At 45.0% G+C, this 116,906-nt stretch overlaps 1 protein-coding gene and 1 long non-coding RNA gene across 2 annotated transcripts; both read left to right on the top strand.

Annotated features, from left to right (window-relative positions):
* The first annotated feature begins 4,476 nt into the window (after positions 1-4,476).
* Positions 4,477-12,256, top strand: LOC119948725. The gene is made up of 3 exons (XR_005457043.1): positions 4,477-4,511; positions 9,355-9,431; positions 12,220-12,256. It is a non-coding gene; the product is annotated as an uncharacterized LOC119948725 (long non-coding RNA).
* A 4,551-nt stretch (positions 12,257-16,807) lies between these two features.
* GALNT1 (polypeptide N-acetylgalactosaminyltransferase 1) lies at positions 16,808-94,594 on the top strand. The gene is made up of 12 exons (XM_038770340.1): positions 16,808-16,994; positions 41,496-41,743; positions 63,064-63,238; positions 73,713-73,879; positions 77,547-77,754; positions 78,873-79,043; positions 80,067-80,184; positions 82,013-82,193; positions 87,818-87,957; positions 89,075-89,173; positions 89,719-89,853; positions 93,380-94,594. The coding sequence occupies exons 2-12, from the start codon at positions 41,605-41,607 to the stop codon at positions 93,524-93,526; spliced, it is 1,680 nt and encodes a 559-aa protein (XP_038626268.1). The 5' UTR covers positions 16,808-16,994; positions 41,496-41,604; the 3' UTR covers positions 93,527-94,594.
* Positions 94,595-116,906: the final 22,312 nt, after the last annotated feature.

The following is a 116,906-nucleotide window of genomic DNA, read 5'->3' as shown; positions in this document are numbered from 1 at the left end:
TGGTGGGTAGGGACCGTCTCTAGATGTTGCCAACTTGGACTTCCCAAGCGCTTAGTACAGTGCTCTGCACACAGCGCTCAATAAATACGATTGATTGATTGATTACTAAGCGCTTGGGAAGTACAAGGTGGCAACAGTTCCCTCATCATCTTCTAGACTGTGAGCCCGCTGGTGGGTAGGGACCGTCTCTAGATGTTGCCAACTTGGACTTCCCAAGCGCTTAGTACAGTGCTCTGCACACAGTCAGCGCTCAATAAATACGATTGATTGATTGATTACTAAGCGCTTGGGAAGTACAAGGTGGCAACAGTTTCCTCATCATCTTCTAGACTGTGAGCCCGCTGGTGGGTAAGGACCGTCTCTAGATGTTGCCAACTTGGACTTCCCAAGCGCTTAGTACAGTGCTCTGCACACAGTCAGCGCTCAATAAATACGATTGATTGATTGATTACTAAGCGCTTGGGAAGTACAAGGTGGCAACAGTTTCCTCATCATCTTCTAGACTGTGAGCCCGCTGGTGGGTAAGGACCGTCTCTAGATGTTGCCAACTTGGACTTCCCAAGCGCTTAGTCCAGTGCTCTGCACACAGTAAGCGCTCAATAAATACGATTGATTGATTGCACACAGTAAGCGCTCAATAAATACAATTGATTGATTAAGTGCTTGGGAAGTACAAGGTGGCAACAGTTTCCTCATCATCTTCTAGACTGTGAGCCCACTGTTGGGTAGGGACTGTCTCTATATGTTGCCAACTTGTACTTCCCAAGCGCTTAGTACAGTGCCCTGCACACAGTAAGCACTCAATAAATACGATTGATTGATTACTAAGCACTTGGGAAGTACAAGGTGGCAATAGTTTCCTCATCATCTTCTAGACTGTGAGCCCGCTGGTGGGTAGGGACAGTCTCTAGATGTTGCCAACTTGTACTTCCCAAGCGCTTAGTACAGTGCTCTGCACACAGTAAGCAGTCAATAAATGCGATTGAATGAATGAATCCCCCTCCTCCCCCCATCACTGTGCCTTACCTCCTTCACCTCCCCACAGCACCTGTATATATATATATATATATGTATATATATATATATATGTATATATATAATTTTGTTAATATGTTTCGTTTTGTTCTCTGTCTCCCCCTTCTAGACTGTGAACCCGCTGTTGGGTAGGGACCATCTCTATATGTTGCCAACTTGGACTTCCCAAGCGCTTAGTACAGTGCTCTGCACACAGGAAGTGCTCAATAAATAAGAGTGAATGAATGAAATGGGGATGAAGACTGTGAGCCCCACGTAGGACAACCTGATCACCTTGTATCTCCCCCAGCGCTTAGAACAGTGCTTCGCACGTAATAAGCGCTTAACAAATGCCATCATTATTATTATTAGCTGCATGACTTTGGGCAAGTCACCTGACTTCTCTGGACCTCTGTTCCCTCATCTGTAAAATGGGGATTAAAAGTGTGAGCCCCACATGGGACAACTTGATCACCTTGTATTCCCCCCCCCCCACCGCTTAGAACAGTGCTTTGCACATAGTAAGCGCTTAACAAGTGCCATTATTATTATTATTGTCAGCTGTGTGACTTTGGGCAAGTCATTTCTCTGTGCCTCAGTGACCTCGTCTGTAAAATGGGGATGAAGATTGTGAGCCCCACGTGGAACTACCTGATTACCTTGTGGGTACGCCAGCACTTAGAGCAGTGCTTGGCACATAGTCAGCGCTTAACAAATTCCAGCATTGTTATTATAATCCCGGTTCTGCCACTTAATCAGCTGTGTGACTTTGGGCAAGTCACTTCTCTGTGCCTCAGTTCCCTCATCTGTAAAATGGGGATGAAGACTGTGAGCCCCCCGTGGGACCACCTGATTACCTCGTATGTACCCCAGCGCTTAGAGCAGTGCTTGGCACATAGTAAGCGCTTAACAAATGCCATCATTATTATTATTATTACTACTTGTCTGCTGTGTGACTTTGGGCAAATCACTTCTCTGGGCCTCGGTGACCTCATCTGTAAAATGGGGATGAAGACTGTGTGGGACCACCTGATTCCCTTGTATGTACCCCAGTGCTTAGAACAGTGCTTGAAACATGGTAAGCGCCTAGTAAAGGCCATTGTTATTATTATTGTTACTACTTAGTTGTGTGACTTTGGGCCAGTCACTTCTCTGTGCCTCAGTTCCCTCATCTGTAAAATGGAGATTAAGACCGTGAGCCCCAAGTGGGACAACCTGATCACCTTGTCTCTCCCCCAGCGCTTAGAGCAGTGCTTGGCAAATAGTAAGCGCTTAACAAATGCCATCACTGTTATAATCCCAGCTCTGTGTGACTTTGGGCAACTCACTTCACTTCTCTGTGCCTCAGTGACCTCATCTGGAAAATGGGGATGAAGACTGTGAGCCCCACGTGGGACGACCTGATGACCCTCTATCCTCCCCAGCGCTTAGAACAGTGCTTGGCACATAGTAAGCGCTTAACAAATGCCATCATTGTTATTATAATCCCAGCTCAGCCACTTATCAGCTGTGTGACTTTGGGCAAGTCAATAATAATGATGGCATTTGTTAAGCGCTTATTATGTGCAAAGCACTGTTCTAAGCGCCAGGGTAGATACAAGGTAATCAGGGGGTCCCCCAAAGGGCTCGCAGATGAGGAAACTGAGGCCCAGCGAAGTGAAGTGACTTGCCCAAAGTTACACAGCTGACAACTGGTGGAGCCGGGATTTGAACCCATGACCTCTGACTCCAAAGCCTGGGCTCTTTCCACTGAACCACGCTGCTTGTATCCTCCCCAGTGCTTAGAACAGTGCTTGGCACACAGTAAGCACTTAATAAATGCCATTGTTATTATTATTATTATTGTTACAATACAACAATAAACACGTTCCCAGCGCACAACGATCTTAACATGATTACTTTCATCTAACCGAGTGCTTAGTACAGCGCCTGGCCCGTAGTACGGTCGTAACAAATACCGTAAAAAAAAAAAAAAAAAAAAAAAACAAAATTTGAGTTAGGATTGATAGTCCTAAATATTTTAAAATACCTTCTATTAAATATTCATAGCGTAAATTACAGTGTGCCCCCAGGGAGGAGTATCTAAGTTCTCCATCAAGTTTATGATTATTTTATTGACACGTGAGACAGATTGTTTCCAAGTGATTTTACGAAATTACTTGTCATTGTTTTGCCATGTGGATTGAGATTGTTGTCATTCATTCATTCAGTCGTATTGAGTGCTTACAGTGTGCAGAGCACTGTACTAAGCGCTTGGGAAGTACAAGTTGGCAACATATAGTGGACAGTCCCTATTCATTCATTCATTCAATCGTATTTATTGAGCATTCATTCAATCGTATTTATTGAGCATTCATTCATTCAATCGTATTTATTGAGCGCTTACTGTGTGCAGAGCACTGTACTAAGCGCTCGGGAAGTACAAGCTGGCAACATATAGAGATGGTCCCTACCCAACAGTGGGCTCACAGTCTAGAAGCGGGAGACAGGGAACAAAACAAACATATTAACAAAATAAAATAAATAGAATAAATATGGACAAATAAAATAAATAGAATAAATATGGACAAATAAAATAAATAAATACATAGAGTAACAAATACATACAAACATATAACAGCAGGCTCACAGTCTAGAAGGGAGAAACGGACGACAAAACAACATGTGGACAGGTAAGTCGTCAGAACAAATGGAATTAAAGCTAGATGCACATCATTAAAATAAATAGAATAGTAAATATGTATGACTAAAATAAATTAACAAATATATATATATAGAGAGAGAGAGAGAGAGAGATGTATATATATAGAGAGAGAAGCAGTGTGGCTCAGTGGAAAGAGCCCGGGCTTTGGAGTCAGAGGTCATGGGTTCATATCCCGGCTCTGCCACTTGTCAGCTGTGTGACTTTGGGCAAGTCACTTCACTTCTCTGAGCCTCAGTTACCTCATCTGGAAAATGGGGATGAAGACTGTGAGCCCATGGCAGAGAGTAAGTGATTAACAAAAACCAAGATTGATCGTTACAATTATCGAGGTGCCACAGAAGGGCTTGGCCTCCCAGTTTAGTCCAGTGCTCTGCACACAGTAAGCGCTCAATAAATACGATTGAATGAATGAATAGTAAGCACTTAATAAATGCCATCATTATTATTATTGTTATCTCTATCCCAGCACTTAGTAGAGTGCTGGGCAGAGAGTAAGCGATTAACAAATACCAAGATTGATCATTACAATTATCGAGGTGCCACAGATCGGCTTGGCCTCCCAGTTTAGTCTAGTGCTCTGCACACAGTAAGTGCTCAATAAATACGATTGAAGGAATGAATAGTAAGCACTTAAATGCCATCATTATTATTATTATTACTTGTCTCTATCCAAGCACTTAGTAGAGTGCTGGGCAGAGAGTAAGCGATTAACAAATACCAGATTAATAGTTACAATTATCGAGGTGCCACAGATGGGCTTGGCCTCCCAGTTTAGTCCAGTGCTCTGCACACGGTAACTGCTCAATAAATACGATTGAATGAATGAATGACTAGTAAGCACTTAATAAATGCCATCATTATTAGTATTACTGTCTCTATCCCAGCACTTAGTAGAGTGCTGGGCAGAGAGTAAGTGATTAACAAATGCCAAGATTGATCGTTACAATTATCGAAGTGCCACAGATCGGCTTGGGCTCCCAGTATAGTCCAGTGCTCTGCACACTGTAAACGCTCAATAAATACGATTGAATGAATGAATGAATGAATAGTAAGCACTTAATAAATGCCATTATTATTATTATTTTTATTATCTCTATCCCAGCACTTAGCGGAATGCTGGGCAGAGAGTAAGCGATTAACAAATACCAAGATTGATCATTACAATTATCGAGGTGCCACAGATGGGCTTGGCCTCCCAGTTTAGTCCAGTGCTCTGCACACAGTAAGCGCTCAATAAATACGATTGAATGAATGAATAGTAAGCACTTAATAAAGGCCATCATTATTATTATTATTACCTTGTCTCTATCCCAGCACTTAGTAGAGTGCTGGGCAGAGAGTAAGCGATTAACAAATACCAAGATTGATCATTACAATTATCGAGGTGCCACAGATGGGCTTGGCCTCCCAGTTTAGTCCAGTGCTCTGCACACAGTAATTGAATGAATGAATGACTAGTAAGCACTTAATAAATGCCATCATTACTATTATTATTATTACCTTGTCTCTATCCCAGCACTTAGTAGAGTGCTGGGCAGGGAGTAAGTGATTAACAAATGCCAAGATTGATCGTTACAGTTATCGAGGTGCCACAGATTGGCTTGGCCTCCCAGTTTAGTCCAGTGCTCTGCACACTGTAAACGCTCAATAAATATGATTGAATGAATGAATGACTAGTAAGCACTTAGTAAATGCCATCATTACTATTATTATTATTACCTTGTCTCTATCCCAGCACTTAGTAGAGTGCTGGGCAGGGAGTAAGTGATCAACAAATGCCAAGATTGATTGTTACAGTTATCGAGGTGCCACAGATTGGCTTGGCCTCCCAGTTTAGTCCAGTGCTCTGCACACTGTAAACGCTCAATAAATATGATTGAATGAATGAATGACTAGTAAGCACTTAGTAAATGCCATCATTACTATTATTATTATTACCTTGTCTCTATCCCAGCACTTAGTAGAGTGCTGGGCAGAGAGTAAGCGATTAACAAATACCAAGATTGATCGTTACAGTTATTGAGGTGCCACAGATGGGCTTGGCTGCCCAGTTTAGTCCAGTGCTCTGCACACTGTAAATGCTCAATAAATACGATTGAATGAATGAATGACTAGTAAGCACTTAATAAATGCCATCATTACTATTATTATTATTACCTTGTCTCTATCCCAGCACTTAGTAGAGTGCTGGACAGAGAATAAGCAATTAACAAATACCAAGATTGATCGTTACAATTATCGAGGTGCCACAGATGGGCTTGGCCTCCCAGTTTAGTCCAGTGCTCTGCACACAGTAAGCGCTCAATAAATACGATTGAATGAATAAACTTCCCCACAGGGTGCAGCGTGGTTTTATTGCCAACTAGATCTGCCCTGCCTAACTGCTCATACTTCCCAAGCGCTCAGTACAGTGCTCTGCACACAGTAAGCGCTCAATAAATACGATTGAATGAATGAATGCTTGCTGCCTCCTTTCTACGTTTTAGTTATGTCCCCAGAGAATGTCCGACTTTGCGTCTAAAGTATCTTTGTGGAGAAGTAACGCAATTGATTTCCGTAATGCTTTTCCTGAAGTTCAAAGTACAAATTTATTCCTTAATTGCCTCGAGTTCATTGAAGGCAGCCACTGCATAATACAAGGAAACAGCAATTCGGTCCTTTGATGTAGATAAAACAATTGCCAATTTATACCACGTCAACAAAAATCAGGTCAACTAGAACAATAATAATAATAATAATGGCATTTATTAAGCGCTTACTATGTGCAAAGCACTGTTCTAAGCGTTGGGGAGGTGACAAGGTGATCAGGTTGTCCCACGGGGGGCTCACAGTCTAACAACTCTAACAAATTTTAATCAATCGTATTTATTGAGCACTTACTGTGTGCAGAGCACTGTACTAAGCGCTTGGGAAGTCCAAGTTGGCAACATATAGAGACAGTCCCTACCCAACAGTGGGCTCACAGTCTAAAAAAGTGGGCTCACAGTCTAAAAAGATTTCAAAGATATTAAGATTTTAAGATTTCAAAGCAGCACATTTTTAAATTATGGGGTCCCTATTTTGATCATCAGGGGTTTTTATAATACGAAATTGAGAAACGCTGTGGGGGACTGGGCCGGCAAGTTAATTGGAAAACACCCCTGCTTTCCGTTTATTAGTCGGAAGATTTAATCTTGTGGGAATGATTTCAGAAGAGTTCGTTTTGCCTGTCTGGAGTTACCTCATCCTTTTTTTTTGTTGAATTATTTATTTTATAAATCCTTTATTAGATAAAATGACTGTACTAACTCAAACAGAAAAAACCGTTCGACTTTTTTTTATTAGTTTTAAAGCGGGGAGACGCTTTTATTTGATGAGCGGACTTTGTAAGGGAGAAACTAGTGTTTGCTGAATCGCTAATGAATCGCCAGGGGACTGGAGAAAATAAGAATTTACAAGCACTGACTTCTAATTGGCAGTGCTTCATAAACCCTACTTTTGAGTAAACAGTAATTTAATAAGACAGAGGCGATCCGAAAGCGTTGATTGATAACTTCTCGAATGGGAGAGTGCTTCAAGTCTGGTCTCTTGGAGGAGGTAATTTACTTCCAACGATGAAGAGAGTGTCCCTAAATTAAGGGGCCTTTGGCTACTGTTGGCAAACTTTGTTCTCCAAGCATGTCTGCTTCTCTCTGAATCAATATAGGATCGGACCTCTACTTATGTGAATTGCAAATTTCCCCTCCACGCTCCCCGGGAATCACGGAACAATTGGAGAAATGGAATTCCTGTAATTCCCTGCCCGGATCTGCTGGTCTAAGTGCAAGCCTGCTTTTTTTTTAAGTTGGCCTCTGTCAATCAATCAATCAATCATATTTATTGAGCGCTTACTGTGTGCAGATCACTGGACTAAGCGCTTGGGAAGTCCAAGTTGGCAACATATAGAGGTGGCCCCTACCCAACAGTGGGCTCACAGTCTAGAAGGGGGAGACAGAACAAAACCAAACATATTAACAAAATAAAATAGAATAGATACGTACAAGTAGAATAAATAGAGTAATAAATACGAACAAACGTCTCTATATGTTGCCAACTTGGACTTCCCAAGCGCTTAGTCCAGTGCTCTGCACACAGTAAGCGCTCAATAAGTACGACTGAATGAATGAATGAATGGCATGTTTTCCGGTTCTGTCTGCTTTCACCGCTATGATTGTCTTGCTGATGAACGTAGTACGCTCAACGCTAATATCATTCATTCATTCAATCGTATTTATTGAGCGCTTACTGTGTGCAGAGCACTGGACTGAGCGCTTGGGAAGTACAGGTCGGCAGCATATAGAGACGGTCCCTACCCAACAGCGGGCTCACAGTCTAGAAGGGGGAGACAGACAGCAAAACAAAACATGTGGACAGGTGTCAAGTCATCAGAATATATATATTCTGTATATATGTATAGATACCTGTGTATATGTTTGTACATATTTATTACTCTATTTATTTATTTTATTTGTACACGTTTATTCTGTTTATTTTATTTTGTTAATATTCCTTCAATCGTATTTATTGAGCGCTTACTGTGTGCAGAGCACTGGACTGAGCGCTTGGGAAGTACAGGTTGGCAGCATATAGAGACGGTCCCTACCCAACAACGGGCTCATAGTCTAGAAAGGGGAGACAGACAACAAAACAAAACATGTGGACAGGTGTCAAGTCATCAGAATATATATATATTCTGTATATATATGTATATATACCTGTATATATGTATATACGTTTGTACGTATTTATTACTGTATTTTATTTCTACGTTTATTCTGTTTATCTTATTTTGTTAATATTCCTTCAATCGTATTTATTGAGCGCTTACTGTGTGCAGAGCACTGTACTGAGCGCTTGGGAAGTACAGGTCGGCAGCATATAGAGACGGTCCCTACCCAACAACGGGCTCACAGTCTAGAAGCGGGAGACAGACAACAAAACAAAACATGTGGACAGGTGTCAAATCAACAGAATATATATATTCTGTATATATATATGTATATATACCTGTATATATGTATATATGTTTGTACGTATTTATTACTCTATTTTATTTGTACATGTTTATTCTATTTATTTTATTTTGTTAATATTCCTTCAATCGTATTTATTGAGCGCTTACTGTGTGCAGAGCACCGTACTGAGCGCTTGGGAAGTACAGGTTCATTCATTCATTCATTCAATCGTATTTATTGAGCGCTTACTGTGTGCAGAGCACTGTACTAAGCGCTTGGGAAGTACAACTTGGCAACATAATAGAGACGGTCCCTACCCAACAGTGGGCTCACAGTCTAGAAATGTGAGGATATGAGCAATAGAAGGAAAGACAAGATCCTTGCCCTGAAGAAATATACAGTAGATCAATTTCTTTCACTTTCTTTTAGTTAACCGACTCCAAATCTCATTTTCAAAATGTCCTTTATTTAAAATAAGAGAAATGAACAGCCACTGTGCCCCTTTCTCCTTAGAAAAGGGGGGGAAATATCAGCATCTAACGCTTTCATTACCGATAACTTGACCGAAATAACTGAGAAGAAAAAAGGGGGGAGAGATGGGATAGTGGGATAGCAACCACCAACAGAAATATTCCAAGCTATTTTCGTCCTAAATATTTTTAGAGGAAGAAAGCCTGAGGTAAAGATGAATTTCCAGTTGGCACCCGTTCACCTCCCTGGAAGAGTCAGAAAAAAGTGAGGTATTTACTTCTTTCATTTGGATAAATTACGAGCACCGCTCAGTCGCCTATAAGAAATTTGAACGTTTTGTGGCCGAGAAGTGGAATTTATGAGGAAAAAGTCTTGCAAGAGTTGAAAGGTAAATCGTTGGAAGATGGTTTGATTGCTTAATTTGCAAATGGGGTAAGAGCCTGAGTAGCTGCGACTTTTCAAGCCCACTTCTTAAGCTGCAAATACCGGCTTCGTATCTGGGCAGTCACTCTCGATTTTCTTTTATCGTGTAACTAAAGTGCTGTGAAAATCTCCAGAAACGAACAAAAGCAGCGTGGCTTAGTAGAAAGATCCCGGGCTTTGGAGTCAGAGGTCACGGGTTCGAATCCCGGCTCCGCCGACGGTCAGCTGGGTGACTTTGGGCAAGTCACTTCACTTCTCTGGGCCTCAGTCACCTCGTCTGGAAAATGGGGATGAAGACTGGGAGCCCCTCGTGGGACAAACCGGTTACCTTGTATCTCCCCTATTTGCTTGGCACATAGTAAGCGCTTAACAAACACCACCGTCCTCTAAAGCCCAAATCGCCCTTTGGCTGCGTTGTATTAAGCCTGGTGTAGAAACAGGATAATTTCTTCGGACGCAGTCCCCATCTCACTTGGGGCTCGCAGTCTAGGGGGAAGGGAGACCGGGCGTTTAATTCCCATTTTACAGAAGGGGAAACTGAGGCCCAGAGAAGTGACTTGCCCTGTTGAAACCGGGATCAGAACACAAGTTCTCTGATTCCCATTCATTCATTCATTCAATCGTATTTATTGAGCACTTACTGTGTTGTATTATTATTATTATTATTATAATGGCTTTTGTTAAGCGTTTACTATTCATTCAATTGTATTTATTGAGTGCTTACTGTGTGCAGGGCACTGTACTAAGCGCTTGGGAAGTCCAAGTTGGCACCATATAGAGACGGTCCCTACCCAACAGTGGGCTCACAGTCTAGAAGACCCATGCCCTTCCCATTATAGCTACAGTTTGCTTCCTCTGTCGTAGAACAGTACTCGGCACACACTGTGCACGTAACAATAATAATAATAATAATGGTATTTGTTAAGCGCTTACTATGTGTAAAGCACTGTTCTAAGCGTTGGATAATAATGGCATTTATCAAGCGCTTACTATGTGCAAGCACTGTTCTAAGCGCTGGGGAGGTTACAAGGTGATCAGGTGGTCCCACAGGGAGCTCACACTCTTAATCCCCATTTTTTAAAATGGAGTAACTGAGGCCCAGAGAAGTGAAGTGACTAGCCCAAAGTCACACAGCCGACAATCGGCGGAGCCGAGATTTGAACCCATGACCTCTGACTCCAAAGCCCGGGCTTTTCCCACTGAGCCACGCTACGTGGCCTGAACAAATGCCATCGTTATTATAAAATGGATGTTTGCCGCTGATTGTTGGGTTGAGTCAATTAACCGGTGATGACTCTCTTCCGAGCTCTTAATTACAACAACAACAACAACAACAACAGCAACAATAATAATAAGTTAAGTGACTTTGGGCAGGTCCCTTAACTTCTCTGTGCCTCAGTTCCCTCATCTGTAAAATGAGGATTAAGAACGTGGGACAACCTTGATGACCTTCTATCCCCCCAGTGCTTAGAACAGTGTTTGGCACATAGTAAGCGCTTAACAAATACTGCCGTTATTATTATTATTATTATTATTATTATATATAATAATATATAATAATAATAATATATTATTGTTATTAATAATAGCAACACCATAAAGAAAAAGAGTCAGATGAGCACAGTATTGTAGACTGTAAGCTCGTTGGGAACAGGGAACTGTTATATTGCTATAGTGTATTCTCCCCAGTGCTTAGTACAGTGTTCTGCACTTGGTAAGCGCTCAATTAAATGCGATTGATTCACTTACTAATACTCAGTTCTTTCATCTGTAAAATGGGGATTAGGACTATGAGCCCCATGTGGGACACGGACTGTGTCCAGCCTGATTATCTTATATTCATGTCAGCGCTTAGTATCGTGCCTGGCACTTTGTAAGCGCTTAACATACTTACCATTAAAAAATAATAATGATAATAATAATGGCATTTGTTAAGCGCTTACTATGTGCAGAGCACTGTTCTAAGCGCTGGGGGGGGGGGGTTACAAGGTGATCAAGTTGTCCCATGAGGGGCTCACAGTCTTAATCCCCATTTTACAGATGAGGTAACTGAGGCTCAGAGAATAATAATAATAATAATGTTGGTATTTGTTAAGCGCTTACTATGTGCAAAGCACTGTTCTAAGCGCTGGGGGGAACACAAGGAGATGAGGTTGTCCCATGTGGGGCTCACAGTCTTAATCCCCATTTGACAGATGAGGTAACTGAGGCTCAGAGAAGTTAAGTGACTTGTCCAAGGTCACACAGCAGACACGTGGGGGAGTCGGGATTCGAACCCATGACCTCTGACTCCAAAGCCCGCGCTCTTTCCACTGAGCCACACTGCTCCTCTAAAAAATGTGATGAAAGTACTGCCGGTTTTGGTAATTTTACGGGGCTCGTCTTCAGATGTGATGGAAGCGCTTCACGCGATATGAATTCTCTCGAGCAGGTAAAATAAAATCAAGGAATTTGAGAAATCACCCTCGTGGAAGATTTGACGCAATAATTGGAAACTTGGAAACGTAAATCATTATGTTGCCGACTTGTACTTCCCGAGCGCTTAGTACAGTGCTCCGCACACTGTAAGCGCTCAATAAATACGATTGATTGATTGATTGATTGATTGAAACAAGGATTTCTCTTTCTGAGCAGAGGACGTTGAAACACATTTTTCAAGTACTGAATGAAGAGATGTTGACTAGGGAAGAGCTCAAATCATTTTCAGGGGGCTGGAGAGTAGACATAGTTTGAACCCGTTTTCCTCTTTTCTGCTGAAGATGATGGTACCTTTCGGCGTAACCGTGAGAAACAATAATTTAATAAAAAGGAAGTTGAGGACTTAATCATGATCTCTTCATTATAAGGGCTTTCTAGTAAATTTCTGTCACCCCGAGGCAACATAAAGGATGTTTCCCAAATCACCCGTGTGAGAATCAATCAACTTCACTTGGAATGTCCTAGATGAGAGACATTCGTGATAGGCCCTTGAATAATACAGTATCCTCAGGACGCGATATACAATTTGCATACAGATTAACAGTTATTATTCTTGGGCAGCTTAAATATTTACGTTTGTAATGGGGAATATTCAGTTTTGATAGATGCTTCGCAGTATGTGAAAAATCAATGCTGTCTCCTCGCCAGAATCAGCCTGAAAGTTCCTGATGTTTTTCCCATAAAAACTATTATGAAATAAAACTCAAATGCGCAATGCCATTTAAGTGCTGCTTCAGCAGAACCCAAACTCCCACGAGCTGGCATAAGGAAATGCGCCCTAAATGCTTTACACATAATAAGTGCTTAATAAATATTATTATTATTATTATAAATGGGTGGAATAATAGTAATAATACTGTTTGTTAAGTGCTTATTTTGTGCCAAGCACTGTACTAAAGCATTCATTCATTCAATCGTATTTATTGAGCGCTTACTGTGTGCAGAGCACTGTACTAAGCGCTTGGGAAGTCCAAGTTGGCAACATATAGAGACGGTCCCTACCCAACAGCGGGCTGCGATAGATGTAAGACAATCAGATAAGACACAGTCCCTGTCTCTCAAGGGTCTGAAAGAAGGTACCCTAATTCTTCAACGGCATTATGGCAGAATTGGGTTTAACTTTAATTTGGGAGGGGGGAAAACATATATAAATCTGAAAAGTAAATTAAAATTCAAAATCCGCTCTTCGGTAAGGCCCTGAAAAAATGCAAAAGTCACGGCCCACCCAGCCAATTAATTAGCGATGGCATTTGTTAAGCGCTAACTATGTTCTAAGCTCTGGGGGGGATACAAGGTGATCCGGTTGTCCCACGTGGGGCTCACGGTCCTCACCCCCCATTTTACAGATGAGGCAACTGAGGCTCAGAGAAGTGAAGTGACTTGCCCAAAGTCACACGGCCGACAAGTGGCAGAGGTGGGATTAGAACCCACGACCTCCCGAGTCCCAGGCCCACGCTTTATCTCCTACCCTGGGCTGCTTCCCTACTTGATCAATCAATCAGTCAATCAATCGTATTTATTGAGCGCTTACTGTGCTAAGCGCTTGGGAAGTCCAAGTTGGCAACATATAGAGGCGGTCCCTTCCCAACAGTGGGCTTACAGTCTAGAAAAGTAAAGACGGAGATCACGTGTCACCAGCTTTTGACTGGCTGAAATGTAAAACCAAATAAAAAATAAAATAAATAAATCAGCGAATTTTACAGGTTGACAAGCATCACTGTACACGGACAGGCCAAAATGGTGAAAAACCAAAAGTAAAGATACTCTGAAATGATTACTTTGGTTACCTAAGCACATTCGATTGCTTATCTTTTAGACTGTGAGCCCACTGTTGGGTAGGGACTGTCTCTATATGTTGCCAATTTGTACTTCCCAAGCGCTTAGTACAGTGCTCTGCACACAGTAAGCGCTCAATAAATACGATTGATTGATTGATTGATTATCTTCATTCTTTCGTTACCTCCTTGCCTTTTGGAACGGGAGAACGGGGGAAAACTAGCGTAGTCCAGAAGCAGCGTGGCTCAGTGGAAAGAGCCCGGGCTTTGGAGTCAGAGGTCACGGGTTCGAATCCCGGCTCCGCCGACGGTCAGCTGTGTGACTTTGGGCAAGTCACTTCACTTCTCTAGGCCTCAGTTCCCTCATCTGGAAAATGGGGATGAAGACTGCGAGCGCCCCGGGGGACAACCTGATCACCTTGTAACCTCCCCAGGGCTTAGAATGGTGCTTTGCACATAGTAAGTGCTCAATAAATGCCATTATTATTATTCCATGGTATCGAGACTGTGATGGGGTCTTTTTTTCCTGTTTTAAGCTTTTTAAGCAGGTAATTGCTGCAATAATGAAGCTCTTGGGATAAAACTAGGTTGTCAAAGAATTTTTTTTTGGCTAGAAGCGAAAGAGCTGCTTGAAAATATATTTTCCATCTGGAGCTAACAGAAAATGACATGATTTCATATTCCAACCGAGTCAGCTGCATGAATTATTGGCAATGAGCCTCCTTTTACAGTAACTGTTAGAGGCCGAATAGCACCGTGTATAATGCTTAAGACAATCACAGTTGATATTGCATTCTCCCAAGTGCTTAGTACAGTGCTTTGCACCCAGTAAATAACCTCAATAAATATGATGGAATGAATAAAAGAAAGCATATCCTCTAAGGCTGACAAGAATGGGAAAAGGGTAGATTTTGCAGACATTATTAAAACACGACATATGAAGACCTTTATTTATTAATAGCAGGACAGCTACAGGCTCTGGAGAGGGTTTTTTTTTTTCTTGAAAATTATGTCTAAAGTTGCAGTTTTACCTTATTTCTTTTTTTTCCTCCTTGTGTGATGAGCTAAAAAATAGTTGGGAGTCACATCCGTCCCAGGGGCTTTCTGTGGCCGAAAAGACATTTTCATGCTAAGTTTATATTCATCCTGAATTCCTTAGTTATCTAAAGTGTCGGGAATTGTCCTCCCCCAAGTGCTTAGTACAGTGCTTTGCACACATTGAGTGTGTGTATACATGTATATATGTGTATATGTTTGTACATATTTATTACTCTATTTATTTTACTTGTACGTATCTATTCTATTTATTTTATTTTGTTAGTATGTTTGGTTTTGTTCTCTGTCTCCCCCTTTTAGACTGTGAGCCCACTGTTGGGTAGGGACCGTCTCTAGATGTTGCCAACTTGGACTTCCCAAGCGCTTAGTACAGTGCTCTGCACACAGCAAGCGCTCAATAAATACGATTGAATGAATGAAAAAATGAATGAAAGAAAGAATGAATGAATGAAAGAAAGAATGAAAGAAAGAATGAATGAATGAAAGAATGAATGAATGAAAGAAAGAATGAAAGAAAGAAAGAAAGAAAAAGAAAGAAAGAATGAATGAATGAAAGAAAGAAAGAAAGAATGAATGAAAGAATGAAAGAAAGAAAGAAAGAAAGAAAAAGAAAGAATGAATGAATGAATGAAAGAAAGAATGAATGAATGAAAGAATGAAAGAAAGAAAGAAAGAAAAAGAAAGAATGAAAGAATGAATGAATGAATGAAAGAAAGAATGAATGAATGAAAGAATGAAAGAAAGAAAGAAAGAAAAAGAAAGAATGAAAGAATGAATGAATGAAAGAAAGAATGAATAAAAGAAAGAATGAATGAATGAAAGAATGAAAGAAAGAAAGAAAGAAAAAGAAAGAATGAAAGAATGAATGAATGAATGAAAGAAAGAATGAATGAATGAAAGAATGAAAGAAAGAAAGAAAGAAAAAGAAAGAATGAAAGAATGAATGAATGAAAGAAAGAATGAATAAAAGAAAGAATGAATGAAAGAAAGAATGAAAGAATGAATGAAAGAAAGAAAGAAAGAAAGAAAGAAAAGGAAAGAAAGAAAGAAAGAAAGAAAGAATGAAAGGAAGAAAGAAAGAAAAAGAAAGAATGAATGAATGAAAGAATGAATGAAAGAAAGAATGAAAGAATGAATGAAAGAAAGAAAGAAAGAAAGAAAGAGAAAGAAAGAAAGAAAGAAAGAATGAAAGAAAGAAAGAAAGAAAGAAAAAGAAAGAATGAAAGAATGAATGAATGAAAGAAAGAATGAAAGAATGAATGAATGAAAGAAAGAATGAATGAATGAAAGAAAGAATGAATGAAAGAAAGAAAGAAAGAAAGAATGAAAGAAAGAATGAATGAAAGAAAGAAAGAAAGAAAGAAAAAGAAAGAAAGAAAGAAAGAATGAATGAATGAATGGATGGATGGATGGCTGTCCTAGGGGCGGGGCTCAGGATGACGTCACCCCTCGCGCGCGCATGCGCCCACCGCGGCAGCGCCGAGCGCCCCACGTGGTCGGCCTTGCCCCTTCCATCCGGGTCTTCGGGGGGCGGGGCCCGTAGGAGGGCGGGGCTCGGGCCGGAGGGGGCGCGATCGTCGGAGGGAGGGCGGCTGCGCGTGCGCGTTGAGCGGGGCTCAGGGGGCGGGGCCCGCGGGACGGGCGGGGCTCGGGTCGGAGGGAGCGCGCGTGCGCGTGGCGGCGACGCGCGGGCGGGGCTGGGGCCGGAGGGGGCGTGTCCGTGGCGGGGCGCGCGCCAGGGGCCGGAGGGGGCGTGTCTTGTGGGAGGGAGGGAGTGCGCGTGCGCGCGCGGCGGGGGCTCCGGCGGCAGTGGGCGCCGAGCCGTCGGCGGGCGCGGACGGGGGGGGTGGGCCGCTCCTCGCTCGTTCCCTCCCTCCGTCCCTCCTCCGGCCCGTCCGTCCGTCCTGACGGGGGCCCCCCGAGCGGAGCGGGACGGGACGGGAGCGGGGTCCGGGCCCTCCGCCGGCCGCGGGATGAGGCTGGCCCAACCCGAACCCCGACCGCCGCCGCCGCCGCCCTCCCCCTCCTCCTCCTCCTCCTCCTCCTCCTCCTCCTCCTCCTCACGGCCCCGCGCGGGCACGGACCCGGGCACGGCCCCAGGTGAGGGGAGCTCAGCTCGGGGCGGGGCGGGGCGGGGGGGGGGGACGGACAGCCCGCCGGGAGGGGCTCCGGGGGAGCGGGGTTTGGGGAGAAGGGGGGGCTCCCTCCGGGGTCAGGGTTGGGGGGGGGGAAGGGGGCTCCCCCTGGGGGGGAGGGTTTGGGGGGAGGGGGGTTCTCTCCGTGGTGAGGATTTGGGGGGAGGGGGGCTCTCTCTGGGGTGGCAAGGTTGGGGGGGGGGACTCACTCTGGGGTCACAGGATTTGGGGGGGGACTCTCTTTGGGGGGCAGGGTTTGAGGGGAGGGGGACTCACTCCGGGGTCAGGATTTGGGGGGAGGGGGACTCCCTCTGGGGTCACAGGATTCGGGGGGAGGGGGACTCCCTCTGGGGTCACAGGATTTGGGGGGAGGGGGACTCCCTCTGGGGTCACAGGATTCGGGGGGAGGGGGACTCCCTCTGGGGTCACAGGATTTGGGGGGAGGGGAACTCACTCTGGGGTCACAGGATTTGGGGGGAGGGGAACTCACTCTGGGGTCACAGGATTTGGGGGAAGGGGACTCATTCCGGGGGGGCAGGGTTTGAGGAGAGGGGGACTCCCTCTGGGGTCAGGATTTGGGGGGAAGGGGGACTCCCTCCGGGATCAGGATTTGGGGGGAGGGGGACTCACTCCGGGGGGCAGGGTTTGGGGGGGGGGGACTCACTCTGGGGTCAGGATTTGGGGGGAGGGGGACTCTCTGTGGGGTGAGGATTTGGGGGGAGGGGGACTCTCTCTGGGGTCAGGATTTGGGGGGAGGGAGACTCTCTCCGGGGGTCAGGATTTGGGGGGAGGGGGACTCACTCCGGGGGCCAGGGTTTGAGAGGAGGGGGACTCTTTCTGGAGGGGCAGGGTTTGAGGGGAGGGGGACTCACTCCGGGGTCAGGATTTGGGGGGAGGGGGACCCACTCTGGGGTGAGGATTTGGGGGAAGGGGGACTCTCTCTGGGGGGGCAGGGTTTGAGGGGAGGAGGGGGCCTCACTCTGGGGTCACAGGATTTGGGGGGAAGGGGACTCACTCCGGGGGGGCAGGGTTTGAGGGGAGGAGGGGGACTCTCTCTGGGGTCAGGATTTGGGGGGAGGGGGGACTCACTCCGGGGTCAGGATTTGGGGGGAGGGGGACTCTGGGGTGGCAAGGTTGGAGGGGAGGAGGGGGACTCACTCTGGGGTCGCAGGATTTGGGGGGAAGGGGAGTCACTCCGGGGGGGCAGGGTTTGAGGGGAGGAGGGGGACTCACTCCGGGGTGAGGATTTGTGGGGAGGGGGACTCTCTCTGGGGTCAGGATTTGGGGGGAGGGGGCCTCACTCCGGGGGTCAGGGTTTGAGGGGAGGAGGGGGACTCTCTCTGGAGGGGCAGGGTCTGAGGGGAAGGGGACTCACTCCGGGGTCAGGATTTGGGGGGAAGGGGACCCACTCTGAGGTGAGGATTTGGGGGAAGGGGGGACTCTCTCTGGGGGGGCAGGGTTTGAGGGGAAGAGGGGGCCTCACTCTGGGGTCGCAGGGTTTGGAGGGAGGGGGACTCTCTCTGGGGTTGCAGGGTTTGGGGGGGGAGGGGGACTCCCTCCGAGGTCAGGATTTGGAGGGAGGGGGACTCACTCCTGGCGGGGGGCAGGGTTTGGAGGGAGGGGGACTCATTCATTCACTCTTTCAATCGTATTGATTGAGCGCTTACTGCGTGCGGGGCACTGGGCTGAGCGCTTGGGAAGAGACGGGCCCTCCCCGGCGGCGGGCCCGCGGGCTACAAGGGGGCGCTCAGGCCGGGGGGCGGGGGATGGGGGGAAGGGAGGGAGGGGGGCTGATGTTTCGGGGAGGGGGCTGGGACCGGTTTGGGGGGGAGGGAGACCGTTTCAGGGGTGTACGATATGGGGGGGGGGGGACTGACTCGGGGTGCAGTTTTTAGGGGAGGGGGCTGATTCCAGGGTGCGGGGGAAGGGGGGACTGACGACGGGATGCAGGGTTTGGGGGAGGGGGGACTGATTCCGGGGTGCAGGGGATGGGGAGATGATGGGGGACTGACTCCGGGGCGCAGTTTTTAAGGGAGGGGGCGGGTTCCGGGGTGCAGGGTTTGGGGAGGGAGAGAGGGAGGGAGGGAGGGAGACCGTTTCAGGGGTGTAGGATATGGGGGAGGGGGGGCTGACCCCGGGGTGCAGGATTTGGAGGGAGAGGGACTGACTCGGGGTACTGTTCTTTAGGGGAGGGGGCGGATCCCGGGGTGCAGGGTTTTGGGGGGAGGAGGGGGACAGACTCGGGGTGCGGGATTTGGGGAGGAGGGGGACCGATTCAGGGGTGCAGGGGAGGGAGAGAGGTCCCCCCCCCCCCCCCCCCGCGCCGCAGCGCCAAGAGGCCAGTTTCCGTGGTGGTGGTGGTTGGGGGGCGGGGGGGGGGGGGGCGCTTGTGTTTGTGTGTTTGTGTGTGTGACATTGGGCGGCTGTTGGTTTCTCGCTTCGGAAAGGCGGAAGTTTCGGCTTTTTTTAATGACACACACATATACACAATCACACTCCCAAAAACAGCTCAGCCTGGCCAAGCCTCCTAGTAAAGCCGAATGGAAGAGTTTGGAGTAGGGGGAGGTAGGATTCCCCATCCCCATCCCCCCCCCCACAGCTTCACTCCTGCATTTCGGAGCAAGGCAGAGGATCATTCTGCAAAATCCCCCCCGCACCACCATCCAAGATCCCATTTTCCCCCCAAGTCTCCTTTTTTTTTTTGAGTGATGGGAGTCACACCAGTAGCCCCAGGGTCAGCGGTGGAAACAAAAACAGAGGTGGATGCCGGATGGTGGACACCTTCCCCTGGTCTCCCCGGGACTGAGTTTTCCTTTCCCCGCAGGGCTTGGCGTGGTTTTAATGTGGCATGAACGTTGGAAATCCGTATCGCCGCACGTAGGGAAAAATACGGCGTCTATCGCCAAGAGCCGTGTGCCTTAAGGTAGTGGTGGCCCCGCTTTCCCCCCCATCCCACCGTTGGAGAGGACTAGGCCGGATGGCGTTTTCCGCGTGAAATCCAGCGCCCGTGGAAGGAAACCTTTTCCCTCCGGTTTAGTTTTCTGTTGGTGCCGGGGAAGGGGAATCAGAATCGGGCTCTGAATCCGCGTCGGGTCCGACCGTACGAGGGAAGCGCGAGGATGTTGCGCGTCGTTCGTCACCCTGCCCCGTCCAGTGCGACCGCGGAGTTGCGATGACCCTTTTCTTTTTGTGGTGTCACGGGACCGAGATGGGCGATAGAGGATGTGGATCTTGAACATCATGTTGGGGAGTAGTGGGGAGCTGCCCCCCACAAAGCATCGCCAGATTTATAGCGGTGTTTTTAGTCTGTGCCGTTGAGGCGGCGTCCTTATCCGGGACTGAGGCAGGTGAGGCGTGTAACCGATTTTTACATAGTAGGGGGCTGCAAGTCCCTGCACAGCCTCGACCCACGCGCCAAATCTTCGTCACGTAGGTGACTCTTGGGGCGTTAAAGGGGTCTCGCAACGCAGCGTGCCTTCTCAGAGGCGAAAATCCCGAGGGACGTTTCGACGAGACCTTTCGAATCAAGATCTTGTAGCTGCTTGCGACTCTGTTGAAACGAGGAGCTGAAAATAGGCAGTTTAAAGAAAGCGTGGCCGTATTTTTTCAGAAATGGGGAGGTGAAGGTTTGCGTGCTCTCCGTTTTCTCCTCTAACTGAATAGTGTTAGTCAAAATGGGGAGAGTAGGAGTCCTCGAAAACCCACTGCTTCACCCAAGCTGAGAGAGAGGTTTGCAGTCATTACAGGTATTCTCCAATTGAGGAATAGAAATAGAGCGTCGTAAGAGGTCTGGGTCTCAGGATGCCTAGTTCTTGATTTTTCTTCCCCGCCTCCTCCTCCTGGACCTCCCCTTCCCCTCCCCTCCTGCAGAATGCTATCATTATCATTATTATTATAATTATTAAGCCTTAATGTCTGTCTCATATTAATAAGCCTTATTATTATAAGACCTCTCCCCCTTCTAGACTGTGAGCCCGCTGTCGGGTAGGGACCGTCTCTGTATGTTGCCAACTTGGACTTCCCAAGCGCTTAGTCCAGTGCTCCGCACACAGTAAGCGCTCAATAAGTGCGATCGAATGAATGAATGAAGGTGGAGGTTAGGGATTAAAGAGACGGGATGGTGGCGAGGGAGAATGAACTGAGGTGGAATAGAGTAAAGACTTAAAGTGTCGGTAGAAATGTTAATCGCCGGAGAGGACAGGGATATGGGCCATTCATTCATTCAATCGTATTTCATTCATTCATTCATTCTATCGTTTTTATTGAGCGCTTACTGTGTGCAGAGCACTGTACTAAGCGCTTGGGGAGTCCAAGTTGGCAACATATAGAGACGATCCCTTCCCAACAGCGGGCTCACAGTCTAGAAGGGGGAGACAGACAACAAAACATATTAACAAAATGAAATAAATAGAATAGTAAATATGCACAAGTAAAATAGAGTCATCAATCTGTCCAAACATATATACAGGTGTTGTGGGGAGGGGAAGGAGGTAGGGCGGGGGGGGTGGGGAGGGGGAGGAGTATTTGAGCACTTACCGTGTGCAGAGCATCGAACTAAATTATTAAGTGCTCAGAAGTGCTTTCCATCGAGCTTGGAAAGTACAATTCGGCACCAGATCGAGACGGGCCCTACCCGCCAACGGGCTCACGGTCTAGAAGGGGGAGACGGGCGACAAAACAAGTAGACAGGTGTCAGGTCCAACGTGAAGGAGGTCGGGAAACCGGTCCCGAGAAGGATGCCGACTTTCTGCAGCGCCCGCCCAGAGGCATGGAACCGGGAATTGGAGAAGTGGGCACTTGCTGAGTGTCGCGCCCATCGAGGAAGCGCAGAGTTCAGTGACCTCCCGAGGATCCTTCTCTTTGTCCACAGGTTTATAATAATGATAACGATGGCATTTATTAAGCGCTTACTATGTGCCAAGCACTGCTCTAAGCATTGGGGAGGTTACGAGGTGATTAGCTTGTCCCTCGGGGGGCTCCCAGTCTCCCCATTTTCCAGATGAGGTCACTGAGGCACAGAGAAGCGAAGTGACTTACCCAAAGTCACACAGCTGACCGTTGGAGGAGCCGGGATTTGAACCCATGACCTCTGACTCCAGAGCCCGGGCTCTTTCCACTGAGCCAAGATGCAGCATGGCTCAGTGGAAAGAGCACGGGCTTTGGAGTCAGAGGTCGTGGGTTCGAATCCTGGCTCCACCATGTCTGCTGTGTGACCTTGGGCAAGTCACTTAATCAATCAATCAATCGTATTTATTGAGCGCTTACTATGTGCAGAGCACTGTACTAAGCGCTTGGGAAGTACAAATTGGCATCACATAGAGACAGTCCCTACCCAACAGTGGGCTCACAGTCTAAAAGGGGGAGACAGAGAACAGAACCAAACATACCAACAAAATAAAATAACTTAACTTCTCCGAACCTCAGTTCCCTCATCTGTAAAATGGGGATTAAGACTCTGAGCCCCCACGTGGGACAACCTGATCACCTTGTATTCCCCCCCAGTGCTTAGAACATAGTAAGCGCTTAATAAATGCCATTATTATAGAGAAGCAGTGTGGCTCATTGGAAAGAGCCCGGGCTTTGGAGTCAGAGGTCATGGGTTCACATCCCAGCTCTGCCAATTGTCAGCTGTGTGACTTTGGGCAAGTCACTTAACTTCTCTGGGCCTCAGTGACCTCATTTGTAAGAATTTCAGCACTTAGAACAGTGTTTCCAGCGCTTAGAACAGTGCTTTGCGTATAGTAAGCGCTTAATAAATGCCAATTATTATTATTATTCTCTGCTGCTTATGTGGTTGAGTAGTCTGGCACCCGAGGTGGGGACTTGCAGTTGCTTCCCAAATTCTTTTCTTCAACCTTTCTTCTCCCCCGCCTCCTCCTGACCACCCTCCATCCAGCTCCCTAACCTCAAAGTATGGTGACGTTCACAACTCTCCCTTCTAGTGCGGAGTCAGTCAGTCGATCGGATTTGTTGAGCGCCTGCTGGGTGCAGAGCACTGTACTAAGCGCTTGGGAGAGCACGGTATAACGATAAAGCGGCCACGTTCCCTGCCCTCGACTAACTTACAGTCTAGAGGGGGTGAGACAGACGTTAATATAAATAAAGAAACCAAGGTTCCCATTTTGAGTTTGAGGGAGAACCGGTATTGAGTCCCCCCAGCTTTTACAGATGAGGAAACTGGGGCACAGAGAAGTGAAATGACTTGTCCAAGGTCATACAGCGGGTGGGTGGCAGAGCCGGAATTAGAACGCAGGGCCTCCGACTCCCAGAGCTCTTGTTTCCACTCAGCCACGCCGCTTCCCTCAGAAGAGAACAGTCACTGCCCTGAATTCAGGGTGAGAAATGGAGAGACCCAGATAGAAAGAGGTGACCGAGGGAGACGGTTTTGCTCCTCCTGAACGCGGGCGACCTGCAGCTCGGACCCAGAGTAAGGGAAAGGCCCGGAAAACCGACATTCCTGGTATGGAAATTGCTTGGCAGCGGCAGCCCTGTTGTCCGTTGGGGAGTTCATTCATTCATTCAATCTTATTTATTGAGCACTTAATAATAATAATAATAATGGCATTTATTATTATTACTGGAGAAGCAGCGTGGCTCAGTGGAAAGAGCACGGGCTTTGGAGTCAGAGGTCATGGGTTTAAATTCCGGCTCCGCCAGTTGTCAGTTGTGTGACTCTGGGCAAGTCACTTAACTTCTCTGTGCCTCAGTTACCTCATCTGTAAAATGGGGATTAAAACTGTGAGCCCCTCATGGGACAACCTGATCAACTTGTATCCTCCCCAGCGCTTAGAACAGTGCTTTGCACATAGTAAGCGCTTAATAAATGCCATTATTATTATTATTATTATTATTTTTTACTAAGCGCTTGCAGAGTTCTGTCCCGGGCCTGGGTCGTGGCGATGGGCAATGGGGCAGACCACCCCTCTTCACCTCCCTCAAGGTGCCTAATGACATTTTGCCCCTTTAGTAGTAGTAATAATAATAATAATATAAGGTATTTGGTAAGTGCTCACTACGTGCCAGGCACTGTACTAAGCGCTGGCGTCGATGCGAACCAGTCAGGTTGGATGCGGTCCCTGTTCCACGTGGGGCACCACAGTCTTCATCCCCATTTGACAGGTGAGGGAACTGAGGCCCAGAGAAGTGAAGTGACTTGCCCAAAGTCACCCATCAGACAAGCGGCGGAGCCGGGATTAGAACCCGGGTCCTGGCTCCCAGGCCTGCGTTCTAGCCACTAGGCCACGCTGCTTCTCTGACCTTTGGGAAGCCCCCTTTCCAAACCTTTGACAGCCTGCGCTGCCTTTAATTGCCACTCACTAAATAATGGATTTTTTTCATTTGTAAAAATGGAATCAACTCTTAATGTTTGGCTTCCAGCGAAGTGTGGATTTAATTCCGGTGGGGCAGAAGGAAACGGTCTTGAAAAGTAATATCTGCGCCATTCGTCAGGAGCGCAACTATGCAAGGCCCTTCCGTTTCCGTTATGGTTTTGCCGCGACGTCTGGAATTACTAGTTTCTTTAATAAGCTTAGGAGCCGCGTATTGTAAAGTGCCCGAGGGACTGTTGGGGTTCGTAGAGGTAAATTAATGGATCACCTGGAAACTAAAGTCACCAGTGTAACAGTTTTATTCCCCGCCCCCACTTTAATCCTTAGGTTAGAAACTATAAGGCATCATAAATGATGCAATCAGTACTTCCGAGTCGGTATTGTGGAGAGGGTTTAGTGTGGATAATTGAAAGAATCCCCAAACCTCATTTATGTTTAACCTAAATCCTTCCTGATGCGGTTTAAGCCCATTTTCTCGTGTTCCATCTCAGGAGGTTGAGTCCAGCTGGTCACCGTCTCCCCTTTCGTAAAAACCTCTCAGAGCCTCGAGACAATTATTTGGTGACCAAGTTTCCGCGCCGCTCGGCGTAGATCTGTCAACTATGTTCCAGCTTTGGTACATTTATCACAGGTGCATTAGTTTAAAAAAAAAAAACAAAACAACAAAAAATCTGAAAGGGTTGGACGATCCTTTTTGTCCCTGTCGTTGCCACAAGCAGCTTGAAAGAAGGGAATCAATCAGTCAATCGTATTTGAGTGCTTTCCGTGTGCAGAGCACTGTACTAAACGCTGGGGAGAGTCCAGTGTAACAGAGTTGGTAGATACGTTCCCGGCCCAGATTGAGCTTACAGTCGAATAAGGGATGTCCGTATCGACGCTGATAATAGCGGTAATTGTGGTATTTGTGAAGCGTTTACTCTGTGCTAAGCACTTGGGGGGGATTCAAGCAAAGCAGGTTGGACATATGGGGCCCGCAGACTCAGTCTCCGCTTTACAGGTGAGGTAACTGAGGTACAGAGAAGTTAAGCGACTCACTCAGTGTCACCCAGCAGACAGGTGACGGAGCCGGGATCGGAACCCAGGTTCTTCCGACTCCTAGGCCCCCGGGCTCAATCCACCAGGCCACGCTGCTTCTCAGTCAATCAGTGGTAGTAATAATAATACTGATGGCATATATTAAGCGCTTACTATATGCAAAGCACTCTTCTAAGCGCTGGGGAGGTTACAGGGTGATCAGGTTGTCCCATGGGGGGCTCACAGTCTTAACCCCCATTCGACAGATGAGGTAACTGAGGCACAGAGAAGTTAAGCGACTTGCCCAAAGGCACGCAGCTGACGGTTGGCGGAGCTGGGATTTGAACCCATGACCTCTGACTCCAGAGCGCTTATTACGTGCGGAGCGCTGTACGAGACGCTTGGGAGAGGACCTCTCCCCTCACCCATTGTGGTTTTCCCGGGTACCAATGGCTGCCCATTGCCCATTATGTTGCCAACTTGTACTTCCCAAGCGCTTAGTACAGTGCTCTGCACACAGTAAGCGCTCAATAAATACGATTGATTGATTGATTGATTGCCGCCTCCTAGTCGCGCCGTTCTAAAACGGGCTCGGGCACAGGAACCGGGGTTGGGGCCGAGCCTCACTTTTTGGTTCTGCGCCCTGACTCAAACTCCCTGGGCTGCGTGAGCCGCTTCGTGGCCCTTCTGTCTCTGCCTCGAAATGTGAATTTACCAAATTTTAACAGTGACATGTAGCCACCTCCGGGGTAAAGGGCAGAATTATTGTGGAAGGTCTGAGAAAACATAGGAGTTGTGGTAAAGTAGGAGAGACGCTAAATATGCCCGGCACGTAGGGTTTTCTGAGGTCTCACTTGAAATCCGCCCATCGTGAATTTAAAATAACTGGATGTATTTTGTTGAGAAGAGCAGAGCCAGTAGTAGAAATCCCGCAGGCTTATTGGAACTCTTAATGATTGGATTGTGGTCGGTGTCAAGGGATCGTGGTGATAATTTCTTAAAAAGGACGATGGTAATAATAATTAGTTGTTTGTACATATTTATTACTCTATTTATTTTACTTGTACATATCTATTCTATTTATTTTATTTTGTTAGTGTGTTTGGTTTTTTTTTTCTCTGTCTCCCCCTTTTAGACTGTGAGCCCAATGTTGGGTAGGGACTGTCTCTATATGTTGCCAATTTGTACTTCCCAAGCACTTAGTACAGTGCTCTGCACATAGTAAGCGCTCAATAAATATGATTGATTGATTGATTAATAGTAATACTTGTGATATTCGTTAAGCACTTACTATCTGTCAAGTACTGATCTAAGCAGTGGGGATAGATAGAGGATAATCAAGTGGCTCAGAGTTTGGGGAGGATGGAGAACAGGAATTGAACCCTCATTTTGCGGCTTAGTGCTTAGTACAGTGCTCTGCACACAGTAAGCGCTTAATGAATACGATTGATTGAATGAATGAATGAAAGTGGTGGAGCTGGGATTAGAACCCAGGACCTCAGGCTCCCCAGCCCTTTCCACTAGGCCACGTTGCTTCTCCGCTCTCCCACTGATATTAACCCTCACCCCATTCCTAGCCTCTGCTTCATCAAACTAGGAATAGTTCTTAGGGAGTTCCCGTTGGGGGCAGGACACTGAACTAAGCACTTGGGCGAGCACAGTAATTAGGAGGCTCTGTCCCTCCCAAAAGAAGCTAGAACCTAAAAGGGGGAGATGGATACAATCAATCAATCAATCGCATTTATTGAGCACTTACTGTGTGCAGAGCACTGTACTATGCGCTTGGGAAGTACAAGTCAGCAACATATAGAGACAGTCCCTACCCAACAGTGGGCTCACAGTCTAAAAGTCTAAAAGGATACAAAATCAGTTACAGGTAGGAATAAGAAGATGGTGTCCCCCTGGTAGGCCTCGGTCTGCGTGTCCGATCGAGTCCTTTCGATAATACGGCCTGTCAGATTTGTCATCGAAAGGTGCCCTTTTTTCAGTCATTCGTGAGCTCGGACTTAGAAACGTAGGAATGCCTGTTTTTGAAACATCAGAATAAATCAATGCTTTTAAAGCCCGTTCCTCCTCCCCCCAACCCCGTTTTTTTAGCATTTCAGCATCCAAAGCAGTTTGATTAAAGAGGAAGGCAGATATTTGATTTTGATTTTCCCATCCTCTGGTTTGAAACGATGAATCGTTACGTATTGCGCTGCATTGCCCGAAATAAGTCCCGTAGATATGGCCAGCATGCCTGATCAGCTCCAGTAGCTCTGGAGATTATCCTTAATTGAATTTTAACTAAAAAGTGATTTGACCCGGCGATACTCCTTTGGGAACCCAGAAAGAGGAATACGAGCTTACCCCAGGTCCCGGGCCCCCCACGGATCGTAAAAATGCTCGGAAATCAGTACTCTGGCCGACGTCAGAAAACGCAAGCTCCATCACCAGTGTTTTGGCCAGTTGCTGCAGTGAAGTCCAATTGTAGGCTGCCCTCCCCTTCTCCTGGTCATTCATTTATTTCTATTTGTAGAGCACTTACTGTTTGCAGAGCACCGTACTAAGCGCTTGGGAGAGGACAGCGCAACATAAACCCATTGATAGCTGTTCTGCTTCTTCCCCATCACCTCTTGAACTCCTCCTCTTCCTCATCTCCTTGGTGCTGAATGGGCTGTGTGACCTGAGGGTTCCTTTTTTTGGTTTTCTCACCAATCGATCGTATTTATTGAGCGCTTGCTGTATGCAGAACCCGTACTAAGCGCTTGGGAGAGGATAGGTTCCCTGGTCACGATGAGCTTACAATCTAGAGGGGGTCCTTCGGCCGGATCGTAACCTCGCCCCGCCGCTTCCCATTTGATGGCTGGCACCTGGGATTTCTCACCCGAGTTGGGACCGTGCGGATGGAGACAGGAATGAATTGGGGTGCGTTGCAGGAGGGTAGCGGTAACCCCGCAAGCCACTGGACTTCTCTTCCCCCCCCCCCAGCGCCCCGAATTTCACCCTCGTTTCCACGGTCTCGGCCCCGGGTGGAGAAACGAGGCTTCGGGACAGCGAATGGGTAAATAATAATGAGGGTAAAGCACATAGGGCTGCCCCTGTTGCGTGCGTCAGAATCAGGGAGCCCCACGTCTCTCCCCAAATCCACAATACAGTTCCCAAAGGGGACATGGGGCGGGGCAGAAAAAGTCGTTGGGAATAGGGGAGGGAGGAAAAAAGGGGAGGCCTTTCAACTCACCACAGTCTAGAAGAACATCGTAAAGAAAGAGGGTGCTTTTCTGAGCGGCAAGAGAACCCCAGAGCTGGTGGGTAAACTGAGGGAAATTCCTTCTCCTCAGACTGTTTATGCTGGGGGCTTTAATATTTCTCGGGGGATTTCTTAACGACCACATATTCAATGAACCGTAACCCCTCTGTATCTTGGAGTATGCCCAGTAGTGAAACGCTTATATTATATTTTAGTCAACGGGATTTACCTAGCATAGGTAGAACGAACGTAAAACGTAGTTTGGAATGTTATTCATAACAGTGGCGAGAAGCAACCTTTCTAGGATGAAATAAACCAGCGACGTGTATTCAGATGCTATCTAGAGGGAATTAGTACAAGGAGAAAGTGAGACGCATCTCTTTTCCTTTAAATTCACACGCTTATTGGATTTTGCCAGTTGATGTGAAGATCCACTACCTTATTCATTTATCTAGCGTTTTGGCATTCAGCTTAGTCCAGTTTAGAAATGTGGAGTGCATTTCAATCTGCAAGCTTGTTTTAACATACTTTCAATTAGCAGTGAAGCGGTTATTTAGTAAAATGAAAAAATCATAAGGAACTCTAAATTGAGGAGGGAAAAAAAAAATCACCGTAGCTTTGTGAAGTCAGCGACTCCTGGTCCGTAAGTACACATTATGGGAGCAATCCCAGCTTGTACTTCCCAAGTGCTTAGTACAGTGCCCTGCACACAGTAGGCGCTCAGTAAATACGATTGAATGAATGAATCTCCCTTAGGGTGTCCTGCATGTTTCACTTTTCACAGTCATCTTGGTGGATTTTCTCGTCACCCTGTTCACCTCTTTCCAATCTTTGAAAATTTCCCTTCTGGTGGTTTTCTCATCCAGCTTATCTTTCTGTATAACCCGCCCCAAAGAATTTATCCCGGAGGTCTGGCGAATTGTTTTGTTGTGTAATCCTGAATGTCATTCGTGAGAGAGGAGGCAAAATGGTATTTAAGCGCTTATCGCGTGCCAGGCACTGTACTAAGCCTCGGGGTAGAATACAAGCTAATCAGGTTGGACGCAGTCCGTGTCCCGCGTGGAGCTCAATTCTAAAGAGCTACGATATAGTGCTACTATTTGAAGGTCAACGGTTTACTGGGGTTCTTTAGGAAAATTCAAGAAGTCACATTAAATCTGGTTTACAGGTGTTGTTCTTCACGTCTGGGTATTTCCTGAGTGAACAGCTGAGGTGGAGCTGATGAAAATCTCGCTCAGAGTTGCAGAATCAGATCGGGGGAGACTATCTGGGTCACAGGCCGTCTTTTCGGCGTCAACAACTGTGACATCCTGCAAAATGTGCAGTTGGGCTGTGTAGCGGCTCTGGTGGGGCTGAGGTGAATTAATTCTCTGTGCCTAAAGCGAGCCTTCCCATTTTTCCTCTTGCCAAACTACCAAGGACAGAAAAAGCTAAAGAAAAGGAGGCAAAGCTAGGAGGGGGAAGGAATGGGGGAAAAAAAAAAGTCTTTTTCTCAACTTTTGTTGTTGGGCCGGCCAATTTTTGGGTGGGCTGGTAACATTTACTCTCAAGGAGCCAATCGGTGGAATTTATTGAGCGCTTTCTCTGTGCAGAGCACTAGACTAAACACTCTGGTGAGAGCAATACAACGGAATGAACGGATCCGTTCTCCGCCCATAACGAGCTTACGGTCTAGAGGGGGGAGATAGATAATTCTATTTATTTTGTTAATATATTCTGTTCTCTGTCTCCCCCTTCTAGACTGTGAGCCCACTGTTGGGTAGGGGCCATCTCTATATGTTGCCAACTTGTACTTCCCAAGCGCTTAGTACAGTTCAGTGCACACAGTAAGCGCTCAATAAATACGATTGAATGAATGAGTGAATAATTTAGAACATGTAATGTAAAGATCCGTGTCTGGGGTGCACAGACCGACGCAGAAAGGAGAGCAAGCGGGGGGAAAAAGGGGCTTAATCACAGAAGTCCTCTTGGAGGAGATGATAATAATAATAATGATGGCATTTATTAAGCGCTTACTATGTGCAAAGCACTGTTCTAAGCGCTGGGCACTGTTCTAAGCGCTGGATTGACCCTTGTACCTCTGTAAGAGGTGAGCTGAATAATAGGACCTTTTTAGCAGTTGGTCAGTCCCAGGAGCAGCTGAGCCAGGGCCATTGGGAAAGCAGCGTGTCCTAATGGAAAAAAAAGCCCAGTTCTGGGAATCTAATCCCAGTCTGGGACCTGAGTTCTAATCCCGGCTACACCACGTTTCTGCTGCCTCACCTTGGGGCAAGTCCCTTCACTTCTCGGTTCCCTCAGCTGCAGAAATGGGCATCCAATACCGATTCTCCGTCCTTCTTAGACTGTGAACCCCACGTGGGACCTGATTATCTTTTATCCTCCCCAGTGCTCGGTACCGTGCCCGACACACAGCGAGTGCTTCACAAATACCGTGATGATGAGGATTATTGATTATTATTCATTTTCCTTTTTAGAATCTGAAGGGACTGGGTGAAAAAGCTCTTGCCCTAAAGTAGGGACTTTCACGAGATCAAGAGAAGCAGCGGGGCTCAGTGGAAAGAGCCTGGGCTTTGGAGTCAGAGGTCATGGGTTCAAATCCCGGCTCTGCCAGTCGTCAGCTGTGTGACTTTGGGCGAGTCACTTCACTTCTCTGGGTCTCAGTTCCCCTATCTGTAAAATGGGGATTAAGACTGTGAACCCCCCGTGGGACAACCTGATCACTTTGTAACCTCCCAGCGCTTCGAAGAGTCCTTTGCACATAGTAAGCGCTTAATAAATGCCATCATTATTATTATTATCTGACCCATACTTTGTGGTGACACGGGGGAAAGTCAAATATTGCAGTGTGGCGTGTTTTGAGGATGTATTTGCCTGGCACACAGTAAGCGCTCAATAAATACGACTGAATGAGTGAACGTATTTAGATCACTTCATCTGGTCCTGTCAGAGGCCTTGGGGCTTTGAGCGCGAAGTGCTATCTAATTATATTATCTGAACTTTTACCGTTTGCTTTTACAAGAGTACATAACAGCGGGTTATGAGTCAGTAAAGTTTAGGTAAGAGGGCCGTGATGGGAAGAAAAATTTCGACAGTTAAAACTGGGCCTTAGGGTCTTATCGTTCCTCCTCCTGTGTGAAAGGTTTATATTGGCAAACATTGATAATTTGGGAAGCATCTGTTTCTTGTAAGTAAACTAGATTTAATTGCACAAGCCATGATGAAATGTAGTAATTGGAAAATTGTACCGTGATGTAGTGCTGTGACCATATTTTGATTGGGAGCATTCCTATTTCACATCAACGTGGAACTCCCCTTTCACGTATCCCTGATTAGATAAATGTGACAATTTGATGCTTAGAAAGCTCCAAAATGTTAAGGGTGTGACTACTTAAATACCCTTCAAGCTACCAAACCCCATAATTATTTATTTATATTAATGTCTGCCTCCCCCTCTAGACTGCTAGCCCATTGATGGCAGGGAACGTGTCTTACCAACTCTGTTGCTTTGTACGCTCCCGAGCACTTAGTACAGTGCTCCGCTCACAGTAAGCACTCAATAGAATCGATCGATTATCCAAAGGTAAGTGCTCAATAAATACCACTGATTGATTGGCTGGGTCTGGTTTGAATGGAGACCTTTGGGTCAGGGGTCAAGTTTGGATTAGACCCGTTTAGCTGCAGAGTTGTGGGATTGTGGGGGCGAGTTCCACAGATCCTGTCACTTAACTTCTCGGTGCCTCAGTTCCCTCATCTGTAAAATGGGGATGAAGACTGTGAGCCCCCCCGTGGGACAACCTGATCTCCTTGTTACCTCCCCAGCGCTTAGAACAGTGTTTTGCGCTTAATAAATGCCATTATTATTATTATTATTATTATTATTATTATTATTATTATTATTATCCTGCCTTCTGCTGAACTTCCTGGCCCGAGGGGCTCGCGGTTTCTCAGCGAGCCCCCAGACTGGAAGCGAGATGCCAATAAAGTCTTATCGTAGCCCAAAAGGGCAGACACTCCAAACCCTCTGGCCTCTTATTTTGGGCATTTCACCGATCTCGGCCAAAGCGACCTTTGGGGCTATACATGCCTTCCTTTCATTCCGTCGTATTTATTGAGCGCTTTACTGTGTGCAGATCACTGTACTAAGCGCTCGGGGGAGTTCAGTACGGCAATAAACAGGCACATCTCCTGCCCACAACGAGCTTATGGTCTGGGTATTTGTCTTTAGGTACCCAAATTTGATTTAGGGATAATTACAGCGGGGTATAGCTGGCTTTCCCAGAGAATTAAAACCGTCACAAAAATGTTACATACCCGATTTCCAACCCAGCTACTCAATGCAGGGTAGTGAATCCTGGTCTCTTGAGTTTTGTTCTTCCGCCTGCTTCCACTGCAAGAGTTGATTCTTCTGGCATCTGGGCCACCCTGTTTGTTTTCGATCTTGCTAATAGGCACCTGTGTGCTCAGCTAAATTTCTCAATTTTCCTGGTTGGATGAGAAGGAGATGGAGTAGAGCGCTGAACCTTTTAGGTCAGTTTGATGTCAATCTGCAAAAGTCTCGCAGAGGAATGGTCACAGTTGTGAAGAAATTGCTGCTATGAATTCCTCAAGTTGTTCTTTTTCCAACTTTGAATCGGTAATATCCTTGGTTACATCAGAATTCTCAGTAAATGTTTTTTTTTCCCACAGTTAGTTGCAGATTGCTGATTGAATTTATAGCTCTGGGAAGTTGTTAGAACAAATAATAATAATAATGGCATTTGTTAAGCACCTACTATGTGCAAAGCACTGTTCTAAGCGCTGGAATAACAATGATGACATTGATTAAGCGCTTACTATGTGCAAAGCGCTGGGGGGATACAAGGTGATCAGGGTGTCCCACGGGGGGCTCACAGTCTTAATCCTCATTTTACAGATGAGGTAACTGAGGCACAGAGAAGTTAAGTGACTTGCCCAAAGTCACACAGCTGACAACTGACAGAGCCAGGATTTGAACCCATGACCTCTGACTCCAAAGCCCATGCTCTTTTCCACTGAGCCACAAAATAGTGAATTTACAGACAGCTGGAAGAACAGGTCATGGGTTCAAATCCCAGCTCTGCTGCTTGTCAGCTGTGTGACTTTGGGCAAGTCACTTCACTTCTCTGGGCCTCAGTTACCTCATCTGTAAAATGGGGATTAAGATTGTGAGCCCCACGTGGGACAACCTGATCACTTTGTATCCTCCCCAGCGCTTAGAACAGTGCTTTGTACAGAGTAAGCACTTAATAAATACCAAAAGTATTATTAAATTATTATTATTCATCAAATAGGACACAGTTAATTTCCTTGTGTGCCCTAATACCATTTTGAAAACCAGGTGGTGAATGGAGGCAAGAATAATAATGATAATAATTATTGCGGTATTTGTTAAGGGCTTACCCTGTGCCAGGCACCTTACTAAGCACTGGGGCAGATAATAATAATAATAATGGTATTCATTAAGCATTTACTATATGCAAAGCACTGTTCTAAGCGCTGGAGAGGTTACAAAGTGATCAGGTTGTCCCCCGGGGGGGCTCACAGTCTTAATCCCCATTTTACAGGTGAGGTAACAGAGAAGTTAAGTGACTTGCCCAAAGTCACACAGCTGACAATGGGCGGAGCCGGGATTTGAACCCATGATCTCTGACTCCAAAGCCCAGGCTCTTTCCACAGAGCCACGCTGTTTCTCGGATAAAAGATAATCAGATTGGGCACAGTCACCTGTCCCATATGGGGCTCGCAGTCTTAATCCCCGTTTTACAGATGAAGAAAGTCACCTGTAAAGTGACTTGCCCAGGGTCACCCAGCTGACAAGCGGCAGAGCTGGGATTTGAACCCATGACCTGTTCTTCCAGCTGTTTGTAAATTCACTATTTGACCATTTCTTCTAACATCTTCCCAGAGCTATAAATTCAATCACCAATCTGCAACTAACTGTGGGGGGAAAAAAAAACCATTTACCGAGAACTCTGAGGTAACCAAGGATATTACTGATTCAAAGTTGGAAAAAGAACAACTTGAGGAACTCATTTCTTCACAACTGTGACCATTCCTCTGCAAGACTTTTGCAGATTGACATCAAACTGACCTAAAAGGTTCAGCACTCTACTCCATCTCCTTCTCATCCAACCAGGAAAATTGGTAAAGTGACATGCCCAGGGTCACACAGCAGACAAGCTCCGGGATTAGAACCCAGGTCCTTCTGCCTCCCGAGACCATGATCTTTCCACTTGAGCACGCTGCTTCTAGGTGTAACGGGTCTGTCGTTTAAAAGCCTCTGACGGTATCTGGTGTGGCAGTTTCATCCACTAGTGAGGAATACAGTGAAGCATTTGTGATCTGGCATTTTGCAGTTGGAATTTTAGCAGCCAGAATTCTTTTAAATCCCCAAATACAAGGCTATCATTTACCGATGGATCCTTTTTTGGGGCATGCCTCCACGTAGCAGGAGGATACTACGCGTCGGGCAAAAACTCCTTACTCTCGGCTTCAAGGCTGTCCATCCTATGTTTTGTTTTGTTGTCTGTCTCCCCCTTCTAGCCTGTGAGCCCGCTGTTGGGTAGGGACCGTCTCTCTGTGTTGCCAACTTGGACTTCCCAAGCGCTTAGTCCAGTGCTCTGCGCACAGTAAGCACTCAATAAATACGATTGAATGAATGAATGAGAGTGCATTTGACTGAATCTCCCCCTTTTAGACTGTGAGCCCACTGTTGGGTAGGGACTGTCTCTATATGTTGCCAATTTGTACTTCCCAAGCGCTTAGTACAGTGCTCTGCACATAGTAAGCGCTCAATAAATACGATTGATGATGAATCCCTGGATAGGAAGGGGGCAGAGAAGATCCTCTAGAAGATCGTCCCTGAGTCTAGCGAAGCAGAATTCAGCAGCCTGCAGTAGTGGTATACTAATCTGGTGGGCAAAAAAAGGCAGCAAGCCCTAATAATAATAATAATAACGATGGTATTTGTTAAGCGCTTACCATGTGCAAAGCACTGTTCTAAGCACTGGGGAGGTTACAAGGTGATCAGGTTGCCCCACGGGGGGCTCACAGTTTTAATCCCCATTTTCCACCTGAGGGAACTGAGGCCCAGAGAAGTGAAGTGACTTGCCCAGAGTCACCCAGCTGACAGTTGGCAGAGGCGGGATTTGAACCCATGACCTCTGACTCCAAAGCCCCGGCTCTTTCCACTGAGCTACGCTGCTTCTCTAATGGGGTGAGTGAGCAGGCCTTCCCCCAGTCTGGTGATCAAAGCAACTTCCCCTTAATATGAAGAGCTATCGGGCCTCCTCCAGTCTGGTGAGCAAAGGGTTCCCCCCAAATCAGAAAAGCAAACAGGTCTTCCACTCATCCAGCCAGCAAACAGGTCTCCCTCTAATCCGGTGAGCCAACAGCCCCCTCCAATCCGATGAGCAAACAAGTCTCCCCCCAATCGGACAAACAGAGGGGCCTCTCCAATCTGATGAGCAAATAAGTTTCCCCCCAATGGTATTTAAGCTCTTACTGTGCTCCCAGACTGAGCCCCTTCCTTCCTCTCCCCCTCGTCCCCCTCTCCATCCCCCATCTTACCTCCTTCCCTTCCCATCAGCACCTGTATATATGTTTGTACATATTTATTACTCTATTTATTTATTTTACTTGTACATACTATTCTATTTATTGTATTTTGTTAGTATGTTTGGTTTTGTTCTCTGTCTCCCCCTTTTAGACTGTGAGCCCACTGTTGGGTAGGGACTATCTCTATATGTTGCCAGTTTGTACTTCCCAAGCACTTAGTACAGTGCTCTGCACATAGTAAGCGCTCAATAAATACGACTGATGATGATGATGCCCAGGCACTGTACTGAACTAATGCTGCCCTCCTCCCAGTCTGTTGAACACACCAGGACTCTCTCCCCTCTCCGCCCCCCAAATCGGACCAGTAAATAGCACAGCCACGGTGTTATCACTCCCCGCTGTCTACAGCCTGGGACCCAAAGCTAATATTTTGTGTGATCAGGGCAAAACTTTCTCCTCCTCTCATTTAAGAGTATTCTCTAGGAGCATCCCTGACTTGTCAGCCCTGACCGAATCAGCAAATGGGCCTTATTGTTACCCCGTTCATTAAGTTTACACCGCGTGCCTAGCAGTGTTCCAAGCTCTGGTGTAAGTACGAGATAATCAGGTCGGACACCCTCCATCTCCCACATGGGGCTCACAGTCTAAATACGAGGGAGAACAGGGATCAAATTCCTATTTTACAGACGATACGTCCATATTTTACATCATCATCATCAATCGTATTTATTGAGCGCTTACTGTGTGCAGAGCACTGTACTAAGCGCTTGGGAAGTACAAGTTGGCAACATAAAGAGACAGTACCTACCCAACAGTGGGCTTACAAGTCTAGTTAAGTGACTCACCCAAGGTCACGCAGCAAGCAACTGACAGAGCTGGGATGAGAACCTGGGTCCTCTCAGCCTCCTGCTTGTCTTGTCTGCCAACTCTGTTGTGTTGGATTTTCTCCCAAACCCTTAGTAGATTAATTCCCCAGAAGAATAGTCATCCAGTGGCTCATTGTGAACCATAAAGAATATATTGTTCTTCCACCCAGTTCTTCCACTTCAGTGCGGTGCGGTAAATGCTCCGGAAATACCGTCGCTCGATTAACTGATTGGAGGGCTTGGAATAGAAGTCATGATGTCCTTAACAAACTAAAGAAATAGACTAACAACGTTTGGGTCCTTAAGTAATTTTAATTTTTTAAGGAATGGATGTGTTCTTCGAATAATCTACTAATCTGACCCAGGGGGAATGAAGCTTTTTTTAAAAATTTTTTCCAGCATCAGGATTGGATTCGTCCCTCATCCCTGAGCAAGCATCTAGGTTTATTATTATTACAGTTGTTGTTACTGGTTTGTTGAGCGCTTACTGTGTGTCAAGCACTGTTCTAAGTGTCGGGTTAGATACAAGCTGTTCAGGTCAGACACATTTCCTGTTCACCGTCTTAAGTAGGTTTATTCGGGTTTATCGATCGGTCGATCAGTTGTATTTCTTGAGCGCTTACTGTGCGCAGAACACTCTTCTAAGCGCTTGGGCGAGTGCAGTACAACAGAGTTGGTAGACACGTTCCTTGCCCACAACTAGTTTGCAGTCTAGAAGCAGAGCAAATCGGGGCGATGAGAAGGGAGTGGGAGAAGAGTGAATGAGGGCTTAGTTCCAGTTCAATCTCTGAGAAAGAATACTTTATTTCAGTAATATTTCTATTTTTGTATGCCACACTCATTTTAACGAAATAAAAGATTTGAGGGGGGTGCTAGTGTTTGTTTCTCAATTACTTTTTTTTCAAAAATTTTGTTTCTTTTAAGACACATTTGGCATTTTGATGATGTGTATGCCAGCTAGTATTGTTCTTTAAATTATTCTCCCTCTTGTCTTGTTACCTTTGTAGTAGTGGCAGCAAATTATGTTCATAATTAGAGTGTATTCTAGTTGCTTAGACGTTTTGGACAGGGAATGTCTGTTGTTATATTGAACTCTCCCAAGTGCTTAGTAATAATAATACTAATAATAATAATGGCATTTATTAAGCGCTTACTATGTGCAAAGCACTGTTCTAAGCTCTGGGGAGGTTACAAGGTGATCAGATTGTCCCACGGGGGGCTCACAGTCTTCATCCCCATTTTACAGATGAGGGAACTGAGGCACAGAGAAGTTGTGACTTTTTTTTAATGGCATAAGCGCTTACTATGTGCAAAGCACTGTTCTAAGCGCTGGGGAGGTTACAAAGTGATCAGGTGGTCCCACAGGGGGCTCACAGTCTTAATAAATGCCATCATTATTATTATTCATACATTCATTCAATCGTATTTATTGAGTGCAGAGCACTGTACTAAGCGCTTGGGAAGTACAAGTTGGCAACATATAGAGGTGGCCCCTACCCAACAGTTACGAGTTCTAATCAGATCAGAAAGAAGAGCCGGATTTTTGATCTTCTACCGTGGCTTCTGTGAATTTGTTGGGTGGGTTAGCTCATTTTGACAAAACCCGTCCCTCTGAATTGTTCTCAGTCCCAATTCCCCGAAAACAAATTTCTGTTGCCGAAAGTTAATTTGTCAAATGAAAGCCAATCTTTTCCTCTATTGCCATGATCTCTAAATGCATCCTTGAGCATTATTTTCGGTGGATTTGAGACTTTTTATATCCACCCAGATTTCCTTCCTTAAAAAGGGAGGACTCGGTTTCCTTTTAATCCACTTGCCTTTCACGCTGATCGTTCCTGGAGAAGTAGGAAAGCTATCCGTTTCACTGCTGGCTCGTCGCAACCTAAGGAAAAATCCTTTGTGTATTATTTAAGTAATGGGTAGATAGTGCTACCGTACACTTCATTTATTTATTCTGAAATTTTCTCTTTAAAGTGACGTTTTTCACGCTTGGCCTTCGCCAAATGGGTTCCTAGTGACCTGAAAGATTAATCTCTGGAATTGCCTTTACTTCCCGGGAAGATTTATACAGCAATTTGGCATGAGTGACTAGCAGATCATGCCACCAAGAAAAATGCCTTCTAAAAAATGGAAAGCTTTTGTGGTGTAACTGGTGGCGTGCATCCCCTCTCTCCTAAAGCAGATTATTCTGGTTAACAGGGGCAAGGAGAGACGGGGCCGGTATTTGGCCGGTGGTCGGTGTCTTCTCCAGTGAGAAGCAGTGTGGTCTAGTGGCTAGAGCCTAGCCCTGGGAATCAGAAGGACCTGGGTTCTAATCAATCAATCAATCAATCGTATTTATTGAGCGCTTACTGTGTGCAGAACACTGTGCTAAGCGCTTGGAAAGTACAAGTTGGTAACGTATAGAGGCAGTCCCTACCCAACAGTGGGCTCACAGTCTAGAAGAAAAGTAGTTCAGAAGGCCCTAGTGAGATTTGAACTCACGACCCCTGGCTTACAAGACCAGTGCGCTAAACCTTGCGCTAGAATCAATCAATCAATCAATCGTATTTATTGAGCGCTTACTATGTGCAGAGCACTGTACTAAGCGCTTGGGAAGTACAAATTGGCAACACATAGAGACAGTCCCTACCCAACAGTGGGCTCACAGTCTAAAAGGGGGAGACAGAGAACAGAACCAAACATACCAACAAAATAAAATAAATAGGATAGAAATGTACAAGTAAGGTAAATAAATAAATAAATAAATAGAGTAATAAATATGTACAAGCATATATCCATATATACAGGTGCTGTGGGGAAGGGAAGGAGGTAAGATGGGGGGATGGAGAGGGGAACGAGGGGGAGAGGAAGGAAGGGGCTCAGTCTGGGAAGGCCTCCTGGAGGAGGTGAGCTCTCAGCAGGGCCCTGAAGGGAAGGCCACTTATTTCTAATCCCGGCTCTGCCACTTGCCTGCTGCCCACGTGGGACAACCTGATTACTTGTATCTACCCCAGCATTTAGAACAGTGCTTGACACATAGTAAGCGCTTGACAAATACCATTATTTGACAAATGCCATTATTATTATTATCATCAATTATCAATTGTATTTATTGAGCGCTTACTATGTGCAGAGCACTGTACTAAGCGCTTGGCAAGTACAAATTGGCAACATATAGAGACAGTCCCTACCCAACAGTGGGCTCACAGTCTAATTATTATTATATGTATCTTCTCTCCCAGCACTTAGTACAGTGCTCTGCATACAGCAAGCCTCTAATAAATATTATTACTTCTACTTCCCCTAGAAAATGTTAATAATATTACGTTTCAAACCTGTATGTATGTATGTACATATTTATTACTCTATTTTACTTGTACATATTATCACTTCTACTTCCCCTAGAAAATGTTAATATTACATTTCGAACCTGTATATATGTATGTTTGTACATATTAATTACTCTGTTTATTTTACTTGTACATATTACTACTTCTGCTTCCCCTAGAAAATGTTAATAATGTTACATTTCAAACCTGTATATATGTATGTATGTTTGTACATATTTACTACTCTATTTTTATATTTTACTTCTACATATTTATTTATTTTATTTTGTTAATATGTTTTCTTGTCTGTCTCCCCCTTCTAGACTGTGAGCCCGCTGTTGGGTAGGGACTGTCTCTATATGTTCCCAACTTGTACTTCCCAAGTGCTTAGTACAGTGCTCTGCACACAGTAAGCGCTCAATAAATACGATTGAATGAATGAATGAATTTTCCACAAGACGTACCCCTATCAAGAAGTTCCCATCAGCTTTTTTGTTGTTGTTTCTCGGAACTCACGTTACGTTTTATGATGTAAACTCTTATAGTTTAAAATGAAGTTAAGATTGGCAAGATGCTAGGCAGCTTGTATATTTAGTCCTGCAAATCAAAATAATCTTTTATGCATTTGGCACAACTCTGCAGCTGCGGCGTGCTACGATCAGTGACTTAATTGCTCTAACATTTATACAGATCTGAAAGTTCCTCTTGGATTTTCCATTCCTAGTGAGAAGCTCTACATTCTAGGAAAGGTCAGTAGGTTTTGTGAAGCACATAGTACTGTACTCAAGCGCTTAGTACAGTGCTCTGCACACAGTAAGCACTCAATAAATACGATTGAATGGCTGAGATAGCATTTGCCTATATTCATCTTGCTTTAAGGTTTGGACTAATTGTTGAATCTCTATCCTCCTTGATTTGAAATGCTTCTCTACCGTGAAAATAAGAGCCCTGCTTGTAGTTTTATTTGGAAACCATATGTAAAATGATCACGGGTGAATAAGGTGTTTATATTCAGTATTTGAGAATGCATTAACTATTACAGCGTCGTCTTTGCTGCTGTAAACATTAAAGCTAAAAATGACAATCTTCCCTCATTTTTCATTCTGGCATTAATTCCTCTTTTCTTCTTTTCCCTTTCTCCAGGTTGTGAAGGTGTCTCCCAGCGAAACTGGATTGAAGTCCTCCTCGTGATATCTTAATGCTTCCACCTTTTTGAACTTTTTTGTTTCTTTTGCATTTGACTCAAAGTGCCATGAGAAAATTTGCATATTGCAAGGTGGTCTTGGCCACCTCACTGGTTTGGGTCCTTTTGGATATGTTTCTGCTGCTGTACTTCAGTGAGTGCAACAAATGTGATGAGAAAAAGGAGCGAGGACTGCCTGCTGGGGATGGTGAGTCACCCGTTCTAATAATAATTAAACAATAATAAGAAGAAAAGTCAGTTATTGAGCAGTGCAGTTCATCTGTTTATGGGAATAACTCTGCCGAACTGGGGCGAAACTATTTATTATCCCTTTTAGACTGCGATCACTCCTGGGTTTAGAGTAAAATGACTAATTCCGTGATAGGGTGATTCAGTTAGGTAGCAAACTCCACAGCCAAGCTTTTCTGTGTCCCCCTCGTTTCTTTCTCTGCGCTTTGTTTCCAGTCACCTCCTCTACATTTTCTTTATTTTCATTCAGTCGTATTTATTGAGCGCTTACTGTGTGCAGAGCACTGTACTAAGCGCTTGGGAAGTACAAGTTGACAACATATAGAGACGGTCCCTACCCAGCAGTGGGCTCACAGTCTAGAAGAGCTAAGTGAGGTAAACTGCAAACCAAATTTTCCCAAGCCAGAATATGCACCCTTTACAATTGGCCCTTCATCCGTCAACACAGGCAAGTAGTTCTAGCTATTAATTTTCCCTGATCTTCCATTTCCTAAAAAAATGGAGGGTGGCTGATTAAATCCTTGAAAACCAGGGTTTTGGAAAAACGATTACTGTATCAAGTAATTGCAAACCAATTTTTCACTGGTTTTCATTTCATTTTGCTTCTCTCCCACCAGCTCTCTTAAATGAACATCCTGTGTCCATCCGTCCATTCCCACTTTGATGCTCTTTTTTATTCATGCATGTTGCTCATCATGTGCTTACTGAATGCAGAGCAGCGTACTGAGTACATGGGAAGCAGAGAAGCTTCTGCTAGAGAGGCAGCATGGCTCAGTGGAAAGAGCCCTGGCTTTGAGGTCATGGGTTCAAATGATGATGATGATGGCATTTAGTAAGCGCTTACTATGTGCAAAGCACTGTTCTAAGCGCTGGGGAGGTTACAAGGTGATCAGGTTGTCCCACAGAGGGCTCACAGTCTTAATCCCCATTTTACAGATGAGGTAACTGAGGCCCAGAGAAATGAAGTGACTTGCCCAGAGTCACACAGCTGACAAGTGGCAGAGCCGGGATTTGAACCCATGGCCTCTGACTCCAAAGCCCGGGCTCTTGCCACTGAGCCACGCTGCTTCTCTGCTTCCAAATCCCAACTCGGCCACTTGTTAGCTGTGTGACTTCGGGCAAGTCACTTCACTTCTCCGGTCCTCAGTTCCCTCATCTGTAAAATGGGGATTAAGACTGTGAGGCCCCCGTGGGACAACCTGATCACCTTGTAACCTCCCCAGCGCTTACAAGAGTGCTTTGCACATAGTAAGCACTTAATAAATGCCATTATTATTATTACTATGGGAGAGTGCAAAACAGCAGAGTTGGTAGAGTCCGTTCTTTGCAGTATTACCTGTTTTCTCTAATTCTGAAGGGTGTGCATTTTTCCCCTTTTTTCCCTTTCAAGACCATTTTTGGTTCGTGTGCCCTCCCCTTCCCCCCTTTATTCTTCCCCCCGCCTCACTTCCAGGGCAGAGGGAGGACCAGAGTAAAAACCAGTTGCCAAGCTAGCCAAACTCAGGATTTTACAGCATCCTGAGGGGCCAATGAAAGGAGCCACCGAAAGTAGAATTTAAGAGCGCTGTGCCAGGCGATTGGGAAAGTACAATATAACAGAGTTGGTAGACCTGATTAGGAAAGTTAAGCCGGAAAAAAAAAATGCAGCTAGGCCAAAGGAGGACTCTTGAATTGTGTGATATAATAAATACAGACTTAGGTACAACAGTGCTTCAGCGCTTAGAACAGTGCCTTGCACATAGTAAGCACTTAATCAATCAATCAATCGTATTTATTGAGCGCTTACTGTGTGCAGAGCACTGTACTAAGCACTTGGGAAGTACAAGTTAAATGCCATTATTATAACTACCTTTAAGAGGAACTGGAAATGCTGTCTGTGGCAGCAGGAAACTTCAGAAGAGAGCATGAGAGAGATCTCAAAATAGTGTTGCATAAAACCTGCAGTGACCAATTTGATGGTGGAGATAGGAAACATGGTATCACAAGAGAATTGAATGCAGACAGCACTCAGGAGTGGAGAAAAACAGCTACACTACTTAAAAATGTAACGGTTAAAAGAGCTAGAAATTTACAACTGACGTGAATGAAGCCCGTTATTGGAAACGTTATTCTGAGGAAGAAGCTGTCATATTTCTAGCTTATTGTTATCTGTCTGTGTCTTTATTTGTTATCAAAGTGATTTGAATAAGAAACACTGGGCGTAGGGACTGTCTCTATATGTTGCCAATTTGTACTTCCCAAGCGCTTAGTACAGTGCTCTGCACATAGTAAGCGCTCAATAAATACGATTGATGATGATGATGATAAGGAAAATTACTAGAAGGGAATAAAAGGGCGAATGCACAGTATGCAAAACTGCGGATGCTAATTGTTCAAAACAACCGTAGATGAGTCACATGGCTGAGAATAACCGGACTTTGGTTGAGGTGTTCAAATAAGAAAGGCTGAGAATGTAATGAGCCTGGAAAAATATTAAATTGCAAAAAAGCGATTGCAGCGTTTTTTGCATTAAAAAAAAATCTTACTGCTGCAATGGTTATAATCCTTTTGCATTAGTTTGTTACGGAAAAAGATGATGCAGGTAGTAAAAAGAAACAAGATATACAACTGATTTAAAAAAAATACCACATACCGAAACCACTTAGAGTTGCTCAGTGTAGACAAGAAGGATGCAGATAGTAAAAAGAAACAAGATATACAACTGATAAAAAAAAATGCCACATACCAAAACCACATAGAGTTGCTCAGTGTAGACAAGAAGGAAGTCAAATGCCTATCTAATTTAAAGAAAGGCATGGTAATGGGAAAAGTTCAATTAAAGTAAGGATGAACTGGAATAGAAATAAAGTTGTGCTAGGCCCAGATACCATGTAAGTATTAGGTGACAACAGGTTTACAGCAAGTCAAAACTTAAGTTGAAATGACATGAATGTCAGTGGTATGTATTAATAATGATGGTATTTGTTAAGTGCTGACTGTGTGTCCCAGCACTGTTCTAAGCGCTGGGGTAGACACAAGGTGAGCAGGTTGTCCCACTTGGGACTCACAGTCTTGGTCCCCATTGTACAGATGAGGCCACTGAGGCACAGAGAAGTTAAGTGTCTCGCCCAAAGTCACACGGCTGACAAGTGGCGGAGCTGGGAGTAGAACCCGTGACCTCTGCTTCCCAAGCCTGTTCTCTTTCCACTAAGCCACACTGCTTCTGTGTACAGAACACTCTACTAAGCCCTAAGGAGAGTACAATAATAATAGTAATAATAATAGTAATAATTGTGGTATTTGTTATGTGCTCACAGTTTTTAGACTGTGAGCCCACTGTTGGGTAGAGACTGTCTCTATCTGTTGCCAATTTGTACTTCCCAAGAGCTTAGTACAGTGCTCTGCACACAGTAAGCGCTCAATAAATACGATTGATGATGATGTGCTTACTGTGTGCCAAGAGCTGTTCTGAGTGCTGGATTATTCATTCATCCTGTCATATTTATTGAGCGCAGAGCACTGGTGCCAAGCACTTGGAAAGGACAATTCAGCATCAGATAGAGACGATCCCTACCCACCAGCGGGCTCACAGTCTAGAAGGGGGAGACAGACAACGAAACAAGATACAAGTAATCAGATAGGACACAGTCCCTGTCCCACATGGGGCTCACAGTCTTAACCCCCATTTTGCAGATGAGGTAACTGAGGCACAGAGAAGTGAAGTGACTTCCCCAAGGTCAAACAGCAGACAAATGGCAGACCAGGGTTAGAACCCACATCCTCTGACTTCCACTGTCAATCAATCAATCAGTCGTATTTATTGAGTGCTTACTGTGTGCAGAGCACTGTACTAAGCGCTTGGGAAGTACAAGTTGGCAACATATAGAGACAGTCCCTACCCAACAGTGGGCTCACAGTCTAGGCCACTAGGCCATGCTGCTTTGCTATAATAATAATAATAATGACATTTATTAAGCACTCACTCTGTGCAAAGCACTGTTCCAAGCGCTGGGGAGGTTACAAGGTGATCAGGTTATCCCACGGGGGGCTCACAGTCTTCATCCCCATTTTACAGATGAGGTCACTGAGGCTCAGAGAAGTTAAGTGACTTGCCCAAAGTCACACAGCTGATAATTGGCAGAGGCAGGATTTGAACCCACGACCTCTACTCCAAAGCCCATGCTCTTTCCACTGAGCCACGCTGCTTCTTGAGCGCTTACTTACTAGAGAAGCAGTGTGGTTTAGTGGCAAGAACCCGAGCTTGGAAGTCAGAGGTCATGGGTTCTAATCCCTGCTCCGCCATTTGTCAGCTGGGTGACTTTGGGCAAGTCACTTGACTTCTCTGGGCCTCAGTGCCCTCATCTGTAAAATGGGGATGAAGACTGTGAGCCCCACCTGATAATCTTGTATCTCCCCCAGCACTTAGAACAGTGCTTGACACATAGTAAGCCCTTAACAGATACCATTATTATTATCATTCCCAACCAAGTTGGTAGCCCCATTTCCTGCCCACAGGGAGTTTACAGTTTAGCATGTTCAGAAGTCATTTTCAGGCCACGCACTATAAATGCATAAAAATGACGGGGTCTAAAGTGTCAGTAAAGTTTGATGAGAAAGAAATTTTGTGGTTTATATTGTGGGGAATAGTGTGACCATTTGGAATCTCAAATATGTTGACCACTGGAGCGAATAGTTGAGGAGGAAAATGACAGAAACCATCTAGGGTGACTGTCGACCAGGGTGGGTTTTATTTTCGGTGGAGGCTTGGAAAGGAGAACTAGAATCAGAATCTAATACTCGGCTTGGAATGTGCCTCAATTAATCAATCGATTGTATCAGTCGTCCTCAGGGGTATTTATTGAGCGCTTACTCTGTGCAGAGCACTGTATGTACTAAGCACTTGGGAGCACTTCAGTCAGCTGAGACTGATGTCAAGACCTAGAAGATTTTAAGGAATTATGGTTTATTACTGCAGAATCACACCCCTGTTTTAATAGTAATGGCATTTATTAAGCGCTTACTACGTGCAAAGCACTGTTCTAAGCGCTGTTTTAATAGCCTGTGGAGGATAAGAGGAGTCCACGAAGATTGGAAAAGGGACAATGTGTTTGTTTTTTAAAATTCCCCAAACAGAATGGTCTGGTTAGCTTAATATTGCTATCTGGGAAGATGCTGCAAGAAATAAAAAAAAAAAAAAATCAATTGGCCACCATAAAAAGATGAGGAAACCACTAACAAAACTTTGTGAAGCGCAATAGCAGGCCAATTTAATTTTCTTCTGTAATAAATAGGTGGGAGAGAGAGAGAAAAAGCACATGTGCCCTTGGGTAAAATTTGGGTTCAGTTTCATGTGAACTCTAATCGGCAAGCTCCAGGAGTGTGATTGTGCCTCGTGGGTCATGTCATAATTGATCTGGAGCATATTGAGTGGAATCCCAGTAATTGGACCGAGGACCAGGCGTAGTGAATGTTCGAAGCCCTCAAGGATTTGCCGTTCATAGTATTAAACTGGGTGGAGATGCTAACAATCAATCGATCAGCGGTATGTAATGAACCTTGATTGAGTGCAGAACACCAAATTAAGGGCCTGGGCAAGTGCAGCGTGGCTCAGTGGAATGAGCCCGGGCTTTGGAGTCAGAGGTCCTGGGTTCGAATCCCAGCTCCACTAATTGTCAGCTCTGTGTCCTTGGGCAAGTCACTTAACTTCTCTGTGCCTCAGTTACCTCATCTGTAAAATGGGGATTGACTGTGAGCCCCACGGGGGACAACCTGATCACCTTGTAACCTCACCAGCGCTTAGAACGGTGCTTTGCACATAGTAAGCGCTTAATAAATGCCATTATTATTATTATTATTACAGCAGAGTTGGTAGACACGGTCATTGCCCACAGGGAGCTTACAGATTAGCAGACATTAAAGTAAATCATGGATATTTAAGTGCTGTGGGACGGAGGAAAGGGTGAATAAAGGGTATAATTCTAAGTGCGAGGGTGACACAGAATGGAGGGGGAAATGAGGGCTTAGGGAGGGCTTCTTGGAGGAGATGTACTTTTCATAAGACTTCGAGGGTGGGGACGGTGGTCGTCTGTCAGATAGGAAGAGGGAGGGCGTTCCAGGCCGGAGGGAAGACGTGGGCGAGATAGACGAGATTCAGGTAAAGCCAATAGGTTTTTCAGGAGCTGGGAAACTGAGCTGTCTTGACTGGAGGCTGTCTTTCGGTCCAGTAGATCAGCCCTTCCAACAGGGGAAAAAACTCTCTCCCCACTTCAGTCTGTACTTCACGCTGCTGCGCGGATCATCCTTGTGCAGAAACGCTCTGGGCATGTTACTCCCCTCCTCAAAAATCTCCAGTGGCTGCCTGTCAACCTACGCATCAAGCAAAAACTCCTCACTCTCGGCTTCAAGGCTGTCCATTCCCTCGTCCCCTCCTCCCTCCCCTCCCTTCTCTCCTTCTCCAGCCCTGCCCGCACCCTCCGCTCCTCTGCGGCCGCTCACCTCCTCACTGGGCCTCGTTCTCGCCCATCCCGCCATCGACCCTTGGTCCACATCCTTCCCCTGGCCCGAAATGCCCTCCCTCCGCACATCCGCCAAGCTAGCTCTCTTCCTCCCATCCAAACCCTACTGAGAGCTCACCTCCTCCAGGAGGCCTTCCCACACTGAGCCCCCTTTTTCCTCTCCTCCTCCCATCCCCCCCGCCCTACCTCCTTCTCCTCCCCACAGCACCTGTATATATGTTTGTACAGATTTATTACTCTATTTATTGTACTTGTACGTATTTACTATTCTATTTGTTTTGTTAATGGTGTGTATTTAGCTTTAATTCTATTTGTCCTGACTACCTGACACCTGTCCACGTGTTTTGTTGTCTGTCCCCCCCTTCTAGACTGTGAGCCCCTTGTTGGGTAGGGACCGCCTCTATATGTTGCCAGCTTGTACTTCCCAAGCCCTTAATCCAGTGCTCTGCACACAGTAAGTGCTCAATAAATATGATTGCATGAATGAATGAATGAACAAATGCCATCATTAAATTCCTGCCCCTTGCAAGGTTTTGCCACCACCTTTCTTGGTCAAGCAAAGAAAAGCTATTCCCCTTGTTTTTCCATTTATCCCACTTATTTTTTTAAAAGCTTTTTGGAGCGTTTTGAAGGTCTGTCTCCTTAGTATCTTTTCCTAGTGTATGTCCAGTGGTTAGTTAGAAGATAGGCCAAATTTTCATAGCTCAGGAGGAGAAAATTCAGAAGATGTGCCCGAAGCAGCAGGGGGGCAACACGGCCTAGTCGATAGAGCAGGGCCTGGGAGATAGAGGATTTTAATCCCAGCTCGCTCCGCCACTTGTCTGCGGGGTGACCTTGGACAAGTCCCCACACTTCTGGAGTTCAGTCGCCTCATCCGTAAAATGTGGATTAAGACAATGAGCCCCACGTGTGGGAAATGGACTGTATCCAGCCTGATTAGCTTGTATCTACTCCAGTGCTTAGTCCTGGTTCCTGGCACATAGAAAGTGCTTAATAGAGTTAAAAAAAAAATACCCGTGAAGAACCAGCTCTGGATGGGATTGCAAATGCCCATTATGTGTTATGCATTAAAAGCGCTGTTACAGTGATTGTCTTCATGCTTCTAGCAGTTGTAAGTGATGTTGTGTTTGTCGTGTTACCCCTCTAGACTCTAAGCTCGTTGTGGGCAGGGAACGTGTCTTCCAACTCTGTAGAATTATACTGCTCCAAGCGCTTAGGTTGCTCGGTACACAGTTGGCGCTCAAGATATTTGATTGATCTTTGATTGATCGAGAGCAGTTTACCTATTCTGTTATCTTGTACTCTCCCAAGTGCTTAGTACAGTGCTCTGCACACAGGAAGCGCTCAAAAAATATAATTGATCGAGTTATAGTCGCAAATCATGGTTTGCAGAATGATAATGATGGCATTTGTTAAGCGCTTACTATGTGCAAAGCACTGTCCTAAGCGCTGGGGAGGATACAAGGTGATCAGGTTGTCCCACGTGGGGCTCATAGTCTTAATCGCCATTTTACAGGTAAGGTCCCTGAGGCCCAGAGAAGTGAAGTGAGTTGCCCAAAGTCACACAGCCGACAATTGGCGGAGCCGGGATTTGAACCCGTGACCTCCGACTCCCAAGCCCGGGCTCTTTCCACTGAGCCACACTGCAGAAGGAAAGCCCGTAACTGTCAGGAACAGAGTTTAGCGCCTGAAGCGAGGCGAGACAAGCAAGGAGTGAGAACCGCTAAAGGAAATATAATAGTCTTTATACTTTACGGTGTATAGTCAATCATTCTGATTCCTTCTTTGATGATCTAGGGTGGATTTATTCTCTTGGAGAATCCATATTGTAGGGAAGCAGTGAAACCTCTATTTTCCATTCCGCAGTTCACTGTCGCTTGATGGGCAAAGTTTTTATTTAAGATTAGAAGTAAGTTTGTTCAGATTTCAAGTCAGCTGCCCCAGGGAAGAAATATTCCTTCTAATTCAGTAATTGTGACTCACAGAAAGATGTATGAATAAATTGAGAGCCGTGCCTTATGCAGGGGAATAAATTCACCCACTAAATCAACAAACGTTCTTCAAAAAGACATCTTGGCTCCAAACCCTTTGCTGCCGTGTAAACCAGAGCAAGGAGAGATTCACAAGATTTACCAGTAGAACCAGTTTGAAAATGATGCCAGATCTTCTCAAATTCCACCGACTTGCATTGAGGCAGTTTGGGGGAAATTTGGATCCCTCGGAGTATCTGAAGGGGCTGATGAAACAATTCAACTCCATAATTAAGCAAGTGGTGGTTATAACTGCCATTCTTCATCCGATGAGTCAGAGTAGGATTTAGGAATTGCTCCTCTCTAAACTGATAAGTTATACTGTTTAGAGTGGTCTAAATCATGTTAAGTTTAATATTGCGTTTGAGTTTTTATTGGAAAAATCACCATAGGCGACCATTGGTTCTTTGAGTATTTATGCAATGCGGTTTAACTTAAATTTGTTATCAGTTTTATAAATGTTACAGTTTGGAATAAGAAATTTTTCTCATTCATCCTATTGTAATGAGATGACAGAAGGGACACACTCTACAGAGACTTTTGGAGAAGTTATCTTTTCTTCTTTTCAGTTGAATGTTCTTTCCAGATAAATGTGACGAAATATTAAAAAAAAAAAGAAAAACAACCAAACCCAACAACCTGAGGATGAGTTAGGTATGGGAGCCCAGGTCCTTCATTCATTCATTCATTCAATCGTATTTATTGAGCGCTTACTGTGTGCAGGGCACTGTACTAAGCGCTTGGGAAGTACAAGTTGGCAACATATAGAGATGGTCCCTACCCAACTGTGGGCTCACAGTCTAGAATTTAGACAGTGTAGAAATAAATCTTCCAGGAACTCAGAGGTGTCCATTCAATTCTTTGGAAGTTGATAGGTCTAAAGTGCCATGCTTTCCACTCGAGTCAGTGAAACCGACTTCATCTGTTGGCTATTTTTTGCAGTCACTGTGGAAAGAAAGGTCTGTGATCCCAAAGTGAGGTCCTTAGTAATAATAATAATAATAATAATAATAATAATAATAATAATAATGGCATTTGTTAAGTGCTTACTACATGCAGAGCACTGTTCTAAGCGCTGGGGGTGGATACAAGGTGATCAAGTTGTCCCACGTGGGGCTCACAGTCTTAATCTCCATTTTACAGATGAGGTAACTGAGGCTCAGAGAAGTTAAGTCACACAGCAGACATGTGGCAGAGCCGGGATTCGAACCCATGACCTCCGACTCCAAAGCCCGGGCCCTTTCCCACTGAGCCACGCTGCTTCTCTCATTCAGTACTTAGTACTCATTCAGTCGTATTTAGCGAGCGCTTACTGTGTGCAGAGCACTGTACCAAGCGCTTGGAAAGTACAATTTGGCAGCAAGTAGTACCTAAGTAATAGGACGTGTGAGATATGTAACTAAGGATCGCGACAGTTACAAATCAATCAGTGGTGTTTATTGAGGGCTTCCTATGTGCAGAGCACTCCTACTAAGCCCGTGGCTTATTGGAGAACTCTGCGAGAGCCCGCGGGGGGTGGGATCGATGACAGCGAGGTGCCATCCCAACAGGAGAGACTTAAAACGAATCTTCCGGAGAACAAATATTCGCCCAAGGCATTTGTTTGAGCGTTTCAACGGCAGGATTTCACCATCCCGCCGCACCCTGGCTGCTGCCACTCTATCGGCCCCAGTTAAACGCATCCCGTCGCCATGTCGACTGTCTTCCCCTCCGCCCTCCCCTTCCCTTCCTCAATTGCCTTCGTATTCTACTTCCCTTCCCTGCAATCGATCAATCGATCGCATTTATTGAGCACCTAAGGAGAGCACTGTCGTAACTGGTAAAGAGAGTGCAGAAGAGGCAGGTGGGAGCCATTGTCACCAAGTTCCAGGCCGCGCGTCGCTTGGGATTTATGGGAGAGGGAATTCATTCATTCAGTCGTATTTATTGAGCGCTTACTGTGTGCCGAGCACTGTACTGAGCGCTTGGGAAGTACAAGTTGAATGATCAAGGGAATGATCTAGCAGGAAAGGCCCGAGCTTGGGAGTCAGAGGACCTGAGCTCTCGCCCTTTCTCCGCCACTTCTCTGGAGTGTGTGATCTTGGCAAGTCCCTTCACTTCTCTGGGCCTCAGTTCCCTCATCTGTAAAATGGGGATAAAATACCCGGCCTCCCTCGTACTTAGATGTGAGCCCCACCCAGTGCTTTGCACATAGTAAGTGCTTAACAAATACCAACATTATTATTATTATTATTATTATTATTATGTGGGGCCTAATGGGCTTGTATCTATCCCAACACTTAGTACAGAGTAAGTGCTTAACAAATACCAACATTATTATTATTATGTGGGATCTAATGGGCTTGTATCTATTCCAACGCTTAGTACAGAGTAAGTGCTTAAATACCAAAATTATTATTATTAGTAGTAGTAAATATAATCCTTGCCTTCTAGACAGTAAGCTGGCTGTGGACCGGGAATGTGTGTGTTATATTGTACTCTCCCAAGTGCTTCAGTGCAGTGCTCTGCACACAGTAAGTGCTCAGTTCATTCATTCATTCAGTCGTATTTATTGAGCGCTTACTGGGTGCAAAGCACTGTACTAAGCGCTTGGGAAGTCCAAGTTGGCACCATCTAGAGACGGTCCCTACCCAACAGCGGGCTCACAGTCTAGAAGGGGGAGACAGACAACAAAACAAAACATATTAACAAAATAAAATAAATAGAATAAATACGTACAAATAAAATAGAGTACTAAATCCGTACAAACGTATATACGTATATGCAGGTGCTGTGGGGAGGGGAAGGAGATGAGGAGGGGGAGAGGAAGGAGGGGGAGTGCTCAATACATAGCAATGCTGTGTTTTGCTCAATATATAGCATTGATCGGTTGAGTGCTTACTGCATGCAGAGCAATCTACTGTTCTCCCCAAAGAAGTGAGTATAAAGTGAGAGGAAAGGGGTATCAAGATCAGAGCCATGAGGGGACACTTAGTACAGTGCTGCGCACACAGTAAGCGCTCAGTAAATACGATTGAATGAATGAGAGGTGGTTCCTCTAGTTCGTCAGGGATGAGATGAAGATGAGATGGGAAACAGCGTGGCTAGTGGATAGAGCAGACTCAGCAGGTCATGGGTTCTAATCCCGGCTCTGCCACCTGTCTGCTCTGTGATCTTAGGCAAGTCACTTCCCTTCTCTGGGCCTCAGTGACCTCATCAGGTAAAACAGGGATTGAGACAGTGAACCCCTCGTGGGACAGGGACTGCGTCCAACCCGATTTGCTTCTATCCACCCCAGCGCTTACAACAGTACGTGGCATATAGTAAGCGCTTAACAAATACCATTGTTATTATTATTATTATGAATCAAGCAAAAGAGGCAGAAGGTTTAGCTGTTTAGATTCTGTACAGACGCCTTGGTACTTCCAAAGCCATTTGTAGCCGCCCATTGCTGTGATCTACATAGCTCTCTGCTCGGTTGCTGCCTCCTTACCTGCCGTTTAGTATAGAGTCCGTCTCCTCGCTGGACTGAAGCTCCTTCAGGACAAAAGACTTTGTCCACTTCTCATATTCTCCCAAGCGCTTAGTGCTCCTCACAGAGTCGTAATAATAATGGTATTTGTTAAGCGCTTACTGTGTGCAAAGCCCAGTTCTAAGCGCCGGGGAGGTGATCAGGTTGTCCCACGGGGGGCTCACAGTTTTAATCCCCATTTTACAGATGAGGTCACTGAGGCCCAGAGAAGTGAAGTGACTTGCCCAAAGTCACCCAGCTGACAAGTGGCGGAGCCGGGATTTGAACCCATGACCTCTGACTCCAAAGCCCGGGCCCGCTCTGTCCACCGAGCCACACTGAGTAAGCGTCCAGTACCATGGATGGGTGGTAATTACAGAAGTGATGACCATAATAATTGGATGCATAAGCTCTTACTGTGTGTCAGATACTGTGCTGAGGTCACAGCCAAGATAATCAGGTCGAACACAATCTCTGCCCCTCATGGGGCTCATAGATTGTCTTACAATTCAGATAACCTTGCTAACATAATGCGAAAGTAATAATAATAATAATGATGGCATTTGTTAAGCACTTACTATGTGCAAAGCACTCTTCTAAGCGCTGGGGAGGTTACAAGGTGATCAGGTTATCCCACGGGGGGCTCACAGTCTTCATCCTCATTTTACAGATGAGGGAACTGAGGCACAGGGAATAATAATCATCATCATCAATCGTATTTATTGAGCGCTTACTATGTGCAGAGCACTGTACTAAATGCTTGGGAAGTACAAATTGGCAACATATAGAGACAGGCCCTACCCAACAGTGGGCTCACAGTCTAAAAGACTGTTATTAAGACTGTTCTTATAATAATAATAATAATAATAATAATGATGGCATTTGTTAAGCACTTACTATGTGCACAGCACTATTCTAAGCGCTGGAGTGGGGTACAAGGTGATCAGGTTGCCCCACGTGGGGCTCACAGTTTTAATGCCCATTTTACAGGTGAGGTGACTGAGGCCCAGAGAAGTGAAGTGACTCGCCCAAAGTCACACAGCCGACAATAGGCAGAGTCGGGAGTCGAACCCGTGACTTCCGACTCCAAAGCCGGTGCTCTTTCCCCTGAGCCACACTGCTTCTCTAGTATTAAATGAATTATTTATTAAATGAAGTATTAAATGAAACTCCTGGGGACTTTGCAGGTAACCAACAACCTTAGGTCAAATATAGCCTTTCGCTCTGGATCTCAGCCTTCCCGCACAGTGCTTTTTTTTTTTTTTCTTCCCCTGAAAGAGCCTTTATAGATGGCCCAGCCTCAGAGAAGGAAATAGTGAGATTTCGTTGCCTAAATCAAGACTTGGAAGGCAGGAATATGAATGCTAATTTGGCCGTTGGCTCTCCATCAGCTCCCTAGAATATAAAGTAAGGGCCCAGATGGTTAATTAACATTTGTAGAGAGCTAGGAAGCAAAGCTCTTGCTCACTCACCTAAGCTCGTACCAAAGGGCATTTCATAATTGCTCGCCAAGCCAGGGGAGTAGAGCGTAAAGGTAGGAACGGCGACGATCCATCCCGACCCGGGATGATTATCGGAGAGGACGGGCTTCCCACGGTTATTGCTGCCACCCTCTACTCATTATTAGAGATGAAAGATGGGGCTAAACGGTATTTATGGAGCGCATACTGTGTGCAAAGCACTCTTCCAAGCGGAAGGAGCTCGGGCTTCGGAGTCAGAGATCATCGGTTCAAATCCCGGCTCCGCCACTTGTCGGCTGTGTGACTTTGGGCAAGTCGTCACTTCACTTCTCTGGGCCTCAATCGTATTTATTGAGCGCTTACTGTGTGCAGAGCACTGTACTAAGCGCTTGGGAGGTACAAGTTGGCAACATATAGAGACGGTCCCTACCCAACAGTGGGCTTACCGCATCTGTAAAATGGGGATGAAGACTGTGAGCCCCACGTGGGACAACCTGATCACCTTGTAAACTCCCCCAGCTCTTAGAACAGTGCTTGGCACATAGTAAGCGCTTAATAAATGCCATTATTTTATTATTATTATTATTATTATTATTACTATTAATAAAGGAAGCCATTAGTCTACCCCAGGAATGCAGTCGCTCTTTTTCTCATGAATGCCGGCCAGAGTTGTGAAATATGGAGGAAAGGAGGAACTTGGGAGAGGAAGAGGCATCGTTTGGTCGGAGAGATCACCTGTTGGTCTTTTGTGTGTGTGTGCATGAGCGGGTGATTGTTGTTAAGCACTTATTACGGGTCAGGCACTGTACTAAGCGCTGGGGTAGATACCAGATCATCAGATTGGACACAGTCTGTGGCCCACAGGGGACTCGGTCTCAATCCCCATTTTACAGGTGAGGGAACGGAGTCACAGAGAAGCATTCGATCATTCATTCACTCAGTCGTATTTATTGAGCGCTTACTGTGTGCAGAGCACTGTACTAAGCGCTTGGGAAGTCCAAGTTGGCAACATATAGAGACGGTCCCTACCCAGCAACGGGTGATCGTATTTATTGAGCTCTTACTGTGTGCAGAGCAGTGCACTAAGCGCTTCGGAGAGTGCAACAATAAGCGTGCGGGCTGGGGTGTAGTAAGAAAGAAGTGAGAAGGTAGGAGGGGTCATTCATTCAGTCGTATTTATTGAGCACTTACTGTGTGCAGAGCACTGTACTAAGCGCTTGGTAGGTACAAGTTGGTGACATATAGAGACGGCCCCTACCCAACAACAGTCTCACGGTCTAGAAGGGGGAGATAGACAACGAAACAAACCATGTGGACAGGTGTCAAGTCGTCAGAACAAATAGAATCAAAGCTAAATGCACATCATTAACAAAATAAATAGAATAGTAAATATGTACTATCAATCAATCGTATTTGAGCGCTTACTGTGTGCAGAGCACTGTACTAAGCACTTGGGAAGTACAAGTTGGCAACATATGCAGACAGTCCCTACCCAACAGTGGGCTCACAGTCTAGAAGGGGGAGACAGAGAACAAAACCAAACATATTAACAAAATAAAATAAATAGAACAGATATGTACAAGTCAAATAAATAGAGTAATAAATATGTACAAACATATATACAGGTGCTGGGGGGAAGGTGATTTACTGCCTTAAAGCCGGTGGTAAGAGAAGCGACTTGCCCAGGTCGCACAGTAGACGAGCGGCGGGGCCGGGATTGGAACCCAGGTCCTTCTGACTCCCAGGGCTGTGTGGGCTCTGTCCACGAGCCATGCTGCTTGTCTCTTTGTAAACAGCGAAGAGGGAATCGCTTTGTAGTCAAGGGATGGGGTTTCTTGGCATCTAGGGCAGTGCTAGTTCTCAAGAGACAGAGTGTTACCAAGGCTGCATCTCAGGACACAAACCGATGATCTGGAAACCACCCTGCTGCACTTTGGAGTTTGAATAATAATAATAATAATAATAATAATAATAATAATAATAATAATGGTGGTATTTGTTAAGCTCTTACTGTGTGCAAAGCACTGTCCTGAAGCGCTTTTAAACACATCAACCCTGTAAATTAGACTCTAAGCAGAAAGGAGTCCCTTAAAGCCGAAGTGTCTCAGTTTCCTTCTGATCTATCGTTGAGGACTGTGCCGGAATAAATAAGGAGGTTGTGCTGTTGCTCTTAAGAAAACCAAGCTACATTCTCATTGGTAGGTGGGATCCTACCAATCAGTCATATTTTTTGAGCACTGACTATGTGCAGGGCACTGTACTAAGCGCTTGTGAGAAGCAGCGTGGCTCAGTGGAAAGAGCCCGGGCTTGGGAGTCAGAAGACATGGGTTTTAATGGGTTTTAGACTGTGAGCCCACTGTTGGGTAGGGACTGTCTCTATATGTTGCCAACTTGGACTTCCCAAGCGCTTAGTACAGTGCTCTGCACACAGTAAGCGCTCAATAAATACGATTGATTGATTGATTCTAATCCTGACCCCCGCCACTTGTCAGCTGGGTGACTTTGGGCAAGACACTTTGCTTCTCTGTGCCTCAGTTCCCTCATCTGGAAAATGGGGATTAAGACTGTGAGCCCCAAGTGGGACAACCTGATTACCTCGTATCCTACCCCCAGCTTGGCACATAGTTAAGCGCTTAACAAATACCATCGTCATTATTATTACAGAATAACAGAGTTGGCAGAAACTGCCCATAACGAGTTTGCAGTCCAGAAGGGGAGGCAGACATGAATATGAATAAATTACAGATACGGATGTAAGTGCCGTAGGGGTGGAAATTAATCAATCAATCAATCGTATTTATTGAGCGCTTACTGTATGCAGAGCACTGTACTAAGCACTTGGGAAGTACAGGTTGGCAACATATAGAGACGTTCCCTACCCAACAGTGGGCTCACAGTCTAGAAGGGGGAGACAGAGAACAAAACAAAACGTATGAACAAAATAAAATAAATAGAATAGATATGTACAAGTAAAATAAATGAATAAATAGAGTAATAAATCCAATTTCAGGAGCCACGCAGAAGGGAGTGGGCGAAGAGGAAGTGAGGGCTTAGTCCGGGAAGGCATCTTGCAGGAGATGGGCCTTCAGTAAGGCTTTGAAGCAATTCAGATGAAGCAAAGCCCCGCAGCCTTTGGTAGGACTTTCCAGAAGAAAGAATCCTTGAATCAGACTCAGGAAGGTCAAAACCGCCCTTAGGCTTTTGGGACCCTTTTAACATTAATTGTAGTAAAGGCCTGTTTTAAAATAGGCTCATTAACCACACTGAAATACGCTGGAATTTGAGGTCACTTCCCTCCTTCCTTCTCCTCCCCCTTACTTTCCTGTCCTTCCCCTTTCCTTGGAAATAAAGCATGTGGCCTGTAAAATCACCCCTTCTGGACTGTAAGCTCACTGTGGGCAGGGGACAGGCCTACCAACTCTCCCAGTCGCTTAGTACGGTGAGCCCCCCGGGGGACAACCTGATCACCTTGTAACCTCCCCAGCGCTTAGAACAGTGCTCTGCACATAGTAAGCGCTTAATAAATGCCATTATTATGAAGCAGCGTGACTCAGTGGAAAGAACCCGGGCTTTGGAGTCAGAGGTCATGGATTCAAATCCTGGATCTGCGTCTTGTCAGCTGTGTGACTTTGGGCAAGTCACTTCACTTCTCTGGGCCTCAGTTCCCTCATCTGTAAAATGGGGATTAAGACTGTGAGCCCCCCGTGGGATAACCTGATCACCTTGTAACCTCCCCAGCGCTTAGAACAGTGCTCTGCACATAGTAAGCACTTAATAAATGCCATTATTATGAAGCAGCGTGGCTCAGTGGAAAAAACCCGGGCTTTGGAGTCACAGGTCATGGGTTCAAATCCCGGCTCCTCCACTTGTCAGCTGTGTGACTTTGGGCCAGTCACTTCACTTCTCTGGGCCTCAGTTCCCTCATCTGTAAAATGGGGATTAAGACTGTGAGCCCCCCGTGGGATAACCTGATCACCTTGTAACCTCCCCAGCGCTTAGAACAGGTCTCGGCATATAGTAAGCGCTTAATAAATGCCATTATTATGAAGCAGCGTGGCTCAGTGGAAAGAACCCGGGCTTTGGAGTCAGAGGTCATGGGTTTAAATCCCGGCTACGCCACTTGTCAGCTGTGTGACTGTGGGCAAGTCACTTAACTTCTCTGGGCCTCAGTTCCCTCATCTGTAAAATGGGGATTAAGACTGTGAGCCCCCTGTGGGATAACCTGATCACCTTGTAAGCTCCCCAGCGCTTAGAACAGTGCTCTGCACATAGTAAGCGCTTAATAAATGCCATTATTATGAAGCAGCGTGGCTCAGTGGAAAGAACCCGGGCTTTGGAGTCAGAGGTCATGGGTTTAAATCCCGGCTACGCCACTTGTCAGCTGTGTGACTGTGGGCAAGTCACTTAACTTCTCTGGGCCTCAGTTCCCTCATCTGTAAAATGGGGATTAAGACTGTGAGCCCCCTGTGGGATAACCTGATCACCTTGTAAGCTCCCCAGCGCTTAGAACAGTGCTCTGCACATAGTAAGCGCTTAATAAATGCCATTATTATGAAGCAGCGTGGCTCAGTGGAAAGAACCCGGGCTTTGGAGTCAGAGGTCATGGGTGCAAATCCCGGCTCCGCCACTTGTCAGCTGTGTGACTGTGGGCAAGTCACTTCACTTCTCTGGGCCTCAGTTCCCTCATCTGAAAAATGGGGATTAAGACTGTGGGACAACCTGATCACCTTGTATACTCCCCAGCGCTTAGAACAGTGCTTTGCACATAGTAAGCGCTTAATAAATGCCATCATTATCATTATTATTATTACAGTGCTCTGCACACAGTAAGGACTCAGTAAATATTGTTGATTGATCGAAAGGATGGGAATAACAAAATTCTTTGCCTTTTTCGAGTATGGCCCCACCCCGGCCCGTTCCTCTTTCCGTCTCCTTTGGTCCGTCACTGTCGTGGTATCTCACTTTGACCTTCTTGTCTCTTCTGAAAAATGGGGAAAAAAAAAAGCGTGCCCCCATAAAGGATATGGAAGATGTTTGAGAAAATGAAGAGGAATGGATGAACAATAATAGATTGTGCTCAGAAATGACAAGGGGCAGAGACAGCAAGATATGAGGCAAAGCAACATATTTTATGGGACTTTTCATAAAATTCTCGCTTTCAGAGCAATATGGTATTTTAGGGCGATCCCTTGTAGTTTTTTCTGCCATCTTATCGGTAAAAATCCAAGATTGGAGCCTGTTGGCGTATTCTTTTTATATCACATTGCTATCTTGAATTAATTTTGTTTTGTCTCAAATGTTTTATTCTTACTAATAATATTCCAGTCTATCTTGAGAAGCAGTTGTTCTATGGAGGCGCGGTTTGTGGGGGTTTTTAATCACTTGCTATGTGCCAGTCGCTGTGGTAGATACAAGGTTGTCTGGGTGGACACAGTCCCTGTCCCACATGGGTCTGAATCTCCATTTTACAGAGGAGGTAACTGAGGCTCAGAGAAGTGACTCGCTCAAGGTCACCCAGGAGACAAGTGGCGGAGCCGGGATTAGAACCCAGGTCCTTCTGACTCCCACTAGGCCAAGCTGCTCCTTCAGCAACTTTTGGGTGTAACTGAAGTCTAGGATGTAGAACTGTCGAAATTTCTCCTCATTTATCCCCCAAATCATATGATAAAGCATTGACGTGCTTAGTGCAGTGCTCTGCACACAATAAGCGCTCAATAAATACGGTTGAATGAATGAATAAGTGAAGCAGGAGGTAGGAATTGAGATTATATATGTATGTTCCAATCAATCAAAGGTATTTATTGAGCGCTTGATGTCTACAGAGCACTGTACTAAGCTCTTGGGAGAGTACAGTCAAGAGTAGGTTTAAATGATCCCTGTCCACAGGAGAGATTTTGGGTTTACGAGCAAGTAGATTTCCTGTGTTTTTGTGCATGTATTTTAAAAATTAGTTCCCCCCCCCCAGCAAATTCCACCCACTCTCAGTCAATTAACAGCATAAAGCCCTGGCCTGAATGATCTAAAAGGAAAAATAATTGATGGAATATGCAAATCAGGCACCATTTTCTGCATTTAGTGGAATTTCCATTTAGATTGCTAGTTGAGCAGAGTAAATTTATAAACGTAGAAATAAACCCCTGTGTGATTTCGGCAGTTTTTAATTTTTTTTTTTTTAAAAAGCAAAACCCAACAGAAATACAACTGGCAAACAAAAGCAACTATGTGGTTTGGAGGTTGTTTGGAAAAGCAACCAAACCGTTGACTGTGTGGCAGTGGAAACTTGTGAATTAGTACCTGAAGATGATGGGGGCTGAGTTTTAAAAATGTTTTTCAAGTGGTATTTGTTACTCCCTTACTAGGTGTCAGGCACCTTTCTAAGCGTTGGGGGTAGATGCAAGCTAATCAGGTTGGATGCAGTCCCTGTCCCACATGGGGCTCACTGTCTAAATTGGAGGGAGGAGGGTTTAATCCCCATTGCACAGATGAGGTAACTGAGGCACAGAGAAGTGAAGCGACTGAGAGGGTTCCCTCGCTTGTCCTTTCCAACCTCCTAAGGAGAATCACTAGGAGGGAGGCTCACTCTACCCTCAGCCCCACAGCACTACTGGAAATATCTTTAAATTCTATATTATACATTATTTATATTAGTGTCTCTCCCCTCCACCCCCCCTCCGCCCCCCAAACTGTGAGCTCATTGTGGGCGGCGAATGTGTCTGCTTAACTCTTTCGTATTGTTTCAATCAATCATATTTATTGAGCACTTACTGGATGCGGAGCAGCATACTAAACGCTTGGGAGAGTAGACTATAACATACTCATTCCCTGCCCACAATTTCCCAAGTGCTTAGTACAGTGCTCTGCACACGGTAAGCGCTCAATAAATACAATGGACTGACTGACTCCCCTCAAACTGGCCGTAATAATAATAATGGCATTTATTAAGCGCTTGCTATGTGCAAAGCACCGTTCTAAGCGCTGGGGCAGTCACACGGTAGGTTGTCCCACGGGGGGCTCACAGTCTTCATCCTCATTTTACAGATGAGGGAACTGAGGCCCAGAGAAGTGAAGTGACTTGCCCAGAGTCACACAGCTGACAGTTGGCAGAGCCGGAATTTGAACCCATGACCTCTGACTCCAAAGTCGGTGCTCTTTCCGCCGTGTTTCAGCCAACTCTCTTGGAGATCATCATCATCATCATCATCATCATCAATCGTATTTATTGAGCGCTTACTATGTGCAGAGCACTGTACTAAGCGCTTGGGAAGTACAAATTGGCAACAAATAGAGACAGTCCCTACCCGACAGTGGGCTCACAGTCTAAAAGGGGGAGACAGAGAACAAAACCAAACATACTAACAAAATAAAATAAATAGAAGAGATATGTACAAATAAAATAAATAAATAAATAGAGTAAAAAATATGTACAAACATATATACATATATACAGGAGATGGCCTGGGAAGTACCGATATTCAGGTTCCTTGTCCTCTCCGTAAATTTTGAAAGACAAAGAAGGCCTTGGGAAGGAGGCGGCTCTGATCTCCTTCACTCTCCTCCCCCTGAGAGCTTTCCAATTGTTCTGACCAAGGCGAAGTTTCGAATAGAAACCATTTCCATCTTCTTTATTTGTCTCTCAGAATTGTCCCTTTAAAACCACGTGTGACCTCCGACCGGGTTGGCCAATGATAAATGAAGTCGTTTGGGATCGACGTCGTAGGTGTAAAAACCTAACCGGTCCGGAGCCGTGGAAGACTTCGCTTCTGTAAAATGGATGTTCACTGGTTAAATTTCCTCCTCATTTTTAGTTCCAGAGCCCATTCAAAAGCCACACGAAGGCCCCGGAGAAATGGGAAAACCCGTCGTCATTCCTAAAGAGGATCAAGAAAAGATGAAGGAGATGTTTAAAATCAATCAGTTCAATTTAATGGCAAGCGAGAGGATTGCTTTTAACAGGTCTTTACCCGATGTCAGGTTAGAAGGGTAAGTACCCACCGTTTTGCCGGGGCTCGGACTTTATTGGGAAAATCACATTTTCAGAGGCGTCAACAAATGAGTGTATAATATTTTGCCGGACAGTGTTCGAAAGACTTGTCGCCATTCCACCCCTCTCCCTTTCCCCAAATTCCAAGCTCTTGACTACCTCTGTATTAAGAATAATAATGCTACCGTTTATTAAGTGCTTACTGTGAGCCGTGTCAGGGTAAATACAAGTAAATTAGGTCAGCCATGATTACCCCCCACCCCTTGTTCATGATCTAAGGTGTTTTATTTTTAACAGAGACCGGTATTATAATTATGATTATTGCTGTTCCCCTTTTACAGACGAGGAGCAGCAGGGGCTAGCGGATAGAGTGGAAAGATCTGGAGTCTAATCCCTACGTCTGCCTCTCACTTGTCTGCCGTGTGACCCTGGGGAAGTCACTTCACTTCTCTGTGCCTCACTTCTCGCCTGAAAAATGGGGATTAAGACTGAACCTGCTGTCCAGCTTGATTACCTTACATCTACCCAGCGTTTAGTACAGTGACTGACCCATAGAAAGCGCTTAACAAATACCGTAAAAAAAAAAAAAAACCAAAAGAAATCAGAGAAGTTGAGTGACTTGCCCAAGGTCACCCAGTAAGCAACCAGCAGAACCAGGAACCCCGGTCCTTCGCGCTGTCCATTAGCCCACACTGCCTCATTCTCGTAATTATTCTTTGCAAAAGAAAAGAACCCCACCCGCTCATTTTAAGAGCAGATATAACGGTTTCGGTGTATTGCCGCCGAAACCGTTCAGATTGACCTAATTTACAGACGGTTAACTGTGGTTTGGAAAGCATTTATTGCATCTTTTAATATTGCATTTTCTCATTTGGTGTAATGGAAATACCTTCTGATTCGAAATTAAGGTAATAAATTTTTCCTCGACAACGCAATGCAGACCGCAGTTCACGTGAAAAGTCGATGACACGATTCAAGTCGACGGGATTATTCCAGTTCGGTGTCTCGTGCCAGCGAGAGCGGTTGTGTCAAGATAGTACGTCCCAAGCGCTCAGTACAGTGCTCTGCACACAGTAAGCGCTCAATAAATACGATTGATTGATTGATTGATAGAAAGAGCCCTGGTTTGAATTTGAATCCTCGCTGACAAATAGAATAAGGAGAAATGATGGTACTTGTTAAGCGCTTACTATGTGCCAAAGACTGTACTGAGCGTGAGCATAGATACGAGATAATCAGGTTGGAAACAGGCCGTGTCTCGCAAGGGGCTCACAGACTAAGTAGGAGAGAGTAGGGTTTAGTCCCCATTTTACGGATGAGGAAGCTGAGGCACAGAGAAGCTAAGTGACCTACCCAAGGTCACACAGAACTCAAGTGGCAGAGCTGGGAGTAGAATTGGGATCCTCCGACTCTCCGGCCCTTGGTCTTCCCACTAGGCAACGCCACTGGCAAATTATAGGAAGCTATTTGAAACAACACCGTTTGAAAGTACATTGTTAATATGTTTTGTTGTCTGCCTCCCCCTTCTAGACTGTGAGCCCGCTGTTGGGTAGGGACCGTCTCTAGATGTTGCCAACTTGGACTTCCCAAGCACTAAGTACAGTGCTCTGCACACAGTAAGCGCTCAATAAATACGACTGAATGAATGACTGAATTCGTGGCTTTTCAAGAATGTCCTATATTGTCCAGTGATGTGATGGTAAATAATGTGGAACGGCGACAAAGTTGTCATCTGGAATGTGGCATCATTACAGTTGGCATTTAATGCATAGCTCCAAAGAGTGCACGTAAAAGTAATGATAATGATGGCGTTTGTTAAGCACTTACTACATAATAATAGTGATGGTGTTTGTTAAGCGCTTACTATGTGCAAAGCACCGTTGTAAGTGCTGGGAGGACACAAGGTGATCAGCTTGTCCCACGTGGGGCTCACAGTCTTAATCCCCATTTGACAGATGAGGGAACTGAGGCCCAGAGAAGTGAAGTGACTTGCCCAAAGCCACACAGCTGGCAATTGGCGGAGCCGGGATTTGAACCCGTGACCTCTGTCTCCAAAGCCCGGGCTCTTTCCGCTGAGCCACGCTGCTTCTCTAAGCTTGCTTCTCTACAGGTCAAGCACTGTTCTAATCACTGGGGTGGATATACAGGCTAATCAGGTTGAACACAGTCCCTGTCCCCCATGGGGCTCACACTCTTAATCCCCATTTTACAGATGAGGGAACTGAGGCCCAGAGAAGTAAAATGACTTGCCCAGGGTCACTTAGATTGTGAATCTCAGGGGACCGGAGACCCGTCTTTATTTGTTTTGTCATTTCCCCTGTCTCTAGGGCAGAGCTCAGTACTAAGTACTGATTACTGATGCTGTAATTATTGGGATGTGGAGCCTGAAGGGTACATACCTTGGATCCAGCTATATAATAAGGAAAAATTATGGTACTTGTTAATAATAATGATGGCATTTGTGAAGCGCTTACTATGTGCAAAGCACTGTTCTAAACGCTGGGGGTGGATACAAGGTGATCAGGTTGTCCCACGTGGGGCTCACAGTCTTCATCCCCGTTTTACAGATGAGGGAACTGAGGCTCCGAGAAGTGAAGTGACTTGCCCAAGGTCACACAGCAGACATGTGGCGGAGCTGGGATTCGAACCCATGACGTCTGACTCCAAAGCCCGGGCTCTTTCCACTGAGCCACGCTGCTTCCTTGTTAAGCGCTTACTATGTGCCAGAGACTGTACTGTTTGGTCTTGTTGTCTGTCTCCCCCTTCTAGCCTGTGAGCCCACTGTTGGGTAGGGACCGTCTGTAGATGTTGCCAACGTGGACTTCCCAAGCGCTTAGCACAGTGCTCTGCACACAGTAAGCGCTCCCTAAATACGATTGAATGAATGAATGAATAAGTAGCCCCTTTTCCTCGCCATTCAGCAGACGGGAAGGTCACCAGAGACGCCTTCAGCCGTCTCATTCAAAAAGTTTCGATTACCATAAGCCGCCCGCTTCTTCGATAGACTGATTGTGAGCTTATCTCCAAAAGATCAGTCAGTGAGCCAGATATAGATCTCCCGTCTGTTCTTATCATTTGGCTCTGAGAAATGATTTCCTAACCGAAAGTACTCCGGTGTTCGCTCCCGGAGGGATTTTCCTGGATTGCCGCGGCTGTTTTTCCACAAAAATTTGAGTCCCCCCTGATCCCATTATCACTGGCTTCAGGAAGGCTGTGGATTCGGCCTGGAGACCACTGAGGGAGGTGAGACCCAGAAGCATTTTTATTCTTTTAAACTTGGGTTTCCTTTTCCACGTGTTTCCTCCCGGACGACAGACTGGATTCTGGCCCGCTGTTGGGTAGGGACTGTCTCTATATGTTGCCAATTTGTACTTCCCAAGCACTTAGTACAGTGCTCTGCACATAGTAAGCGCTCAATAAATACGATTGATGATGATGGCATTAGCGGCGATGAAGCCATTTAAACCCCTTGACTTCACGCTTCTTCCCGGAGGGCCGGTAGCGTTCTGCACGTCGGAAGCATTCAGTGGATATGATTGATTGATGGATTTCTTATTCTGTCCTCCAGAACCACCCCTTTCCTGTGCTGGGATCACCTGCCGTTCATCCAGTCGTATTTATTGAGCTCTCACTGCGTGCAGAGCACTGTACTAAGCGCTCGAGAGAGTTTAATATGACCACACAACGTTTTCTTGACTGGAAAGTCCCTACGGGCCTATACGCAACAGTGACTTTTAGCAGATTAGATCTCTGTGCTCTACCTGTGACTCACGGCTGCTGTGAAATTGCACTGGCAAGAGTTGTTTTGTTTTTTCTCTTTATTTGAAAGGCCGATGAAATAGGTCTCCTCTGATGGAGGGGAAAGTGGCCGATTGCAAACGCTTTATCCGGTTTGGCGGTGATTTCCCCCCACCAGCAGAACTGTTGATGATAAGGTGCTGCCTGCTTCCCTACATTATTGGATCATTTGTTGACAACTCAGATGTTATTTTGGTCCGGTAGCGGCTAGGGTTTTTGAAGGTGGGCAGGGGGTGTGTGAGAAACTGTTAGTTCCAACAGCCAAGTAGTGAGGCTGTGGGGACTGGAGATTTGCAAAGGGAAGAAAGTACAAGACCGTAGTAATCCTATTTTTGGTATTTGTATTTGTTGGTGTTTGTATTTGGTGTTTGCATTTGTTTGGTGTTGGGGTTTGGGGTTTGTATTTGGTGTTTGGTGTTCCCAAGCGCTAAGTACAGGGCTCTGCACACAGTTCGGGCTCAATAAATGCAATTGAATGAATGAATGAATGTTTGTATTTGGTGGTTGGTGTTGGTATTTGGTGTTTGGTGTTCCCAAGCGCTTAGTACAGGGCTCTACACACAGTTCGGGCTCAATAAATACAATTGAATGAATGAATGAATGTTTGTATTTGGTGGTTGGTGTTTGTATTTGGTGTTTGCATTTGTTTGGTGTTGGGGTTTGGGGTTGGTATTTGGTGTTTGGTGTTCCCAAGCGCTTAGTACAGTGCTCTGCGCACAGTTCGGGCTCAATAAATGCAATTGAATGAATGAATGAATGTTTGTATTTGGGGGTTGGTGTTGGTATTTGGTGTTTGCATTTGTTTGGTGTTGGGGTTTGGGGTTTGTATTTGGTGTTTGGTGTTCCCAAGCGCTTGGTTCAGTGCTCTGCACACAGTTCGGGCTCAATAAATGCAATTGAATGAATGAATGAATGTTTGTATTTGGGGGTTGGTGTTGGTATTTGGTGTTTGCATTTGTTTGGTGTTGGGGTTTGGGGTTTGTATTTGGTGTTTGGTGTTCCCAAGCGCTTAGTACAGTGCTTTGCGCACAGTTCGGGCTCAATAAATGCAATTGAATGAATGAATGAATGTTTGTATTTGGTGGTTGGTGTTTGTATTTGGTGTTTGTGTTTGGTGTTTCCAAGCCCTTAGTACAGTGCTCTGCAAACAGTAAGTGCTCAATAAATGCAATTGAATGAATGAATGAATGTTTGTATTTGGTGGTTGGTGTTTATATTTGGTGTTTGTGTTTGGTGTTTCCAAGCCCTTAGTATAGTGCTCTGCAAACAGTAAGTGCTCAATAAATGCAATTGAATGAATGAATGAATGTTTGTATTTGGTGGTTGGAGTTTGTATTTGGTGTTTGGTGTTCCCAAGCGCTTAGTACAGTGCTCTGCACACAGTAAGTGCTCAATAAATACAATTGAATGAATGAATGAATGTTTGTATTTGGTGGTTGGTGTTTGTATTTGGTGTTTGCATTTGTTTGGTGTTTGGGTTTGGTGTTGGTGTTTGGTGTTTGGTGTTTCCAAGCGCTTAGTACAGTGCTCTGCACACAGTAAGTGCTCAATAAATACAATTGAATGAATGCATGAATGAATGTTTGTATTTGGTGGTTGGTGTTTGTATTTGGTGTTTGCATTTGTTTGGTGTTGGGGTTTGGTGTTTGTATTTGGTGTTTGGTGTTCCCAAGCACTTAGTACAGTGCTCTGCACACAGTTCGTGCTCAATAAATGCAATTGAATGAATGAATGAATGTTTGTTTTTGGTGGTTGGTGTTGGTATTTGGTGTTTGGTGTTCCCAAGCGCTTAGTACAGTGCTCTGCACACAGTTCGGGCTCAATAAATACAATTGAATGAATGAATGAATGTTTGTATTTGGTGGTTGGTGTTTGTATTTGGTGTTTGCATTTGTTTGGTGTTTGGGTTTGGTGTTGGTGTTTGGTGTTGGTGTTTGGTGTTGGCGTTTGGTGTTTCCAAGGGCTTAGTACAGTGCTCTGCGCACAGTTCGCGCTCAATAAATGCAATTGAATGAATGAATGAATGAATGTTTGTATTTGGTGGTTGGTGTTTGTATTTGGTGTTTGCATTTGTTTGGTGTTTGGGTTTGGTGTTGGTGTTTGGTGTTTCCAAGCGCTTAGTACAGTGCTCTGCACACAGTAAGTGCTCAATAAATACAATTGAATGAATGAATGTTTGTATTTGGTGGTTGGTGTTTGTATTTGGTGTTTGCATTTGTTTGGTGTTTGGGTTTGGTGTTGGTGTTTGGTGTTTGGTGTTTCCAAGCGCTTAGTACAGTGCTCTGCACACAGTAAGTGCTCAATAAATACAATTGAATGAATGCATGAATGAATGTTTGTATTTGGTGGTTGGTGTTTGTATTTGGTGTTTGCATTTGTTTGGTGTTGGGGTTTGGTGTTTGTATTTGGTATTTGGTGTTCCCAAGCGCTTAGTACAGTGCTCTGCACACAGTTCGTGCTCAATAAATGCAATTGAATGAATGAATGAATGTTTGTTTTTGGTGGTTGGTGTTGGTATTTGGTGTTTGGTGTTCCCAAGCGCTTAGTACAGTGCTCTGCACACAGTTCGGGCTCAATAAATACAATTGAATGAATGAATGAATGTTTGTATTTGGTGGTTGGTGTTTGTATTTGGTGTTTGCATTTGTTTGGTGTTTGGGTTTGGTGTTGGTGTTTGGTGTTTGTATTTGGTGTTTGGTGTTGGCATTTGGTGTTTCCAAGGGCTTAGTACAGTGCTCTGCACACAGTAAGTGCTCAATAAATACAATTGAATGAATGAATGAATGTTTGTATTTGGTGGTTGGTGTTTGTATTTGGTGTTTGCATTTGTTTGGTGTTTGGTGTTGGTGTTTGGTGTTCCCAATCGCTTAGTACAGTGCTCTGCACAGAGTAAGTGCTCAATAAATACAAGTGAATGAATGAATGAATGTTTGTATTTGGTGGCTGGTGTTTGTATTTGGTGTTGGGTTTTGGTGTTGGTGTTTGGTGTTTGTGTTTGGTGTTGGTGTTTGGTATTCCCAAGCGCTTAGTACAGTGCTCTGCACACTGTTCGTGCTCACTAAATACAATTGAATGAATGAATGTTTGTATTTGCAGCGCCTGGCACACAGTAAGCACTTAACAAGCACCGCATTAATTGTCATTACATGAAACAGATCAGCCCCATATCCAGCGCTTAGAATAGTGCTTTGCACATAGTAAACGCTTAATAAATGCCATCATTATTTTTATTATTATTATTATATAGGACAGGGACTGTATCCAACCCAATTTACCTGTCCCCACCCCAGTGCAGCACCTGGCACACAGTAAGCACTTAACAAGCACCGCATTAATTGTCATTACTTGAAACAGATCAGCCCCATATCCAGCGCTTAGAACAGTGCTTTGCACGTAGTAAGCGCTTAATAAATGCCATCATTATTTTTATTATTATTATATAGGACAGGGACTGTATCCAACCCAATTTACCTGTCCCCACCCCAGTGCAGCGCCTGACACACAGTAAGCACTTAACAAGCACCGCATTAATTGTCATTACATGAAACAGATCAGCCCCATATCCAGTGCTTAGAACAGTGCTTTGCAGATAGTAAGCGCTTAATAAATGCCATCATTATTTTGATTATTATTATATAGGACAGGGACTGTATCCAACCCAATTTACCTGTCCCCACCCCAGTGCAGCGCCTGGCACACAGTAAGCACTTAACAAGCACCGCATTAATTGTCATTACATGAAACAGATCAGGGACTTAGCAGACAGCCTTTCTGGCCATTTATATTTTTGTCATTTTGAAGAAACTTCCCCAGCCTCAACAGACCCACGTGTTTTACAAACCTAAATTTCAAGCAGAAGCCTCGATCGCATTCTCAGGAATCGGGCGTAGTTTCGTGAAAATCCTTTTCCTCCTCACGGCGTGGCGTGGTCGCAGAATCCATCCCGTGCCAAGAACCTTTCTGCCAAACTCTTGAAAAGACACTGTAGACGGTACTCAAACCATTGTCCTCTAGTGCCATTAAACGACTGAATATTGGGATAAACAAATTCCGTTGCACGTGGAAGATCAAAAGACGCGAGGACCGTTCAACCCTGAAGCGAAACGCGTTCCCGAGAAGAGCCCTTTTAAGGAAAAACTCTCCTGCCTGTATTCGGACAAAGTGAAAAATTAAGGGCAGCAGCAGATGTATTAATAGAAGAGGCTGTGGATAAAAACTTCCGTTTCCAAGATGACATCCAGGGAGGTGGTTCGAGAGCAATTACAGGCACAGGGAATCCAGATAATTGTCCGAGCCCGCGCTCATGGAAGTTTAGTGAGAGAAGCCTTTTAGAAGAACCAGTTGCAAGTATTTAAAGTTTATCGGATACTGGGCAGCAGCAGCACGGGAGGGAGTCATCATCATCATCATCATCAATCGTATTTATTGAGCGCTTACTGTGTGCAGAGCTTGGGAAGTACAAACTGGAGGGCGGAGACTCCAGTTGACCGCGCGGAAGGAGGCGATGGTAAACCGCTTCTGGATTTTTACCCGGAAAACTCAGTGGACACTACCAGAACGATGGCAGGTGGAGATGGGGCGTTCCGGGAGGGATGTGGCCCTCACATCACTACGGTCAGCAGCGTAAAACAAGACAAGACTAGAAACGGATTCCGAGCAATGTCGATTAGTCTCCCGTGGCGTCCTCGTCCTCCGCCAGTGTCGCAGAAATTTCAGAGCAACACGTGAAGTCCAGTAGTTCCTTTCAGCAGTGATGATCGTAATAATTATGGCACTTGCCAAGCGCTGTTCTAAGGGGTAGATACAAAGTGACCAAGTTGGACACTGTCTCTGTCCTACGTTTTACAGATGAGGGAACTGAGGCCCAGAGAAGTGAAGTGATTTGCCCAAAGTCATCCAGCAGACAAGTGGCAGAGCCGGGATTAGATCCCAGATTCCTTCTGATTCCCGGGCCTGGGCTGTATCCACTGCGCCATGCCGCTTCCCTGACTTTAGACTGTGAGCCCACTGTTGGGTAGGGACTGTCTCTATGTGTTGCCAATTTGTACTTCCCAAGCACTTAGTACAGTGCTCTGCACATAGTAAGCGCTCAATAAATACGATTGATTGATTGATTGACTTGTTGCCTTTATTCCCCCCCATCCCAGCCCCACAGCACTTATGTATCTATAATGCAATTTATTGATTTCTATTAATGTCCATCTCCCCCTCTAGACAGTAAGCTCGTTGTGGGCAGGGAATGTGTCTGTTATATTTGTTGTTATATATATATATATTTATAAATATTTTTATGTTTATAAATATAACAGTATTGTTATAGTGTCCTCTCCCAAGTGCTCTGCGCACAGCATGTCCTCAGTAAATGCGACTGACTGTGAGCCCGCTGTTGGGGAGGGACCGTCTCTGTATGTTGCCAACTTGGACTTCCCAAGCGCTTAGTACAGGGCTCTGCACCCAGTGAGCGCTCAATAAATACGATTGACTGACTGACTGGAATGCAATTTATTGATTTCTATTAATGTCCATCTCCCCCTCTAGACAGTAAGCTCGTTGTGGGCAGGGAATGTGTCTGTTATATTTGTTGTTATATATATATATTTTTATAAATATTTTTATGTTTATAAATATAACAATATTGTTATAGTGTCCTCTCCCAAGTGCTTTGCGCACAGTACGTCCTCAATAAATCCGACTGACTGTGAGCCCGCTGTTGGGGAGGGACCGTCTCTATATGTTGCCAACTTGGACATCCCAAGCGCTTAGTACAGTGCTTTGCACCCAGTAAGCGCTCAATAAATGCGATTGACTGGCTGACTGGAATGCAATTTATTGATTTCTATTAATGTCCATCTCCCCCTCTAGACAGTGAGCTCGTTGTGGGCAGGGAATGTGTGTGTTAAATTTGTGGTTTTATATATATATATATATATTTATAAATATTTTTATGTTTATAAATATAACAATATTTATATTGCTATCTATTGTTATATTGTCCTCTCCCAAGTGCTCTGCTCACAGCACGTCCTCAATAAATACGACTGACTTTGAGCCCGCTGTTGGGTAGGGACTGTCTCTATATGTTGCCGACTTGGACTTCCCAAGCGCTTAGTACAGTGCTCTGCACCCAGTAAGCGCTCAATAAATACGATTGACCGACTGACTGACTGGAATGCAATTTATTGGTTTCTGTTAATGTCCATCTCCCCCTCTAGACAGTAAGCTCGTTGTGGACAGGGAATGTGTCTGTTATATTGTTATATATATATTTTTATAAATATGTTTATGAATATAACAATTTTTATATTGCTATATATTATATTGTCCTCTCCCAAGTGCTCTGCGCACAGCACGTCCTCAATAAATCCGACTGACTGTGAGCCTGCTGTTGGGGAGGGATCGTCTCTATATGTGGCCAACTTGGACTTCCCAAGCGCTTAGTACAGGGCTCTGCACCCGGTAAGCGCTCAGTAAATACGACTGAATGAAGGAATCCTTCTCTACTTCCGTGCTGCTTCTCTTACTGAGCGCCTACTGTGTGCAGAGGCTTGGGAGAGGCCGGAAAACGGTCGGTAGACACGACGCGTTCCCGTCCGCCCCGGTCCCTAGGGATGTACTTGGGAAGCTCCGCTTCCTATTAGGCGCTTCAGCCCTTTCCTTTGTCTTCCCGGCGCGTAGGTGCAAAACGAAGGTGTATCCAGATAACCTTCCCACCACGAGCGTGGTGATCGTCTTCCACAACGAAGCGTGGAGCACCCTGCTACGAACCGTTCACAGCGTAATAAACCGGTCACCGAGGCACATGCTGGAAGAAATCGTGCTCGTCGACGACGCCAGCGAAAGAGGTAAAAGCGGAAGCAATCCCAAGGATGGGGTGCTCCTCGGTTTGGGAATCGCGGCTTGAGGCGGCACAGTTTTTCTTTTTGACTCACTGGGAAAATAGCTGGATCGGATTTTGAAAGTGGAGGAATGCTCATCATCATCATCATCATCAATCGTATTTATTGAGCGCTTACTATGTGCAGAGCACTGTACTAAGCGCTTGGGAAGTACAAATTGGCAACATCTAGAGACAGTCCCTACCCAGCAGTGGGCTCACAGTCTAAGGGGGAGACAGAGAACAAAACCAAACATACTAACAAAATAAAATAAATAGGATAGATATGTACAAGTAAAATAAATAGAGTAATAAATATGTACAAACATATATACATATATACAGGTGCTGTGGGGAAGGGAAGGAGGTAAGACGGGGGGGATGGAGGGAGGATGAGGGGGAGAGGAAGGAAGGGGCTCAGTCTGGGAAGGCCTCCTGGAGGAGGTGAGCTCTCAGCAGGGCCTTACTCAAAGCTGTGCCTTCAGATGCTTGGCCCGGTCTCAATCTCTAATTAGAAAAAATAAAGAACCCAGGGCGAAACTTTGCGGAAGTGTTCGGCGTGGAAAGAAGTTGCTTTCCCGGGATAACGGTCGGAGGGAACGGAGACCGTAGGGAGGGAGGTTAAGCTTTCACCTGCATAAAACATAGAATTGGGCTTCACTATTGGAATTTCGTCTTCCGCTAGGAAATGAGGGCCCAACAGGATCGGATTTTTAAAGTGGAGGAATGCTTCAGAGAGAGTTCTTGACATCTTGAAATAATTTTAGATTGTTCATTCATTCAGTCGTATTTATTGAGCGCTTACTGTGTGCAGAGCACTGTACTAAGCGCTTGGGAAGTACAAGTTGGCAACAAATAGAGGCGGTCCCTACCCACCAGTGGGCTCACAGTCTAGAAGGGGGAGACAGACAGGCGGCCTGGAGCCGAAGTAACCATCGGCAGGGCCAAGTCACGCGTGTGCCACGGCTTGTCAGGAAGCGTCAGCCGGCCTTTGGGGTCGACTTGTGGGGGTGCGGGGGCGTATTAAGGAAGGAAATAATGGGGGAATCGGGGGGGAAAATCAATCAGTCAATCGTCACAGAAGCCAAAAACCTCTTTTCCCGGTGGGGCAGCCCTGAGAGAAACGTACTTTCTGTGAGTAACCTTCACCTTAGGGTGGACCAGTAAAGATCTTCATTTTACAGTTGTCTCTCAGCGGCAACTCTTCGAAGCCCAGAGATCATCATCATCATCAATCGTATTTATTGAGCGCTTACTGTGTGCAGAGCACTGTACTAAGCGCTTGGGAAGTCCAAGCTGGCAACATATAGAGACGGTCCCCACCCAACAGTGGGGTCACAGTCTAAAAGGGGGGGACACAGAACAAAACCAAACATACTGACAAAATAAGCGGGGGACTCGGAGTCAGGAGACAACAAGTTCCAACTCCAGTTCTGATCCTGGCCTGCTGTGTGACCGTGAGCAAGTCACTTAAGCTCTCTGGGCTTCAGTTTCCTCATCTGCAGCCCAGGAAGAGATGGTTGGCTCAGACCACGGACAGGGCGAGCGGAGCTAAGGTTACGATGATAATAATAATAGCATTTATTAAGCGCTTACTATATGCAAAGCACTGTTCTAAGCGCTGGGGAGGTTACAGAGTGATCAGGTTGTCCCACAGGGGGCTAACAGTCGTAATCCCCATTTTACAGATGAGGGAACCGAGGCCCAGAGAAGTGAAGCGACATGCCCAAAGTCTCACAGCAGTCAGCTGGCAGAGCCGGGACTTGAACCCATGACCTCTGACTCCAGAGCCCAGGCTCTTTCCACTGAGCCACGCGACGGGCAGGGAACAAGTCTGCCAACTCTGGTGTATTAAGACTCAATCAATCCATCCAATTTATTTTTAGACTGTGAGCCCACTGTTGGGTAGGGACTGTCTCTATATGTTGCCAATTTTGTACTTCCCAAGCGCTTAGTACAGTGCTCTGCACACAGTAAGCGCTCAATAAATACGATCGATGATTGATGATTGAGCCCTTGTTGGGTGCAGAGCATTGTACTAAGTGCTTGGGTGAGTACAATAGAGTTGGTACCCACACACCCTGTCCACAACGATCTTGCAGTCTCCCAAGCGCTTAGTACAGCGCTCTGCACTTAGTAAGTGCTCAGTAAATGCCACTGTTGATGGCGGTGATCCCTCGAAAGAAGTAAACATGGGAGGGAGTTTCAAAGTACCACTTGAACCATAAGAATGTAGGAATTTTTTTTTAACTGGCATTTCTATTTCTGGCTAAAATATGCAGTAAAATGATTTCAGCGGTATTAGGTAGTCTCTTTATTTGTATGTTTAATTTAAAAAGGAATTGAAATTTGAAGTGTGGGCAAAGCAGAGTTGGCACAGAATTAGAGAAGCGAGAAATAACCAATGTGCCGGGTTGGGGTTTCATAATATTCATTTTAGCGTGTGCCGGAGAAAGCGGAGTTTGTGCTCCAGTTTTCCAGACAGCACGGTTTTCTCCAAAGTGCACGCTGTTTAGAAAGTCGGTCCTGTCTTGAAGAGGAAAACCCTTCAGGCACTGACAGCCAGATTTTTACATCATAAAGTGAACTTATTTCCAAGCCCGATGACATTCAGTTATTCAAGTAGTAAAACAAACCCCAGCAAGACACATCTGCATTCACTTAGCTGGAGTATGCAATTTTAATAACCCAGAGAGGGTAAATTCCTTGACCCCCCTCGTTACCCACGGGAGTCAGTGACCAAATGGAGGATAAAAGTTAGATTTCTGATCTCTAGGTTCTTCCCTACAATTGTGTCCTCTCGAAGCGACTGGGTATTTATTGACAATGGCATCACCATTAGAATTGTTTTTAAAACAACAATCGATTGAGCACTGCTGCGTCCAGAGCACTGTATTAAGTGCTTGGGAGAGTACAATATAACAGACACCTTTCCTGCCCACAGTAAGTTTACAGTCTAGAGAGAAATTAGGCCCGGTGTAGTAATCCACTTGCAGGGGTGACCGCTAGTAATCCCTCCAAAGTTTGTTCTGCCTCCCAATCCACTTCTGTGCACTCTGTCTTCAGAGATTCATGAAAATCATCTAGAATATGCGAACTAGATCGCCGTAAACCTATTGAAGATGATAATTAAAATCTGTGTGCACCGAAAGAGGGAGTTCCAGTGATTTTGTAAGCCGGACAGAATTTCACGGGAAAAGGCAGAAAATTCAAGCTCTGGAGTATAGCTTCTAAATTCTAGTAACCAAAGGAGCTTGTAGTGTTGGAGGATTTAACTAAGTGATAACCCGAGTTGTAAAACGCTTCAGCCAGGAGTGTATTTTAAGGTAATCATCGCTCGGTTGATTACTGACTAAGCCCTCATTTCCGCGTTGCCCTGACTTGCTGCCTTTATTCAGTCCCCACCCCAACCCCACAGCACTCATGTCCGTATCTGTCATTTATTGATATCAACGTCTGTCTCCCCATCTCGACTGTAAGCCGGAGGAAGGGTCCCGATGGATGCCGAGAACTCCCTTTCTCCCGCCCCCGATCTCTGCACGTCCCCAGAGGGAAAGACCCGGCGACGTCGCCCCGTCCAGCCCCCTTAAAGAGAGCCCGCTCCGCCCTTCACGTTCTCCACGAATGTCTTTCAGACTTCTTGAAGAGGCCCCTGGAGAGTTACGTGAGGAAACTGCGGGTGCCAGTTCACGTGATTCGAATGGAGCAGCGCAGCGGGCTGATTCGAGCCCGATTGAAGGGGGCCGCTGCTTCCAAAGGCCGGGTCATCACCTTCCTGGACGCTCACTGCGAATGCACCGTAGGATGGCTCGAGCCGCTGTTAGCCAGAATCAAATTTGACAGGTATTTGGCCGGAAACTTGTAGCCTCCCGACCTCTTAGAAGGGGACTCCTTGTCTTCCTTGGTAGTATTGAGCGGAAACTTTCTCTCCATCAAGGTAGCTTTTGGGCTTTCTAAGGGATAGGTCAGAAGAATTGTAGTATTAATTATTAATGTCTGCCTCCCCCTCTTAGATTGCGAGCTTATTGTGGGCAGGGAATTCATTCATTCATTCATTCAATCGTATTTATTGAGCGCTTACCGTATGCAGAACACTGTACTAAGCGTTGGGAAGTACAAGCCGGCAACAGATAGAGACGGTCCCTACCCAACAACGGGCTCACGGTCTAGAAGGGGGAGGCAGACAACAGTCTTGTCGTTGTATTGTCCTCTCCCAAGCACCCAGTAGAGTGCTTTGCACCCAGTAAGCGCTCAGTAAATACGATCGAATGAATTGAATGGAAGGGAACTCTAGGGTTCAGTTTTGTATTGTTCTACTTGGATTAATACAACTGACCTTTTCTCTCAGGAGTTTTTAAATTGTGGTATCTTCAAATACCATGCGACAATCATCGTACTAAATGCTGGAGTAGGTACAGCACCATCACACGGGGCTCAAGCCTAAGTAGGAGAGAGAACAAGTATTGAATCCCCATTTTACAGATGAGGAAACTGAGGCCCAGAGAAGTTAAACGACTTGCCTAAAGCCACGCGGCAGGCAAATGATTCCCAGGCCTGTACTCTCTCCATTGAGCCCCTCTGCTGCTTTTTAGAAGTTGAGGCCACTGACTATCGCTAGTATATTAAATTACACCGGGAAAAATGGCCAGAGTTAGTATTCAAGTACCACAGTCGTTAAGTGAGTCTTCTCTTAAATGACTCTAACCTAATCGATCAGTGGTATTTGAGTGTTTGCTATGTGCAGAGCACTGTTCTAAGCCCTTGGAAATGTGTACTGCAACAAAATCGGCAGAAATGTCGCCTAATTAAGTGCTTGCTGATGTCAGAAGTCTTCTCCTATGACCATTCAGTTGAAGATACTGTGTAAAAGTGAAGAGTTCCTCTTTTCTTTTCGAGTTTGGCTTTTAGAAATCCTTTTTAATTAATTGATTTTGATGTACTTTTGGTTTTTTTTCTTAAAGGCGAACAGTAGTGTGTCCAATCATCGATGTAATCAGCGACGACACTTTTGAATACATGGCCGGCTCTGACATGACTTACGGTGGGTTCAACTGGAAATTGAATTTCCGGTGGTATCCCGTTCCCCAGAGAGAAATGGACCGAAGGAAAGGAGACAGGACTCTTCCTGTCAGGTATAGTAAAACGCATTTCACATTGCTAAAACATTGCCCGGAGGATTTCAACCTGAGGACTTTGGGATTTCAAGGCCAAAGTCAATCAGTCACAACAGTTATTGAGTGCTTACTGTGTGCAGAGCACTCTACGCTGAGCGCTTGGGAGAGTACAGTATACTGGAGTTTACAGTCTTAAGAGAGCTTACAGAGCTTAAATGTTAATGAAGATGAGAGAAAAACCCTGAGGGGTTTTGTTTTTTAACTTATCTCAAGGGCATCTTTCCTAACGATATTGTTAAGAACATGCTTTTGGGACTGTCTAAATGATGCAATAAAAGGAAAAAGACACATACACACACACATCTCCAAGAGCATCTCTATCACTTTCCAACCCCTAAGTGAATTGGCTGGTGCTTGTGTCATTATTAGTAGTAGTAATAACAGTAAGAATGATAATAATTTTGTTTCCATCTTCTGTACCTGCTGTAACTTTTGACCTTTTCAGGTGTGTGTATATTTAAACCCCAGTTTCCTTTTATCTTCTGTAGTTGATCATTGATCCTATTGATAGTTAAACCTGATATCCCATATGTGTAATTGCAGCAGCATACTCTCTCTAGATACACAGATGTGTGTGTGTGAGAGAGAGAGAAAGAGAGAGAGGAGAGAGAGAGAAAAGGAAAGGGAAGGAAAAGGGAAAGAAAAGAGAAGAGAAAAGGGAAAGAAAAGAGAAGAGAAAAGGGGAAGAGAAAAGAAAAGGAAGAAAAAAAAAAAGAAATATCTAAGGGACCAGGTCTTGTCTGGGAAAAAGCAGAATTCTGGCCAGACAACTGAGATACAGTCAAGTCCTAAAATATGAAATCATTAAATTGGTTAATTGTATTTATTGAGTGCTTACCGTGTGCAGAGCACTGTGGTAAGCGCTTGGACAAGTGCAGAACAGCAGAGTTGGTAGACACGTTTTCTGAGTGACTGATTGTGGCTCTGTAATCAACAGCATTTTTCCCTTTAAACCTAAATCCCTTTATTAATCATTTTCAGGACCCCAACAATGGCAGGAGGGCTTTTTTCAATAGATAGAGATTACTTTCAAGAAATAGGCACGTATGATGCTGGAATGGATATTTGGGGAGGAGAAAACCTAGAGATCTCCTTTAGGGTAAGTAGACCGGCTTTACTATTGAATACCTTTTTTTTTCTGTTTAGTGGTGTTCAGCGGTATCTTTCGGGTCTTTTTGGTGCTCAGACAACAATTTACTTCAAATGGCAATAGCAGTTGATTATTCACATTCTTGGTCTAAACGAGCAAATGAGAGGTCCTTATTTTCAGCAAGAGAAAACGGAAAGTGAGTTGTCTTTGGAGCCTTCAAGTCAAAAGAAGTCTTAAATAAGGAAAAAAAAAATCCCTTCAATCAAAAGAAGTCTTAAATAAGGAAAAAAAATCCTTTAAGGGAAAGGTGTGTGTTGTGTGTGTTTGTTATATGTTTGAACTGATCGTGGGTCTTAGGTTGCAAGCCTTTTGTCAGACAGAGACCGTGTCAAATATGATTATCTTAAATCTACCCAAATAGCTGTCAAATATGATTATCTTAAATCTACCCAAATAGCTTATTGTGCCACTCGGCATATAATAAGCACTTAATAAGTACCATAAATAGCACGGCTCTAGCGACGCTATAGGAAGGGCTAGGTGAACAAGCTTTCATTGGTCTTAGTGCTGCATGCTTGACGATGCAGCTGGTCGGGCGTGTTTGAATTTATCAGCCCGATTTTTTCCGTAAGTCAGCTTTTTTAAAAATCCACGTAGCTTTAAACTTATACAGGGGATCCCGGCTATTAGCGCTTCTGGAAACAGTCTTATGTCAGAGCCATGAAAAAGGCTTAGATCTGTTGGCTAATATGCAGACACTTCCAAGCTGGATTAGAAGGTGTTCTTCGAGTCCCAGCCTGTCCTTTTCATCAAAATACCGTTCGGACCACTCAAGAAATGATGGGTCTCTAAGATAACAAACCCCATCATCTCCGTCTTGTAAGAAAACATGGTGCAGTTGATACGGTCTCGGGAGAGGCAGATATTAATATAAATAAATAAATTATGGATATGTCAAAAATGTTGTGGGGCTGGGGGATGCAGAAGGGAGTGCGAAAGAGGGCTTAGTCTGGGAGGATGTGCCTCCAGTGAGGCTGGTTAAGACGATGGACTAGAAATCCATGGGGGTCTCCCCGCGCAGGTTCGAATCCTGCCGACTACGAACATTTTCTTTTAGACTGTGAGCCCACTGTTGGGTAGGGACTGTCCCTATATGTTGCCAACTTGTACTTCCCAAGCGCTTAGTACAGTGCTCTGCACACAGTAAGCGCTCAATAAATACGATTGATTGATTGATTTGAGTGCGGGAGAGAGTAATTGTCTATAGGACATGAAAAGGGAGGGCATTGACAGAACTGACTTGCCTAGGCAATAATAATAATAATAATGGTACTTGTTAAGCACTCACTGTGTGCAGAGCCCTGTTCTAAGCACTGGGGTTAATCAGGTTGGATACAGTCCCCATCCCACACGGGGCTCCCACTTTACAGATGAGGTGACTGAGACCCAAAGGAGTGAAATGACTCGCCCGGGGTTACACTGGAGATACGTGGCCGAGCCGGGATTAAAACCCAGGTCCTCCTGACTCGGGCAGCTAAACCATGCCGCTTCTACAAGTTAAGAAGTTAAGGCACGTGTTGGGGCTGGGATTTCGAACCCAACGTTAGTTACCATGAGGTGCTGGGCGACTCCCCACGTGTCGGCCAGAGGAACACGAAGATGAGCGATGGCAACCTCTCCAGGTTTTCCGGATTAAAGGAACCTGACTCTCCCGACACCTCAAATTCCGACTCGTTCAGCTAGGGGTAAAAAGTAATCTACCGAGCCTCCAGTGCCGCTTCCTAACGCATTCCCTGTTGTGTGTCACAGTCTCGCTTCGTTGGTTTTTCATTTTCAGATATGGCAGTGCGGGGGTACTTTGGAAATCGTGACCTGCTCACACGTCGGGCATGTGTTCCGAAAAGCTACCCCGTATACATTTCCAGGGGGAACAGGACAGATCATCAACAAAAACAACAGAAGGCTCGCCGAGGTGTGGATGGACGAGTTCAAGAATTTCTTCTATATCATTTCCCCGGGTCAGTAACGTTTCATATTTTGGACAGTGAATCCGCTCCCTTTTCTGAAATGGATGTCAGAAATGCCCTAGCCAGATGTGATGTGCTTTCACCCTGAAATTATAGGAAAGGAAAATATTCATTCGGCCGTATTTATTGAGCGCTTACCGTGTGCAGAGCACTGTACTAAGTGCTTGGGAAGTACAAGTTGGCAACATATAGAGACGGTCCCCACCCAACCGCGGGCTCACAGTCTAGAAGATGACTAAAATATGACTAAAACCGATCAGCAGAGATTGGTCTCTAATAGGGAAGGCCATCACGAAGTAAAAAGTTAACTTCCTTACTGTCTGTCTGACTCATACTAAGAGAAATATTTGCGACAAAATATGGACACATCTAGCTGTTTCTATAAGATGTGTGTTTTATGGATTTCCCACTGTCTCCTGGTGAACCAGTGCCAAGTTTTACTTCCAGCTTATTCTTCTGATTATTGTTGTGTTGTACTCTTCCAAGCGTTTTATGCACACCATAAGCACTCAATAAATACGACTGAATGGGTGGGTGGAGCAAAGGGCAAATAAAAATTCAAGGGTACATTTTAGCTAAACTTTATAAACAAAAAAAACTTAGTTCTCCATAGCATTTCAAATCAGTTCTGTCATTCCATCTTATTTTTCTAGTGAAAAAATCCTTAAAATTCGCACGAGCAGACTGGCCAAATGTTCTTTGCAGAGGTTAAGCGCTTCATGACAGCAGATCCTTCACCACAGAATTAAAGTTCCAGGATGTTGGGGCGGGAGAAACCAAAAGCTTCTAAGACCTGCCGGAGTGGATGAGAATGGCTATTTTTTCTGCGTTTCTTCAAATCACATGTTATAGGAGACACTGACATTGATATAAAATAAAATAATAGTTATGAGGGTGGTATTTGCTAGCACTTCCTATATGCTAAACACAGTGATGATAATAATAATAATAATAATAATAATAATAATAATAATGGTATTTAAGGGCTTACTACGTGGCAGGCACTGTACTAAGTACTGGGGTGGATCCAAGCAAAATGGGCTGGGCACAGTCCCTGTCCCACATGATGGTGATGGCATTTATTAAGCGCTTACTATGTGCAAAGCGCTGTTCCAAGCACTGGGGAGGTTACAAGGTAATCAGGTTGCCCCACGGGGGCTCACAGTCTCAATCCCCATTTTCCAGATGAGGTAACTGAGGCACAGTGAAGAGAAATGACTTGTCCAAAGTCACTCAGCTGACAATTGGCGGAGCCGGGATTTGAACCCCTGACCTCTGACTCCAAAGCCCGGGCTCTTTCCACTGAGCTACGCTGCTTGCTAGCAGTCTCAACCCCCATTTTACAGATGAGGGAACTGAGTCGCAGAAAAGTGAAGTGACTGGCCCAAGGTCACACAACAGGCAAGTGGCGGAGCCGGGATTAGAACATGACCTTCTGACTCCCACTCCGGGGACTTTATGCATTCATTCAGTCGTATTTATTGAGCGCTTACTGTGTGCAGAGCACTGTACTAAGCGCTTGGGAAGTACAAGTCGGCAACAGAGACAGTCCTTACCCAACGACGGGCTCACAGTCTTCCACTGCGCCATGGTGCAATACTGAGAGCTAGGGTAAATACAAGATAATCAGGTTGGATACATTCCCTGTCCCACGTGGGGCTCACAGTCTAAGTGGGAGGGAGAACAGGGATTGAATCCCCGTTTTACGGAGGAGACAACTGAGGCACAGAGGAGTTAAATGACGTGTCCATGGGCACCGGGCAGGGAAGTGGCAGAGCTGGGATGGGAACCCTGGTCCTCCGACTCCCGGCCCGGGCTCCTGCCACTAGGCCACCCAACTTCTCATTTTTTGTCATACAAGAAGGTCCGAAGAACCCGCCTGTGGTCCTAGGAACAGAATGGAGATCTCCCGATTCTTCCTCCGGTCCCGTACATATGAGACACTCTCTCTGACTTTGAAGATGTGATAATAATAATAATGAGGCATTTGTTAAGCGCTTACTATGTGCAACACACTGTTCTAAGCCCTGGGGAGGATACAAGGTGATCAGGTTGTCCCACGTGGGGCTCCCAGTCTTCATCCCCATTTTACAGATGAGGGAACTGAGGCATAGAGAAGTGACTTGCCCAAAGTCACACAGTCTCACGCAGGGGAGATGTGATCTCCCCCGAAACACACCAACCTTGCTTGGTTCTCTTTCAGAACCTAGCCGCCTGGCTCGGTGAAAAGAGCCCGGGCTTTGGGGTCAGAGGTCATGGGTTCAAATCCCGGCTCCGCCACTTGTCAGCTATGTGACTTTGGGCAAGTCACTTCACTTCTCTGGGCCTCAGTTACCTCATCTGGAAAATGGGGATTAAGACTGTGAGCCCCCCGTGGGACAACCTGATCACCTTGTAACCTCCCCAGCGCTTAGAATTGTGCTTTGCACATAGTAAGCACTTAATAAATGCCATCATCATTATTATTATTATTATTATTATTATTATTCCTCACTCATAGACAAAGCCTTCTATAGATATTGTAGCCTAAGGAAACGTTCAGTTCCTTGCTACAAATTAGGAAGGGTGAAGAAATGAATACAACCCCAAGAGAACATTTCCCAAGTATCATTCATCAGAATGCCACCTCCAAGGCGGCAGCGTGGCTCAGTGGAAAAGAGCCCGGGCTTTGGAGTCCGAGGTCATGGGTTCAAATCCCGGCTCTGCCACTTGTCAGCCGGGTGACTTTGGACTTCTCTGGGCCTCAGTTCCCTCATCTGTCAAATGGGGATGAAGAGTGTGAGCCCCCTGTGGGACAACCTGATCACCTTGTCACCTCCCTAGCGCTTAGAACAGTGCTTTGCACATAGTAAGTGCTTAATAAATGCCATTATTATTATTATTATTGTTATTATTATACTGATCATTTCTCTAGTGGCCCATCCTTTCTTTTCTTCTCTCTTGGCTGTCTCTCACTTGCAAAACACTTCCAGCTTTACTAAACTTCTTCCCTCCCAGAAATCTAGCCCAGTGAATTAAAAGGCCTAACTGCCTTTCTAATTGCCTAACTAGGAAGCAGTGTTGTCTAGTGGAAAGAGCCCGGGCTTGGGAGTCAGAGGACTTGGGTTCTAATCCCGGCTCCACCGCCTGGCTGTGGGGAGACCCTGGGCAAGCCCAAGGTCACCAAATTCACCTGTAAATGGCCTTATCTGTAAAACGGGGATTTAGACTTCTAAACCCTGTTTGGGACAGGGACCGTGCCCAGCTCAGTTTGCTTGTATCCACCCCAGTGCTCAGTGATAATAATAATAATAATGGTATTTGTTAAGCGCTTACTATGTGCGAAGCACTGTTCTAAGCGCTGGAGTTTCGGGCACATAGGAAGCGCCTAACAAATGCCACAATTCTAATCAGGGTCATTATCAGCTAAGATTAGAGGATTTTTAGATCGCTCGTGGACTGGCCAAATCAATCAATCAATCGTATTTATTGAGCGCTTACTGTGTGCAGAGCACTGTACTAAGCGCTTGGGAAGTACAAGTTGGCAACATATAGAGACGGTCCCTACAAGTCTAGAAGTAAGCCATCGTGATGGTCACGCATCTTTAATTGACGTTTGTTCAAGGTGACGGGTTCGGGCTGTGCGTCATTGAATCGGGGCAAGACTCAGTTACCTACGAAAGCGATTCCAAGATGAAATTTCCCCCGATTAGCCCAGTTTTCCCGGATCTTAAAATTTGGATAAGTTCAGGGGTGTAGGGCCGTGTGGGAACCTGGTTGTCAGCTAGAACTTGATGTTCATTTCAGTATTTCCTACCAACTTCCTGAATCCCTATCGCCTGAATTCATATGGTCTTCAAGTTGGGTCAGAACCAACTTCAATAATCTTGGGTAATCAAGTCAAAGACGATCATAACAAGAAAGTCAATGTTCAGAATATCCTGGGTTCGCGACCATGCTTTGGGGGTGACGGTTTTGGTTGTTTTCCATTCCCCCCTCTCCCCTCAAAAAAACCAAACATTATAGAATGGCAGTCACTGGAAGGAAAAGACCATATCTGTTAACTCGTTTTTATGGTGCTAATGTACACCACCAGGTATTTATGGATGCCTAACAGAAATTTTGATAAGGACAACTTAGCTATCTTTGGAAGAGAACCAAAATCAGTTTCCTCAAACGTGGTAAAATCAAGGAAGTCAGGAGAAGAAGCAGCTCTGCTTTCCTTACTTTGATATGTCTGTTGCCATGACCACGGTTTTTGAGACTACCGCTGAAAAACACTTTCATTGTTTAGTACTGACATTTAAAACTCTTATACAAATAACATCGTGGCTTACCGTAAACTCCAATTTAGAATTCAGGGTTGTAATTTGAATCACTGTTTGTGTACCGTTCTATTATATCAAAAGGGTAAGTTCTAATGGGGAAATGGGGAGCATGACCGGACTACACCCTTTCAAAATGCAGTTCCCCTACCTGTTCCAGGCTGTTCTTTGTCTTGTCACTGCCGACGTGCTGGAGATATTAGAGACATCTCATTGTTAATTTGAACATTCTTCTTCTCAGTTGCTCGTGCTATCGAGCCATTCTCGTCATTTTCATCATCATCATCATCAGTCATCATCAATCGTATTTATTGAGCGCTTACTATGTGCAGAGCACTGTACTAAGCGCTTGGGAAGTACAAATTGGCAACATATAGAGACAGTCCCTACCCAATAGTGGGCTCACAGTCTAAAAGGGGGAGACAGAGAACAAAACCAAACATACTAACAAAATAAAATAAATAGGATAGATATATACGAGTAAAATAAATAAATAAATAAATAAATAGAGTTATGAATATGTACAACCATATATACATATATGCATGATATACATATCATTTTGCCCTCATTGGAGCTTAAAAACATTTCTGTGTTGGTTTAAAGGTGCCTTCCATGGAATTACTTGTCACCTGTTAAATTTCTTCAGGAGAAAATTCATTTTTCAAGATGAGGGAGTTGAGGCAGAAGTTGTTGTCACCTCCAGTTTGTCTTGGCTCACCTTTCAAATCTCAGTCAGGAGGCTGAACGGCAAATCTTCATCTCTGGAACCAGCCTTTTAGGGATACAACTCTGAATTTATTTGTTCTGTCTTGCTAGTCCAAGAGATAAGCTGTGGATGCAAAAAAAAAAAAATAACGGTGGCTTTTAAGTCCCTAGTATGTACCAAACACTGTGCTAATCATTGGGGAAGACTCAGTAGCAATCCGATCAGGTACAGTCCATTTACTATTTGTCGTTGATGTTTGGAGCCGGTAGTAAGAAGCAGGGCAGTTTGGAGGAAAGCACAAAATTTGAGTCAAGAAGGCCGTAGGTTTCAGGATGTTCGTAAATCCACAAATCAGCTCTAGGATGCTCGACACGAGAACTTGAGTGGCTGCCTCAGTACTTTATTCTGAATTCTTTGATTGCGGTAACAGGTGAGCCGGCAGACCAATTTATCACTCCCTAAGGGTTAGGGAGGCCTATTTATTTGTTTTTAAAGGATATAATGCCCCTCTCATTCTCTACCTTGTTGGATTCAGTGTGTATATGGAAGTGTTCTCTCTCGTGAAATACGGACAATTTAACATCAACGGTTCTTCTCCACAGGAGTTACAAAGGTAGATTATGGGGACATATCATCAAGACTTGGCCTGAGACACAAACTACAATGCAAGCCCTTCTCTTGGTACCTCGAAAACGTTTATCCCGATTCCCAGATTCCACGGCACTATTTCTCTTTGGGAGAGGTAAAAGGCTTTTCCTCTTGTGTAAACCCTCTGCCTAACGCGGTAAGAATCAAAATTCCGACTTCAGGCACCCGAGAGCCAACTGTGCATTGAAACATCCCGATGCGTGTGTTTCTCATTAATATATGAAGACGTTCGACGTTTTCATCGGAGATGACAGAATTTATCCCGTTAAACTCTGCGAGCTAGTCATGTTGGTGCCCGGGTGACAGCAAATAGGTTCTAATCGTATTTGCTAAATAAATGACTTCCTTGAGTACCATTACAGCTGAAATATCTCCTAACGTATTCAGTATGCCTGGCGCTGTTTCTGTTGTCAGAGTTAATAAACCCACACATGGAGTTCTGATTAGACGACAGACTTTGGTGTGATGGTCATCACCGGCGTTCTCCATTCGTGCACGTGCCGGCATTTGCGCATCTCACCGCCCCATTGCTGATTGTCCTGCCACTTTGGCTGGATAATTCCTAAATTCCTTGCCGCCGTGGGGCTTGCCACCCTGGACATTTGGGTTGGCCTGTGATCACAGGTGTTCTGTCACCAGGGAGTTCCTTATTTCTCCTCCTCCCTCTCCCTTCTGCGGCCCGTATGCACTTAGTTCCTAAATGAGGATCAGCCTGGCTTAGTGGATGAAGCACAAGCCCGGGAGACAGAAAGACCAGGGTTCTGATCCTGCCAGACGGCCCTGCCACGTGTCAACAGCGTAACCGAGTCATTTCACTTCTCTGGGCCTCAGTTATCTCATCTGTAAAATGAGGATTTAGAGTGTGAGCCCCATGTGGAACTATGAATGGCTTGAATCTACCCCAGGCTTAAAGCAGTGCTTGGCACATAGCGCTTACCAAGTACCATAATTACTTTTATCATTGTTACCCTTTAAGCACTTGCTATTCATCCCCACCCTCGGCCCCGCAGCACTTACGTCCGTATTCGTAGTTTACTCTCTCCCTCTCTAGACTGTCAGTCTGTGGCTCAGGAACGTGCATACCAACTCTGTTCTATTCTGCTCTCCAGAGCGCTTAGTACAGTGCCCGGTACTAAGGTTTCATCCGTCCGGAAGGCCAGCGATATCTCGATTCCTCTCACACCTATTGTTCCTGTCCGTTTTCTCGGCAGATACGAAACGTGGAGACAAATCAGTGTCTGGATAACATGGCAAGGAAAGAGAATGAAAAAGTCGGGATTTTTAACTGCCACGGAATGGGGGGTAATCAGGTGAATGTTAGTTTCTTCGTAAAAGCGCGGAGGAAGGATTGGTCTGTCACCCGAGCGGCCTTTTTGCTGTAGGAAGAGAGAAGAGTGATTTGTAGCAAATTTAAATGTCCTGTATGGCTCATTTCTGTTGCAGAGTCAAAGGGTGCGTGTCAGCCTTTGTCAAAGAGGTGACAACCAGTGGCAAGTTGTTCTTTTAAGCACCCTGCAGAGAGGCTGTCATTATCTGCAACCCGTTCCCAGTTACCTGGCAATGTCTCTTCCCAGTCATTTTGTTCAGAGAATAGAAATGAGTGCGTGCCTCGGATTGGATTTTTTTTTTTTTTTTGCTTTCCTCTGTTGTTGTTTTTCTTCTTTTTTTTTTTTAACAAAGCCCCGCGTCGAAGGGCAACTTTGACGGTTTTGCCGCAAGGCTCAAAACCCTGTTGGTTCAGCTAAAAGCCGTCCTAATTCCCATTACCCCGGAGACCCGCCTGCGGTCAATTTGGTCAAAACGCCCCTGACACACCGCGGAAGCCGGGTGCTGAAACGGCTGTCGTATTTTCCAGGTGTTCTCCTACACTGCCAACAAAGAAATCCGAACGGATGATTTATGTTTGGACGTCTCCAAGCTTAACGGTCCAGTCACAATGCTCAAGTGCCACCACCTGAAAGGCAATCAGCTTTGGGAATACGATCCCACGGTGAGTCGTCCCATCGTAGGAGTCAGAGCCTAGGGACGTTTTCCTACAGGTTGCTTGGAGGACGGGAGATGGTTTTTGGAAGGATATTAGAAGGGCGCTCCTCTCCAGATGAAGATACGGGGAAAGGAGCCCAGGTGACTTAAGAACTAAACGAGCAGCGTGGCCGAGTGGAGACGGCACGGCCTTGGGGTTGGAAGGACCTGGGTTCTAAACCTGGTTGCTTGCGGTGTGACTTTGGGCAAGTCACTTGACTTCTCTGAGCCTCAGTTCCCTCATCTGTAAAATGGGGATTAAGAGTGTGAGCCCCGCATGGGACAGCCTGATCACCTTGTAACCTCCCCAGCGCTTAGAACAGTGCTTTGCACATAGTAAGCACTTAATAAATGCCAGCATTGTTATTATTATTATTATTATTATTCTCTGGGCTTCCATTTCCTTTACTGTAAAATGGGGTTATCTGTTCTTCCTCCTACTAAAACTGTGTACCCCATGTAGAGTAGGGACTGTCTGTGTATGTTGCCAACTTGTACTTCCCAAGCACTTAGTACAGTGCTCTGCACACAGTAAGCGCTCAATAAATACGATTGAATGAGTGAATGAATGTCCAAACTAATTAATTTGTATCTACCCCGGCCCCCGAGTTCTTTCGCTAGGTTCTGCTTCCTCTCTGTTTTCCCAGCCCATGGCAGTGGCCCTTAGAATATAAAACCCAGTAAAATGAGACCTCTTCCATTTGTCCTAGGAACCCCCCCTCCCCACCGCAAAAACTTCAGCACCAGAAGCGCTGGGGTTTTACTTGTAGCGTGGCCCTGACCTCTTAATAATAATGATGGTGTTTGTTCAGCGCTTACTATGTGCAAAGCACTGTTGTCCAAGGAATGGAGGGGATAGGTTGGATAGAAAGTGGAAGAAAGTGAAGCTGGGAAACGGGTTTATGGCCCTGGAGTAAAAGCCACATTCCTTCAGTCTTGCTGAAGTCAATGAGCACCTTCCCACGGCACCTGTATATATGTTTGTACAGATTTATTACTCCGTTCATTTTACTTGTCCATATTTCCTATTCTATTTATTTTGTGAATGATGTGCATCTCGCTTTACTTCTATTTATTCTGACGACCCGACACCCGTCCGCATGTTTTGTTGTGTTGTCCGTCTCCCCCTTCTAGACTGTGAGCCCGTTGTTGGGGAGGGACCGTCTCTGTATTCATTCATTCATTCATTCAGTCGTATTTATTGGGCGCTTACTCTGTGCAGAGCACTGTACTAAGCGCTTGGGAGGTCCAAGTTGGCAACATATAGAGACGGTCCCTACCCAGGAACGGGTTCACAGTCTAGAAGGGGGAGACAGACAACAAAACAAGTGGACGTGTGTCTCTCCCCGCACCCCAACGGGATGGAGGGCCGGGCTTTTATGTGACAGTTTCCTTCCCCGCCGCCCTGCGTTTTCTCTCTTTTCCTAACACGAGGGAGGGCCGTGCTTTTAAGTGGTGGTTTCTCTCTCTCTCCCTCTCCCTCACGCAGCCTAACGGGAGGACTGTTGCCGACTTGTACTTCCCAAGCGCTTAGTCCAGTGCTCTGCACGCAGTAAGCGCTCAGTAAATACGATTGAATGGGTGAATGAGCACGGGCCTAGGAATCCGAAGGTCATGGGTTCCAGTGTCGGTTCTGTCACTTGTCCGCCATGCCCCCTTCCTGTTTCACCTCACTACTCTCCTATTCCAACCCAGCCCTCACAATGGGCTCTTGTAATGCCACCCTTCTCACTGGACCGCCATCTCACCTGTCTCACCGCCTAGTTCTCGCCCACATCCTGCCTCGGGCCTGGAGCCTTCCCTCTTCGTATCCTACAGACAATAACTCTCCCCCCCGCCCCGTCTTCAAAGCCGTACCGAAAGCCCATCTCCTCCACGAGGCCCTCTCTGACTAAGCCCGGCTCCACCAGTTGTCAGCTGTGTGACTCTGGGCAAGTCACTTCACTTCTCTGGGCCTCAGTTCCCTCATCTGGAAAATAGGGAGGAAGACTGTGAGCCCCCCGTGGGACAACCTGATCACCTTGTAACCTCCCCAGCGCTTAGAACAGTGCTTTGCACATAGTAAGCGTTTAATAAATGCCATAATAATAATAATAATAATAAAAGCCCTCCGGTCGTCTTCTCGCACTCCGGTCTGCATCACCCTGCTTTCTTCGTTCGTCCCCCCGCCACAGCACTCTCATTCATTCATTCAATCAATCGTATTTATTGAGCGCTTACTGTGGGCAGAGCACTGGACTAAGCACTTGGAAAGTCCAGGTTGGCAACATCTAGAGACGGTCCCTACCCAACAGCGGGCTCATGGTCTAGAAGGGGGAGACAGACAACAAAACAAAACATACTAACAAAATAAAATAAATAGAAGAAATCTGTACAAGTAAAATAAATAGAGTAATAAATCCATACAAACATATATACAGGTGCTGTGGGGAGGGGAAGAGGTCAGGAGGAGGGGGAGAGGAAGGAGGGGGTACTTCTATCCGTACCTGCCATTTGTTTATTTCTATTAACGTCTGTCTTCCCCCTCTAGACTGTAAGGTCACGGTGGGCAGGGAATCTGTTATATCGTTGTATCGTACTCTCCCGAGTGCTTGGTACAGTGTCCCGCACACAGTAAGTGCCCAGTAAATACGGTCGACTGACTGACCGGCCTGAAGGGAGTGGGGACTTGGCACTGGGGAGATCCCGGCCGGGCCTGGCACTTCGTGAGGATCCTGGTACGTGGACAGGGAAGCAGCGTGGCTCAGTGGGAAGAGCCCGGGCTTTGGAGTCGGAGGTCATGGGTTCAAATCCCGGCTCCGCCAATCGTCAGCTGTGTGACTTTGGGCAAGTCGCTTCACTTCTCTGGGCCTCAGTTCCCTCATCTGGAAAATGGGGATGGAGACTGTGAGCCCCGCGTGGGACAACCTGATCACCTTGGATCCTCCCCCAGCGCTTAGAACAGTGCTTTGCACATAGTAAGTGCTTAGCAGATGCCATTATTATTATTATTATACCCACACTCCCACACCCGTTTGAGGCCATTGCCTGGAAGAGGATTGCGTCCTAATTCCCTCCTGCCCTCTAGGAGTTTAGAGTCTAAGCTGGGAGACACGTAACCCATAAATAAGATGAATTCGTGCACCTTTCTGCGGGCGGCCCCGCACTCTTCCTCACCTTCCCGACACCAAGGGCAGGGAAAGCCACCCAAGCCAGTAAAGTAAGCAGGGAGATTGTTTCCCATTTTAGAGACTCCCAAGGGTTTGGCACAATGTTCTGCACCCGGCATGACGGGCCGGATTCTTAAAGCCGGTGTTGGCCTGGTTTCAGAGTCAAGCATAGTCACCCACACCAACTGGGGTGTATTTTTAAAGAATAATAAGTCTTTCCAAAGGTCAGCTTTATGGTGTCCCTAAAGGAACGTGAATTTTCTTCCAGTTTGTTTTTTTTTTTAACTACAGTTGCTGATTTTGTCTCTCTCTCTCTCTCTCCCCCCACTGCCGCGGTCCTCCTAGAAATTAACCCTGCTGCATGTGAACAGTAATCAATGCCTGGACAAAGCCACGGAAGAGGACAGTCAGGTACCCAGCATCAGAGACTGCAACGGCAGCCGATCCCAGCAGTGGCTCCTCCGGAACGTGACCCTTCCGGAAATATTCTGAGGGGGTCCGAGTCCCAAAAGGGGAACGGAAAAAAAGGGATCGGCCGGGCTACCTCGGCAGACGTCTCCGCCACGTCCTTACAGAGCAAAAAAAAAAAAGAGAGAGGAAACGAACTTTCGGTTCCTGGAGAACGCAAGGTTTATCAGCCATGGAAACTGCCCCTTGCTTTTTCACTAGCCGTGAAACCAGCCTTTCCGATGTGGACGTGGACACACTTTATACTAGTGAAACTGTGCACACTGATGTTTACAAGATTGAAAGAGTCTTTCATCAAAGAATCATTGTAGAGAACGTTTAGACAATGAAAACCTAATCAGTGAAATCCGCTCTCTGGAGAGCCGCCTCATTAGAGTTCGCTTGCATGACAGTAACTTACGCGGGGAGTGCTGTCATAATGAAGAGGTTTCCAAGATTTTTTTTTCTCCCCCACCCCCCGGTTAGAATTGCTAACCGGGACGTTAAATATTGATACGAGAATAAATGGCACCGAAACGGAACCAGAATCGGCAAAATATCATTTTTACGGAAATATATTAAACAGGGTTTAAGGGAAATGAAGTCAGAACTATGAAAAGTACAATTTGTTATAGTAAAGTATCAAATTTATATGTAGATTTTATACCTCAATGGGGAGGGATTAACCAGTTCCAACAATATCTTCGTTTTCAGTTACGTGACAGTCACGGTTGCATTTTTATTTCCTGGGGTGCTGAAATTAAACTGAGCTGAAAAAATTTGGCTCTTGGAATGTCAGTTCATTTTTTTCCACTCTTTGTCCTTCCATTGGTTTGGAGGTTGTTGAAATTGTAGCGCCTTCATTTTTATTTTTATTTTTTTTTTCGCCTGCTAAAAAGCGGAGGCTTAACAGGGCTCACTTGTCTTTCCGGACCATCCATTTCAGTTGTTCCGAGGTCATCGGATTTGTGCAAAAGATTTCAACTTTTGCTTTTCTCGTCGTCTTAACCTGACTGATTAAACCTAGTGCCCAACATCCTACTACTGTACTACAGATTTGTTTTCACAGCAATAAATCTTTTGGCCTTGGTTTATTATTCCAGTCCACAAAAATGTTTGCAAATGTGATTTATTATTTGGGTAAGTGGAGGTTGATGTAGACGAAGGTTTTCTGGAAAATCTTTTTCACTCCGTACTCGTGGGCTTCTTTGTCAAGCGTATTTAGATTAGAGGGTCGAAATGTAATCTCGATCGACGTCTCTTGTCCCCGAGTAAAATCTGCAGGAAGATGGTTCATTTGGCAATGTAAAAATAAGGGCCCCAAAGAAATTCAGCTGTATCTTATTTTTTTGTTGTTGTTATTTGACTGTACCGAGTGCATTTCCAGCCTCTCTTCCACATTCAGTTGAATCCATCTGGATTATTCGGCTCTTGAAACACCGAACTGCTCCGAGTACGCAGCGAGAAAGGTTTTTAGAAAACACAATTCAAAGAACGGCGCTTTTTCTCCCAAGTATATTGAAGCTGGCTATTGTGGGATCTGTGTGCTCCCTGACCTTCCCAACCAAAGGGAATGTGGCCTAATGAATGGAGCGCAGGCTTGGAAACCGGAGGTCCTGGGTTCTAATCCCCGCTCAGCCGTCCGCCCGCTGCGGGACACGCCTGCGGTTTCTTCTCTCAGGGCCTGTTTCCCCACCTGTAAAATGGGGGTGCGATACCGGTTTTCTCTCCCTCTTTGACCGTGAGCCCCGGTGGGACGGGGGTTGTGTCCTAACCTGCTCAGCTGGTATCGACCCCAGCGCTTAGAGCGGTGCCCGGCACATCGTAAGCGCTCCCGAGATGCCGTCGAAAAGCCAAAGGGCGATTGGAAGTCCCGGTTTAAAATCATTCTGCTGTGTTTCCCTGCTCGTCGACTTCACCGTTTGCCAGGACGGAGGGCGCCTCTTCATTTCCCTCGAGCCCCCCTCAAATTCCTTGCTTTTCCTAGTTGGTTTCCTGTGCCCAGACCGAAGAGCTGGCCCGAGGGAGGAAAGCTACTCCCGCACGGGTCTCTGTTTTCCTTTCTCCTCCTGGGCCTTTCCAAGGGCGGCCGGTTTGTTGACGTGAATTCCGTGGCCGCAAGGTGCCTGTCCCGTCTGCTCGGGCCGGCGTCGTAAATCCGTCCGATTGGAAAAAGTCGGAATAATAGTCGCCGTTGTGGTTAAAGCGCTTACTGGGTGCCAGGCGCTGTACTCGGAGTGTACTAAAATAGCAAAATAGCATATTTCGTTAATATGTTTGGTTTTGTTTTCTGTCTCCCCCTTCTAGACTGTGAGCCCACTGTTGGGTAGGGACCGTCTCGATATGTTGCCAACTTGTACTTCCCAAGCGCTTAGTACAGTGCTCTGCACACAGTAAGCGCTCAATAAATACGATTGAATGAATGAATGAATGAAAAGAGTGTACCGGACTCAAATGGGCTTCTGAACCTCTGACGCTCTGGGTCTCGCCCGATTCCGACGCCGTCCGCGGAGGGATGAAGGGATGGCCGTGCCCGAAGCCGTTAATTTCGGGGCGGTCGTAGATCATCAATAAATATGATTGATGATGATCGTTTGACGCTAAAACAGCCGAGAGTAGCGGGAACTGGGCTTTGTCGAGAGTTGGAGGGTCCTGAGAAAATAGATCCTAGCATTTAGTCCGGTGATCTGCCATAGTAAGCGCTCGGTAAATACGACTGAATGGATTTAAATACGACTGAATGGACGAACGGATCCTCTTGGAAACCGGAGTGGAATGCAGCTGCTGAGAGGGACATTTCCCCAACTTTCCTTGAGAAAATCAAGGATTTTCCTTGGAAAATCAATCATTTATTGAGCCCTCGCCGTGTGCAGAGCACTGTACTAAGCAGTTGGGAGAATTCAGTAGGGCAGAGTTGGTCGACGCTCTCCCTGCCCACGATGAGCTTACGGGCTAGAGGGGAAGGTAGACATGAATATAAATAAATTACAGATAGGGACGGAAGTGCCGTGGGGCTGAGGGAGTGGGAGGAGAGGAAAGAGAAGCAGCTCGGCTCAGTGGAAAGAGCCCGGGCTTTGGAGTAAGTGCTCAATAAGTACGATTGAATGAATGAATGAATGGAGTCAGAGTTCAAATCCCGTCTCTGCCAATTGTCAGCTGTGTGACTTTGGGCAAGTCACTTGACTTCTCTGTGCCTCAGTTCCTTCATCTGTAAAATGGCGATTAAGACTGCAAGCCACCCTGTGGGACAACTTGATCACCTTGTAACCTTAGAACAGTGATTTGCACATAGTAAGCGCTTCATAAATGCCATCATTGTTATTATTATTATTATTATTGTTGTTATTATTAAATGAGGACTTAGGGAAGGCCTCTTGGAGGAGTTAGCAGAGCCCTGGGAGCGCTTAGAACAGTGATTTGCACATAGTCAGCGCTTCATAAATGCCATCATTGTTATTATTATTGTTATTATTGTTGTTGTTATTAAATGAGGACTTAGGGAAGGCCTCTTGGAGGAGTTAGCAGAGCCCTGGGAGTCAGAGGACCTGGGTTCGAATCCTGACTCCCCCAGTTGCCTGCTGTGTGACCTTGGGCAAGTCGCTCAACTTCTCCGTGCCTCAGTTACTTCAACAGTAAAATGGGGATCAAATGCTTGTTCCTATGAGCCTCATGTAGGACAGGAGTTGTATAATAATAATAATAATAATAATGATGGTATTTGTTAAGCACTTACTACGTGCAAAGCACTGTTCTGAGCACTGGGGAGGTTACAAGGTGATCAGGTTGTCCCACGGGGGGCTCACGGTCTTCATCCCCATTTTCCAGATGAGGGAACTGAGGCCCAGAGAAGTGAAGTGACTTGCCCAGAGTCACACAGCTAATTGGCAGAGCCAGGATTTGAACCCATGACCTCCGGCTCCAAAGCCCGGGCTCTTTCCACTGAGCCACGCTTCTCAAGTTGTATCCAACCTGATTCACTTGTGTCTACCCCAGAACTTGGAACTGTGCATGATCTGTAGTAAGCGCTTAACAGATGTCATAAAAATATAATTTAATTTCCTATTAGAGTCCAGTTTATTCCCGACGGGGTGGTTTGAAGCCACCACCAGGGAGGTGACTGAGGTCGGGGACATTCTGGAAAACAGGACGGTGTTTTGTCGGACCAAGGGGAGTTGTGAGTTCATGGTTTAGCGAGTAAAGCGTGGTGGTTTGCTCAAGGGGAGAATAATTAGAAACAGGTTTTCAGGGTTGACGGCGGGATCAATCAATCAATCAATCGTATTTATTGAGCGCTTACTATGTGCAGATGATGGGTGGGAGTACGATTTCTCTCCGTCGGGATTAGGCCCGCTCCCGAACGCCACGTGGCGGGAAGTCAGCCCTCGGTTGGTTCTGTTGCCATATGGAGAATTGCAACAGGATTTATTTATTTTACTTGTACATATTGATTCTATTTATTTTATTCTGTTAATATGTTCTGTTCTCCGTCTCTGTCTTCCCCTTCTAGACTGTGAGCCCACTGTTGGGTAGGGACCGTCTCTATACGTTGCCAACTTGGACTTCCCAAGTGCTTAGTACAGTGCTCTGCACACGGTAAGCGCTCAATAAATACGATTGAAGGAATGAATGTTCTCTGCCCACCAGGAGATTACAGTTTAGACGAGGCAGGGATAGAGTCTTTATCCCTACTCCCTGTCCCCTGCACGTGACAAACACTAAAAAAAGATTTATTTATTTCTCTTTTCAAATGCCAAGGAAACATGGGCTCGTTCTTTTCCCTCCCTCCTCCCCTACTACCTCTACATGGGTTCAAACGCCGCCTCCGCCACTTGTCGGCTGTGTGACCTCGGGTAAGTCACTTCACTTCTCTGGGCCTCAGTTCCCTCATCTGGAAAATGGGGATGAAGACTGTGAGCCCCTTGTGGGACAAGTTGATTACTTTGTATCTACCCCAGCGCTTAGAACAGTGTTTTGCACATAGTAAGCGCTTAATAAATGCCATCATTATTATTATTAAGTAGAATAAGGACTGTGTTCAACCTGATAGAGAAGCAACGTGGCTCAGTGGAAAGAGCCCGGGCTTTGGAGTCAGAGGTCATGGGTTCAAATCCCGGCTCCGCCAGTTGTCAGCTGCGTGACTTTGGGCAAGTCACTTCACTTCTCTGCGCCTCAGTTCCCTCATCTGTAAAATGGGGATGCTGACTGTGAGCCCCCCGTGGGACAACCTGATCACCTTCTAACCTCCTCGGCGCTTAGAACAGTGCTTTGCACATAGTAAGCGCTTAACAAATACCATCATTATTATTATTAAGTGGAATAAGGACTGTGTTCAACCTGATTGATAGAGAAGCAGCGTGGCTCAGTGGAAAGAGCCCGGGCTTGGGAGTCAGAGGTCATGGGTTCAAATCCCTGTTCCGCCAGTTGTCAGCTGTGTGACTTTGGGCAAGTCACTTCTCTGTGGCTCAGTGACCTCATCTGTAAAATGGGGGTGAAGACTGTGAGCCCCCCGTGGGACAACCCGATCACCATGTCACCTCCCCAGTGCTTTGAACAGTGCTCTGCACATAGCGCTTAATAAATGCCATCATCACTATTATTATTATTAGCTTGCATCTACCTCAGCGCTTAGAACGGTGTCTGGCACATAGTAAGCGCTGAGAAGTACCACACAAAACAACCTTGCATCCCCTGCGCAAGTTTAATTTCAGTACACACTCCCTCTTCCAAATTCTATATTAAGGCTGATGTTTTTTGAATTTTAGCATGGATGTCAAAGTAACTTCTGCTCCCTTCTCTCTCCGCAGAAGAGGCTATTTATGCCTTCTCTTTTGTTTCCTCTGTTTTAGCCAGTTTTCTTTCCATAACAAAAAATTCCCTCCAGCTCCATGACCTGTCCTTTTTGTTTTTTTCCAATACCTTGGGTTTGGAACCTTGTCAAACGCCTTCGGAAAATCTAAATATATCATGTGCGCTGAATCCCCCGTAGTCGCAGGTCGACTGACCCCATCAGAGAACACCAGCAGTTCAGTGAAACATGATTTTCCCCTTATAAGAACCGTGTCATCTCTCTTCCAACAGGTGGTTTGTCTAAACGTACCCTGGACCTCAACTTAATTATAGCATCTCCTCTTTACCAAGGCTTTTTAATTTTATTTTTTTTTTTGAGGAGTTGGAGGTTTTTTTTCCGGAAGAAATGAGCATTATCTAAAAATAAAATTGACTTCGTAATTCTGGCTGTCAAAATGACATAGTGTTGTGGTTCAACTTTCCAGACTTTGTCACCATATGTGCATAGGAAGTGGATTTTTTTTTCCCACTTGTTTCTGTTTAAATTATGATTTTTTTCACGGTATTTGTTAAGCACTTACTATGTGTCAAACACTATTCTAAGCACTGGGATAGATACATATTAATCGGGTCAGACACAGTCCCTGCCCCACATGGAGAAGCAGCGTGGCTCCGTGGAAAGAGCCCGGGCTTTGGAGTCAGAGGTCATGGGTTCAAATCCTGGCTTCACCAATTGTCAGCTGTGTGATTTTGGGCAAGTCACTTCACTTCTCTGTGCCTCAGTTACCTCATCTGTAAAAAGTCTTCTAGACTGTGAGCCCACTGTTGGGCAGGGACCGTCTTTATATGTTGCCAACTTGTACTTCCCAAGCGCTTAGTACAGTGCTCTGCACACAGTAAGCGCTCAATAAATACGATTGAATGAATGAATGAATGAATCTTAACTTCCTAACGTAACCCTTAATGTGCCTGTACCTCAGTTTCCTCAGCTGTAAAATGAGGATTCAACACCTTGTTCTCCCTCCTACTTAGACCGTGAGCCCCATAATAATAATGATAGTATTTGTTAAGCGCTTACTATGTGCTGAGCGCTGTTCTAAGCGCTAGGGGAATAGAAGGTGATCAGGTTGTCCCACGTGGGGCTCACAATCTTAATACCCGTTTTATTCATTCACTCATTTTCATTCAATCGTATTTATTGAGCGCTTACTGTGTGCAGAGCACTGTACTAAGCGCTTGGGAAGTGCAAATTGGCAACATATAGAGACGGTCCCTACCCAAAAAATGGGCTCACAGTCTAGAAGATCAGTCAGAATAGAAACAGACCAGAGTTTAAGTACCCTTGAGAGCACCAAAATCACATAATCTGTAATACCATATTCTTAAGGAAAAAAGTCCTGGAGTTTTCCTCTCCCTTACATCCTCTCCCTTACATCGAAGTCCTCTCCCTTACATCGAAAGTCTTCCACCCTCGGCTATTACAATAGTAGCTATAAGAATGAAGTTGGCTTAAGCTCTCTAAAATCTGACTGATCAATCAATCAATCGTATTTATTGAGCGCTTACTGTGTGCAGAGCACTGTACTAAGCGCTTGGGAAGTACAAGTTGGAAGTACAAGTTGACCACCAGATTTTATATTCAAAGAATATAAGGCCAGATGAAGCCACCCAAGAATGGGGCTAACATTTGAAGAGGCCGTTTTAAAAGTACAAAGAGTAAGTCCGTTGCTTTCTAGATCCGACCAAGGGAGAAGGCAAGTGGTTTCCAGATTTGTTGGGTTTAATTCTCGATTTATATTTTGCAAACTTCCATGCTTAGGTTCCAATGGTCTTTAAAAAGTCAGGCCAAATTGCCACAATTCTAGATCTGGTACAAAGAGTAAGTCCGTTGCTTTCCAGATCCGACCAAGGGAGAAGGCAAGTGGTTTCCAGATTTGTTGGGTTTAATTCTCGATTTATATTTTGCAAACTTCCATGCTTAGGTTCCAACGGTCTTTAAAAAGTCAGGCCAAATTGTGCACAATTCTAGATCTGGTACAAAGAGTAAGTCTGTTGCTTTCTAGATCTGACCAAGGGAGAAGGCAAGTGGTTTCCAGATTTGTCGGGTTTAATTCTAGATTTATATTTTGCAAACTTCCATGCCTAGGTTCCAACGGTCTTTAAAAAGTCAGGCCAAATTGCCACAATTCTAGATCTGGTACAAAGAGTAAGTCCGTTGCTTTCTAGATCCGACCAAGGGAGAAGGCAAGTGGTTTCCAATTTTGTTGGGTTTAATTCTAGATTTATATTTTGCAAACTTCCATGCTTAGATTCCAATGGTTTTTTAAAAGTCAGGCCAAATTGCCACAATTCTAGATCTGGAGTAAGTCTGTTGCTTTCTAGATCTGACCAAAGGAGAAGGCAAGTGGTTTCCAGATTTGTTGGGTTTAATTCTCGATTTATATGTTGCAAACTTCCATGCTTAGGTTCCAACGGTCTTTAAAAAGTCAGGCCAAATTGCTACAGTTCTAGATCTGGTACAAAGAGTAAGTCTGTTTCTTTCTAGATCTGACCAAAGGAGAAGGCAAGTGGTTTCCAGATTTGTTGGGTTTAATTCTCGATTTATATGTTGCAAACTTCCATGCTTAGGTTCCAACGGTCTTTAAAAAGTCAGGCCAAATTGCGCACAATTCTAGATCTGGTACAAAGAGTAAGTCCATTGCTTTCTAGATCTGACCAAGGGAGAAGGCAAGGGGTTTCCAAATTTGTTGGGTTTAATTCTCGATTTATATTTTGCAAACTTCCGGGCTTAGTTTCCAACGGTCTTTAAAAAGTCAGGCCAAATTGCGCACCATTCTAGATCTGGTACAAAGAGTAAGTCTGTTGCTTTCTAGATCTGACCAAAGGAGAAGGCAAGTGGTTTCCAATTTTGTTGGGCTTAATTCTAGATTTATATTTTGCAAACTTCCATGCTTAGGTTTCAATGGTTTTTTAAAAGTCAGGCCAAATTGCCACAATTCTAGATCTGGAGTAAGTCTGTTGCTTTCTAGATCTGACCAAAGGAGAAGGCAAGTGGTTTCCAGATTTGTTGGGTTTAATTCTAGATTTATATGTTGCAAACTTCCATGCTTAGGTTCCAACGGTCTTTAAAAAGTCAGGCCAAATTGCTACAGTTCTAGATCTGGTACAAAGAGTAAGTCTGTTTCTTTCTAGATCTGACCAAAGGAGAAGGCAAGTGGTTTCCAGATTTGTTGGGTTTAATTCTCGATTTATATGTTGCAAACTTCCATGCTTAGGTTCCAACGGTCTTTAAAAAGTCAGGCCAAATTGCGCACAATTCTAGATCTGGTACAAAGAGTAAGTCCGTTGCTTTCTAGATCTGACCAAGGGAGAAGGCAAGGGGTTTCCAAATTTGTTGGGTTTAATTCTCGATTTATATTTTGCAAACTTCTGGGCTTAGTTTCCAACGGTCTTTAAAAAGTCAGGCCAAATTGCGCACCATTCTAGATCTGGTACAAAGAGTAAGTCTGTTGCTTTCTAGATCTGACCAAAGGAGAAGGCAAGTGGTTTCCAATTTTGTTGGGCTTAATTCTAGATTTATATTTTGCAAACTTCCATGCTTAGGTTTCAATGGTCTTTAAAAAGTCAGGCCAAATTGCTACAATTCTAGATCTGGAGTAAGTCTGTTTCTTTCTAGATCTGACCAAAGGAGAAGGCAAGTGGTTTCCAGATTTGTTGGGTTTAATTCTCGATTTATATGTTGCAAACTTCCATGCTTAGGTTCCAACGGTCTTTAAAAAGTCAGGCCAAATTGCCACAATTCTAGATCTGGGAGCCTTTGGTGGATGAGGAAAGGGAAATGGGAGGGTGAGCAGGGATGGCATTAGTCTATTAGGACTTAAACCTCTCCACAAAAAAAAAAAATAAAATTGGTCAGACGATGTTCTGGGCACTAAATTCCCCCATTATTCTCTGTGTCCTTCTGTTTGTCTTCCCTCCCCCTGAAACCAAGTGACCGTTATAAATAGAGAGGGGTGTTTTTGCGCTTAGTGAGGACATGGGTGTTTGTGTTTCTGAGCAGACATCATCATCATCATCATCCACAGTATTTATTGAGCGCTTACTGTGTGCAGAGCACTGTACTAAGCGCTTGGGAAGTACAAGTTGGCAACATATAGAGACAGTCCCTACCCAACAGTGGGCTCACAGTCTAAAAGGGGGAGACAGAGAACAAAACCAAACATACTAACAAAATAAAATAAATAGAATAGATATGTACAAGTAAAATAAATTGATAGAGTAACAAATATGTACAGACATGGGTGTGTGAGCAGGGAAGAGGTGAGTTTGGGTGGTTGTAAGGAGAGAGGAATGTGCCTCCTGGATAATAATAATGATGGCATTTATTAAGCGCTTGGCAAGTCACTTCACTTCTCTGAGCCTCAGTTCCCTCATCTGGAAAATGGGGATTAAAACTGTGAGCCCCACGTGGGACAACCTGATCACCTTGTATCCCCCCCAGCACTTAGAACAGTGCTTGGCACATAGTAAGCACTTAACAAATGCCATCATTATTATTAACAGCTGCTTTCCGGACATCATTCATTCATTCATTCTAATTGAGCGCTTACTGTGTGCAGAGCACTGTGCTAAGCGCTTGGGAAGTACAAATGGGCAACATATAGAGACGGTCCCTACCCAACAGCGGGCTCACAGTCTAGACATTACAAAGGAAAACTTTAGTTTGGCCTTTTTTCTATGACTTGGTGAGCGAATAAATAATGATTCATTTTAGCTGAGACGGTGTAAGCAGGGTGGGGCAAAAAGATAGATGGGGGGGAGTCCGTCATTTATGCAGGAAGGAAAAAACCCAGACGTGACATCAGGACAAACTGGAAATAACCAGGATTTCCCTGGTGTTAATATTAGGTTTTGGCATCCGTGCTCAACCGGTAATTTGATCCGACAGCTGGTGGATTTCTCCGACTCTATACATCAGTAATTTCCATTTATTTGATTTAGTTTTAATTCGATTGCAGGCATTTCTCCCGAGCAGGTGGCCTCTTGATTTTAAGCTTCCCCTCTTGTTTACTCACTCTGAGTTTTCCCCGTATTATTCCTCATTTCGTACATGCAGAGGGAACGTGGTTACCAACTCTTTTCATTCATTCATCCATTCATTCAATCATATTTATTGAGCGCTTACTGTGTGCAGAGTACTGTGCTAAGCGCTTGTTTTAATTTGATTGCAGGCATTTCTCCCAAGCAGGTGGCCTCTCTTGATTTTAAGCTTCCCCTCTTTTCCACTCACTCTGAGTTTCCCCCTTATTATTCCTCATTTGGTACATGGAGAGGGAACGTGGTTACCAACTCTTTTCATTCATTCAATCGTATTTATTGAGCACTTACTGTGTGCAGAGCACTGTACTAAGCGCTTGTTTTAATTCGATTGGAGGCATTTCTCCCGAGCAGGTGGCCTCTCTTGATTTTAAGCTTCCCCTCTTGTTTACTCACTCTGAGTTTTCCCCGTATTATTCCTCATTTGGTACATGCAGAGGGAACGTGGTTACCAACTCTTTTCATTCATTCATCCATTCATTCAATCATATTTATTGAGCGCTTACTGTGTGCAGAGTACTGTGCTAAGCGGTGTTTTAATTTGATTGCAGGAATTTCTCCCAAGCAGGTGGCCTCTCTTGATTTTAAGCTTCCCCTCTTTTCCACTCACTCTGAGTTTCCCCCTTATTATTCCTCATTTGGTACATGGAGAGGGAACGTGGTTACCAACTCTTTTCATTCATTCAATCGTATTTATTGAGCACTTACTGTGTGCAGAGCACTGTACTAAGCGCTTGTTTTAATTCGATTGGAGGCATTTCTCACAAGCAGGTGGCCTCTCTTGATTTTAAGCTTCCCTTCTTGTTTACTCACTCTGAGTTTTCCCCGTATTATTCCTCATTTGGTACATGAATAGGGAACGTGGTTACCAGCTCTTTTCATTCAACCATTCATTCAATCGTATTTATTGAGCGCTTACTGTGTGCAGAGCACTGTACTAAGCGCTTGTTTTAATTCGATTGCAGGCATTTCTCCCGAGCAGGTGGCCTCTTGATTTTAAGCTTCCCTTCTTGTTTACTCACTCTGAGTTTTCCCCGTATTATTCCTCATTTGGTACATGGAGAGGAAACGTAGTTACCAACTCTTTTCATTCATTCATTCAATCGTATTTATTGAGCACTTACTGTGTGCAGAACGCTGTACTAAGTGCTTGTTTTAATTCGATTGCAGGCATTTCTCCCGAGCAGGTGGCCTCTCTTGATTTTAAGCTTCCCTTCTTGTTTACTCACTCTGAGTTTTCCCCGTATTATTCCTCATTTGGTACATGGAGAGGAAACGTAGTTACCAACTCTTTTCATTCATTCATTCAATCGTATTTATTGAGCACTTACTGTGTGCAGAGCACTGTACTGAGCGCTTGTTTTAATTCGATTGCAGGCATTTCTCCCGAGCAGGTGGCCTCTCTTGATTTTAAGCTTCCTTTCTTGTTTACTCACTCTGAGTTTTCCCCGCATTATTCCTCATTTGGTACTGTGGATAGGGAACGTGGTTACCAACTCTTGTCATTCATTCATTCATTCATTCATTCATTCAATCAATTGATTGAGCGCTTACTGTGTGCAGAGCACTGTACTAAGCGCTTGTTTTAATTCGATTGCAGGCATTTCTCCCGAGCAGGTGGCCTCTTGATTTTAAGCTTCCCTTCTTGTTTACTCACTCTGAGTTTTCCCCGTATTATTCCTCATTTGGTACATGGAGAGGAAACGTAGTTACCAACTCTTTTCATTCATTCATTCAATCGTATTTATTGAGCACTTACTGTGTGCAGAACGCTGTACTAAGTGCTTGTTTTAATTCGATTGCAGGCATTTCTCCCGAGCAGGTGGCCTCTCTTGATTTTAAGCTTCCCTTCTTGTTTACTCACTCTGAGTTTTCCCCGTATTATTCCTCATTTGGTACATGGAGAGGAAACGTAGTTACCAACTCTTTTCATTCATTCATTCAATCGTATTTATTGAGCGCTTACTGTGTGCAGAGCACTGTACTGAGCGCTTGTTTTAATTCGATTGCAGGCATTTCTCCCGAGCAGGTGGCCTCTCTTGATTTTAAGCTTCCTTTCTTGTTTACTCACTCTGAGTTTTCCCCGCATTATTCCTCATTTGGTACTGTGGATAGGGAACGTGGTTACCAGCTCTTTTCATTCATTCATTCAATCGTATTTATTGAGCACTTACTGTGTGCAGAGCACTGTACTAAGCGTTTGTTTTAATTCGACTGCAGGCATTTCTCCCGAGCAGGTGGCCTCTCTTGATTTTAAGCTTCCCCTCTTGTTTACTCACTCTGAGTTTTCCCCGTATTAGTCCTCATTTGGTACATGGAGAGGGAACGTGGTTACCAACTCTTTTCATTCATTCATCCATTCATTCAATCGTATTTATTGAGCGCTTACTGTGTGCAGAGCACTGTACTAAGCGTTTGTTTTAATTCGATTGCAGGTCTTCTCCCGAGCTGGTGGCCTCTCTTGATTTTAGTCTTCCCCTCTTGTTCACTCACTCTGTTTTCCCCGTAATATTCCTCATTTGGTACTGTGGATAGGGAATGTGGTTACCAACTCTTTTCATTCATTCATTCATTCATTCATTCAATCAATCATATTTATTGAGCGCTTACTGTGTAAAGAGCACTGTACTAACCGCTTGTTTTAATTCGATTGCTGGCATTTCTCCCAAGCAGGTGGCCTCTCTTGATTTTAAGCTTCCCCTCTTGTTCACTCACTCTGAGTTTTCCCCGTAATATTCCTCATTTGGTACTGTGGATAGAGAATGTGGTTACCAACTCTTTTCATTCACTCATCCATTCATTCAATCATATTTATTGAGCGCTTACTGTGTGCAGAGCACTGTACTAAGCGCTTGTTTTAATTCGATTGCAGGCATTTCTCCCGAGCAGGTGGCCTCTCGATTTTAAGCTTCCCTTCTTGTTTACTCACAATGAGTTTTCCCCGTATTATTCCTCATTTGGTGCTGTGGATAGGGAACGTGGTTACCAACTCTTTTCATTCATTCAATAGTATTTATTGAGCACTTACTGTGTGCAGAGCACTGTACTAAGCGCTTGTTTTAATTCGATTGCAGGCATTTCTCCCAAGCAGGTGGCCTCTCTTGATTTTAAGCTTCCCCTCTTGTTCACTCACTCTGAGTTTTCCCCGTAATATTCCTCATTTGGTACTGTGGATAGAGAATGTGGTTACCAACTCTTTTCATTCACTCATCCATTCATTCAATCATATTTATTGAGCGCTTACTGTGTGCAGAGCACTGTACTAAGCGCTTGTTTTAATTCGATTGCAGGCATTTCTCCCGAGCAGGTGGCCTCTCGATTTTAAGCTTCCCTTCTTGTTTACTCACAATGAGTTTTCCCCGTATTATTCCTCATTTGGTGCTGTGGATAGGGAACGTGGTTACCAACTCTTTTCATTCATTCAATAGTATTTATTGAGCACTTACTGTGTGCAGAGCACTGTACTAAGCGCTTGTTTTAATTCGATTGCAGGCATTTCTCCCGAGCAGGTGGCCTCTCTTGATTTTAAGCTTCTCTTCTTGTTTACTCACGTATTATTCCTCATTTGGTACATGGAGAGGGAACGTGGTTACCAACTCTTTTCATTCATTCACTCATTCATTCAATCGTATTTATTGAGCGCTTACTGTGTGCAGAGCACTGTACTAAGCGCTTGGGAAGTACAAATGGGCAACATATAGAGACGGTCCCTACCCAACAATGGGCTCACGGTCTAGAAGTCTTTTATAGTGTACACAGTCTTTCATAAGGTACTTCCCCAAGCGCTTAGTACAGCGCTCTTCACACCGTAAGCACTCAATAAGTACCATTGATTGATCGATTAATTAACTGATTGTAGCAGTTCACCATATGATTGATTGATTAGCTGATTGTAGCAGTTCACCATACCACAAGGCAGCAGATATATTTTTTTCAGAAAATCAATCATTTATTGAGTGCTTATGGTGTGCAGAGCACTGTACTGAGAACTTGGGAGAGTTCAATGAAATAGTAACTAACAGTTAATAATAATAATGATGATGGCATTTATTAAGCGCTTACTATGTGCAAAGCACTGTTCTAAGCGCTGGGGAGATGACAAGGTGATCAGGTTGTCCCATGGGGGGCTCATAGTCTTAATCCCCATTTTACAGATGAGGGAACTGAGGCACAGAGAAGTTAATAATAATAATGATGGCATTTATTAAGCGCTTACTACGTGCAAAGCACTGTTCTAAGCACTGGGGAGGTGACAAGGTGATCGGGTTGTCCCACGGGGGGCTCAGTCTTCATCTCCATATTACAGATGAGGGAACTGAGGCACAGAGAAGTTAGTATTTAATAATAATAATGATGGCATTTATTAAGCGCTTACTATGTGCAAAGCACTGTTCTAAGCACTGGGGAGATGACAAGGTGATCAGGTTGTCCCATGGGGGGCTCATAGTCTTAATCCCCATTTTACAGATGAGGGAATTGAGGCACAGAGAAGTTAAGTGACTTGCCCAAAGTCACACAGCTGATAATTGGCGGAACAGGGATTTGAACCCCATGAACTGTGACTCCAAAGCCCGGGCTCTTTCCACTGGGCCATGCTGCTTCCTTTACAAATTTAAGTGCAAGTATTTGAGGAATCTTATCCCTCCCTACCACCTCAAATGACAGTTGAGACGACTCAAATTTCTCATCATATGGCCTCATCAGCATCCCAAAAGATCCAGATTTTAAGGCATCGTTTATAAATGTTTTTTCCCCAAAAGTTAAGGGCCCAAAGCCACACCTCCTTAGAGTTTTCAATTCAACCTTCCCACACAGTATAACGTTATGAAAACAGGGAAAATTTATGGGTTCGATGTCCTTTACAGGGCCGTGATCTCTTTGAACCGCATTTTATAGAACGGATTTGAACATCTTCTTACAGAGTATTCAGTCACCTGTCTGTTCTCCGTGACCTGGCTCGTAGCCTGTGATGGATGTGGCAAATGTAGCAAGTTTGGAAGCAGCCAAAGAAATCACCCGGCCAGGTAATTCTGCCCCCTGAGGACTCCTTCCCATTGTAATAGTCATTAATAATAAGAATAATAATTGGGGTATTTGTTAAGCACTTACTATGTGTCAGATACTGTACTAAGCTCTAGCAGGGAGACAAGCAAATTATATATTATACTATTATTATATTATTATATATAATAACAATGCTATATTATTATTATTATTATTAATAATAATAATAAGGAAATAATAAGACTATTATTTCCTTCCTCTCCCCCTCATCCCCTTCTCCATTCCCCCATCTTACCTCCTTCCCTTCCCCACAGCACCTGTATATATGTATATATGTTTGTACATATTTATTACTCTATTTATTTATTTATTTATTTATTTATTTATTTATTTATTTATTTATTTATTTATTTATTTTGCTTGTGCATATCTATTCTATTTATTTTATTTTGTTAGTCTGTTTGGTTTTGTTCTCCGTCTCCCCCTTTTAGACTGTGAGCCCACTGTTGGGTAGGGACTGTCTGTTGCCAACTTGTACTTCCCAAGCGCTTAGTACAGTGCTCTGCGCACAGTAAGCGCTCAATAAATACGATTGATTGATGGATTGATTGATTGAATAATAATTGGGGTATTTGTTAAGCACTTACTATGTGTCAGATAATGTACTAAGCTCGGCGGGGGGGGGGGGGGGGGGACAAGCAAATCCGGTTGGACACGGTCCCTGTCCCACATTGGGCTCACAGTCTTAATCCACGTTTTTACAGATAGAGAAGATAGAGAAGCGGCGTGGCTCAGTGGGAAGAGCCCGGGCTTTGGAGTCAGGGGTCATGGGTTCGAATGCCGGCTCTGCCAATTGTCAGCCGTGTGACTTTGGGCAAGTCACTTCACTTCTCTGGGCCTCAGTTCCCTCATCCGTCAAATGGGGATTAAGACTGTGAGCCCCACATGGGACAACCTAATCACTTTGTATCCTCCCCAGTGCTTAGAACAGTGCTTTGCACATAGTAAGCGCTTAATAAATGTCATTATTATTATTATTTAAAAAATGCAGTTCCTTTTCCCAAAAGCAGCCATCGCGTCGAACAATCCATCGGAAATCTCAAATGCAGTCCATGGAGGCCGGCTCTACCCTCGTATCCCCCCCAGCGCTTAGAACAGTGCTTTGCACATAGTAAGCGCTCAATAAATACGATTGAATGAATGAATGAGGAAGCCGAGGCCCAGAGGAGTGAAATGACTTGCTCAAGGTCACACAGCAAACGAGTGGCAGAGCCCGCATCAGAACCCATGACCTTTTAGACTGTGAGCCCACTGTTGGGTAGGGACTGTCTCTATATGTTGCCAACTTGGACTTCCCAAGCGCTTAGTACAGTGCTCTGCACATAGTAAGCGCTCAATAAATACGATTGATTGATTGATTGACCTTCTTATTCCCAGGCCCGGGCTCTATCCTCCAGGCCACGCTGCTTCTCCTGGTTGATTGTCCAGCAGTTGCTGAGGCTGAGAGCCATAAAACCAGATATTTTGGGAGAATGACAACCTAAGAAGCCTTTAAAATAAATATTAGTGCTAAAGCCACAGTGTTTCATCTCACTTTCAACATACGACAGCCTGCCATTTTACTCTAAGGCAACGGTGTTCTGAAAATATACCAAAGTTGGCTTGATTTTATTTTAAAAAAGTGACTGATTCAAGCAGCAGCCTCATCCCGCGGATTCTGATTCACTTAGGTGGCAGTGAGATAACTTTATCGGCGGGAATCATCAATCGTATTTATTGAGCACTTACTATGTGCAGAGCACTGTACTAAGCGCTTGGGAAGTACAAATTGGCAACATACAGAGACAGTCCCTCTCATTCGGCCATCCTGATGAGACTTTCTGCGGGAAAATCAATTGTGTCCGTGTGCTATTTGCTGGAAGGACTTTGTTTTGCACAAGGTGGGTGAGTTATAATACTAAAAAAAAAAACCCATTTAGTTTCTTTTGGAAAATTATATTGATTCAGTAGGTGTGTTTTAAGAGTTTCCGTGTCAACAATTTTAATATCTTCCTAAATCTGAATGGGAGGTTTCTGTTTTTTCACCGAAAAGGGTCTATATGGTAACATCAGTCACTCAGAACTATTTATTGAGTGCCTACTGTGGGCAGGAAACTGTAACAAGTGCTTAGTACAGTGCCAAGTGCTTAGTACAGTGCTCTGCACACAGTAAGCGCTCAATAAATACAATTGATGATGATGATAAGCCCTTGGGAGAACAGCAACATATGGGAGGTTTCTGTTTTTCACTGAAAAGGGTCTACATGGTCACATCAGTCACTCAGAACTATTTATTGAGTGCCTACTGTGGGCAGAAAACTGTTTCAAGCGCTTAGTACAGTGCCAAGTGCTTAGTACAGTGCTCTGCACACAGTAAGCACTCAATCAATACGATTGATGATGATGATAAGCCCTTGGGAGAACAGCAACATATGGGAGGTTTCTGTTTTTCACCGAAAACGGTCTACATGGTCACATCAGTCACTCAGAACTATTTATTGAGTGTCTACTGTGGGCAGGAAACTGTAACAAGCGCTTAGTACAGTGCCAAATTCTTAGTACAGTGCTCTGCACACATTAAGCGCTCAATAAATACGATTGATGATGATGATAAGCCCTTGGGAGAACAGCAACATATGGGAGGTTTCTGCTTTTCACCGAAAACGGTCTACGTGGTCACATCAATCACTCAGAACTATTTATGGAGTGCCTACTGTGGGCAGGAAACTGTAACAAGCACTTAGTACAGTGCCAAGTGCTTAGTACAGTGCTCTGCACACAGTAAGCACTCAATAAATACAATTGATGATGATGATAAGCCCTTGGGAGAACAGCAACATATGGGAGGTTTCTGTTTTTCACCGAAAACGGTCTACATGGTCACATCAGTCACTCAGAACTATTTATTGAGTGCCTAATGTGGGCAGGAAACTGTAGCAAGCGCTTAGTACAGTGACAAGTACTTAGTACAGTGCTCTGCACACAGTAGGCGCTCAATAAATATGATTAATGATGATGATAAGCCCTTGGGAGATGGGAGGTTTCTGTTTTTCACCGAAAAGGGTCTACATGGTCACATCAGTCACTCAGAACTATTTATTGAGTGCCTACTGTGGGCAGGAAACTGTAACAAGCGCTTAGTACATTGCCAAGTGCTTAGTACAGTGCTCTGCACACAGTAAGCGCTCAATAAATACGATTGATGATGATGATAAGCCCTTGGGAGAACAGCAACATATGGGAGGTTTCTGTTTTTCACCGATAACGGTCTACATGGTCACATCAGTCACTCAGAACTATTTATTGAGTGCCTAATGTGGGCAGGAAACTGTAACAAGCGCTTAGTACAGTGACAAGTACTTAGTACAGTGCTCTGCACACAGTAGGTGCTCAATAAATACGATTAATGATGATGATAAGCCCTTGGGAGATGGGAGGTTTCTGTTTTTCACCGAAAACGGTCTACATGGTCACATCAGTAGCTCAGAACTATTTATTGAGTGCCTACTGTGGGCAGGAAACTGTAACAAGCGCTTAGTACAGTGCCAAATGCTTAGTACAGTGCTCTGCACACATTAAGCGCTCAATAAATACGATTGATGATGATGATAAGCCCTTGGGAGAACAGCAACATATGGGAGGTTTCTGTTTTCCACCGAAAACGGTCTACATGGTCACATCAGTCACTCAGAACTATTTATTGAGTGCCTACTGTGGGCAGGAAACTGTAACAAGCACTTAGTACAGTGCCAAGTGCTTAGTACAGTGCTCTGCACACAGTAAGCGCTCAATCAATACGATTAATGATGATGATAAGCCCTTGGGAGAACAGCAACATATGGGAGGTTTCTGTTTTTCACTGAAAACGGTCTACATGGTCACATCAGTCACTCTAAACTATTTATTGAGTGCCTACTGTGGGCAGGAAACTGTAACAAGCGCTTAGTACAGTGCCAAATGCTTAGTACAGTGCTCTGCACACATTAAGCGCTCAATAAATACGATTGATGATGATGATAAGCCCTTGGGAGAACAGCAACATATGGGAGGTTTCTGCTTTTCACCGAAAACGGTCTACGTGGTCACATCAGTCACTCAGAACTATTTGAGTGTCTACTGTGGGCTGGAAACTGTAACACGCGCTTAGTACAGCGCCAAGTGCTTAGTACAGTGCTCTGCACACAGTAAGCGCTCAATAAATACGATTGATGATGATGATAAGCCCTTGGGAGAACAGCAACATATGGGAGGTTTCTGTTTTTCACCGAAAACGGTCTACATGGTCACATCAGTCGCTCAGAACTATTTATTGAGTGCCTAATGTGGGCAGGAAACTGTAACAAGCGCTTAGTACAGTGCCAAGTGCTTAGTACAGTGCTCTGCACACAGTAAGTGCTCAATAAATACGATTAATGATGATGAAAAGCACTTGGGAGAACAGCAACATATGGGAGGTTTCTGTTTTTCACCGAAAACGGTCTACATGGTCACATCAGTCACTCAGAACTATTTATTGAGTGCCTACTGTGGGCAGAAAACTGTAACAAGCGTTTAATACAGTGCCAAGTGCTTAGTACAGTGCTCTGCACACAGTAAGCACTCAATAAATACGATTAATGATGATGATAAGCCCTTGGGAGATGGGAGGTTTCTGTTTTTCACCGAAAACGGTCTACATGGTCACATCAGTCACTCAGAACTATTTATTGAGTGCCTACTGTGGGCAGGAAACTGTAACAAGCGCTTAGTACAGTGCCAAGTGCTTAGTACAGTGCTCTGCACACAGTAAGCGCTCAATAAATACGATTGATGATGATGATAAGCCCTTGGGAGAACAGCAACATATGGGAGGTTTCTGTTTTTCACCGATAACGGTCTACATGGTCACATCAGTCACTCAGAACTATTTATTGAGTGCCTACTGTGGGCAGAAAACTGTAACAAGCGCTTAGTACAGTGCCAAGTGCTTAGTACAGTGCTCTGCACACAGTAAGCGCTCAATAAATACGATTGATGATGATGATAAGCCCTTGGGAGAACAGCAACATATGGGAGGTTTCTGTTTTTCACTGAAAAGGGTCTACATGGTCACATCAGTCACTCAGAACTATTTATGGAGTGCCTACTGTGGGCAGAAAACTGTAACAAGCGCTTAGTACAGTGCCAAGTGCTTAGTACAGTGCTCTGCACACAGTAAGCGCTCAATCAATACGATTGATGATGATGATAAGCCCTTGGAAGAACAGCAACATATGGGAGGTTTCTGTTTTTCACTGAAAAGGGTCTACATGGTCACATCAGTCAGTCAGAACTATTTATTGAGTGCCTACTGTGGGCAGGAAACTGTAACAAGCGCTTAGTACAGTGCCAAGTGCTTTTAGTACAGTGCTCTGCACACAGTAAGCGCTCAATAAATATGATTGATGATGATGATAAGCCCTTGGGAGAACAGCAACATATGGGAGGTTTCTGTTTTTCACTGAAAAGGGTCTACATGGTCACATCAGTCACTCAGAACTATTTATTGAGTGCCTACTGTGGGCAGGAAACTGTAACAAGCGCTTAGTACAGTGCCAAATGCTTAGTACAGTGCTCTGCACACAGTAAGCGCTCAATAAATACGATTGATGATGATGATAAGCCCTTGGAAGAACAGCAACATATGGGAGGTTTCTGTTTTTCACTGAAAAGGGTCTACATGGTCACATCAGTCACTCAGAACTATTTATTGAGTGCCTACTGTGGGCAGGAAACTGTAACAAGCGCTTAATACAGTGCCAAGTGCTTAGTACAGTGCTCTGCACACAGTAAGCACTCAATAAATACGATTAATGATGATGATAAGCCCTTGGGAGATGGGAGGTTTCTGTTTTTCACCGAAAACGGTCTACATGGTCACATCAGTCACTCAGAACTATTTATTGAGTGCCTACTGTGGGCAGGAAACTGTAACAAGCACTTAGTACAGTGCCAAGTGCTTAGTACAGTGCTCTGCACACAGTAAGCGCTCAATAAATACGATTAATGATGATGATAAGCCCTTGGGAGATGGGTTTCTGTTTTTCACCGAAAATGGTCTACATGGTCACATCAGTCACTCAGAACTATTTATTGAGTGCCTACTGTGGGCAGGAAACTGTAACAAGCGCTTAGTACAGTGCCAAGTGCTTAGTACAGTGCTCTGCACACAGTAAGTGCTCAATAAATACGATTGATGATGATGAGAACAGCAACATATGGGAGGTTTCTGTTTTTCACCGAAAACGGTCTACATGGTCACATCAGTCACTCAGAACTATTTATTGAGTGCCTACTGTGGGCAGGAAACTGTAACAAGCACTTAGTACAGTGCCAAGTGCTTAGTACAGTGCTCTGCACACATTAAGCGCTCAATAAATACGATTGATGATGATGATAAGCCCTTGGGAGAACAGCAACATATGGGAGGTTTCTGTTTTTCACTGATAACGGTCTACATGGTCACATCAGTCACTCAGGACTATTTATGGAGTGCCTACTGTGGGCAGGAAACTGTAACAAGCGCTTAGTACAGTGACAAGTACTTAGTACAGTGCTCTGCACACAGTAGGCGCTCAATAAATATGATTAATGATGATGATAAGCCCTTGGGAGATGGGAGGTTTCTGTTTTTCACCGAAAACGGTCTACATGGTCACATCAGCCACTCAGAACTATTTATTCAGTGCCTACTGTGGGCAGGAAACTGTAACAAGCGCTTAGTACAGTGCCAAGTGCTTAGTACAGTGCTCTGCACACAGTAAGCGCTCAATCAATACGATTAATGATGATGATAAGCCCTTGGGAGAACAGCAACATATGGGAGGTTTCTGTTTTTCACCGATAACGGTCTACATGGTCACATCAGTCACTCAGAACTATTTATTGAGTGCCTACTGTGGGCAGGAAACTGTAACAAGCGCTTAGTACAGTGCCAAGTGCTTAGTACAGTGCTCTGCACACATTAAGCCCTCAATAAATACGATTGATGATGATGATAAGCCCTTGGGAGAACAGCAACATATGGGAGGTTTCTGTTTTTCACTGATAACGGTCTACATGGTCACATCAGTCACTCAGGACTATTTATGGAGTGCCTACTGTGGGCAGGAAACTGTAACAAGCGCTTAGTACAGTGACAAGTGCTTAGTACAGTGCTCTGCACACATTAAGCCCTCAATAAATACGATTGATGATGATGATAAGCCCTTGGGAGAACAGCAACATATGGGAGGTTTCTGTTTTTCACCGAAAACGGTCTACATGGTCACATCAGTCACTCAAAACTATTTATTGAGTGCCTAATGTGGGCAGGAAACTGTAACAAGCGCTTAGTACAGTGACAAGTACTTAGTACAGTGCTCTGCACACAGTAGGTGCTCAATAAATACGATTAATGATGATGATAAGCCCTTGGGAGATGGGAGGTTTTCTGTTTTTCACCGAAAACGGTCTACATGGTCACATCAGTAGCTCAGAA

Source organism: Tachyglossus aculeatus, chromosome X3 (assembly GCF_015852505.1).
Source record: "Tachyglossus aculeatus isolate mTacAcu1 chromosome X3, mTacAcu1.pri, whole genome shotgun sequence".
Lineage (NCBI taxonomy): Eukaryota > Metazoa > Chordata > Mammalia > Monotremata > Tachyglossidae > Tachyglossus > Tachyglossus aculeatus.
The sequence above is the reverse complement of the archived record's forward strand: the minus strand, read 5'-3'. Positions and strand labels throughout refer to the sequence as shown.

Coding starts and splice junctions, on each gene's coding strand:
- GALNT1 (XM_038770340.1), top strand. CDS start 41,605: ATGAGAAAATTTGCATATTGCAAGGTGGTCTTGGCCACCTCACTGGTT. Junction 41,744..63,063: donor AGGACTGCCTGCTGGGGATG/GTGAGTCACCCG, acceptor CCTCATTTTTAG/TTCCAGAGCCCATTCAAAAG. Junction 79,044..80,066: donor GACAGGACTCTTCCTGTCAG/GTATAGTAAAAC, acceptor AATCATTTTCAG/GACCCCAACAATGGCAGGAG.